The sequence below is a fragment of the Dendropsophus ebraccatus genome, chromosome 4 (assembly GCF_027789765.1).
Source record: "Dendropsophus ebraccatus isolate aDenEbr1 chromosome 4, aDenEbr1.pat, whole genome shotgun sequence".
In the NCBI taxonomy this organism is placed as follows: domain Eukaryota; kingdom Metazoa; phylum Chordata; class Amphibia; order Anura; family Hylidae; genus Dendropsophus; species Dendropsophus ebraccatus.
In genome coordinates, this window is record NC_091457.1 from 143,452,332 (window position 1) to 143,573,480 (window position 121,149).

Sequence of the window (121,149 nt, forward strand, 5' to 3'; positions counted from 1 at the left end):
ATCTGACAGATTATCTGCCAAAGATTTAAAGTCAAAGCCTGGAATGGATTTAAAAAGGGGAGAAATCTCAGGCTTACCTTCATGAACTGATCCCCGATTATAGTCTGTTTCTGGCTTTGGCTTCAAATCTTTCTGTGTAAATGGACCCTTACTAGAGATGAGCGAACCTGGAGCATGCTCGAGTCTATCCGAACCCGAACTTTCGGCATTTGATTGGCGATGGCTGCTGAAGTTGGATAAAGCCCTAAGGCTATGTGGAAAACATGGATATAGTCATTGGCTGTATAGTTCAGCAGCCGCCACTAATCAAATGCCGAACGTTCGGGTTCGGACGGACTCTAACCCGGTTCGCTCTTCTCTATTAACCAGACAAAGCACCACAAGCTGCAGTAATAGACACTATTTATACCAGGGATGGGGAACCCTTGTCCCTCCAGCTGCTGCAAAACTACAATACTCATCATGCCTGGACAGCCAAAGCTTTGCCAATGTAGGCATGATGGGAATTGTAGTTTTGTAACAGATGTACTGATAAAGGTTCCCCATTAATGACCTATATAAAGGCTCTTTCAGGAGTACTGTGGCCCTATTGTTGTGCTCATTGAGAGATGTGAACATAGTATTAGAAGAAAAATAAATCTCTCACATAAGTAGCAAGTTAAAGGGGTATTCTACTCAAACATAACTTTTCAAAATGTATGGTGATAATAAAACATTCCATACTTATCTAGTCAGTCTCCTTCTCCCAGTTCTGAGCTGCTGCAGACACAAACTGTATGTGAGCTTTTCTCCCCCTCCTACTCCCTCCTGAGGCAGCTGATGTAAGTCCCTATCTGCAACTTTGTACTGCAGGGAAGGTTAAAGGGGAACTCCACATAAGGAATACTTGTTTTCTATTAAAAGAACATTAAGTTATGGTAATACATTGCATAGAGACATCTATATATCAGTGCAGTTCTGCCAAACTGGTAGCAGTTTGAAATCCAGGAAGTGAAGAAAAATGGCCATTTCACATTGTCTCCTCCTCCCACCTTAGGAGACAAATCTTCCATGCCTCTGTCTCATTGTGTGTGTTTGCTGAGCACAGGCTGATGATGCAGACAGGGGGAGGGCGTGATGTCACAGGAGGCTTGGCTGGATCCCCCAAATCCCCTGAGTGATTCACCATCTCTGACCAGCCAGAAGCAGCTGCCGCAACTTCACCGATTGTGCAAAAGTCTGCAGGGAAATTAGGGCTGTGTTAACAAATGTTGGAGTGTCATTGCAGTACTGCAGCATCTTCACAAAAATAATGCAGTAACACAAGTAAAGATGCTGAACGGCAGAGAGGATCAGAGCCGGCACTGCCAATCCCACCTTGAGAAAAAAAAACCGAGGCATAAACAGTATATCCCGTGTAAAATAGTACTGGATAAACTCCTTATTGTGGGGCTCAACTTCAAAGATAAAAACATGATAATGTGCGTGGAAATGGAAGAGAAAAAAAAAAAAAAAGTTCTTTACTTTATTCCAATGTCAGCATTACAGGCAGAGAATACAATGCTGTGTGGTGTTACAGGTAGAGAATACAGCGTGCTGTGTTGGGGAATGGGCAGTGTGGGGGACTGTGATGAACAACTGAGGGAAAGCACTGCATTCTGGGAAGTGCTTAACCAGGAAGTAGAGAAACACAATACAGAACAAAAAAAAACCAAACAAATTGGATTTTTTTATTGTTTCAAAACTGGGATGGATAGGTAAGTTATGCTATATGCTTCTGAAGAGGTTTCATTTTTTAACCTGTACCAGGAGTTCCCCTTAAATTACAAGTTAATCAGCAACTTGACCTCAGATTAACCCTCCCAGCATTACAAAGAAGCTACAAAAGTTGCAGATAAAGCTTGCCATTTTTTTTTGTTTCCTTAGCAGAAAGCAGCAGCTCAGAATTGGGGGGGGGGGGGGGGGGGACCGAATACATAACAAGTAAGGAACGAATTATTAGTCTCACCATGGCAAGCAACATATGATAAGTTATGTTTGAGCAGAATGAATACCCCTTTAAAATTTTCCTCATAAAAGAAATAAAATAAAATCACAGAACCACAAAGCTTAATATCATGCTTTTTAATACAAACTTAAAAAACTTTGGAACAATATAAACTGTACATCTGAAACTTAACACTCCATTAGGCCATCAAATATTGCACAATGTTCCAAAACAAATTACACAAAAGAAAAAAAAAATCAAGTTAATTTTATAATTTTGTTTTTCAGTAAATAAACTAAAAATTTTCCCCGTCCCACCCGTCGACCTGCGTTTAAAAAAAAAAAAAAAAGTAAAACAAAACCTGTTATAGTTTAAACATTTATAAGTCAATAGTTTTGATTTTTTTTTTTTTTATATAAAGATTATATCTTTAAATTTTGCTTTTCTGTACAAGATTAGACACTGTATCCGCTTTGAGAAGAGGCAGTTTTCTGTATTCATATTTTATTTTATTTTTTTTAACTTTTTTTACATTTTACTTTTATGAAAAAATATTTTAATCCTTGGGATTTTTTTTCTTATTCTCCTTAAGAAAAAAACATAACAAACCTGAACAGAAGTGTAGCTTAAATGTACGTTAGAAATATATATTTAGAATATATTCCTCTCACATTTTACAAATGTAGCAAACTTTATTTTTATTTTTTTTGTTTTCTATTTTTTTTTTTATAAATGCAAATAAAAACTAAGAGAAACACATAGGTACTAGTGTTTTATTAAAATGAAAAAAAAAACAAAAAAACACATGTATATGGGTTGCCAGAGGAGGACAACGCAGTGTAGCAACCTGAAAATGTAGTAGTTCCGAGCTTGTGAAGTAATATAAATTATGAGCGCAAAATGAATTTCAGTAGCTGAAGAGCCCTTCGGCTAATGTGAATAGTATTCATGGGTTGAAGCTGTGGACTGTTGGCATGTTGGTGCCACCTTCCACTATTTTTATTGGGACACTATTAGTCAGTGCTGCATATATATCAGTTTCTTGAAATCTGGGGGAAATTTTTTTCCCACCCAAAGGCCTTTTTGCATCTAACTAATCGTTGACACCTCCACCCTTACTGGTCATGCACACTAATCAATTATTCAGCTATGTAGTAATTACTGGCTGTTAAGTGCTGCCACCGTATAGTTCTCTAGATTGGGTAGTCAATTACAGTAGACATATGTGGCTTATTTCCGAGGATTTTTGTTTTTAACATAAAATGTATAGTGAAATAGTATGACTGCCAACTGGATCCTAATTTGACTGGCAAAAGGGAGGAGGGTATAAAAATAAAAATATTTTCTTCACATTTTAGTATTTGACCTTTGCAGATAAAGAGTGCATTTTTTTTAAAATTAATTCATTCCATGGGTTTAGAAACAAGTCTTCCCCGGAAATTATAATTTTGAAAATGGGTAAGTGGTACCAATCGGGAAAATTTTGGATTTATACAACCTCCCACATATAGATTTCTAAGGGCCTTTACTATACCTTAAAATACTCTCAAGATTGCCACTCTAGAGCAGCCAGTTAAGCATGGATACAGCCTATGGCTAGGTTCACACTAGGTAAAAAAGTCTGTTTCTAAAACAGCCATTGTTACGAAATATGGCCGTTGTTTTTACATAGTGTGAACCTAGCCATAGGCTGTATCCAAGTTCCCCTGACTCCCTAGGGTAGCATCCAACCACTTCAGATGCCAGGAATCAAGTGCCAAGAGTTTGGGTTAGAGAAGTTGCCAAACCCAGATTCCTAAAGTCCGCTCAACATGAAAATAAGAGCTCTCTGCAAAAAGTACCACATTCATAAGTACTATGAAGTTATTATCCCAGAGTAACACTGCCTCTGAGGAAAAGGTCTCTAATAGAACCCTATGGTCTTTGTGTGCACAGCCTGTAGGCACCTAGAGTAAGATCCTTTAAAGTACAATTGTACGGACATGGCAGGACAATCAGGGGCCATTCATTTTTTTTATTTTTTTTTTTAAAGATATTATGCAAATAAAAGTTGCCCAACAAGAGGTTAGTAAGCAGATTTCTTTTTAAAGACTATGGCATTTTACTAATTTTTCCCCCTTCAACATACAGTACTGTAAAGTGCCCTTTTGGCCTCCATTGGCCAGTATACATTGGGGTTACCATTAAGTAACAAAAGTTATAAGAAAAACAAAGTATACTGTCCAGTTTTCATAGTAGGAGCCTACGGGTGATGGATACTTCTAAAATGGCATCTGGTAAATGTAACCTTCTGAGCTTTGCATCGGGAGATCCTCACAATAGAAACATTGGATGCGCCGGTCAGAATACAGTGTGAAAGGAGCCTGTAAAATTCTGCAGAGTCTACAGAAATAGAGTATGTTACAAGGCCTGGTTTGCTTGGAGATCTGCTCGTTTTATATAATATATGGATAGAGATTGCCCTAAGGTTGAGGAGTAATTTTAAGCAATTTCCCTAAAATCTGGAAAAATGTTGCCAATACACATAGGAGCAAAGTTGGGTGAACTCAATTTCAACGAGGAGATTGGTCGTAGATTTCGCTAGGCAAGCGAAAGATCGAGCATTTTGAATTTGTCAACGTGGCAGATGCTTCTCATGCACAGTTGGCGAGACACCTTTAATAGCCTATGGCTGAACGACCATCCTCTGTCCTCCCCATATGCAGGAACGTTCAGCACAGCCGAGCGTTCCCGTGTTCTCTATAGGAAGTGGTAAGCCAACACCATCTGCCAGTGGATGGTTGGTAGAGCCCCATACACCTTATACAGAAGGCCAAACTCACCGTGAGCATCAGGTATGACCAACAAGAGTATAAGGTGTATGGGGACCCTTAGTTGGCAGGTCCCTCAGCCATCAGCAATTAAAGATATATATGTCCATCTAAGGGAACGCTGAAGTCTGCCAAAAAGGAAGGACCTTCCAGTTTCTATGTAAGAGCTCCTTATTTTCAAAATTTCAACAATAAAACGTTCAGTCTTGAAAAAGCAAAAAAAAAAATAAAAAAAAAATTGAGACAGTTCATCTACACTGTTAAGGACACATTTAGAAATTAAAAAATGTTACCTTTACCACAAACCGGGCTGTAAATATTTTTTGTTCTTTTTCTCTTATTTTTTTTATTATAATATATAATATTTGGATTTCTGATCCTCGCTAGTTTTTTTTTTTTATTCCAAAAATGTCTTAGAAAATAAAATAAATAAAAATGAATTTATAAACACTTTTAAAAATATAGATATAATATAAAATTTCTTTATATATTATTATTCTTTCCCCAATGCCATTGCTTGGCTCAGCTGGCCTATTTTGGACAAGGAATATCATTTGTAATTTCCGTACATCTAAATATGCCTTTTATACAAAGAGTTTAGAAAAGAAAATGAAAAAAAAAAAAAGTAAAAAACAAAACCTATAATATGGTCTTTTAGTTTAGGATATTTCCTAAAGAATGGTGTAATATGCAATTTCGGTCTTTTTAATACTGTTCTTCATAGCAAAAACATTCAGCTTTAAATAAAAGTGTGAGACAACTTCTCCCTATTGCTCTGCGTATCTGGAGAAGGGAGAAACGCCAAAATCTATAAATTACAAGAACCAAATATGGGATATCAATTTGCACTGGGAATACAGTGAAACCTTGGAGACAATTGCCCCCAAATTTGTCTTTGAAAGAGGTGGTCTTCTCAACCAAGACATACAGAATATAGAGGAATTGGAAATATCATGTAGATGGTCTTCAAGATATCTGGAGAGGTTTCACTGTATACATACACACTATAAGGCAGAGTCAAGGCTTGACTGGCATTTTTCTTTCTCGGAGTGTAAGTGCTCTATAACCTTGTCCAATATCAACCACGTTTTCGCAGGACATATTCAACAGCACTTATACTAAGAATGGAATCGAGGCTTCAATACTGCTATAATGCCAACACATACATTCATAGAACCTTAAAGGAGTTAACTTCACGTATGGGAGAGTATTAAAATAAAAAAAGAAAAGAAAAAGAAAATGGGGAGGTAGATAAGTGCAATCCTCTTGCTGAAGTATAAGCTGCAAATTCCTTGATAGCTAGGGACTATGTTTCAAAGCAGCTAGATGGTCGCAATGTGCTCAAATCCGCCATTGCGTGAACACAGGGGGCGGTATGCATAAAACAATTATAAATAGAAGTGCAAGCATTTCTCATAGCCGACAGATTCAACTACAAATTTCCACAAAGATGATCTGGTGGCTATGGACACTGTACTTTTTTTTTAACTAGTTTTATGCATGAGGACCCAGTGTGTATGCAGAGGCAATGCAATGATGACATATGGTGAAGGATTTTTTTTTTTTGTTCAAATTGAGTAACAGTGGGCACGTTGAGGTGGCCATACACCAGAAACCTGGTGTCAGCTGGACTAATGTATTATGGCTACCTTTACTCCTGCAATTACACAGTAGTCCTACGTTATTGTGATGCCTTCTCCAGATTTTGATGGTAAATGAAAAGAAAAAAAATTGATTAGAAGGGTGCACAAAAAAACAAAAACAAAAAAACTGTAGCAATAGAAAAGGAACTCATACAAAAAAAAAAACAAAAACAAAAAAACACAAGATGTGAGAAGAGATGTTCCTCCAGGCTGGCAGAGGGAAAAATAGTAAGAAACTTAATCAAATTACAAAACTCCAAGCATGGCAACCCTGCCACAGGTGCAGTTCTTCGGATATGACCATGCAGAAAAGTTTGTTTTTTTTTGTCTTCCTCTTTCGGGCATTTCAAGGTGAATTCTAAAGGATCCGAGGTTTACTGTGATGCAGCCAATCGTAAGGGGAGGGGAAAAAAAAAATATAGTTATCCATATAATCTCTATAACTTTATATTTCACATATATATTCATCTTTTTGTAAAAAGGTGAGAACTTCACAAGTGTCCAGTAGAAATGCAACCCAAAGTACTTTGTATCCCAGTAATATCTACTTGTGTTATGTTTTATTTCAGAAGCCAAAAAAATGAACCAAATAAAAATAAAAAAGTTTCAACTTTTAGATCTTCAATTCTTCAAAACTTTAAATTTTCATTGATAACCTCAATTAGCCAGGACAACAGGCTGGAACGGCTGGCTTGGGTAGGGGAGGCTGAAGTTCAACCCGTCCACAAAAGGAGATTTCTCATTAAACAGGCTGCTCCCAGTGCTGAAGGGGGTGGCAAACTGGCCAGGGCTTGGAAGGTTCTGGCTATCTCCCTCATAAAACAGCCCTGGTGGACCACTGAAGACAAACTCCTTGGCGTTTGGAGAAAGCTGGGATGGGGGTCCCTGGGCTGGACTGAAGTTCAGTGAATGCATGGAAAGAGATAGATTCTTGTGCTTTGCGAGGTTATTGGTGGGTGATCGTGCCATACGTTGACCTCCTTTCTTCATCTTGGTTGAGCCAAATTTGGTGGCTGCAAATGTGGCAGTAGTAAAGGTAATTGGCTGAGTGGCACGAGGGATGAAAGTTGGGCTTGGAGACTGACCAAAGGATGGAGATGGAGAGTTCGACAGCGAAGCCTCTTGGTTTGTAATTGGGATGAACGCTTGTGCCTCCGGATTGAAGCTGCTCTTTATCTCTTTGTCCAGCTCCGTGCTGCTCTCTATGTCTTCTAAATACAACACTTTCACTGTTCCCTTCTCCCCAATTTGGTAAGACACTTCGAAGGGATCGATCCAAACGCTCAGCTCTTCCGGTACGTTTGCTCGTACATCTTCTATATCGAGACCACTTCTGCGTGCCGCTTGCTCCACTACCGGATCCACGGTTTCACCAATGTGAACACATCGATAGCCGGAACCCTTCAATGGTTTTTCAGGGTACCAGTGCCCTTCGTACTTTCCTTTTAAAAGCCTCTCTAGCTCTTCGCCAAACAGATCAGCTCTTCGTCTTGGAAGCTTATTGTATAGGTATGATATAATAAAATTCAGGGCGACCTTGATCTCCAGATGCATATTCTCTGTAAGAAAAGAAAAAAAGGGAGAGTTATATAAGCACCCTTGTAATCCATATAAGAATCATAAAGCAGTCTTTTATGTACCCAACAAAAAACAATCCATTTACATAGTAACAAACATACAAATAAGAGATCTGATCTGAAAAATCTACAAATCTGTGACAAATGCTCATGACAATGCACTAGTTACACAGACCGCATCGCTCAAACTTAAAGGGGTGAAGTCTGTGCAAAAAGCCAGCAACAAACATTGACATCTTTAGCACAAGTCAATGTGAAAAAAAAAAAAAATTCCTCAGTGCCTGGATGAAGTTTGTTCAGGTCTCACCCATATAGCTGGTACTATAATCTACTGCAGGATTTTTTCCTTCATGCGTTGATCCACATGGAAAGATTGCAAGACTGCTTATACACGCATTTGCTTTAAGGCTGCGGCACGGGTAAATGGCTGACTATTTCCTATATAAAATTACCCTCCCTTTACTATCAGCTTCTTTGCTCATTTTTTAATACCTTTTATTTTTAGATAACGTGTGAACTTACTCTCATTAAGGCACTGTGCACAAAAAAAATAAAATAAAAAAACAAAACAACCAAAACTGCACACGTTGAAGTGCTCTGTAGGCTAGTTTCACACAAAGCAATGCTTTTAACTATAATTGACTACGGTTCTATAATATGGATATTGGCAGATAGAGATTAGCGCAATTTGAGAATGCTCGTGTCCAATCGTTCGTGTCCAATCGTTCGGCATTAGAAGTTGAACACCGCCCTAGGGAGTTTGGAAAAAAATGGATATAGCCTATGGCTGTATCCATGTTTTCCAGGCAACCTTAGGGCTGTATCCAATTTCAGCCACCAGTAATCGAATGCCGAACGATCGGACAAGAACATGCTCAAGTTGCGCTCATCTCAATCTGCCAATATCCATATTGTACGTACTGCAGTTTTGCAATGCATTTATTGGACACAGCCATTAGAAAACGCACAGATATTTTCTTGTAAAACAGCACCACCCCTGTCCTCAGGTTGTGTCTGGTATTTCAATACAGCTCCATTCACTTCTCAATTGAACGAAACTGAAAAACCCAACATCCCACCTGAAGGGAAAAGGGTGGTGGAGTTCCTAAAAGAAAGCAGCCATGTTTTTCTAAAAGCTCCTATTACACAGGGCGACGGAGAGGAGCAAATCAGCGATGTCAGCGCATTCCCCGCTTGCTGCTGGCGCTATTTCATGCGTCGCCAGTGAGCGGGTGAGTACGGGGGGCTGCCCGGGTGATCGCTAGATCATTCAGGCGGACCATAGCAACGGTCTGCTGCCACCGCTCCTATTCCACGGTGCGACGGCAGCAGATCGTTGCTATATTAGTAGTTTGTCTTTCAACGTGTTGAAAGACAAACGACTGCAACAATCAGCCATCGTTCATGTCGGCTGATCATTGTCTTATGATTACACAAGACGATTATTGTCCGCAACTGCCGATAATAGTTTTGTGTAGTAGGGCTTTAAGGCTTGGATCACACTTCTACTGAGGCTCCATTTGGTACCACAAACCAAAACCAGTCAGTCAGTTCAAGAACAGACACTAAAGGGTCATTCTCATGTTCCGTAAACGGACAGCGTGCAACAGAACGGACTGACACAGCGTCAGTACAGTACTGCAAACCTTTAAACTATTTCAGAGCTCTTGGCATCATAATGAGTTATGAAAGGAGTTTCAAAATCCGCTCTGTAGCACATCAGCAATTACAGACTGTGCCCAAAGCATGTAAATAACTCCTGATGCAGATGAATACCCAAGAGATCCTATTAGGCTCAATGGGATCCACTGGGTTACTCTTTGATGTTAATTTGAAGAATTTGACCGGACAAAAAAACAAAAACCCCAAGAACAAAAACCTACTGCTTTCAGGATTGTTTTGTCTGCTCAGATACAGCAAAAGACATGACGGCATGCGCGGAAGTACCCAAATACATTTCTTTTCTGATAGATTTATCTTTGGCACAAAAACAACAACCACCTGCACGTGTGTTTCAAGCCTAATTGTATAGTCAATGACTGTAACTGAACTCAAGTGGCAAGGGACCGAATGCACAGAGTCCCTTTTTTTTATCCTCTTCCAGACATCTAAAAATACGACTACTGATCTTTTACTTCCTTGGGAAATCTTAGAAATTGCGATTTTCCTATCAAAGCAACAAGTGTACGGAAATCCTCACATCACAGATCAGAAAAGGGTTTGTGGTAATTCAGGTTGCAGTGCAGACTCTCGCCAAAGTAGTTTCTCCTTATCCGAATGGTGTCTAATGGGCGCTGCACACTGGGAAGGGGGGGCATAATTGTGCCCAAACTGATGTGAAGTTGTGAACACACAATGCTCTAAATTTTTTTAAATTCCTTTCATAGAACTACAAGGTCCAGCCCAAACCAAGACAAAAACAGCCTCAGTATGTTATTTCTACTTCTCCATACTTTCATAAACCCTATGTATTCAACTAAAGGGTTTTCCTGGCATCGACCAAACCCAACAGAAGCGGCCATATGATCGGATGATGGTAAAATGCAGTTAGTAAGGTTATAGACCCATAGGATCAGTGTCAAACAGCAGTTTGCTTTACAGCACTGCAACAGATACTTGGCATTGAGTATAGCGATTTCAGGATTACATGTGGCTGCTCAGCCATGGAAATACAGTTCTCATAGCTCCAAATGTTAGATCTGTCGCTTCGAAGAGGCGTTTGGGACACAGTAGCCAGAGTCATAATTGAGAACAGAGGAGTTTTATGAGTTTTGTGGTTTTCATGCAGAGTCTTTTATTGGAAGCCCGACATCATTGTGCCACTATGAAAGTTACTCATCTCTAGTATGTCACACTGAACTGTATGCTCAATGGAATACACATGCAAGATTTAGTCCATATGTATATTGGAGGCCTGTCACTTTATGTTAAACACATTTTGCAGCACTACACTTTCCAGCAAAATGTCTGTAAGGTGCTGCTGCATGACAAATTGTCATATGCATATAAAATTCTGATACTATGACAGAACACTGAGAACAAACAACATATGAGAACAACCAACATATGTATACATGAATCATAAATAAGTAGGGGACGTACACATACACAGTACTTTTCCTTTTGGGAAAACACGCAGCAAAAATTCTGAAATTCTTGCAGTGTATTTTTATGCTTTTGACGGCATATTGGGTCACAGCTTCAGACACGGATCAGCCCTAGGTCATGAGGCTTAGGCCTTATTCACACGTTCAGGGATTTTTCTGGGCTGCAAAACCTCCTGCTATTTTTTCTCTGTTATCCATGGAAAATCATCCGTAACTGCATCCCTTTCCGTAAAATGTAAATAGTACTAAATAAACCGCGATTACAGATCAGCAATTATGGACAACATTCTGGGACGTGTGAATAAGGCCTTATTAGCGTTCTGCATTTCTGGTTATAGGAAAAAAAATCCCCATTGTGTCAATTGTAAACCTGGTGTTAGGGCAAGGGCACGCTTCTATATGGATCGGTTAGTATGTGCAATACAATTTACAGCTATTTTAATTTTTCGATGATATTTTGGTATATGGTTAAATATTTTCTTGACCGTCTTACTATTGCTGAAATACATACATGTAAACCATGCAGAACTTTCATGGGTTAAAAATCTAACCGATATGGATCTACTGAAACACAAAAATATTTGAATAGAAGTGGATATGGATAAATAATAAAACCTAAAAAGGGGGGGGGGTGCACAAGAGTGCATGCTGTGCTGATTGTACAATGTGAATACCTCCTGACATACAGTCTCTTAATCATCAATGTCATCAGGCTTGGAGAGAGTCGAGGACGTTCTACAAACCAACAGCACTATCAGGTGAGGTCTGTGAAAGGTTGCACATCCATAGAGAGCTATGCTACAAAAGGAAATTACTACAGCGCAGGCGCCACACTACAGCTAGAGCTTTCCCATGGTTTCAGGAAAAATAAAAACGTGTCGGGGTTACACAATTCCAAGCAGGGAGGTTAGAACTAGTAAGCCGTGGCAGTCCTGTACGGTGTGTGCGTAATAAATAGGGAGAAATATAAAACTGAACTATAATAACAAAGATGATCTACTCCTGGCCGGATTGTGTGACCGGTATTTTTCCATTCAGCTGGCTGGCGGCCATCACAGGACCTAGGTGTACTTTATATGCTGCTGTGTTCTGTATGGATTGTAGAGATCAAGAGGTCTTCCAATCTCCATAATGCTACAGACAAGGGAGGGCTTTTTTGCTTTGGTGTTGCTATTAAACTGGAAATGGTACAAATGCCACATTAATAAGGCAAGTGACCACTGTAGGAAAGGTTTAGCAAACTGCATTGGAGTCTCTGTTGCAGATTCTGACATGTCAAATGGAAACAAAACAGCATGCAATTCTTTTTTTTTCTCCTAAAACAATTAATATAACCTAATAGACACCATAAGGTGCCCTTGGTGTTCATCATGGGACAGACCCGGTGGATGGTCACCTCGCTAGACACAGTATAAGTTGCATCTGGAAGTGCTATTTACACTATAGAAATTTTAACATATGGAACTTCCGAGAACACAGAGAAAATCACAGATTTTTACTAGTTTAGTAAACTGAACGCTATATAAGCAACAGAAACTATTATAGGGGCATTAAACACCTGAAATTAATGCCGGATGTGGTTTTACCATGCAGATAAACATCAGTTTTAGTTGCATATTAAAAATTGCCCCGTTTTATGTTAAAATGGTTAGATGCGCAAGGGCCTCTGTGTGGATTCACCCTCAATGGGTCACAGACAGTATCTGTCCAAGCTCCAGTGCTGAATGTAGAAAATTGATCTGCAATAACACAGAGGATCCCAGAAGGGCGGCCTCTGCCATGTTACAATCCTACTCGTATAAGAGCAGAATACAGATGACAAGGTTGATGTGATGGAACATGCCGTAGTAGCTTGTAACCCAAAAGGCATGAAGTCTGAGGGCTCTATCAGGAAGCCATGACCGATACACCGTTTTACTCCGGAGCTAGACTAGCTATGTGAAAATTGACCACAAATTTTATTGGACTTCTATCATAGCCACCTGCGTGATGGAATTTAGAAAATTAACCCTAATACTAATTGTGAACTTCCTATAAATCTCTACTCGATTATATTCATCAAACCGACACCATTATATCCGACAAACAACAGAGGTGTAACATGATCCATGTTATTAGGTAACACTCCCTTCACAAATGCTCAGCTGTACAGTGAACAGGAGATAGAATTGTCTGGACATGAATGATTGCTTCCATAAGAAGCATATAAGGGTCAGAGAGGAGCTGGAGTTGTGAATTTCGGCTTATGCAATGGCCATCTTGACCCCCCTTTTTTAAAGCGGATGAAGAGGCCATTGTCAGCAAGAGTTAAAATAACAAGAAAAACATTCTAGATGGACATGTCAGGCGGGGTGTGGAGGAGCAGAGCCAATCACAGGGGCCCTGGACTGCGTGCTTAAAGGGCTGGCACAGCTGACATTAAATGGCTGTTTACACATTAAACAAGGTGAGAGGGAGGAGGCCGATAACCTTGTACTCTGATCCGGGACGGAGACCCCCTTTGGTTGGGCTATAGGTGCCAGAAAATATCATGCACTATGAATATGAGAACAACCATCAGCACGTACACATCTATCTATCTATTCACTACTGCCGCACATTGATAAGTTTTATTGACTCCTGTCATACGGTGAAAAAAAATATATATATATATATATATGACAATAAATAGAACATAGTCACATAGCCAATTCACAAGGCTGGGGCTGGCAAGGCTTGTGACTGATGTTGTGCAATGTCTGATCAGGGTGTTAAAATGTCTGCCTCTTCCTGTCATCTCCTGCAATTCTTGACACCAAGGAGCAAAAAAAAAAAAAAAACAACAACAAAACCACAGACATCATAGATGATATAAACCCTATATATACACTATGCACAACAATCCAATACCCCCAACAAACAGTTGATGACTAATAAAATCCTACATTACAGTACTATAAAATAAGCCATTTAACCCTTACATCTAACAGAATAATACACCCCACCGATGATAAATTATATACCTGGCCTTGTTCAATGGCGGCCGTCATGTAAGAACAACTTATAGGAGTGAAATAACCTGCGGTGGTGCCAGCTGCCAGGGCCTTTTACTCACAAAAATGTTAGAGAGGCTTCCTCACTGGCAGCCATATTAGAAAACTAAAAGCTGTACACTGTATACATCTACTAGAGGGTGTATATGTTATATCTACTAGAGGGTGTATGTGTTATAGTACTTCCTATAAAGAACCAGATCACTATTGGCATTCACATATAGGTGGTGCAAGCTATATACCTATAGAGGAATCATGGGTTATATATAAGGGGTGACTGTTCTAGGGAGGCAGGGAAATGTAACAATAATACAATATAACCGTTGACTTGTTTCTAACCGAAACAAAAAATTAAAAAATAAACAAACAAAATTAACGGCTGCTCTGAAGCCCAACGGTCGCACAACCGTTCTGAAGGTTAAACGGCGATCAAACTATATAGTGTTCACAGCCCAGGAAAGTAAAGGAGTCCCTCCGACACAGTCCTATGCGGGGACCCAGGGCCCCTATACTACCGAGCAGGCACATAGCATTTAAAGGGACGGTAACCCAGTGCACAACAACCAGGACTGATCAAAACCCCAAACACGAACCCTTTAAGAAAAACACGAAAACAGTCCTGTACACAGCCCCCCTGCCCAGTAATGCCTATAGTTTAATAAACAATCCTTACTTGGTCGGTAGTTGTAGGTCAGAATCCGTGGGTTTGGAGCCGCAGGAGGAGGAAGAAGAGATAAATGAGTGCTTAATCTTTCTGGGGGTCCCCTAGTGTATTTAGTTAGGTGTTATTTCGGGGGGTGGGGGTCTCTCCGAGTCTGCTGGGATCCCGCAACCTCCCTCCTCCTGGCCCAAAGTGAAGGAAGTCAGGGGAAAAGTTTCACCCTTAGCAACCCTGCGGATGGATCTCACATTCACACACCCAGCGTGCTGTGGCTTGGGAGAGTGGAGTTGACGGATCTATATCGTGAAGCTCCCCTGCAAGGTTAACTGTTTCGGTGCTGCCTGTGAGCAGGAGGTGTTATTTGCAGAGCTTGTTCCATAGAGTCTCTTAGCAGAGGGACAGGAGGAGGTTACTGTGTGGTCTGTAGTAGATATTCTCTAGCTGGGATTGTGCAGGATATTATGTCTGCCCTATGGACAAATCTGATGGGGACTATGGCCGCAGGCTACTAAGGGCCCTATTCCACCGGACAATTATCGTTCGCATAACGAATAACAATCTCAAACGACCGCTATTGCGAAAGACCTGAAAACGTTCACTCATTTCCATGGAACCATAATCGTTACTTATGATCGTATTTGCGATAGTTTCTTCTTCGCTATTGCGTTCCTATCTACAGCGAACGACCGAACGACGTCTTATTCAATGCGAATGATTTGCGAACATTTTGCGAACGAGCAACGATAAAAATAGGTCCAGGTCTTATAAAGCGATCTCTCATTCGGTCGTTAATCGTTAACTGCATTTCAACCGAACGATTATCGTTTAGATTCGAAGAATTTAACGATAATCTGAACGATAATCGTCCGGTGGAATAGGGCCCTAAGGATCACCTTGCTCATCGCCACCTTCTCGTAATGTCATTGTGTCAGTAGGCCTTCATGGAAGAAGATAAATTGCCGCTATCCGTATTTTTTTTTCATGTATTTGATGGAAATATAAGGAGTTGGTTGAAAACACAGAAAGGCTATGTTCACACACTGTGGAAATTGAGTGGATGGACGTTACTTTAAAACATTTTGAAAAAATGGCCGTCATTTGCCATTAAATGACGGCCATCCTCTAAATTTCCACAGCCTTTCTGTGTTTTGAATCCACTCCTGGTTTTGGTTGCAAAATGCTGTGTGGGAACATAGCCTAGGGCAGGGATAGGGAACCTTCGGCCCTCCAGCTGCTGCAAAACTACAATTCCCATCATGCCTGGACACCCGAAGCTTTAGCTTCGGCTGCCCAGGCATGATGGGAATTGTAGTTTTGCAACAGATGGAGGGCCGAAGGTTCCCCATCCCTGGCCTAGGGTGTCTGTTTTGTCCGGAGCTAATGTTAAAGGGGTATACCAAGGGGAAAAAAACAAGGTCAAAGAGGTGGTGACACAAAAAAACTTATACTTGTCTTCCCCGTCCCATCCCCACTCTCACTGTCACTCTCAGAGCTCCGCCCCAATGTGCACCACTACCTCTGTACGGGTTCGGCATGTTCACCGGCCTGCTCAACCAATCAGAGGCTGAGGTGGGACACTGCTTTTGTGGGGGGTAATTTATCATTGAGGGGAGCAGTTGTGTGTCTGTTTTTTTATGCAGCATGGTCTAGGTTGGTGTTTGTGTTTTTTTAAGCAGTTTTTATGGTTTTCAGCTTAAAGGGGAACTGTCATATGGTTAGACAAATCTAACCTGCTGGTAGCCTCCTATTGTGCGCAGTGCAGTGAGGATGAAGGTATGTCTGTGCAGCCCGCCCTGTCTAATGATTATTAGTGGAGCGGCCCGGCCAGAGGTGGGCTGGATTGGTGCTCTGGGGGCAGGGAAGTGCTCCAAATGACCTTACCGGACACAGAATTAGGCTGGGTTCACACTGCGTTTTTGCGATCCGTTCAACGTATCCGTTTTTAAAAATGGTGGTCAACACTACTTTTATGTCCGTTAAAAAAAACGCATCCATTTTGATCATTTGATAATTTTTTTATAATGGAAAAGCAGCAGATTAGATTTCTTAAAGCTGCTGATAGTTCCCCTTATAAATATTTGTTGTGTATGTGGTTTTTGTGTGGTTTTGTGTGACTCACTGAATCATGATCTGCCATAGGAAAAAATGAAAATGTGTGTACGGAAATGCATAACTTTGTTAAAGTAGAAGTCCGGGCAGACCTCTTTTTCACAAGTTCCGGGGAGGGTAAAAGAAATAACATACTCTCACCTCCGCAGCCCCAGCACTGGTGGCCGCATACCGCTGAGCCAGTCCCGAGCCGCTTCCTGGCCTGAGTGGGGTCCCAGGTCGTAACGTGTCAAGTCCACTCAGCAGCCGAGGCGGGAGCCCACTACGGCCGCTGACTGGCTGAGCAGACCTGACACATCACGTACCTAGTCCCCATTTCAGACCAGGAAGCGGCCTGGGACCCAGGGATCGGCTTGGTGGTATGTGGCCACCAGCGATGGAGCCGCGGAGGTGAGAGTATTATTTTTTTTGTCCTCCATTTCCCCGGCACTTGAAAAAAAAAAAGAGGTCTCCTTTAGGGTACAAACCCACACACCGTATACGCAGCAGATACGCAACAGATACGCAGCAGATTTGATGGTGCAGATTTGATGCTGTGTTCAGTTACTTAGATCTAATCTGCTGCGTATTTGCTGCGTATCGCAGCAGTAAATACGCTGCGTATACGGTGTGTGGGTTTATACCCTTAAAAGGAACCAATCAGAACATTTCTGCTGACTGGGCTCCCAGATCGGCTGCACACTCCTGGCAGCTGGCTCTCTGGTGGTGTCAGGGGATTCGGCCTCGTGGGCTTCATGTGCAGTAAAATTTAAAATGCTATGTTCACACAACGTATGAGACCGGCCGTTCTGTGACCCCGGCCGGGTCACGGAACGGCTGGTCTCTGCCCGGATCATCCCGGCCAGTACTTAAGTACCGACCGGATGATCTTTCCGGCCGCAGAGCTCTAATGCGGGCGCATCAGCACGCGCCCGCATCAGAGCTTCCCATAGCCGGAGCCGCTCGCTTCACTGTGTGAACTGACAGGGTTTCTTACGGCCGCAATTCATTGAATTGCGGCCGCAGAAAACTGATATGTCAACGATGTGTATATGCTCCAGCCGGGATCCCAATGAGAATAAAGCATTGTTCCACTCCGCATAAAGTACGGCCGTTATTGCCGATGGCAACAACGGCCATACTTTTATGTAGTGTGAACATAGCCTAATACTGCACGCAAGGCGAGGGAGAGCTGTGAAGTAGTCATCTAGGCTGTGACTAGTCACGGCTCTCTGTCCCATTGCCCCCCCCTTCGGAGTGATTGACAGGCAAAGAGGCCAGTTAGTGGCCACTAACTGGCCGCCACCGCGCAGGACAGAGAGCTGTGACTAGTCACAGCCCAGATCAGGGGCGTAACTAGAAATGCCCCCCCTTCCTGACTGACCACTACACTGTCAGGTGTAGTCATAGCTGTATAACTGCAAGTCCTCGTCAGGAGTAGTGATGAGCGAATATCCGGATGTTCAGATCGGATCCCAAACACAAACATAGAAAAAAAAAACGATCGTGTTCGCCGAACATTCACAAACAAATAACGAACGTACAGTATAAACGTACATTTGGGTCTTGAGTTACGCACATGCGTACAGATTATCAGGTGTAAAGCATAAATTGCGCAGTTGCGTACATTGCATGCTCAAATATGTAAAAAAAAAATGATCATTATAACCATTCAGATCAGTAAACAAATTGTTCGTGATCAGCAAACACGAACAATTAGCGTCATGTTCATACATATTCGAGCATGCAATGTACGCAACTGCGCAATTTACGATTTGCACCTGATAATCTGTACGTATGTGCGTAACTCTAGATGCAAATGTACGTTTCTACTGTTTGTTATTTGTTCATGATTGTTTAGTGAACACAATCGTTCGCTCATCACTAATCCTGACGATGGGCCCCATAGCAGCTGCTATGGCCCCTACAGTGGTAGTTATGCCCCTGGCCCAGATGACTACTTCACAGCTCTCCCAATGCCTTGTGTGCGCTATTAGGCCAGGTTCACACTACGTAAAAAACACGGCCGTAATTCATAACAATGGACGTATTTGCGGAAACAACGTCCGTTATTTGCAAGATAACGTCCGTTTCTGCAAATATGGCCGTTGTTATGAAATACGGCCGTGTTTCTTACGTAGTTTGAACATAGCCTTAAAATGCATTTTACAGCACTTGAAGCTGTGCTGATTGGTTCCCTTTAAATAGCATGAGAAAGTGAAAATAAGTAAATTAATAATAATAATGTTGCAAAAAAACAAAAACAAAGTAAAGCACCACTCCATAGACATACACAAAAAAATATATATATAAAGGAGGTCTACAGAAAAAATAATTACAAAGAAACACAGCCAATACAATACAAACAAGAACACACTGCCCCAGATATATCAGCACTGTCAGGCTGAAACAAAAAAAAAAGTATATATATGTTTTCAGATCAAATGGTGTCAGAAAGTTATACATATTTGTAAATTATTTCTTTTTTAAAAAATCTCAGGTTTTCCAGTACTTATCAGCTGCTGTATCTCCTGCAAGAAGTGCTCTCTGCTGCCACCTCTGCCGAAGACAGGAACTTACTAGAGCAGTAGAGAGCATTGTGTCAAACTGGAAAGAATACACCACTTCCTGCAGGACACACAGCTGCTGATAAGTACTGGAAGACTAGAGATTTTTAATTAGAAGTAAATTACAAATCTCTATAACTTTCTCACCAGTTACAAGTCTGTCACATGGATGTCAAATAGTCTCTACTTACTTACAAATAGTCTCTCATACTTACTTAGAAGCATTGCATTATAGTATGGTTATATGCAGAATAAACATACAGCAGAATACAGCATGCTGCCCCTATGTATAAGTAGTGACAGCAGCGGGTCTCAGGGCCAAGATCTGGCTTGATCTTAACTTTGATGCATCTGCATGACATGTCAAAAGGTTATATAAAAGACCACGAGGTGTACTTTTTTTTTTCAGGATCCTCCTCTATAGAATAGTGCACAGTAGAGATGAGCGCACCCCGAGCGTGCAGTATTTCATTAGTGGTGGCTGAAGAACACTCCTTAGGGCCCTATTCCACAGAACGATTATCGGATAATCGTTAAATCGTTCAGAACAAAGCAATAATCGTTTAGTTGAATAGCAGTTAACGATTAAACGACAAACGAGAAATTGTTAATCGCTTAATAAGACCTGGACCTATTTTTATCGTTGCTCTTCGCAAATCGTTCGCATGGAATAAGACGTTCAGTCGTTCGCAGTAGCGAGGAGCGCAATAGAGATGACAAGACGACTGCAAGAACGATTGTAAGTAACGATCATCGCTCTGTGTAAATGGGTGAACGATTTCAAGTCGTTCGCAATAGCGGTCGTTTGAGATCGTTTATCGTTAACGATTATGCGAACGATAATCGTCACGTGGAATAGGGCCCTTAGGGCTGCATCCGACTTCTTCTGCCATCGATAATTGAATGCCGCACGCTTGGGTTCGGACAGACCAGACATGCTCTTGTTCCACAGATCTGCACACACTATATTATCCAGCAAAAAAACAAACAAAAACAGCCCGAAACCAGAGGCGGAGGCAAAAATGACACTCCGTCTGGTGACTAGGGTCTATGGGCATGTTTGTTGTACACATCAGGAGATTTTCCAACTCATGCAGACATTACTGACGTGGTGTAAAGGGGCCTAGGGGGAAAATCGCACAGTTCAGTGCATTACTGCAATAAGATTCTTTCATGATTTATGGGCCCTTGCACACTACGGAAATCACGCGGATGGGACGGACAGATGTCCAAGCGGGAGCGTGCATGGAACCTGCGGCAACTTATCTGCGTGATTTCCGTAGTGTGAAAGGGCCCTACTACTGGAAACTGATTTTCTGCATATGTATCTGCCCTGTGTGGTCATACCCTTATAGTATAAGGCTATGTTCACACAACGTATATTTTCGTAAAACCACGGCTATTGTACAACGGCCGTGGTTATTACGAAAATGTACGTTACCTTACCGTCTATGGGATCCCGGCCGGAGCATATACACATAGGGGGACATTTATTAACTCCGGTGTTTTCTGCGTCGGACTTAAAAATGTTCCCGCAGCTCCGGCACTACGGAGATATATGTAGAGGTGGACTGCCTCTACATAAATCCCTTGCGCGCCGCTCAGAGCTGGAGTAGGTTTTCTGCGTATCTTTAAGAGAAAATAATGAATCGCGTGGACGCTGAGTCCGCGCCCCCCCCCGTTCCGCCCCCTCCTCGTCCCCCTGGCGTAAAGTGCCGATTTGCGAATATTTTATTTGCAAAATGGCCATTTGCAAATAAAATCATTCGCAAATGGGCCCTTTTTGCCAAAAATATAAAATTTGCCCCTTGATACATGCCCCCCATAGTGTATACCAGAGATCCTGGCCGGGATCCCTAGCGGCGTCGCAAACAACTAACATGTCAGTTTTTTGCGGCCGCTATTCATTGAATAGCGCCACAAAAAACTCTGTGCACACTGTGCAGCAAGCGGTTCCGGCCGCACACTCCATAGTGTGCTGTGGGGAGTTCTGATCTCATCAGAACTCTGGGGCCCGGCAGTACCGGATGATCTTTCGGGGATCGGCCGTTCCTGCAGCCCAGGCCCGGACTGGTAATCTGGCAAGGCGGGCAAATGCCCGCTGGGCTGGCCAGATTACCAGTCCGTGGGCCGCCCGGCTGTCTTAATGGAAAAAAAAAATCACCGCTGCGGCCCGCTCCTGACATGCTCCTCCGCTCCAATCCAATCAACGTGGGGCCGATGCGGCCCCTCGTTGATTGGCGGAGCACGCCAGGAGCGGGCCAGCCGAGGCGAGGTGAGCGGGCTGTGGTGGCGGGAGGGGGCTGCGGTGGCGTGTCTCTGCCCTGTTATCCCCCCCCCCCCCCCCAAGTGCCGAGGGCCGCAGACGTGCCGCGCGCAGGCACGTCTGCAGCCACCTCCACCAGGCCCCCAGCGGTGACGTCACTTCCCTGACGCGCCGCTGAGGACCTGGGGGAGAGAGAGGAGAGCCGCCGCCGCCGCCGTGGACCGAAGATCCAGCCGAGGAAGAAGCTGCTGGGAGCGAGGTGAGGTGAGAATGTTTTTTTTTTTTTTTTTTTAACCCCTTCACATGTGGCCATGCAGGGGGGCTATTCTATATAGGAGGGGGGTGCAGGGGGGGGGGCTATTCCATATTGGAGGAGGATGCAGGGGGTCTATTCTATACAGGAGGGGGTGCAGGGGGCTATTCTATACGGGAGGGGGATGCAGGGGGCTATTCTATATAGGAGGAGGTGCAGGGGGCTATTCTATATGGGAGGGGGATGCAGGGGGCTATTCTATATGGGAGGGGGATGCAGGGGGCTATTCTATACAGGAGGGGGATGCAGGGGGCTATTCTATATGGGGGGATGCAGGGGGCTATTCTATATGGGAGGGGGATGCAGGGGGCTATTCTATATGGGAGGGGGATGCAGGGGGCTATTCTATACAGGAGGGGGATGCAGGGGGCTATTCTATAGAGGAGGGGGTGCAGGGGGCTATTCTATACAGGAGGGGGTGCAGGGGGGCTATTCTATACAGGAGGGGGATGCAGGGGGCTATTCTATATGGGAGGGGGATGCAGGGGGCTATTCTATATGGGAGGGGGATGCAGGGGGCTATTCTATATGGGAGGGGGATGCAGGGGGCTATTCTATACAGGAGGGGGTGCAGGGGGCTATTCTATATGGGAGGGGGATGCAGGGGGCTATTCTATATGGGAGGGGGATGCAGGGGGCTATTCTATACAGGAGGGGATGCAGGGGGGCTATTCTATATGGGAGGGGGATGCAGGGGGGCTATTCTATACAGGAGGGGGATGCAGGGGGCTATTCTTTATGGGAGGGGGATGCAGGGGGCTATTCTATATGGGAGGGGGATGCAGGGGGCTATTCTGTATAGGAGGGGGATGCAGGGGGGCTATTCTATATGGGGGGATGCAGGGGGCTATTCTGTATAGGAGGGGGATGCAGGGGGGCTATTCTATATGGGAGGGGGATGCAGGGGGCTATTCTATATTGGGGGGATGCAGGAGGCTATTCTATATAGGGGGATGCAGGGGGCTATTCTATATGGGGGGGTGCAGGGGGGCTATTCTATATAGGGGGATGTACAGCAGGGGGGCTATTCTATATGGGGGATGTACAGCGGGGGGGGGGGGGGTTATTCTATATGGGGGGGATGTATAGATGAGGATGTTGCTGGAGCATGAAGCCTAAAATGTCTGGCAGATCCCGTGGAGAGGAGTCATGGCCAGAGAAGCCTTCATAATGGCCGGAGCCAGATGGAGAAGAAAAGGAAAAGTGGACGTCTCTTCATGCAGAGAAGACGCCTACTGTGAGTGACAGGATGTAATTGCACTATAATCACTTATCAGGTCTGCAGAACCTTTATACAGCTGGGATCTACCTCAGTATCAGGGGTGTCAAACTCCGGCCCTCCAGGTGTTGCAAAACTACAATTCCCACCATGCTTTAGCTGTCCAGGCATGATGGGATTTGTAGTTCTGTAACAGCTGGAGGGCCGGAGTGTGACATCTGTGTTCTATTGTCACTGTTCTGGGAGAATATTGGTCTTTATATAGTGGCTGTTATTTGGTGCCAGTATAGTGGTATTATCCAGTCACTGTATGCTGCGGGCAGTGGGCATGGTGTGATGGTATAGTGGTATTATCCAGTCACTGTATGCTGCGGGCAGTGGGCATGGTGTGATGGTATAGTGGTATTATCCAGTCACCGTATGCTGAGGGTAGTGGGCATGGTGTGATGGTATAGTGGTATTATCCAGTCACTGTATGGTGAGGGTAGTGGGCATGGTGTGATGGTATAGTGGTATTATCCAGTCACTGTATGGTGGGAGTAGTGGGTATGGTGTGATGGTATAGTGGTATTATCCAGTCACTGTATGGTGGGAGTAGTGGGTATGGTGTGATGGTATAGTGGTATTATCCAGTCACTGTATGCTGCGGGCAGTGGGCATGGTGTGATGGTATAGTGGTATTATCCAGTCACCATATGCTGAGGGTAGTGGGCATGGTGTGATGGTATAGTGGTATTATCCAGTCACTGTATGGTGAGGGTAGTGAGCATGGTGTGATAGTATAGTGGTATTATCCAGTCACCGTATGCTGAGGGTAGTGGGCATGGTGTGATGGTATAGTGGTATTATCCAGTCACTGTATGGTGAGGGTAGTGGGCATGGTGTGATGGTATAGTGGTATTATCCAGTCACCGTATGCTGAGGGTAGTGGGCATGGTGTGATGGTATAATGGTATTATCCAGTCACTGTATGGTGAGGGTAGTGGGCATGGTGTGATGGTATAGTGGTATTATCCAGTCACTGTATGGTGAGGGTAGTGGGCATGGTGTGATGGTTACATAGTTACATAGTTAATACGGTTGAAAAAAGACACATGTCCATCAAGTTCAACCAAGGAGGGGATGGATACAGGGAAGGGGGAGGGGTGATATGTTCTATACATATGCATCTATATTATTTTGGTCTAAGAACTTGTCTAGCCCTGTTTTGAAGCCCTCTACTGTTTTTGCTGTGACCAGATCCTGTGGTAGACTGTTCCACAGATTCACAGTTCTCATGGTAATAGTGGTATTATCCAGTCACTGTATGGTGAGGGTAGTGGGCATGGTGTGGTGGTATAGTGGTATTATCCAGTCACTGTATGGTGAGAGTAGTGGGCATGGTGTGATGGTATTACTCGTATTATTGGTAATATTAGTGTTGTATATAGTGGATTGTATTCAGTCACAGTGTAGCGGTATTAGTCATTATGTGGTGATAATGGCAGTGCTCATGGTGTGGTGATATTATTTGTTACTTATATACTGGTAGTATTGGCAGTATTGGTGGGTTTGCTTAATAACAGTATGGCAGTAACGGGTACACTATGGTGATATTTGCTTACTGGTGTTATTAACTATGACACTGTTATCATGCACATAAAATTCTTACCTATGTTACCATTATATATCCTTCAATTTTTCATGGGGCCCTACTGATAGATAGATAGATGGATAGATAGATAGATATCCAGTAGGAAATGGCTATCTAGCAGCTTATTATGTAGCTTTGACCGCCATTATATGGAGACATAGTCAGGATAAAAGGGATTTAAAAAATATAGTAACTTTTGTCCAAAAACAGCACCATCCTGTCCTCAGTGTATGGTTATTACAACTTGGCTCCATTCACTTCAATGGAACTGAGCTGCAATACCTCACACAAACTGAAGAAGAGTGTGGCGCTATTTCTGGAAGAAGGTGGCCATGTTTTTCTCCTATAAAGGGAATCTGTGAGGTCCATACCAGGTCTAGGGCTGTAGATCTCAGCAGACAGATGTGAGCGAGATATCACAGACAGGACCTTTAGTCCAGTGTAAACTTATATAATTGTCCTTTTCATTTCCAACTAAAGTTTCACAACAGCAGCGGCAGCAGCAGCCCCACCCTATATGTCCATCAGTCAGAGCAGGAAGGGGCGGGGCAGAAGGTGCTGCTGTGGCTCCACCTCTGTGACACTTCAGCTGGTAATGAAAAGAACGATTATAGAGGTTTACACTGGACTAAAGATCCAGTCCCTGATCTGTACACTGGGATCTACAGCTGTGTACCTGGTATAGACCCCACAGGTTTCCTTTAAGGGCACGTTCATACCTATTCCAATGCGGATTTGATGCTTCTGATTTAATCAGTTGAATGAGTGCATATATATGCCACATCAAATCCACAGCAGATCATGTTATAGCATTATTTTTAGGTGCTGATGGTGGGGTTCACATGTTTAAGGGAGTAGTGGGGACATGGATAAATGAAGCAGAATTTGCTACAGCTCGTATTTTACACGGCTATCCATGATATATAGGGAAGGATATGGTATGTGGGCTGCTGGGGTTTGATTGCCAGGGCTGATTTTAAGTCCCAGTCCGGCCCTGCTGCAGCCCCTCCAGCTGTCACAAAACTACAACTACTGGTTATCCAGGCATGATGGGAATTGTAGTTTTGCACCAGTTGGAGGGCTGAGGTCTCCTTTTCCTACCTTACATTTATATCAGCTCCCCACGCACAACGACTAGAGATGAGCGAATCGCTCATCTAAACTAAGCAAAGCACTTTGTTTGATCTGTGCTCCACTCAAGTCGGCTGCCTGTCATCGCTGCTCCGCTCCTTACCACTCCACCCCGGGTGTCGGAAAAAAGCTGGATCAAATTCTGGGAAACTGGGAGAAGTTTCCCAGGATTGAATCCAGCTTTTCCCGGCATCCTGGGAGGAGCGATGACAGGCAGCCGACTTGATGGGTGGAGCGCTGATCAAACAAATCACTTTTCCTCTTTTAGATGAGCGATTCGCTCATCTCTAACAACGACATTGAAGCCCCATTCACATACGGGATTGGACACGGATCTTATTGCCGATTCCAGGTCGAAATCCACCAATCCACATTTCATGTATGTGAATGGGGTTTCCACCACCCATTTAACATGCAACCAAAATTTCCGTATGGATTTTTGCTGCCGTTCCTACGCAAAGAAGAAAAATAAGCAGTGCGCAACCTTTCCCTGTATTCTGTACAGAAGAGCCGTCCCAGTGAGCGACAACTCACTTTCAAAGTTCAAAGTGCAAATCAGCAGAGCAGATCCAAGGGTCGGCCTCGAATTTCCACCACAGAAACGCACAATTATATCTGACGTACAAATAAATATCGTAACCCTATGGTCCAACTGGGTAGAGCAGGGATGGGGAACCTTTAGCTCTCCAGCTGTTGCAAAACTACAATTCCCATCATGCCTGGACAGCCGTTGGCTGTCCAGGCATGATGGGAGTTGTAGTTTTGCAACAGCTGGAGAGCCGAAGGTTCCCCATCCCTGCGGTAGAACCATGGGGGGAGATTTATCAAACATGGTGTAAAGTGAAACTGGCTCAGTCGCCCCTAGCAACCAATCAGATTCCACCTTTTATTCCTCACAGACTCTTTGGAAAATGTAAGGTGGAATCTGATTGGTTGCTAGGGGCAACTGAGCCAGTTTCACTTGATAACTCTCCCCCATGGTCCCTAAGAAAATAATAGTGTATTTCACACAGAAAAAAAATCCCTCTAAATGCCTCCTCCATTTTATGGTGAATAGAGCCGACTTACACCTGTATCCTTGAGCCCTCACATTTACTATGAGATACTCTTATTCCCCCCCTTTATAAGCTAGTAGGTGGAGTAAGAACACAGCACGGACCATATGACCACCACACACTAGTAAATACCCAAACAAATGAGTCCTCGCTACCCTCAGATACGGCACTGAAAGCGTTACTGCCGACGTCACACGGACTACTTTGTCCTTTTTTGGCAACCGGCGCAGTAATACCGCCGGGTGTAGTGAACGCTCATACAACATTCTAGTGAGAAGAGCGAGTGCTAAAAATAAAAATCGCTGCTAGCAACAGCTTTCCGATTGGCCGAGCGCTTGTCAAAGTCGACAGCCCATTGGTCGGTTGGCTCCGCCAATGGCAGGACGAGCTGCCGAATGCGTCATCCCTACGTAAATCACCACGTAGAGACTGACGGGACTTGTAGTAGAGCGGGTGTTAGGTTGCGTAGGCAGAGGCCTGTGCATTAAATTAGCGTTTAGAACCTGTTACCACTGAGAGGGGATAAACAGTGTATGAGTGCATGGTTGTTCTATAGAAAGTGCACACAATTCACAACACATTGTATACCTTACTGATCAACACTTCACCACCACATTTCTGAGGAAATAAAAGGGACTGTTTGTATATTCCCCTTTAAGGCCCTGTTCACACTTGAACATATATTAGCCACCTATGTATTAAAGCAGGGATGAGGAACCTTCGGCCCTCCCGCTGTTGCAAAACTACAATTCCCATCATGCCTGGACAGCCAAAGCTTTAGCTTTGGCTGTCCAGGCATGATGGGAATTGTAGTTTTGCAACAGCGGGAGGGCCGAAGGTTCCTCATCCCTGAATAAAAGGGTCTAAAAAAAACCCAAACTGGTCTTGGCACTTCATATCGACCAGTCACAGCTCAGCGTTTAGTTTGCATCCTGCCCTTGAAAATTTGTTGCCCATAGTCACCGATCAGCGCAGCTAAATAGAAGATGAAAGCTGTGCTGATACTGGTTGCTATGGGCAACAAGGACAGGGTTATGTTTTAGCTCAGTGTTCCCTAACCTATGACGAACTACAACTCTCAGCATGCCCTGTTGCGCTACTGCTGTATTTCAGTGATACCGTTACAATATTGCGACAGTACCGCAGTGAAGCTGTAACGTGTGAACACAGCCTTCTGGCAACAATCTGCCAATTTTTAATCTGATTTTGTAAGTGTACAAACATTTTACAGGCATGTGTCTATGTGTGAACATAGCCTTATGGGTGGTAACATGGCTTCTAATGAAATAGCTTAGAATATTAGAATATATAACTGGTGTTATATAGATTTGTAATTTACTTCTATTTAAAAATCTCAAGTCTTTCAGTACTTATCAGCTGCTGTACGTCCTACAGGAAGTGGTATATTCTCTCCAGTCTAAAGCAGTGCTCTCTGCTGCCACCTTTAAGGAACTGTCCAGTTCCAGTCCAGAATCTCCATCAAAAAAACTCTCCTGCTCTCCAGATTGAAAAGACTACACCACTTTCTGCAGGGCATACAACAGCTGATAAGTACTGGAAGGCTGCATTCACGCGTTCCGTGTTCTGCACGGAACACGGACGTGGAATGCATGGGCGGAGGGGGAGTCCGATACATTCATTCCACGTCCGTGTTCCGTGCAGAACACGGAACGTGTGAATGCGGCCGAAGACTGGAGATTTTTAAATAGACGTAAAATAAAGATCTGTCACTTTCTGGCACCAGTTGATTTGAAAGAATTTTTTTTCCCGTTGGAGTACCCCTTTAAATGGGCACTGTCACTGCAAATAACTTTTGATATGTCATCAGACATGTTAAAAGTTATTGATCACAGCGGGTCTCACTGCTGAGACCCACTCTGATCAGGAGATATAGCCGAGGAGAGGACGATGCAGCAGCTTGACCCGCTCCCCTGCTGCTCAGTCTGTTAATATTTTCTCATAGAATTACATTGAAAAATATTGACGCAGGGAATGGATGGCGCTGCTGACGCGATCGCTCCCCGGCTATATCTTCTGATTAGGATGGGTCTCAGCAGAGACCCGCTGTGATCAATAACTTTCAGTTTGTCTCATGACATGTCAAAAGTTATTTGTAGTGACATGTTACATGTCAAAGGTTTGGGCGTCAACACCAATCAGAACGAGCCTGGAAAACCACATGGTAGCGCATTTCACACAGCGAGCCCCATCGTACTACCGCACACTTCTCCCTGCACATTCTCCTCATTGGTGGGGGATCTCAGCAGGGGGACCATGACCGATCAAATGTTTGACATGACCCTAAGTTTATTGATACTCTAGACAGTATAGGACCCTATAGTTACATTGAGCGCATGCTCCAGGAGTGTAATCAGCTCAGTTTCACAAGAAAACTGGTTCATCCACCTCAATGATAAATACGCTCCCGTCTGCTTTGTTTGCAGTGATTGTTTAATGAATGTTATGAAATAAACACGAGGTAAAAGCATATCAGCTCTTCATTTTATCAAGCGTCAATGACCTGTAATACCTTGTGGCCATATTTTAGGACACCACATATAGTGCACCTCAAGTGCTGTGAAAATATTCTTATAGATAAGAACCTCACCCAGATCCTACCTCTGCATAATAACAAGGGGATCAGATTTAATAAAATCTCATCCACACAGTGCTTAAAGGGGAACTGCAGTGATTTTTTTATGTTATTAACTGGTACCAGAAAGTTATATAGATTTGTAATTTACTTCTATTTAAAAATCTCAAGTCTTCCAGTAGTTATCAGCTGCTATATGTCCTGCAGGAAAAGGTGTTTTCTTTCCAGTCTGACAAAGTGCTATCTGCTGACACCCCAGTCATTGACAGGAACTGTCCAGAACAGTTTCATGGACAGAGGTGGCAGCAGAGAGCACTGTATCAGACTAGAAAGAATACACCACTTCCTCCAGGACATACAGAAGCTGATAAGTACTGGAAGACTTGAGCTTTTTAAATAGACATCATATACCAAGCTATATTATTTTCTGACACCAATTGATTTGAAAAAGAAAAAAAAAATTGCCAGAGTTCCCCTTTAAAGCTGTGTTCCCACATGATGACTGCATGTGGCTAAAACCATTCCACTGTCGTGCGGCCTAAACTTTCTGCACTAAAACTAATTTGTGGTGCAGAGTTCAAAAGCCCTATTACAAGAGGTGATTATTGGTCAAACAGCTAGGCCAAGTGATAAGCGTATCATTCTGACCTGCTGAATAATTTCAGACCAATGGCGGCACATATCCCCATCTAAGGGTACAAACACACTGGGCAGATCCGCTGCGGATTTCTCGCTGCGAATTTGTCAGCAGCCTGCCCAGTTAACCCCCCGCCACGGAGTGTATACATTACCTTCTCCACACTCCGGTTTGCTTCGGTCATTCCCAACACGTCCCGTTCGGCAAATCATTGCGCTGGCCTGCCACAGCGCACTGATTGGCTGAGCGGGACGTGAAGACGCCGGGAGCCCCAAAGCAAGCCGCAGCGGGGGGGCAGGTGAAGTATACACTCTGGTGGTGGGTGGTTAACGAGGCGGGCTGTGGACAAACTCGCAGCGGGATGTCCATCCTGCTGTGAGTTTGCCTGCCTATGGGCCACGTTCACACTAGCAAGAACGTCAAAATTCCACGGAATCCCGCCATGCTCAGTGTCCTGCTTTGAGTAAATGAGAGGGCAAGCACGCATCCGCTGCGGAGAGTGCCGGCATCGGAGGAACGCGCAGCTTCTCAATTCCACAATTCTTGCTCAGTGTGAACAAGGCCATAGAGTGCACAGGGCAGGGATCCGCAGCGGATTTTGCTGCGAATTCGCAGCGAGAAATCCACCAGTGTGTTTGTACCCTAAGGTACGCTGGGACCCCGTGCAGCGAGGACAGGTAATGTATGTGGAACGGGAGCCGGGCGGTAACTGAAGGGGTTAAGCGGCCAGCAGAATTACATACACACAGCGGTCGTTCAGACCGCTGTGTGTATGTAGTGAAAGTGATCTGCCAGGACCTAGCCGACTCGCAGCGTTATTAACGCTGCAAGTCGGTACGTGTGAAGCTACCCTAATAGGAGATTTTTGGCTGATAGCAGGAAAGAGGAGTGTGACTAATTGTGGCTTGTAAAGGCTCTAAAAATGATCACCGATGACAGACATCGGCGCTCATTTACAACCAGGATTTGACTGACTAATACGGCCTTAAATGGGCACTGTCATTAATTTTGATCTGGAGTCATGTGACCTTGATGTAAATCTATGGGGTCCATCTAGGTTGCAGACACACAGTGGGGAGAGGAGCGTTCGGCAGCTTGTTTTACTGATTGGTCATGGACTGAACGCTAAAGCCGCTATTACACGCGGTGATGCAGAGGAGCAAATGAGCTTTGTCAGTGCTCGCTTGTTCGCTTGCTTCTCTTTCCCTGCTTGCTGCCAGCGCTATAACACAAGTCAGCAGTGAGGGGGTAAGAGTCGGGGGGGGGGGCACGGGAAAGGCTGCCTGGGTGATCGTTAGATCGTCCAGGCAGCCCATAGAAGTTAGCAGCGGTCTGCTGCTGCCGCTCCTCTTCCTCGGTGCGACTGCAGCAGATCATTGCTATCTTAGTCGTTTTTCTTTCAACATAGAACATGTTACATAAAAGCATAGAAGATTGTCGGCAGAAAAAGACCACTGGGTCCATCTAGTCTGTCCTATTAGTATTTTCTTTCTTATTATCTTAGGCTAGATATATGTTTATCCCAGGCGTGTTTAAATTCTGTTATTGTAGATTTACCAACCACCTCTGCTGGAAGTTTGTTCCAGGTATCTACTACTCTTTCAGTGAAATAATATTTTCTCACATTGCTTCTGATCTTTCCCCCAACTAACCTCTCTGTGTCCTCTTGTTCTTGAACTCAGTTTTTTACTAAAAACACTTCCCTCCTGAACCTTATTTAGTCCTTCAACATACTTTTAATCATGTCCCCCCTTTCCCTTCTTTCCACCAGACTATACAGATTCAAATCTTTAAGTCTTTCTTGATATGGTTTATGCCTCACACCCTCCACCATTTTTGTAGCCCGTCTTTGGACCCGTTCAATTTTATCAATGTCTTTTTTTTAGATGAGGTCTCCAGAACTGGACACAGTATTCCAGATGTGGCCTCAGCAGAGCTCTATACAGCGGGATCACAATCTCCCTCTTCCTACTGGTTATACCTCTAGCTATACACCCCAGCATACGATTAGCTTTCCCCACCGCCTGGTTGCACTGGTGACTTATTTTAAGGCTGTCTGATATCACTACCCCTAAATCCTTCTCTTCTGAAGTCTTTTCCAACACAGTACTGCCGATGTGATACTCGGATAGAGGATTCCTCCTCCCCAAGTGCATTATTTTACATTTGGAAACGTTGAACTTCAATTTCCACTGTTTGGACCACTTATCTAGCAAAGCTAAATCATTTTCCATATTACTGACACCTCCAGGAATATCAACCCTATTGCACACTTTTGTGTCGTCAGCAAACAGACAAACTTTACCTACCAAACCTTCTCCTATGTCACTTACAAACATATTAAAAAGAATAGGACCCAGAACAAACCCTCTGAGGCACACCACTTGTAACCAGTCTCTGCTCGGAATATTCACCATTAACAACAACCCTCTGATATCTCTCCTTCAGCCAACCGCAAATCCACTGAACTATCCAGGGATTAAGTCCAATTTTCTCCAACTTCTCTATCAGCTCTTTATGGGGAACTGTATCAAAAGCTTTGCTGAAGTCCAGATAGGCGATATCCACAGCACAACAATCATCCAACATCGTTCATGTCGGCTGATCGTTATCTTCGAATATAGACGATAATCGTTTCGTGTAATATGGCCTTAAGGGGGAGATTTATCAAACTGGTGTAAAGTAGAATTGTCTTAGTTGCCCCTAGCAACCAATCAGATTCCACCTTTCATTTTCCAAAGAATCTGGGAGAAATGAAAAGTGGAATCTGATTGGTTGCTAGGGGCAACTAAGACAATTCTTCTTTACACTGGTTTCATAAATCTCCCCCTTAAAGACCCTGATCAATAAAAACTTTTGATGTCAAAAGTTTTATTTTATGGTGGATACACTGAATTACATGGCTGATTTCGCACATACTCCCAGATTTATCAGATTACAAAAATCGTCTGATTTGCCCTTATTCAATTTGATCCGTTGCCCTCCTGCAGATCGTTGACCCCAGGAGTGTCTGTCATACACTGCAGTCCTTTTGGGAAAATGCCAAGGACCAAAAAGATGTTAAGGCGACACAAACAACAAGCATTATGTGCACCATGCCTTATATAACACTATTGAATTTCAGCTTGTGAGGATTGCACAACCAGTGTAATATACTAGGACAGGCTCCAGATTATTAAACTTTACTTCACCAATGAACTGGAAAATTATGGGTGACACAACATACAGCCTCTGCAGACATTTACACAGCACAGGCTTCACTCTAACCCCCTAGAGGTCTTAAAGGGGCTATCCAGTGCTATAAAAACATGGCCACTTTCTTTCAGAGACAACAAGACTTGTCTCCAGTTCAGGTGCGATTTGAAATTAAGCTCCATTAACTTCAATAGAACTGAGCAGCAAAACCCCGCCCAAGCTGGAGACAATAGTGGGGCTGTCTCTGGAAGAAAGTGGCCATGTTTTTGTAGCGCTGCATAGCCCCTTTAAGACCTCTAGGGGGTTAGAGTGAAGCCTGTGCTGTGTAAATGTCTGCAGAGGCTGTATATTGTGGCTGTAGTAGTCTCATCCGCTCTTTCTAAATGATGGTTTTCAGGAGTCTTCTCCTTCACTTCTTATCTCTGCTCTGCTCTCCCTCACTCCCTGTGTACCATTAGTTAGGGCCTGTCCACACTAGGGAATCGACATGTAAATTTTTTGAGTAGAGAGGCGCTCCAGGCCTCCCATTGAAAGAGATAGCAGGTGGGATTCGGCGCAGTGTTTGAGGGTTGCGGTTCCGAGCGGAATTTTGGCGCCAGCTCCATAGTGTGAACGGGCCCTTAGGCTGTGTACTCCCCTCTCTTCTCAGCCTGGTCTAGTTTTTAACTGTCGATCACAACTTAAAGGGCTTATTCACACTTACCATTAAGTTGTCCATAATTTTGGATCCGTAATCATGGTTCATTATGGGCTATTCATACAGTCTGTTTTATTTTTGATCCGTAATCCAGTCCGTAAAAAAAACAAAACATTAAGGTATGGATTACCAATAGAAGTCTATGGGATGCATATTTTTTACGGACGTCACATCTTTGACATTCGTAAAAAAACACTGATCAAATCTAAGAAACTAGTACTGATCACATTTTACAGAAACGGATGCAATTATGGATGCAAATACGGATTATTTTCAATGGATCACAGAGAAAAAATAGTGGGAGGTTTTACGGCCCAGAAAAATCACTGAATGTGTAATTGAGGCCTAACCTGGCTGCAGCATGCTTTCTCTGGGCATGCTCCGTACAATCTATATAATGAATCATTATAACCAAAATAGATGATATTGCTTCCAAACTACAGTAACATTCACTTCAGTCTCCCTTTCGCTCAGTGGTAGTGGATTTACTATTTATGCCAATTGTGGTGTTACATGCCTGATCTTGGTAACATGCTGATCGTTTAGATCTTGTTTATACCATTTTCAACGTGGTATATTGTGCCACTGATGTAAGCACCACCATCCGACTAGAAAGTGATGAGGTGTGATGACAGAGTTTTTCTTTTTGCAAGTTTAGAAAGAAGATGATGGCGGAAAATCCAAAGGGCCACAAAACAGCCAAGAACAAGCCAAAAGTATGGCACAGATACAATAGTAAATGTAGGTTATAGCTTTTTTTTAAAGTCAGTTTCACTAAAGGAGAAGTGCCATGAAATTCAAAAAGGCAAGGCTGGCAGGGCGATGCAGGTAAATAACAAACAAAGTATACTCACCCGTCCCCATGCTTCTGTAGTGTCACTTATGCTCACAGCTGCTGAAGTCATTTTGAGCTGGAAACCGGGTACGCCACTTACCTGGCTCTTCTAGCTGCAACTTCACGGCCCAGCTGAGTAATTGCCCACTCAGCTAATCAGTGACTGTGGCAGTGTCCTGCCTCAGTCACTGACTGGCTGAGCAGGCAATCACTCAGCCAGGTACGTGGCATTACAGCTGGAAGAACTGCAGGAGGCTGACAGCTGTCAACTGTCAGCTGGACCTGGAAGCGGCGCTATGGAGCACGAGTACAGGTAAGTATACTTTGTTTATTATTATCCATCACCACTCCTCCTTTAAAAATCACTAAAAAACTATTGAGACCCACTGTGATCAGGAGATATAGCCGGAAAGAAAGTGCGGCAGCAGCGCGAGCCACTGCCCGGCTGTATCTCCAGATTTGCTAATTCCAACAATGTAAGACTATGAGGCTACATTTTCTGAATTAGTAAGTGGCCGGGGAGTGGATAGCGCTGCTGCTGCGCCCTCTCCCCGGCTCTATCTCCTGATCACATTGGGTCTCAGCAGTGATCTCTTTAACAATGTAGCTACAGGCGTCCTCAGATTTGCTCCTGCAGAATTCAGTGCGGAAATGAAGGCGTGCAAACCTTAAATATTTTTTATTACTTTTAATTTCTTATATTTAGTTAATTATTATTTGTCAGCACTAATAATTATTCTTAATGAAAAAAAAAATCTGTGACCTCCCGATGACAGGTTTTCTTTATGAAAAGAAAAATGACCTAATTTTTTTTCCTACTAACATAAAGAAATCCCTTGTAATAGCAGCTGCCATTCCCAGTGAAACAGTTAATAGCTGCTCGTAAAAAAAACATCTACAAAGCCCAATGATTATTACACGCGTCTATTCTCTCCCACTAACAAAGCTGTGTGAAAAAGTGAGATCTGAAAGCAACACCCAACGACTGGCTGAGCTTTATATCCATTTACTTGCCAGGACCTGAAAATTAATTGAGTCTAACAAACACGGCCTCTCGTCCATATGCTGCTTTTTAAATAAAGCTAGGAGGACGAACCCCATCCTTGTGTGAGTCACAGGGATCTATTATATGGTAGCCATAAATCTATGTAACCACAGCTTGTGTCAGTTCTCCTTCTAGGAATGAGAGTGTAATGAGCGACGCTGGCACAGTGACACCTGGAGGCGGCTACTGTTCTCTCCACCGCTGAACATTCTTCTCTTATCGTGGAATTTAACTATTTTATGCTCTGTTTACCTGTGGAAAATTACACTTTTTCTTGACGTAGATGAATGTGCCGCTAGAACATGTTCAGACATGGCCAACTAGAGCAACATAAATCTGTATAATACACATATAAACACCTCTTAAAGGGGTTATCTAGGACTAGAAAAATGTATCTGCTTTCTTTTTAGAAACAACACCACTCTTGTCATCAGTTCGTGTGTGGTATTACATCTTGGCTCTATTGAAATGATTGGTGTGGTGCTGGTATTTGGAGAAAATAGCCACGTTTTTCTAATCCTGGGCAACTCATGTAAATAACAGTCTATTTTGAGCCTTAGGGTGGTATTATACGGGCCGATGGAGGCCCGATAATACCTGTAAACGAGCAGCGATCTGCTAGATCGTTGCTCGTTTACTGGGCCTATTACATGGCCCGATAATCGTTTAACAAGGGCTGCAAGGACATCGTTACCGATGTCCTTGCAGCCCTTGTTTAAAGGGAACCTGTCACCCCCCGTACCGGGGTGACAGGCTCCCGACCCCCCGTTAGAGCCCCCTATACTTACCTCATCCCGCCGGGTCCCGCTTCTGGATTCGGTCGGGTCCCGGAGATCTCAGCCGCTGCAGCCCGGCGCGCGCGCTGAGAGATGAGTCCAACACCCATAGAGAATGACAGGAGAGTCCAGCGCTCCGTCATTCTCTATGAGCGTTGGACTCATCTGTCAGCGCGCGCGCCGGGCTGCAGAGGCTGAGATCTCCGGGACCCGACCGAATCCAGAAGCGGGACCCGGCGGGATGAGGTAAGTATAGGGGGCTCTAACGGGGGGTCGGGAGCCTGTCACCCCGGCACGGGGGGTGACAGGTTCCCTTTAAACTACATACATTACCTATCCGTGCCTCAGGGCTGCTATAGCGTTCCGCTTCTCCCCGGGTCTCGCGCGTTCTAGCTTCAGAGTGGCCTGTCAGCTGACAGGCCGCTCAGCCAATCACAGGCCGGGACCGCCGCTGGCGAGCAGGACCCGGGGAGAAGACCGCAGGAAGCTTCATAGCCGACATTACTTCTGCAATCATAAGGAAGCAAGTTTACTGTTCATAAACTTTTGAAATATATTCATAGGAAACTTAATTCTATCTGAAATCAACTACAATTTACAGGCATATCTAAGAATTTTTACAAATTAATTATGTTTATTATGTAGGTCCTTATTTAATGGCTTCTCGGTGCACTTACACATGTCTTTTGTATTCATACATGGGATTGTCTCTGATAACTGTCCAACAGTAATCTGCAAGCATTCATGGGTTCCATTGAGTCTAGGTTCATACTGAGTTTTTGCAATTCGTTTTTTTCATCCGTTTTTTTGCAAAAAACGGATGAAAAAAATGGATGCATTTGTGTGCATCTGTTTTGATCCATTTTTCCATTGACTTCCATTGTAAAAAAAAAAAAACTGATCCGTTTTTTTAACGGACACAAAAACGTAGCTGACACTACTTTTGTGTCTGTCAAAAAAAAGGATCCGTTTTTTTTTTTTATAATGGAAGTCAATGGAAGAACGGATGCACACAAATGCATACTTTTTTTCATCCGTTTTTTGCAAAACAAAACGGATTTCAAAAACGCAGTGTGAACCTAGCCTTACCCTGATACCTTTTTTCCATATTGGTCATTCTAAGATGATGCAATATACCAGTTGATGATGCAATACTGATGATGCAAACTTTTCCCAGTATTGTATCACAGGCTGTGAGAAATATAGAAAGTATGTCCATATCTTGAAAATTAGAGCCAATTTCAAAATTTGAACATCATTTTCGATTTCAGCACCCCAAAATTAGTTAAGATCAACTGTTTTCATGACGGAACCTTTTTGGCCGTTGACCAGTGTTATCGTTCCGTGTAATAGTACCCTTAAAGGGGTTGTCCAGGGATCATAATGCCCAGGTGTGGTGTAAAAGGAGATGATATACTCACTAGAGATGAGCGCAACTTGAACACGCTCAAGTCTGATTGTTTGGAATTTGAATACTGGTGACTGAAGAAGTTGGGTGCAGCCCTATGGATTTTGGGAAAACTTGGATACAGCCTATGGCCTATTCCTTTATCTATGTTTTCCTGGACTCTTTAGGGCTACATGCAACTTCTTCAGCCACCGGTATTCACATGCCAATTGGACTCGAGCATGTTCAAATTACATTATTTTTGTACCTTACTGATTCCCTGTAGGAACTGCCCAGCCAAACAAGTCACTAACCACAAGGGTCCAATCTCAAGTGACAAGCTCAGCAGGGGAGTACCTGCACCATCAGGAATCACAGAGTAGTTGAGCGTACTAGGAGTGTTGGAGGAAGCACAGCGCGGGGGAGTATATCATCTTTTTATTGTTACATCAATCCCAGGCATTTTTGAAACAACAAAGCAATTTTCTGTTTGACCATGATCACATGGCATCATTTTGCATCAGTATTATGGTAACATTATTCTTTGGTATACCATGATTGCAGTACCCTACCAGATCTCAATCAGACCGATCACCTGTGGGATGTGCTAGAGAAACAAGTCCGATCCATGGTCCTCACACCCCACAAGTCACGGGCCTCTTACACAGAATGCAAAAATGCATCTGTATTGTGGTCATGTAAAAACAAATGCATTCAAGGTTCATTATTCATATTTAGAAGGGACAAACCCTAATATATTCTATAGGAAAATGTTTCTTGCTCCCTGATGCTGTTTTTAGGAGAGAGGGAGAGGGAGAGAAAGGGGGGGGGGGGGGGAGAGATAAATAGGCAGACAGGAGATAAATAAGAGAGAAGATAGATACTGTAGATAGATAATGTGAGAGAGAGAGAGAGAGAGATGGATAGATACTGTAGATAGATAGATAGATAGATAGATAGATAGATAGATAATGAGAGAGAGAGAGATGGATAGATACTGTCGATAGATAGATGAGAGAGAGAGATAGGAGATAGGAGATAAATAGATAGATAGATAGACAGACAGGAGATAGATACTGGAGAGAGATAGATTAGATAAAGAGAGAGAGAAGAGAGATATACAGAGACAGGAGATAGATGCTAGGGATAGATAGATAGATAGAGAGAGAAGATAGATGGAGATAAATAGACAGAGACAGTAGATAGATACTAGGGATAGATAGATAGATAGATAGATAGATAGATAGATAGATAGATAGATAGATAGATAATGAGAGAGGGAAATAGGAGATAGATAGATGTATTAGAGATAGATACATTGACAGACAGAGAGACAGGAGATAGATAGATAGATAGATAGATAGATAGATAGATAGATAGATAGATAGATAGATAAATTGACAGATAGATACTAGAGATAGATAGATAGATAGATAATAGATAGGAGATAGATAGGAGATAGATGATAGATAGATAGATAGATAGATAGATAGATAGATAGATAGATAGATAGATAGATAGACCATCAGGCTTTACAATAACAGACTATTTTTTATATTATAGGTAATTTGGTTTTGTACGTTGTTGTTATTATTCTACAAATTAAATTACTTCCAAAATTACAAGGCAATCTCTTTTTATTTTTTCCGAAAGGGTGGAGAAGGTCAGGGAGGAACCTAGTAAAACCAGTAGTGAGATTTCTGCTGGTATCAGCGAGCTTCTAGTCAAAACAGGGTGGATTGGAACTGGCAGACTCAGCAGCGCTTACATAGCACACCCACTTAATGGGAATAGTACAGCATATTTTATGGCTGATGAATTAACCCTCCTATGATTAAACCAAGAAGTATGGCTCTCGTATGCCTTGAAGCACTCCTCCCCCCTTCTCCTATCAGGCATAGATTTATAGAATGCAAAGTATGGAATATCTTAGAACACTTATTTACCTAAGTTATAGGTGTAAAAAAAATTTTTTTCATCTAATAAATTTAAATTATCACAACAATGTGCCAGGGGTCCCAGCTAGAATTGTTTACTTTTGCTGCGAAGATGACATCACATACAGTCATGTGACCACTGCAGCCAAGCGCTGACCTAAGCAGACCGATAAGGCCAGCATGGCTCTATGCAACAAAATAAACCAAGACCAGCAGGCGTCATTGTTACTGGAGTAGATATTTTTTTCACAATTCTTATCAGATAACCCCTTAGCAACATCAGGAGTACATATGTGTAAATATGTGTATTATAGCTAACAGCAGGGGGCGGGATCAGAGATATCTCTAGTACAAGGCTAGGGAACTTCGGCTCTTCAGCTGTTGCAGAACTACAACTCCCATCATGCCTGGACAGCCAAAGCTTTGGCTGTCCACATGTGATGGGAATTGTAGTTTGGCAACAGCTGGAGAGCAACGGTTCCTTAGCGCTGTTCTTGTACCGAACCACTCATTCCACAGTCATAAGCAACCGCAGCGAAGTTGAGACAATTCCAGGCCTGCTATTATAGTACATCTATTACACCCCACCATGATTTCATGGTGTGATAGGAGATTGATTAAATTGCAATACAGAAGTATTGCAGTGTACTGTACAAGCAATTGCGATTTTCCTGTCTAGCAAAAAAAATAAAATAAATAAAAAAATTTAAACAACAAAAAAAACTTTATTGGCATTGCATCAGCTCTGAAACGTTGAAGGGAAAAAAAAGCTCTCGCACTTCAAGATGTAAAAATAAAAATAAGTCATGGCCCTTAGAAGGTGAGGAGGAAAGCATTACAATTGGCTGAAGGATAACATGTAAACATACAAGGATTACAGGTGTATATATTCTCAAGATGTAGTGAACAGATGTAGATGTTTTGATGCCAAGGTCATACTGACCACCTGTATTTCCAGAGGTTTTAGGCTCGGTTTACACCTGGCAGTAGTAATATAGTCACCAGAGCACTGCACCTCCCATCCTCTAGGGGCCGCTAGACAAAGCAGCAGCTGCCAATAAAGTAAGGCCCCTTTTAACACCTCCATTATGGACCCATTCATTTGTATGGCCCCATACACACATCCGTAGGCATTCTAGGTGTGTATTGGGGCTGTGATCTGCGCACGAATCACCTACTGGGAACTAGGGAGTCTGTGCAACTGCAGACAGTTCCAGATGCACATCTATAGTCCTGTCTGTAGCTATGGATGTGTAAATTGGGCCTAAGGGTCCATTTACACAGAAATATTATCTGACAGATTTGCCAAAGATTTGAAGCCAAAGCCAGAAACATACTATAAACAGAGATCAGGTCATAAAGGAAAGCCTGAGATTTTTCCTCTTTACAAATCCATTCCTTGCTTTGGCTTCACATCGTTGGCAAATAATCTGTCAGATAATCTTTCTGTGTAAATGGACCCTAAGGGAAGCTTATTAAAAGGGGTAGAAAAACCTAGCGGATTTCATCCAGTAACAGCACCACTCCTGTCCTAAGTTTGTGTGCGGCATTACAGCTCAGTTCTATTGAAGTAAATGGAGGCAAGTTGTAATACAAGTTTAGTGCTGTTTTAGCAGAAAGCAGATATGTTTTTCTAATCCTGGATAGCCCCTTTAAAACCATTAGGAACAATGAAATGGTGCTTGGTGCTTCCTCTATCATGGCAACATGTCATGTAGCTACTCACATCACATAGGGCTCAAGTCATAGGCTGTATCCATGTTTTCCAAGACTCCCTAGGGCTATATGCAACTTTGTCAACCATCAGTAATCAAATGCTGAGCGACTGCACTCGAGAATGCTGGGGTCATGGTCATCTTTGCCCACTACTCTTCCAGTGTATACCACCACTGAACTGGCTGAGTTTGAAGAATCATTATTCTATTATATATGCTGTATAGGAAATGTAATTTTTCATCACTTAGCACTTTATTTGGATACATCTATTTCGTTAAAGGGGTTATCCAGCGCTACAAAAACATGGCCACTTTTCCCCCTACTGTTGTCTCCAGTTCAGGTGCACTTTGCAATTAAGCTCCATTTACTTCAATGTAACGTAGTTTTAAAACCCCACCCAAACTGGAGACAACATTAGGGGGAAAGTGGCCATGTTTTTGTAGCACTGGATAACCCCTTTAATCATGCACTAATCATGTATGTAAGGCACTTCACTGATAATAAATGATTGATCTGTATACACAAGTATATATACACCCTACATTTGTATGAGTCACGTTGCTTTATAATTGTTCCATGGAGAGGACTAAAATGTTGCTTGCCAAGATATGAGGAAATCAAGGTCCACTGTAAAAATGTGACACTTTGTGCATTTTCCACTACTATGGGTGGTCTGTTCATTATATATACACATGCGCACACAAACATGTATTTATATATTTGTGTGTGCACGTGCATGTGTATATATAATGAACAGACAACCCATAGACTGTGTTTGTGTGTGTATATAGATTATATATCTATATACACACACACAAACACAGTCTATGGGTTGTCTGTTCATTATATATACACACATGCACGTGCACACACATAAATATATAAATACATGTTTGTGTGCGCATTTATATATAATGAACAGACCACCCATAGACTGTATGTATGTATGTATGTATATATATATATATATATATATATATATATATATATATATATATATATATACACACACACAAAGTCAAAGTATGTATTAGTATGATAGGTAAGATATTATACAGGCATGGACAGAATCCTATTTACCTTCCCTCTTTTCTCTGCCTTGAGCTAAATACCTGAGAAATCTGAGACAGAAATTTCTAGGAACTGCCTGTGGATGTATATATGGATGTCAGGCAGTGTCCCCCAGATTACCAGACTCTTAAGCTCTTTATTCAGCTGGAATGTCATGTGCTGTCAGCAGAAAAGGCGTAATGCTGGTCAGTAGGTGTGACGCCATGTTACTTCCCATCTCAGCCTGTACTACTGATCACAATCACAACATCCTGGTCACACAGTGCACTTCTGTGTTCTGAAATGCAATGTACTGGCAATACCCACACTGCAAAGCCTCAGTAACTTGCAGTAAAAGCATGTGCGGTTTTTGTATAACTAGAACTACTTTAAATACAACAAGACCTAGAATAAACTCAGATGGACAGCCTACGTGTATATTCTGCCCAGTAACGTGTAGGGACCACACATGTGGCTGTGTTGCAGTCTGGGAGCATGAAGCCTTTACTGCATGGATGTCAAACTTGGCCCTCCAGCTGTTGCAAAACTACAATTCCCATCATGCCTGGACAGCCAAAGCTTTAGGTGTTCAGGCATGAGGGAAATTGTAGTTTTGTAACAGCTGGAGGCCAGTTTGATTCCTGTGCTCTATTGTATGTCCATGTTTCACAATGCTTTTCTGTTAAATCCAACACAAAATAGTGGCACGGGTGCAGAGGTTTACTCCCCCAAAACCACTTCTTTCATCTTTGTAAATATGAGACCCGAAAGTGTTTGTAAAGCAACACCAGGAGGTTATGTGGATCAGAGAACAATGGAAGCTTTCAAGTTCTGGATAGGATCTACGAATGTAAGACAATTCTGTATCATTATAACAAAAACTAATGGATGTAGAAACACAATTTATTCATCAAATTTTTCAAGAAAAAAAAAGAAAGCAGAGTACACACAGCCCCCAGCCCGTCGTCTTCACCTCTTCTTAAAACCATATTTCTTCCTCTCGTAAAAAAGATCTGTTTTCGAACTGCCCAAGTTTACAATTTTAGGGCAACCATCTCTCTGCAAAAAAAAAAATTGAAGTTAAGGGTTAGAGGCTTTAAAAAAATTGTGATTTTTAGTTGTAATTCCTAAAATATGTGAAAAAACATTTGTGAACCTCTTAAGGACTCTGTGATGTCCCTCTGCCATTCTGCCTGGAAATGCGAGAAACAAAATGAAAACTGGATAATACCATTTCCCTTATCAATTCAGTGTAGACAGTGTCAGAGTGTGAAGAGACATGTCGACCAGAGGAAAGATACCTCAGTAGTCAATGCTTTAAAAAATATGAGTATTTCCTGTGTTGGTTTGTAACGGAAATACTGCCACCATGTGGTTGGATGACTGCATGACACAAAGCATTTCGGTATGTGAGCACCCACCTAGAAGGGTACTTAACACCTATTTTTTTAGACCAGGAATGAGGAACCTTCCGCCCTCCAGCCGTTGCAGAACTACAGTTCCCATTATGCCTGGGCAGTCAAAGATTGACATTAACTGTGGGCCCGTGAAACCAAGTGGATGCAATGTCTATCACAGTCACTATCCTGGAACAGGCTCTCTACAAGTACATTAAAGAAATAATAATACCATCAAAACAAAGTATCACTGAGAGGTGAGATCAAAAGTTGAACATTACATGTAGTACAAGAACATATCACTGCAGCATGTAAATTATAGACATACATTACAGTTTCAAAGAATTCTTAAGATAGGGCTATAAGTGTGTGACGACTTATTACATAGAGCTATAGGCCCGTGCAATGACAGAAGGCAACAAAACTCATCCACCAGTCAATACTATTGAATGCTAAATAGCCCTACTGGTGACAGCAACAGGCTTGATACCAGGGGCTCTACGCATTTTTTTTTTTTTAAACCCTGAAGGTTCTTTAGGCTTATAGGAAAGCTGAAACAGAGCTTCCACTGATGGGAATAAACCCTCTGCTATACATATATAATGTGTCTCTTATTTCCTATGGATGATTAAAGAGATTTTTCCTGTCTTTTTCTTTTTCCCTGTTCAGAAAAAAAGTCACATGATCTATTGAACCCCATGTGTTCAGAGTTATTGCACGTGTTTAGTTAGCTGGCCGGTGCTCAGGAACGTCTTTGTGTGCGGGAAACAGGCAGCGGTTCAAAAAAAAGGACCGCGCCACTGACATCCTTGCACCGGCTGGTCTGTTAAAAGGAATTATCCAGCGCTACAAAAACATGGCCACTTTCAGCACCACTCTGGTCTCCAGTTCAGGTCTGGTTTGCAATTAAGGGGATTATCCAGCGCTACAAAAACATGGCCACTTTTCCCCTTCTCTTGTCTCCAGGTCAGGTGTGGTTTGCAGTTAAAGGGGTTATCCAGCGCTACAAAAACATGGCCACTTTCCCCCTACTGTTGTCTCCAGTTTGGGTGGGGTTTTGAAACTCTGTTCCATTGAAGTGAATGGAGCTTAAAGGGGTATTCCCCCCAAGCGGTAAAAAATGAAATGCTCCCAAACCTAGCTGGCCTCACTTACCAAGTCTCCCTGAGTATTTTGAGCCATCTCCCATCTTTCTAGCTGCTGACGGTCCTGGTTCAAAAGTTTTTCTAAAAGACCTGTTTATGTCCAAGATAGCGCCGGCCAGGAAACTACATTTCCCATCATGCAGTTCTTCTCCCTTAGCTTTCTTTCCTGCCAACTGCTCCTCATTACTACATTGCATGAGTGAAGTGGGGCTAGGTGTCATTGCCATAGAGAAGTCAGAGAGGGAGACTGATGTGCAGCAGTGCCTGGTTAGGTCTCTTTGAGAGCCAACACCCATCCCAGTCCTGCTGCAGGATCAGTCTGGGCTGTGTAGCCCCGTCCATGACAGCAAACACCCCCTCCTTGACCCATGCTTCTCACTGTGTCATTCTGGTCTCCTGCAGTCCCGTCACAGCTATATGTAAATGACAGAGTCTGGGGCTACACAGAGAGAGAATGAAAGAGATAAAAGCATGGAAGGAGGGGGGAAAGCTGCCCAGACCGAGCTTCACATACCATGAGGGAGAACGTTATCAGCATAGAGGGAGGAGGGGGGAGAGCTGCTGTGGACGAGGGAGAAGGAAACTGATCAGCACGGCTGTGTATGCTGACAGAAAGAGACACACAGTGAGGAGGCTGAGGGAGGTGGAGCTAGAGTTCGGCAGCAGGGGCTGTCAGGTGTCCTCACTTCAGCCTATTGAGGGGAGGGAGGACAAGTGACAGCCGACTCTGAGGGTGGGGGCCAGGAGAGGGAGCGTGTCGGGGTGGACTGGACTGAGCTCATTCTCTGCATACACGTGGGGTGAGGAGACAGGAAAAGCAGCAAAAGAACACAGAACACATAACCTGTATTAGCCAATATGTGAAGCTGTGATGGGCTTTTACATAATGTCAAAAAGATTTTGGGGGGAATACCCCTTTAATTGCAAACCACACCTGAACTGAAAACAGTAGGGGGAAAAGTGGCCATGTTTTTGTAGCGCTGAATAACCCCTTTAAGCTCCATTTACTTCAATAGAACTGAGTTTGAAACCACACACAATCTGGAGACAAGAGAGGGGGAAAAGTGGCCATGTTTTTGTAGCACTGGATAACCCCTTTAAGCGCCATTTGCTTTAATGGAACCAAGTTCCAAACCCCACCCAATCTAGAGTCAAGAGAGGGGAAAAAGTGGCCATGTTTTTGTAGCTTTGGATAATCCCTTTAATGTAAAAAGTCCATAGTGATGTGCCTGGTGGTACATTTGCTTTAAAAAAAATTGGTAGCTTCACTGGTAAAGGAAGTAGCCAAGTTCACTTCACAAGAACAGTGCACTCACTTTTATAAATGAGGAAAATGCTTGTACAAAATATGTAAAAATCACAATGCAGGTTTCATTGATTCTCCCCACAGAGTCTAATGGAGTCTGTACAGTTTAGAATACCACAGGGATGAGAGACTAAAAACCCCGGCAGTAAATACTACCGACTACTTGCTGTTTGCTACATCATCTTAATCCATAACTGATCAGAGTCTACTGCAGTACTCACATCCTTCTCCTGAATTGTGCACTCCTTACAATAGTAGGCATCCGACACGCCAGGGCCTCCGCAGATGACACAACGGCCTTGGTAAGAACCGTAGTTACACTCATCACAGATCCGAACCAGCGTACAAGGCCGCACGTAGGAATCACAGATGACACACTTTCCGTCACCTACAAAAACAACATGTTTAAGTTGAATACAACCAATAATCCTGAAAAGGTATCAGATAAAGGTATTAAATTGATACTGTCACCTCCTTATGGTACGTTTACACGGAGCGATAATTCAACCAATCGATCGTTTAACGATTTTAAAGCAAAGATTTCGTTTTTATAACGATCAGCATTTAGACGAATAAATAGTTAGAAAAATCGTTATTGCCCATCTCATACATGTGGGTGAATCTTTGAAAGACTGTTTAAACGAAGCGATGTGCGAATTTTTAGCGAACGACCAACAACGATTTCAGAACATGTTGAAAGATCACAATGAACAATTTCTCACTTGTCGCTTGATCGTTCGCCATGTTTACACGAGCCAATTATCGCTCAAATGCGATCGGATCCCGAAAATTCAAATGATAATTGTTCCATGTAAACGCACCATTACTCTATGCGCGGTTCTCCACACCATCCACAAGCTTACATGCTGCACATTCAATATATACCTGTGTCTGAGTCTTTTTCCCATTTTAAAGTTCATTTTATCAGTGGACGGTGTCACCTAGGCAGGGCTTCATGGCAGTCGGGCTCTATCTTCCAGGTGGGTATAGCGCCTTACTGCCACTGTCCATACAGGAGACATGGCCCAACGGCCAGGAAGCCCCGCCTAGGTGACACTGTCCATACAGGAGACATGGCCCAACGGCCAGGAAGCCCCGCCTAGGTGACACTGTCCATACAGGAGACATGGCCCAACGGCCAGGAAGCCCCGCCTAGGTGACACTGTCCATACAGGAGACATGGCCCAACTGCCAGGAAGCCCCGCCTAGGTGACACTGTCCACTGATGATAAGAAACTATTTTAGAGTAGAAGGAAGACAGAAAAGTGTATACAGGTATATATCACATGTGCAGCGACTAAGCTTGTGGATGGTGCTGAGAACCACAAATAGAGTAAGGGGGGGGTATGACAGTATCACTTTAAACTATGACAGAACAATGAAACACTGTCTGTGAGGTCATTTTTACACATGCCTTTCATTAAAAGTTTTTGAAAACACTGCCCACCAGCTGCTGATTGGCAGTTATCTATCCATGCTGTGTATAGTCAGTCACCTGTCAACCAGCAGTTGGAGGGAGGGGGAGGGGTGTGGCAAGAATCCTATTCTCCTGCATATTAGGAGAACGGCTGAACAGAATGATATAAGTAATACACCGATCTGTTCTTCGTTTCTGTCACTAGTTTATGCGGCCCTCATTTAAGGCACCATAATCCTAGTGACAGATTCCCTTTAAGCTGATGTCTACCTCATGTGTGACCTGTTAAAGACTGCAGAGATCATGACTGAAGCTGGCCATACATGTAAATATCCTTTTCCAATACATGCAGTGCAGATATTATCAATAGTGGAAACTATGTTACCTGTTCAAAAGTAAAGATCATAGAGAAGTAAACATTATATATGTAGCATCTACTGCTTACAATTAATTGTTTGTATAACAATTCCAGAAGATCCCGACTGTTAATATGGAGTAGAAGGTCAAGAACTCTCTCAGGGCACTGTGTTTACAGTGTACATTAGAGGTATATCTCTCCGGTGGCTACATTCATGTATCATGACATATACCAGCCAAGCTTCTATAAGTGAACAGGGGCCTATAGCTGTGTTTATAGTATACATTAAGAGTTTTCCTGGCTTATATGTTAAAGGGAACCTGTCACCCCCCTGTGTCGGGGTGAAGGCCGCCTGACCCCCCTCAGAGCCCTGGATACTTACCCCATCTCGCCAAGCCCCTTTCCTGGAGCCGGTCCCGGGATGGAAATATCCCCATCTGAAGCCGGGCGCGCGAGCTGCTGAGATGAGTCCGACGCCCATAGAGAATGACGGCTCCATTCATTCTCTATGGGCGCCGGACTCATCTCAGCAGCGCGCGCCGGGCTTCAGACGGGGATATTTCTGTCCCGGGACTGGCTCCAGGAACGAGACTTTGCGAGATGGGGCGAGTATCCGGGGCTCGGGCGGCTTTCATCCCAGCACGGTGGGGTTACAGGTTCCCTTTAAAGGTATACTGGTAATACAATATTACTCTACCCTTATGTGTATGGTAGTGATTGACTTTGTCACTTTAAGTTGTCCACATGATTTATCTGACAGCACATACAACATTATATCTATTGTATAACAAATCTATATTATAATACTTACATTTTTCACAAAGTCTTCCTATAGCTGAAATAGAAAAAAAAAGTTATTAAAACGGAGTATTTTTCTATGGAGTATTATTTAAAGGGAGTCTTTCCAAACCTGAAGTCTTTAAAGCGACTCTGTCAGCAGGTTTCTGCTGTCCTATCTCAGGGTAGCATAACCTAGTGACAGAGAAGCTGAACAGAATGATGTATCTCTTACATTGTTCTGTGCAGCTGATTCAGAGATATCCTCCTCAATAACATAGTCCTCTCCATTATGTGCATGAGCCCAGTAGTCCTGGATATTCATGAGGAGCAGAAAACTCCACCCACCAGCTGCTGATTGGCAGTTATCCATCCATGCTGTGTATAGGCAGTCAGATGTCAATCAGCAGCTGGAGGGGAGGGGTGTAGCAAGAATCCTATTCTCCTGCATATTAGGAGAACGGCTGCACAGAATGACATCAGTTATACACCAATCTGTAAGCATTTCGGTCACTAGTTTATGCTGCCCTCATTTAAGGCGTCATAAACCTAGTGACAGATTCCCTTTAAGTTTTGAGCAACATCTCTAGCTTTACCTACATCATATGCAACCTAAAACGGATGGGAGCACTAGCGCCAAAGCCCAAAGTAGAGGGAGCTGGGGTGGGTATGGTAATAAGAAGCCAGGACTCTTCCCTGGTTAGGCCCAGCAGACCTTGGCCAGTATGGAGAGGACAGAATTACAGGACATCTTTATGTTTTTCTCCACAACCTGAAATCATTGGTAACCAGTAACCTGTCTGTGTGTGGTGCAGCCTCCCTGCTCGGTGACATCACAGGAAGCATCATGGACACCAATAGAAGCATCAGTGTTCCTGCACCTGCTGACACTAGTAGTGATGGGGCAGTGGGCACGGTCCATGTTTAGTATGGGGCCCCTATACTGTCCCTGTACAGCTGGGACTACCTCCAGGTGCTGGGATACTTGCTATATAGACACACCACAGCCTTCCGTCCTCTGCATGTCACACTGGGGGTTATAGCGGGAGAACCAGGTCCCAGCCTATGAATGAGCTGATGAGAAGCGCGCCATGTCTGTTACCAGCACATCCCTGCGCCCTCCGCTACCACACGTCACCGCCCGGGTCTATAGCAGCGACTCACCCACACCGGCCTGCTTCCTGCAGAAAATGAGATCAGGATGATGCTTCGCCATAGTCCCCACGTCCCCAGGCCGAAATCACCACGGAAACACGCCGGTCCTGCGTCCCTAGCCTCGTTCTGGGGTCTACAACACTTCAGCTGATTGGCCGCCTCAGATGGTGAACTACGACCTCGGCGCTTACTTCCTGTACATGTGATTCTTTTTTTTTTTCCAAACTTTATTTATCATTAGACATCACAATGGTAGAAAAGTCACGTGACGCTTAGCAATGGAAACTTTCTTTTCTTTTTCTTTTAGTCTTTACAGACAGTTATTGTGATAAGGTGAAAAAATTTTTAATAACATGTTTTACCCCTTACAGCACAAGTGTCAAACTCAGGCCCTCCAGCTGTTATAAAACTACAACTCCTTTACACCGCATGGCAAATCGAGTGGCAGGGCTGCACAAATGAGCCTTTACTGAGAGTACATATAACAACCTGGGTAGTTACTGTACACAGTATGCCCCTTGGAGAAGGAAAGGTGGTGCTGACCTGTGCTAGTGAAAAGATGGGTTCAAGATATAGACTGAATGTCATTACTGAACTACATGTGGTCCATAAAAGTCAATGGGCCTGCTGAGAACATGATAACATCATGGGAACATTTTTTGACAGGTTGTTAAAGGACAACTCTGGCCAAAAGCAATTTTTTATATGTTATTTCATAAAAAAAATTAGACAAATTCCTAATGTACACTAATTATGGGAAATGCACATATAGTGCTATTTCCTTTACTTCAGTAGATCAGGCAGGCTTCAATTTCTCAAAAAAAAAAAAATCACACCTGGTCTATTCCTGAAGGGTCCATCAGGGGGCGCAGTATATGTAGAAATTACATGTAAAAAATTAAAACAGAGCCCTTACTGTACCAAGGCCAGGAGCGGTAGTGCAACCATCCCCCCCCCCCTCCGGGCTGCCCGATCGCACCAGCCCCCTCTCGTGCATTGGGGTGAACTCTCATTAGCTACCATTTAAAGGGTTCCTGGCGCCTCTCTCCCACCCCTTCCTGCCCAATGCCCTTCAGCAGGGTGAGCGCTCCCTATCTACCATCCTCTATTGGTCCCTGCAGTAATTGATCAGGACTTTGTGGTAGTCCTGAACCTGATCAATTACTGCAGCGGAAGAGAGGCGGCAGGGACCAATAGAGGATGGTAGATAAGTAGCGCTCACCGCACTGCACAGCACCTGGCTGGACGGGGCAGGGACCACGTTAGATGGTAGCTAAGGAGGCACCAGGCTGCACAGGACAGGAGAGAGAGATGGCAGGGACCGCGATAGATGGTTGCTAGGGTGAGTTCACCCCGCTGCAGGGGAAGGGGTTGGTGCGATCGGGTGGGGGATGGTTGCACTACCACTCCTGTCACCGCTCCTGGCCTAAGAAGGGCCCTATTATCATTTTTCACATGTAATTTATACATATACTGTGCCCCCTGCTGGACCCTTCAGGTATAGACCTGGTCGTGACGTCACTTTTTTTTTGAGAAATTGAAGCCTGTCTGATCAACTAAATTGAGGGAAATCACACTATTTCCCATATTTAGTATACATTAGGAATTTGTCTAACTTTTCTTAAAAAATAACATAAAAAAAAAGATTTTGGCCATGTATACCTGCGAAAGTGTAAGATTGGGAGATGCAGCAAGTTGTTATGACAGCTGAAGGATGTCAGAACATGTTGGGAGTTGTAGTTTTGCAACTGCCGTACAGTTATGTGTGGGGGAACTGCCATGATGCTGTCCTATATGCTATCCACAGTTCAGCATGGAGAGAAGAAACCCACGACAGAGCACTGGGTGGCTATGGCAACCGTCCCACATCTGGCGAGTTATAATTAAAAGCGCTCTCAATGGTGGTAATAGCGTGCACTTGCCGCACGTGGTAATCATTGCAGACAATGATCTCATCTCATTGGTCGGGTCCCAGTGGTTGAACCCCCAGCAATTAGCATACTATCCCCCTATCTTATGGATAAGAAATACCAGCTCAGATGAGAATACCCCTTCAAAATATTGAAATTTTTTTTTTAAATTGTTGCCCATAGCAACCAATCACAGTGAAGCTTTCATTTTTCACTCACTTTCAGAAATGAAAGGTGCGCTGTGATTGGTCGCTATGGGCAACAGTTTCCTAGTGTTTTCTTAACAGTATTTTATAGGTATGGTCATGTAACTGTAATCTGATTAGGAGTCACAGTGTATAATAATGAAGCAATAGCCTCCCTGCACTGTATACTGCTGTCACACAAGGACACCTAGGGTCACCTTCATATTCTGCAGCCACTCAGCTATCCTGGCAGGTCGGTAACAGCATACTACCCATAGTGGTAATATAATATAAGTAATGGAGCTCAGTCTCCATCAGACACTAATAACCCCCATCTCCTGTTACTGTCACCATCTCATATCAATATAAACAGGTTTTTTTTTGTAAAATACTCATGGCTATTTACTATCTATCTGACAGGACCTTCCCAGGCCACGCCCTTTCACTCCTAAACCCCGCCCGTTGAACGGTCTATAAGAAGCGCTGGCGTGACGTCACGTCATGTGACCTCATCTTTGTCAGTGTACAAAATGGCGTCCTACTGTCTCTTAGCTGGCCGGTTACAGGTGAGCGGACACGTCTACTGCAGTGATTGGGATAAGCGGCTAGGGGGTTAACGCTAGCGCATAGCCGTCAGGGAACTGATCCGCGTTGTGTGTATGGTGGCAGGAGGCGCCGCTGCGTCAGTGTCGTTGCCATGTGGCGGCCGTATTCTGCGCCTGTAGGTGACCCTGCCCTGTATCCATGGCAACGGACATCTGCCGGGCGCTTACAGCAGTGCCGTGCGGTAGTGGCCGGGTGTGCGGTGTTTGGGGGGAGACGCTTTCTGTTCAAGGTGACCCCAAGGTGACCGCGGCCGGGATGTTAGGGAGGCCCCGGTATGAGGGGGGTTATATCCGGGAGAGGCCCCCCCCCGCCGCTGTGCAGTCACATATGGGGGGGGGGCACTGCTCCTGTCACACTGTATAAATTGTAACTTCTTCCAGTACTAATCAGCTGCTGTATGTCCTGCAGGAAGTGGTGTATTCTTACCAGTCTGCACACTGCTCTCTGCTGCCACCTCTGTCCGTGTCAGGAACTGTCCAGAATAGCAGCAAATTCCCTTAGAAACCTTCCCCTGCTGTCCAGACTGGAAAGAATACACCGCTTCCAGTAGGACATGCAGCAGCTGATAAGTAGTGGAAGACTTGAGCTTTTTTAATACAAGTAATTGACAGGTCTCTTATTTGACTATTTATTTTTTTTGTGAACAAGTACATAGAGTTAAGAAGAGCAGGACTGATGCTTCCCCCTTCTTATGGATCATCTTCTGCTTATGAGACATTTTTTCTTTTTCCCAATCACAACATTTTAAGGAACTTCCCAAAAGTTTAACCAAAGTTTCCTACGGCAGTATACACCGGCTGTGCCTGCTGCCATGATGTCACATACACTGCACACAGGATGCTGCCGCCAGTTGGTGTGTATGTCATCATCACAACCAGCAGGGGACGCCAGAGCGTGGTGATGCTGGAGCAATGAAGCCTTCAGGGCAGGGGTAAAGGATGTTTTTAGTTTTTATTAAAAATTTCTATCATCATTGCAAGATTCTTAAAGTGACTGTACCACCAGGCCCAGGCTGAAGCACTGGAGGCGGCCGACCCACCCTTAGTGGCAGGAAACCCCCGCCCCTCTATAATAGGGTTCCATTGATTCTAATGGAGTCACGTCATGGAGGGGCTGGGGTTTCTTCCAACTAAGGGTGGGTCGGCCGCCTCCAGTGCTTCAACCTGGGTCAGGCGGTACATTCACTTTAATAGAGATGAGAGAACCTGGAGCATGCTCGAGTCCATCCGAACCCGAACTTTCGGCATTTGATTAGCGGTGGCTGCTGAAGTTGGATAAAGCCCTAAGGCTATGTGGAAATCATGGATATAGTCATTGGCTGTATCCATGTTTTCCAGACAACCTTAGAGCTTTATCCAACTTCAGCAGCCACCGCTAATCAAATGTCGAACGATCGGGTCCGGATCGACTTGAACATGTTCGAGGTTCGCTCATCTCTAATTCTTAACTTTTTGTGTCTAACTTTACTCTGGTTATGATGTTTATCTTACCTACTGCCTTGTGTTTATTTACCTGTGCCCTGAGCATAGTAAGTGGATAGCTGGGGGTCTTACCTCTGGGACTCCACCAATATGGAGATCAGCAATGCAGTTGTCCCAGCAATGAATAAACCTCTTACCGTTGCTTAGTCCTCGGCCGGCACTCCATTTGCCAAGTGAGCAGAGGAAAGGCCATTTCCAAACCATAGTGCCAGATAGGTGAAATCCAACACTCCTGAGCCCCCCCCCCCCCCCCCTTGGACAGCATCTGTCAGGAGCCGCCATACACTTGTGTCAGCTGACCTTTGAAGTGTATGGGCAAAGTTAGATGGAGGCTAGCTAGTCTAAGAATGCACCAGGTTCATCATAGTGTATTAGACTTACTAGTTGTAGTAGCCAGAATTGGATACAAAATCCTATGAGGAAAACCTTGTACTTCTTCCTGCTGGTTCCACTTGGCTCTGCAATCTGAATGAGAAATAAACCCTTTTTTTTTTTTTTTTTTTTTTTTTGTAATGCCGACATATTGTGGGACTAATTTTGAAACTTGATATACAGATTATTTAAAAAAACAAACAAACAAAACTATAAATCAGTTTCGTGTGTACTTTATTTTTTATCTACCCCCCTTTGCTAGTTGTAGCAGTGACTTCAGGTACATTGTTCACATGATGCTGCAGCCAGTCTCTTGCTTATGTAGTGTCTGATATGTGCAGCACGTGACCTCTGATGCCAGTGATTGGCGGCAGCATCTTGTGAACTGCGCAAGTGACGTCATCGCTACCGGACAGATGAGGAGGGATGGTGGTGTATAATAGGGGTGATTTTCTTAAAAAAGGTATTGTCACCAGAATTCACATCTGTGAACTAGCTGGGAGAAGTTGCGCTCAGCGCATTCCTCTCCAGGCCCGGTTTGACGTTATGAGTTGGCTGCAGGGGGCAGGATTATACGGCACTGAACACTCAAACCCTGTACGATTTAAAAAATAAAAAATAAACTTGACATCTGACATGTTGAGGTGCTTTTTTTTTTTTTTTTTTTTGTGCTTATGCTACTTGTAGTTCTTATACAATTTTCTGAAAATTATGGACAACCCCTTTAAATATAGGCTTGTGCTCACACTGTACCAATACTGTGGAAAATGTTTCACCAACAACATTGAGTGGCCATGAGTGTTCAGAAATCTCAACCCCCCCACCCCCCAACAATGGCGCTGTCATTATTCAACTGTAATATGTAACCTATTATAATCTCTTCAAAGAATGTATATGAATGACCACAGTACATTAGTTTTGTATACCTCGGAGGTGTTGTATCATGTGTAACCAGATTTCTCATTCTCTGTTCTTACACTACCCCCTCCTTGTCTTTGCTCAGTCTTAAATCCCTGTTCACGTTATAAGCCGTGTATTGATCATCTATCATTGATCTCTGATGGAGAGGAATATTTCACATTACAGACTTGGCACGAGCCTCCCTGTGCCGCTCCATCTCCACCTTGAGTAAATATGGCCTCTGATTTGTGTAGCTGACATGTGTACCCATTGTGTGTTTAGCAACCTCTCGTCCTTGCTTTAGCTGGCATCTCTCAGCCACCAGTATCGCCTTATGCCTCGTGTATTGTGTAATAAGGCTGTGGGACCGTCTGTAGCCGTCTGTCCCATGCAGTCTTATGTCAATTTTTCTCTTTGGTAATTTTGGGATTTTATGCATATCACATTCCAGGATATGAGCCCATGGTGGCTCTGTTGTATCGGGAACTATGTAAAATGACGTTGGCAAGTAATGAGTGGTGAGGCCTAGCTTTTAGCCAATGGCCGAGACATGGCTGCAATCTTGAAAGCCATCATATTAGATATATATATATTTTTTTCTAATGGGAAGGTGGTCATGTAGCATATCAGATAAAACCAGGGTTTTCTCAGAAAAAATGATTGCCTCTATCAAATTCGTAGCCTCTCTTGTATTTCAAAAGTTATCAAAACAGAAATTTGCTTTGTGTTCAGCACCATGGACAACACACTGAACATCACAGGGGATGTTCCCGATTGTTGTTACAACTTTATGTTGATAACTTTGAAGCCACGAGAGAGATTGTGAATGTGAATCTGATTGCAGCAATCTGAGACAATCCTGGTCGTTCTGCTGTTTGACAACCTTCCCATTGGGGAGAAATGGGCTTTCTGTACAGCATTAAATTCAGGTTTGCTTTGTGAACATAGTTAAAGGGGTATTCCAACATAACAAATCCTAAATTCTGGCAGATTTCATTCTAACCGGAGTCCCATATAAGAATGATGCTTCCTAAATTTTAATCTTCCCCCTTCTAATTCCAGCAAGCCTTGGGCCATGGAGCACGCAGGTACCACATTTCAGCCGTCCTGTGCCAGAGGGCCAAAGTGGCGATGAGCCACTTTGAACCCAATGAATATGTCAACTATGAATCAATGGACAAGAACATTAACATTGTCCGCAAGCGGTAAGTGTATAGCGAGTGTACTTTTCAGATGTTTATTGGTGAATTAAACAATACCTGCCACCATGTGTTCTGCCCTGATAGGCGTGCAGTCGCTCCTGCTGCCCAAAGATCGGGCACCTATAGATATAACCACGCCAGGTTGGTTCTTCAGCCCTTTTAGATCAAAATGTGGCTCATGCTTGGAGTGGAACCTGGCATGGTTGTTAGAACTTCTGTCAGCAGGATCAGCTGCACGCCAATTGGGGACGAAAACCTCCTGACAGGTACCCTTTAACCTCCCTGTTATGAAATGAGTAAGAGCTAAAGGTCTCCTCCATTATACTTTAAGATTGGACAGACCCCTTACCCTCTCTGAGAAGATTGTATATGGCCACCTTGATGACCCAGTTAAACAGGATATAGTGCGTGGAAAGACCTACCTTCGGCTACGACCAGACCGGGTGGCTATGCAGGATGCCACAGCCCAGATGGCCATGCTTCAGTTTATTAGCAGTGGGTTGCCCCGTGTGGCTGTGCCTTCAACTATCCACTGTGACCACTTGATTGAAGCCCAGCTCGGTGGAGAGAAGGATCTCAAGAGAGCAAAGGTACGGACACCGCTCTACGAATCAGTCTTCAGTTGCCATTTCATGTGTTATCAATACCTGTGCATTAACTCAGTCTGTCATTTTCAGGAGATCAATGAGGAAGTGTATAACTTTTTGGCAACAGCTGCTGCTAAATACGGTGTTGGCTTTTGGAAACCAGGGTCGGGCATCATCCATCAGGTGAGTCCTGGTGAATGTTGTTTTAATCGGTTAAGTAATCTTTCTACAATAAGTTTCCAATAGTGTCTTATTACAAACAAGTGAAGTAGAGCTGCCTGATCCCGTGAGGGGCAAATATGGGACAACATCAGGGTTGGGCTGTCAGTACAGTTAAGCGAAGGTGTAACTTGCTGCATCATTGTAAATGATACCAGGAGGCCCGATCCTTAGTATACAGTGCGTGCATGGATTGTCTATTATGGCCTAAGAAGTGAAGCCCTCTGACGTGTAAGACTTCTGTCTCTAACTGTTGGTCAGGGTCTTACAGATGGGTCAAGTCTTGAAAATGTAAGTGGCAAGTTCCCATTTAGGTATCTGGTCAATGTGTCTCTGTTGGGAACCCCACTATTCACAAGGACTGTGATGCATTACCTGAGCAAATGTGGTGACATCAGTGTAACTTTATAAATCCTATTTTCTCTCTTTAGATTATCCTAGAAAACTATTCATATCCTGGAGTTCTCCTTATCGGCACAGACTCGCACACTCCTAACGGTGGTGGGTTAGGTGGGATTTGCATCGGTGTAGGTGGTGCCGATGCTGTAGATGTTATGGCCGGGATTCCTTGGGAGCTCAAATGCCCGAAGGTGAGTTGACTTGCTCTTGAAAAGTGTTATTCATATTAACAGGTTACATTATGTATTACATTTCCACAGGATAACTCATACTTTGTTGATACAAGGGTTATCCAGGATGGCAATCAATGAGATCAGCAAGTGTCAGACTTTTTTTTCCATTCCTCCTGATGAGCTGGTTGCCGGAAGTGTGCCATCTTAGTTAATAGGACAACAGTGCAGTACCTGTCCCACTGCTACTGATACAGTGACTGCACAGACTAGTGGAGGAAAACAAAAATGCTCCAGTGGTTAATTGAGCAAACAGATGGACGCTTGGGGTGACAATGGTCAGACCTCAAATGAACCTCCTTCAAGTTACTGAGGGGTTTAGCTCCATATGTATGGCACTGTTAGGTTAACAATGAAGGGGGCTTGGCGCCCACCTATTCAGTCACATCTCCAATGTTGTCTTATAGGATCAGCCATCAACAGTGTTATTACAACCAAAATGTACATATATTCTCTCTATAGGTGCTAAGCTGTAAATCAATAAAGATCATACTTTTTTAAACCACTGTGAATGCCAGAAAGCTAATTTCTGTCCTGTTGCTCCCAGCCACTCAGCACAAATCGCTATAGGGCAGATTTACTAAGCGCCCTAAGGCCAGGTTCAGACTATGTAACTGTGCGGCTGTAATTGTGCGGCGGTATTTTTGGTGGTTCATGCGTACGCTGGAAAGTATAGGATATACGGCTGCACAGTGCACACTATGTATGAATCTACGGCCCGATCGTAAACGGACCCGTAAAAAATGAACAAGACCATTGTTTGCGGCTGGACATGCGGCCGAGGATTGACAGGCGGTCCGTACGGAGTACTTCAAAAAATAGCTGGCAATGATGCCGAATGCCGATGCCTCTAATAGTTAATATATTAAATTACTAAAACACATTTTCTTTGTAATAAAGACACTTTCGTTCAATAATTTATTTCTAACGAATCCATCATTTGGCAATTAAATATACTGTTAAATAAATAGATATATAAATAAATGTATAATATATATATTTATTTTTTGACAGTATATTTAATTGCACAATGATGAATTTGTTAGAATTAAACTGAATTTATTTCATTGAAATGTGTTTTATTAATTAAATATTAATTAGTACAGGAAGTTCCATAAGCCGTTAATTCATATGCCGGCAAAAGAGCATTCTGTACTAATCATCACTTTACTTTAATGAAAACATCAAATGTTTCTTCTAATTATGTTATCACAATAGCATTATTAGAAGAAACATTTAGAATTATATGTGCGCTCAGCTGATTGGCTGATCGGCTGAGCGCACATATAATGAGCCGGTCCGCAGTACAGTCACTTCATTGTGCTGCGGACCAGCGAAGAGGACACATCGGGGTGAGTATAGAGCTCTCCCCACCCCCTCCCCAGCACTGCACCCCTCCCAGCAAGGAAGGGGGGGTCAGTTAACCCCTTCCTTGCTGGGATGGGTGCAGTCTGACATCAGTCTGGCCCCCAAGGGGTTAAGGGAGATGGAATACATCCTCCCTTAACCCCTTGGGAGCCAGACTGTAAGCAGCGATCTGTAAAGATGCTGCATACTGTAAGGTGCGCAACACCGCTCACAATGATGGGTGTTGTGCTCCTGTTTGTGTGTTTTTTTTTTTTTTTGTGTGTTTCTCCCTTTTTGTTTTTCAGATATCGGTATTCTGTGGATTATGTCGGATTTTGTGGACTACGTCGATCAGCGTTTTTAATGTTTTTTTTAATAAAATGGTCAATGAGGGGTGTGGGGGTGTTTATATTTGAATAAAAATTTTTTTAACTTGTGTCTTGTCTTTATTTCTTTACTTTATAGACTTAGTAGTGGAAGCCGTCTAATAGACGGAATCCATTACTAAGTTGGGGCCTAGTGTTAGCCGGTATAAAATGGCTAACACTAACCCCCCCATTATTACCCCAGTACCCAATGCCACCAGGGGTACTGGGAAGAGTCGGGTGCCAGTGGTCCTGGAGCGTCAAAATTGGCGCTCCTGGACCGGGCGGCAGCAGGCTGGTAAGATTTAGGCTGGGGAGGGCCTAAACCAATGGCTCTTCCCACCCTGGTGTTACCAGGCTGCTGTCGTTTGGTTTTTAACCCGGCTGGTTATAAAAAATAGGGGGGACCCTATGCATTTTTTTTTAAAATATTTAAATAATTAAAAAAACTGCATAGGGTCCCTCCTATTTTTATAACCAGCCGGGTTAAAAACCAAACGACAGCAGCCTGGTAACACCAGGGTGGAAAGAGCCATTGGTTTAGGCCCTCCCCAGCCTAAATCTTACCAGCCTGCTGCCGCCCGGTCCAGGAGCGCCAGTTTTGACGCTTCCGGACCACTGGCACCTGGCTCTTCCCAGTACCCCTGGTGGCATTGGGTACTGGGGTAATAATAGGGGGTTAGTGTTAGCCATTTTATGCCGGCTAACACTAGGCCCCAACTTAGTAATGGATTTCGTCTATTAAAGTATTATAAAGTAAAGAAATAAAGACAAGACACAAGTTAAAAAAATTTGCATCCCCCTTAACCGCTTGGGGGCCAGACTGATGTCAGACTGCACCCATCCCAGCAAGGAAGGGGTTAACTGACCCCCCCTTCCTTGCTGGGAGGGGTGCAGTGCTGGGGAGGGGGTGGGGAGAGCTCTATACTCACCCCGATGTGTCCTCTTCGCTGGTCCGCAGCACAATGAAGTCACTGTGCTGCGGACCGGCTCATTATATGTGCGCTCAGCCAATCAGCTGAGCGCACATATAATTCTAAATGTTTCTTCTAATAATGCTATTGTGATAACATAATTAGAAGAAACATTTGATGTTTTCATTAAAGTAAAGTGATGATTAGTACAGAATGCTCTTTTGCTGGCAATATGAATCAATGGCTTATGGAGCTTCCTGTACTAATTAATATTTAATTAAGAAAACACATTTTCTATGAAATAAATTCAGTTTTGTTGGTCAATAATTAAATTCTAACGAATCCATCATTGTGCAATTAAATATACTGTCAAAAAATAAATATATATATTATACATTTATTTATATATCTATTTATTTTAACAGTATATTTAATTGCAAAATGATGGATTCGTTTAAATTTAATTAGTGAACAATGAAAGGGACTTTATTACAACGAAAATGTGTTTTATTATTTTAATAGATTAACCATGAGAGACATCGGCATTAGTGCAGAGGATCGCAAACCCCGGTAATAGCAATTCATGTAAACTGTGTTCCCTGCTTTCCCAGATGCATCCAGAGGTGTTTGCATCACTTTCTTAAGATTTTATTTGTTATTTTTAGTTGAACCAGATTTCCAAGTAAATAACCGTATGTTTTGAACCGCATGTCTATTTTTTCCCACGGCCGGAGTTTCATCCGCACATTTACAGCCGCATAAAAAATACAGCCGCACAGTTACATAGTGTGAACCTAGCCTAAGGCTGCAGTTAGGGTTCCGCACAGACGTGGAATGCCTGTAACGGAATTATATGGACAGAGGTTTTCTGATTAACATCTGTTCAGCTGTTCTTCCTCCTGTCCACATTTACTTCTGGCGGTGGCTCCACTGAATGATAATGTGGTTTATGGCACGCCACTGTACGTATCGTAGAATTATAATTGAGTCTCCTTTTTATCTCTTTGTGATTTTAGGTCATTGGTGTAAAATTGACCGGAAAGCTGTCTGGCTGGTCCTCCCCAAAAGACGTAATTCTAAAAGTAGCCGGCATCTTGACAGTCAAGGGTGGTACCGGAGCCATTGTAGAATATCTTGGACCTGGAGTGGATTCTATTTCATGTACTGGAATGGCCACAATTTGTAATATGGGAGCTGAAATTGGAGCAACAACATCTGTATTTCCTTACAACCATCGCATGAAAAAGTACTTGGAAAAGACTGGGCGTGCAGGTGTGTTGGGGTCCCCCGCCGAGGATAGGAGAGCATTGGTTTACTATAAAATGGTGTTGCCAAACTACACTTGCCATCATACCTGAACACCCTTGGGCTGTCCAGGCATAATGTACATAGAAGTTTTGCAACAGCTGGGGGGGTGTGAAAATTTAGAACACCAGGGAGTGTGGAGGGTTAACTTATGTACTTTATTTACTATATACAGCAAGGTTTACACTGACATGGTTAATCTATAAAAAGCCCTTGCTGCACTGTTATTGTACCATGCAAGAGTCTCAGATCGGTGCTTGCTTATCAAGAATATTGGGCCATGTAATACAGTCCTTGGTGACTGCTTACTATGTAATCACATCTAGTGTGGCCTGTGAATGTTGGGAGGCCTCCAACCTTCTGCATGTTTCTCAGATAACAGCCTTTTACAATTCTCTGGGGGGGATGGGAAAGGACATCTATACAGTGGTACCTCGGTTTTCGAACATAATTGGTTCTGGAAGGCTGTTCCATAACCGAGCAGTTCGAAAACCGAGCTGTAAGTTCCCATAGGGAACAATGTAAATGTGATTAATTGGTTTTTACACTCCGTGGGTCAGGTGCAGAGCACCCGGCCCACAGAGTGCAAAAACACTCCACATCCCCCGCAACAGTGAGAGGCGGGAGCGGGTGGCTATTTAAACTTGCCGCCGTGCTCCTGCTCCAATCAGCTGCGGGGGACACCCTGTAAAGAAGTGGGGAATCCCATCATAATGATGGGATTCCCCACTTCTTTACACTGTGTCCCCGGCAGCTGAGAGGAGCAGGAGCACGGCGGCAAGTTTAAATAGCCGCCCGCTCCTGCCTCTCACTGCGGGGACAGGCTGTAAAGAAGCCAGCTCCCAGCGCTGTCCTCCTGTCTCTCCCCACCAGCCCCCGCCGTCCCGGGGCGCTTCCGATAAACTTACCCAGCCTGTACACCCCTATAGACTGCGGCGCGCCCGCAGCCCCGCTCACCAGCTTCTTGCTTCGCTGCTCCCCGCCGCCTCTGCAGGGTAAGAGAGAGTCTGCAGAGGCGGCGGGGAGCAGCGGGAGCAAGAAGCTGGTGAGCGGGGCTGCGGGCGCGCCGCAGTCTATAGGGGTGTACAGCGCTCCGGGCTGGCGGGGGGGCAGAGGGGCTGGTGGGGAGAGACAGGAGGACAGCGCTGGGAGCCGGCTTCTTTACAGCCTGTCCCCGCAGTGAGAGGCAGGAGCGGGCGGCTATTTAAACTTGCCGCCGTGCTCCTGCTCCTCTCAGCTGCCGGGGACACCCTGTAAAGAAGTGGGGAATCCCACCATTATGATGGGATTCCCCACTTCTTTACAGGGTGTCCCCCGCAGCTGATTGGAGCAGGAGCACGGCGGCAAGTTTAAATAGCCGCCCGCTCCTGCCTCTCAGTGTTCCGAACACCTCTGTCAGCTGAACATCAGTTCAGTTGACAGTTATCCCCCTGGTTTTGTTCGGATACCGAGCAAAACTTCAGGGGGAAATTTAGTTCGAAAACCGAATTGTTCGAACTCCGAGATGTTCGGAAACCAAGGTTTTACTGTATATGGTTCAAGGTGCCTGGTCCGCACAAGGCTGTAGTTACAGCGGTGTCTCTGCAGTACATGCAGGAGTTGTTGTATGCGTTCTGAATAGACTGGTTAAGGTATGTTTTATTAAGGTATATTGCAGAGATTGATTTTGTTCCTTTGTAATCCTTTCAGATATTGCATCTCTGGCAGATGAGTTCAAGAACAATTTGGTATCGGATGAGGGCGCTGAATATGATCAACTGATTGAAATTAACTTGAATGAGGTGGGAATTTTCTGAAATTAAAAAAACAAACAAACCAAACTGCATGATTTAGTTAAGAGTATGCAGCAGCTATGCAGCACCTGGTGCTGGTTAGCCCCCTCCTTAGTGCACAGATCTATCTTCCCTTTTAGCTTGTCAGGCAGGGCTGCATTGTTTGTTGCTTTATGCTCATGTCTGTACCATGTACGTTACTGTACAAGTGTGTTTTGTTTGTTTTTTTTATTATTATATAAAGTAATGTTTCGATGTACTAAGCAGGTCTTCAGTATATGTTTTATCTTCGACGTAGCTGAAACCACACATCAATGGACCTTTTACCCCTGACTTGGCAAACCCTGTGTCTGAGGTAGGCGCTATTGCGGAACAGAAAGGATGGCCTTTGGATGTCAGAGTTGGTAGGTTGTGCAACTGGAGGAATATTATAATAGTTAAAAAAAAAATCACATGCTGATGTGTAACCTAACTTTCTCTGCTTCTACCAGGTCTCATTGGCAGCTGTACAAACTCCAGCTATGAGGATATGGGCCGCGCTGCTGCTGTAGCAAAGCAAGCCTTGGCCCATGGGCTGAAATGCAAATCTCAGTTTACAATCACTCCAGGTTCTGAACAAATCCGAGCCACCATTGAACGAGACGGTTATGTAAGTATTGGGCTGTCTTTTTGTTACCTGTGATTTGTGGGATTGAGTTTCTGTAATGTTAATAAACTTTTCTCTTCTCTTTAGCCAGAGGATGTATGTTTGTCCTGTAGCTCTTTTATTCTCTGGTTCCCTAGACATGAATAACTTATTAAACATGTCATACATCCAAATGTAATAAGCCACAAAAGCCATTTGGTGGCTGATAACAACCTAAAAAGGTTTAGCAAATGGATTCCATTTGACTACATTCAACTACATATCTCTTTATTGCCTATAGGCCGCCATTCTTCGTGATGTAGGGGGGGTAGTACTTGCGAATGCCTGTGGACCTTGTATTGGTCAGTGGGACAGGTAAGTTAGTCTGCACTCCTAGGGCCCATTCTTGTCACTCACCGTATACAAAGAAGTCTGAGTTGATTGATTTTTATTTTTTTTCCCTTGCAGAAAGGATATTAAAAAGGGAGAGAAGAACACAATTGTCACATCTTACAACAGGAACTTCACCGGAAGAAATGATGCAAATCCTGAGACTCATGCATTTGTCACATCTCCAGAGGTATTTTCTTTGAAGCAGTATGTGTACTATAAAGGGATCGCAATGTTCAGCTCTGCGGAATATTGTATACATACAGGGCTCCAGACTAAAAAATTTACCTAGGAGCCATTGGCTCCTAACCTGAAAAATTTAGGCGCCAAATAGAATATTTGGTCGCCAACATTTTAAACCATGTAAAATTAATGTTATGTTAAATGGGACTTACTGTGTGCAGAGGCCACGGCAGCCTCCTCCTCCTCCTCCTCCTTTAGATCCTTTCTTTTCTTAGTTTGAAAACGTTCAACATGGAAACTTGCAACTTGACAACCATATCCAGTCTGACTCAGTACTTCAGCCTCACTTGGCTAGCCTTTTAATGAGGCTTACTCTTCTGAACTTGAACTTAAAGGGAACCTGTCGATCCCCGTGCCGGGGTGACAGGCTCCCAACCCCCCGTTAGAGACCCCTATACTCACCTCATCTTCACCTCGCTTCTGAAGATGGTCGGGTCACGGAGATCTCAGCCGCTGCAGCCCGGCGTGCGCTGAGAGATGAGTCCAACGCTCATAGAGAATGACGGGAGAGTCCAGCGCTTCGTCATTCTCTATGAGTGTTGGACTCATCTCTCAGTGTGCGCGCCGGGCTGCAGCGGCTGAGATCTCCGTGACCTGACCACCTCCAGAAGCGGGACCCGGCGCGATGAGGTGAGTATAGGGGATTCTAACTGGGGGTTAGGAGCCTGTCACCCCGGCACCGGGGGTGACAGGTTCCCTTTAAAAGCTTGCAACAGTCTATAAATACTGAGCTAGACTTCTGACTGCAGCCATAGTGACCCCCCCACAAGATGTGTATATAGATAGATATATCTCTCACCTAGTGACTAATGCAAGTGACCCCCTACAATACAGACACCTGAGGGGCCCTGATAATAATAATTGTGCATATATCTATCTCCCAGTGTCTGCAGCCAGTTTGCCCTACACTTATAGATGGCCCCCTCCCCTTATAGATGACCCTCTCTACCCCCATTATAGATGCCCCCTCTCCCCCCCATTATAGATGCCCCCTCTTCTCCCCCCCTTATAGATACCCCCTCCCCTTATAGATGGCCCCCTCTCCCCCCCTTGAATATGGCCCCTCTTCTCCCCCCATTATAGATACCCCCTCCCCTTATAGATGCCCCCTCTCCCCCCCCATTATAGATGCCCCCTCTTCTCCCCCCTTATAGATACCCCCTCCCCTTATAGATGCCCCCTCTCCCCCCCCATTATAGATGACCCCCTCCCCTTATAGATGCCCCCTCTCCCCCCCCATTATAGATGACCCCCTCTACCCCCATTATAGATGACCCCCTCTACCCCCATTATAGATGACCCCCTCTACCCCCATTATAGATGACCCCCTCCTACCCCCATTATAGATGCCCCCTCTCCCCCCCATTATAGATGCCCCCTCTTCTCCCCCCCTTATAGATACCCCCTCCCCTTATAGATGCCCCCTCCCCTTATAGATGCCCCCTCCCCTTATAGATGCCCCCTCCCCTTATAGATGCCCCCTCCCCTTATAGATGCCCCCTCTCCCCCCCATTATAGATGCCCCCTCTTCTCCCCCCCTTATAGATGCCCCCTCCCCTTATAGATGCCCCCTCCCCTTATAGATACCCCCTCCCCTTATAGATGCCCCCTCTCCCCCCCATTATAGATGCCCCCTCTTCTCCCCCCCTTATAGATGCCCCCTCCCCTTATAGATGCCCCCTCTCCCCCCATTATAGATGCCCCCTCTTCTCCCCCCCCTTATAGATACCCCCTCCCCTTATAGATGCCCCCTCTCCCCCCCATTATAGATGCCCCCTCTTCTCCCCCCCTTGAATATGGCCCCTCTTCTCCCCCCATTATAAAGCCCCCCCCTTTCCTCTATGCTAAGCAATATTTAAAAAAAACAAACACACAAACTCACCTGACAACCCGCTCCCCCGGCGATCCTCTTCTTCTTCGGACGCTGTCCCCGGCTGATGCGCGGCTGCCGGAGGTGTCCCGTCCTATCCCCGGCAGCGCGGCGCGTCAGTGAGCTCCCTGTACGCCGGGGCTGTGACTTCTGACACAGGAAGCGTCTCTGACGCGCGCTTCCTGTGCCGGAAGTCAGGGCCCCAGGCAGCTCACTGATGCGCCGCGCTGCCGGGGATAGGACGGGACACCCCCGGCAGCCGCGCATCAGCCGCGCATCTTAAAGAGACAGCGCGCTGCCGCCGGGGCCAGTCGCAAATGGCGCCCAGATTAATAAATCTGGGCGCCATTTGCAAAATGTCAGTCGCATTGGCGACCATTTTGGTCGCCATCTGGAGCCCTGACATAGAGCCACACTTACACATGGCAGATTTGTGCATGTTCCACACTAATATGTGCAGAAATTTAAAGTACAATAACACACTTTCTGGAACACGTGGCTAGTAAGTCAGCGTGTTGTGCACAGCATCCCCCTTAACCCTTGCCTGGCCAATGGAGAAGGAGGCATAGTTAATGCCTCGACTTAGTGGTAGTACAAACACTAGCCTGCTTAGAATCTTTCTACTCTTGGATGAGAAACCCCATTCAAATCTGCGATTCCCATCTTTATGATAGGAGTCCTTGCTCCTATAAACAGTGGTGGGCATACACCTTCAATAACTGTTATATCCTCTGGCCTCCCCATATGAGGGGTTAGTTATATTGTCTGGAGCTTGCCAAAATATTGGTCGGGTTGTTAAATTTGTATTTGCTTTTTTTAAATTAAATAAAAAATATTTAATAGTTTAATTGGGGAGAAAAAGTGTGTGTGTGTGTGTGTGTGTGTGTGTGTGTAATGAATAGGAAACTTTTAAGGGAAAATGTTGTACTTATGTACTTCTAGATCGTCACAGCTCTGTCAATTGCGGGAACCTTGAAGTTTGATCCAGAAAGAGACTTTCTCACTGGAGCTGATGGCAAGAAGTTTAAGTTAGAGGCGCCGGACGCAGATGAGCTACCAAAAGCCGTGAGTTATAATTAAAAAGAAAAAAATTTAAGTGAATGTTCCAGCGGTACATCGCTTTTCTGCATTTGCCATGAATAGACTGGTGACAGCATGGGGATGCCGATGCCGCAGTCCTTTCTTCTTGAACCGCGGCCCGCTTCCCTAGCACAGCACCGGTCTATTACTGAGGACCGGCAACCCCCTCCCATCTATGATGCGTCTCCACTGATTGTAACGGAGCCACGTCATACCGAGGGGAGGGAGTTTCCTCCCACTGGGGGCAGCTTGGGCTGGTGCGCACTAATAGACTGGCGCCATGCGCGGGAACCGGGCCGTGGTTCAATAAAAGGACTGCGGCACTGGCATCCCCGTGCCGTTGCAGGTCTTCTCATGGTAACAGAAAAGTGATGTACTGCTGGTACATTCGCTTTAACTCCACTCAGTAACCTTGGGCTAACACTGTTTGCTTTGGCATCTGCTGTTGTTCATACCAATTGTTCTTGCATTTTGAATTATGGGAATGAAATAGAATCTTCATTTCCACCTCCAAACAAATTCAGTGCTTAGTGCTGTACCATAGCCCATCTTGCATATATAACTATATAATTTCAGTGTCTGTATTTGCCCTATAGAATTTTGATCCAGGTCAGGACACCTACCAGTACCCACCTAAAGATGGAAATTCTGAACGTGTAAATGTGAACTCCTCAAGCCAACGTCTGCAACTTTTGGAGCCTTTTGATAAATGGGATGGAAAAGATCTGGAGAACATGCAGATTCTGATAAAGGTAAAGCATGGCAAACTTTCTGTGCCCTATCATGTTACTGGTAATTGTGGTTAGTCATAAACCGATCCTCCTTCTGCAAACTATATTCAATCACAAATTTTATTTATGCTAGATGTCGGCTGATCGTTGCCTTTAAACAAGCTGAAATGATCTGCTGCCTCCACTCCGTGTAATAGGAGCGGTGGCAGTAGACCACCGCTGTCTCCTATGGGCTGTCCTGACTTTTTACTCCTCCTCGTTCGCTGTCTGTGCAAGTGATGGCGCCGGCAGGGGAACAAGGAGCAAGTGAGCGCTGACCTGACAGGCACGAGCTTGCTCTCCACATCACCCAGTGTAATAGGGGCATTAATGGTATATAGTAAATGTAGGGGGAGATTTATCAAACTGATGTAAAGTGAAACTGGCTCAGTTGCCCCTAGCAACCAATCAGATTCCACCTTTCATTTTCCAAAGCGACTGAGGAATGGAAAGTGGAATCTGATTGGTTGCTAGGGGCAATTGAGCCAGTTTCACCAGTGTGATACATCTCCCCTGAAGTCTTTAAAAATAGACTTTGTTCTAAATGCCCCAATAATAAATTTATTGATCGATGTTCAAGAGTAACTGTCATTTTTTTTTTTTTTTTATTGCAGAAATAAGTAGTATAAGCGATTTTAAGAAACTCTGTAATAGGTTTCATCAGCCAAAAAAGCCTCCTTCTGTACTCAAGAAGCAATCTCCCAGCCTCCCCCCCCCCCCCCCCTGACTTCTTATCTGTGCATGCCTATGAAGGGGGGAGGGGCTAAGGGAGCAGGAAGAGGTGACATGAAGGTCAGCTTTTTGTAGACTCTCTGGGCACCTAAACCGCAGGATTCTGGGGTCAGAAAGGTCAGTGCTTATATATGAACTTACTGAGAGAAGATTGCAGGGTGTTGTGCTTTGCAGGACTGCTCCGTGCTCAGTCACTCCTAACAGCCCCTCCCCTCTCCATAGCCACATAATGGAGACAGAAATCCTGCTTCATTTGATGTGAGGGGGGAGGCTGGGAGATTGCTTTTTCAGTACAGAAGGAAACTCTTTTAGTACATAAAACCTATTACAGAGTTTCTTAAAATCGTTTGTACTATAGATATTTATTGTTTTCAGAAAAATGACCCTGAAATGACAGTTACGCTTTCAGCTCTAACTTGTTTTATATTGTGCCACGAACAGGTGAAGGGTAAATGTACAACAGATCACATTTCTGCAGCCGGACCTTGGCTGAAATTTAGAGGTCACTTGGACAACATTTCTAATAACTTACTGATCGGTGCCATAAACATAGAGAACAACAAGGCCAACAGTGTGAAGAATGCTGTAACTCAGGAATATGGACCAGTCCCTGACACAGGTCGCTACTACAAGGTAATGTATCTGTAGCTGCGTGTAATATATGTGGGACAGAAAAAGTAACAAAGGGTGACACAAGAAACTGGCTTGTTTCTACACTGATGCCCCCCGTTCCCCCTCAGACAGACTTAAGCTGCGAGCTGTTGTGTTTGGAATACATAATGTGGGTCTTAGATGCTTTCAGACCTCTAAAGAATATAAATGGCGCTCTGGAAGCTGGTACTGTACGGCAGGGACACCCCTGGGCCTCCTTCACACTGCAGTGTTTTGCATCAGTATTTGTTAGCCAAAACTAGGAGTGCACAGGTTTATACCAATTCTGATGCAGAATGCTTCCTAAGGTTGTGTTTTAGTATTGTCATATCATGCAAAGATAGATGGGAAAGATGTATCATGCAATATGCAGGAGAATTTCTGAGGGTAGTCATAGATGCAGATTATCCCCGATAAGAAATGTGTTTTGAGTATGCCACTTATTCTGACATAAAAAAATGCATATAGAATATAATGCAATTACCCATTGTAAACATGTTCATTTTTTTTCCAAGTCCTGCCAAAATTCTGAACCTGTAAACCCAGTTTGTGTGCATCCTACATGGCAAATTGAAGTGGATAACAGAAATTGTTGTACAGACCTAGTGTTTGGTTTTGAAGCTGTAGGAACCTCTTTATATTTTGTTTACCATGCCCCACTCCTGGCACGCGCACTACTATGGCTGTATTAATTCTTCCGCTTATTGTAGGCACATGGCATCAAATGGGTTGTAATCGGTGATGAAAACTATGGAGAGGGATCTAGCAGAGAGCATGCAGCCCTGGAACCAAGGCATCTGGGAGGCAGAGCCATTATTACCAAGAGCTTTGCAAGAATTCATGGTAAGTCTCAGTAACCTGGAGAGGAGTGCCCCTTTTGGTGTTTCACAGTAAACTAATAGTAGCACTAAATTTCAGAAACCAACCTTAAGAAGCAAGGACTCCTGCCACTCACCTTCTCCGATCCGGCCGATTATGATAAGATTCATCCTGAGGACAAGATCACGCTTACGGGGCTTAAGGACTTGGCACCTGGGAAGGTAATGAATTTGGGCAAAAACTGGCTCATCATGCCCTTTTATGTTTGTTTTTTTTTAATCCCATCTAGAAACTTGTTTAGCTACTTACACATGAACTCTGAATAAGAAAGTGATATTATTCTGCTTCTTTTATGTCCCCTATTGCAGCCTGTCAAATGTATCATCACACATCAGAATGGCAGCCAAGAGACTATTCTTCTGAACCACACCTTCAATGAGACACAGATTGAATGGTTCCAGGCTGGCAGCGCTCTCAACCGCATGAAGGAGCTGCAGAAGTAGAAGAACTTGGCTGATGTTCTTTGCCACTAACAGACTGTTCATTCCCAGAATGGTTAACCATGCCAATGTGTCAGTCACTCATAAATAGCACTTAAACAGTTCCCTTATTCAGTCTGTGTTAAAAAAATAAAATCTGAAGGGTTTCTTCATTGCAAGAGCTGCCACCGTTACAATTCTTAGGCTGGATTTACACGAGTATGATGTGCCTGCAGTATAGCTGGGTCTATGACTCAAACTGACAGCTGTAGATGACTATGGTCATTGGACCTGCAGCCATAATGTCGGCTCAGAATAAATCTATATTATGCTCGTATGAATCTATCTATATGTGGTTCTGTCATACATTTTCTTGTATTTATTGGCAGCTTTGTCTCCTGTTAAGTTGATTTTACTGCTGTGATGCTCTTCGGTCTGTGAAAAGGTGAAACACAAATCATGCTGTATTAATATATTTTATTTCAGAACAGACTTTATAAATTAAAATCTGATTGGACATTGCTTATATTGGTCAAATTCTTGTGGCCCTGGTATACTCAGATAATTCTGATGCCACATCCATTACATGGCTTTCTCAGTATTGTTAGCTTCCGCTTATGGTGACACATAGCCAGCAGCTTATGCACAGGTGCAGTGTGTGCCGTGCTTTTATCCGTCCTAAGGCTAACATACTGGCCTGTGTAGGTTGATATTGAATCCGCTGTAACAAAGCTTCTATTTCAGGCTAGTTTCACTAAGTGTCTTCTAGTAGCCATCCAAAGTATGTCAGGTGGCTTCCTGAAACTGGAAGAACCCCCACTCTTGTCCTAGCTCTTTAGAAAAGCATAGACTTCTGTGCTATCTGGATGATAACTCAACTGGGGGGACACAATAACTTTTATGGGTACACTGGGTAATCCAGGCCTATTAAGAAGGTTACCATGTATACTAAGAGCTTCCCAGCACATGTGGTGAACCTGCAGTGTGAAACTAACCTGGTCTAGAAAAATGGACTAATACATCATAAACCTGTAGGAAAGCACTTAATCGTATGTATCTGGTGAGGAAACAATAAAAAAATTCTGGGTGCAAATCTGTCATTTTGAACATTTTTATATGGGTACTGAATGGATGAGCTAGTTATGGTAGATGTGCCGATCACCTGATAATATATATTATAGGGAGATTATGCCAAATGCACAAATATTCTGGCTTTTGTCATGTACAACCCGAGCTAAATTTATAGGCCCTGACTTACTAAAAATTTACAATGAACGAACTTCAAATAAGCCAGATTTATTAGAGTTTCGGGCTGTTCTGGTGCATCTAAAGACTGTCTAGTTTCAAGTTTACACCAACTATTAGTTGGTTTAAATTGCTTGATTACCGTGCAGAAAGGGCTGCACAGACAGTTAGTGATGTCCATGCAGCCCTTGCTTACATAGAAAGTAATACTTGCCAGTCCACAATTGATTGGCCTCTCACTTTAGAGACTGCTTCGGCAGTGGCTGTGATCAGTGGTGGACAGGTAAGTATAATATTTTACTTTACACTGTCGTCGGCCGTGCATCACTATTACATGTAGCGATGCGTTTGGTTTTTTACACTTCCTGGAAGACAATGCTCAGCTGATAATCATCTCTGGCTGATAGTCTTCATTACATGGAATGATACCTGCACAAATTGGCCTGGTTTGGTAGGTTATTGCTCCGTGTAATATGGTCCTTATTGTAGATGGTCTTCTGCTGTTTAGAGATTTGTCAAATAGTACTTGGGAGTACTGCAGTCATTCCTGAGTCGTATTCAGTGAAGGAGACTTTGAATCAACCTGCTGGCACCCAGCTTTCCTAGGATTCTGAAAGTTGCGCTGCTCTCTTGCTCATTAATCTACTTCATGGACTATAGCTGCTGTACTTGATACTGCTTGTGGTTGAGCAGACTTGCATTTTAGTGGAGTGCCATTGCTCATTCTCTGGAAATTGGGTGCAGAATATGCTCAATTTTGGTACATTTTACACCATAAATGATATGTAAGTAGATTTGATTATCTCCACTTATTGGACTTAAGATACACACTCTTAAGTAATAGTCACCCAGAGCTTTTGCCCTGTAATTTATACTGCAGTGTACAAAGAAGGTAGGTAGAGATGAGTGAATCTACAGTAAGAATGAAATAAAGCTGGGGTGCTGGGAAAAGCTGGATCCAGTCTTGGAAAATTTCTCAGGACTGGATCCATCTTTTCCTAGCACCTAGGGGGAGCAGCATGGAGCGGAGCAGACGTCAAAGCCTGCCACCTGATGAGCAGAATACAGATAGGAATGAAGCACTTTGCTTCATTCCTACTGTAGAGTCACTCATCTTTAGTAGAATGAGGTGTATAACCCTATAGCTTATTATATAGACTCCCCCGCTCTGTCACTGCTCTTTTTAAGCCATGCTCTGTGTGCAGATGAATAGGGAGCGTAGAGATTGGTATGAAGTATGTTAATGTAGAAACAGAGAGGCTATGGTTGTCTGAGCAGTGTGTACCACAGAGCTGGACAGGTCTGCACTCTCACAATTAGAGAAGAACAAATTAATAGTAATAAAGCAAATCGCATTGTTAGTTCGGCACTCGGCTTATCAGCCTGCTACCTTTTTTAACTTGGTGCAGATTCGCTTCATTATTACTGTACATTTACTCAACTCCCAATCATATGTTTTGTAAGGGAGCTGTCTGCAGCAGGAGCCTTCCCACACTGAGCTGTCTAACAAGTGTTTAAATATAGATTTCTATATTCTCTAGGAATGTGCAGAAACTACATAATGTCTATTGTCTTTGGTGAGACAACACCTTATCCTCTGATGTCACAGGAGGTGTGGCTAGATCTTGTCACTGAGCTTTAGCTCCACCCCTGAGTGATGTCACCATCTCTGACAAGCCCCTACATTACTATTTCCCTGTCATAGCTACATGGTGATATATATTAGAACATTTTAGTAACATGAGTTGTTTTTACAGCATGTTGCCTTGTAATAAATTACGCAACAGTGCATTAACACAGCAGGTGCTGCTACCTCACTGTGCAATAGTCTGCAGTGAAAGGTGATGTTCTGCAACTGCTATGGGCAGGGATCTGGCACACTTGCTAGGGAGGAGAGTAATGAACGGCTGAAGAAAGCAAAGCATTCTGGGATTTGTAGTAGTGAGCAACTGCTCAACCAGTAGATACAGTACTGGGCAGAGAGGTAAGCAATAGAGATGAGCAAGTCTTGAGCAGCTGAGGTTCATTAGAATCCCAGCATACAGCATTTGATTAGGGCCCTTTTACACAGAAATATTATTTGACAGATTAGCTAAAACCAGGAACAGACTATAAACAGAGATCAGGTCATACATGAAAGCCTGAGATTTCTCCTCTTTTCAATTCTAGTCCTGGCTTTGGCTTCAAATCTTTGGCAGATAATCTTTCTGTGTAAAAGGGCCCTTACTCTTGGAAGCAGCCCTCATGGTGCGTTTACACAGACAGATTTATCTGACAGATCTTTGAAGCCAAAACCAGGAACAGACTATAAACAGGGATCAGGTCATAAAGGAAATACTGATCTATCCTCTTTCCAAATCCATTCCTGGCTTTGGCTTCCAAAATCTGTCAGATAAAACTTTGTGTAAACGTACCCTCACACTGCCTAAAAAACATGGATGCAGCCATAAGCTATGTTCACACTATGCAAGAGTAAGGCCGTTGTTGCAACAACGGTTGTACTTTATATGGGTGAACACGCCACATGTTCTTTTATGGGATCACGGCCGGAGCGTATACGCTCCGGCCGGGATCTCTTGCAGCGCCGCAAAGAACTGACATGTTAGTTTTCTGCAGCCGCAATTCAGTGAATTGCGACCGTAGAAACCCATGGCAGTTCACACAATGAAGTGAGCGGCTCCGGCCTCTTGCTTCATTGTGTGCTGTGAGAAGTTCTGATGCGGACGGGCATGCATGCGCCCACATCGGAACACTACAGCCGGAAAGATCATCCGGCCAGTACTCTTTGCAGAGACCGGCTGGGTCATGAAACGAGCGGTCTCTTACGCCATATTAACATAGCCATAGGTTGTATCCATGTTTTCCAGGACTTTATCCAGTTTCTGCAGCCATTGGTAATAAAACCAGAACATGCTACAGATTCACCCATCTCTGGTAAGCAATGTTATATGCTTTTTTTTTTTTTTTTTTTTTTCCCTTAACCTAATGTTGGAATATTCCCTTAAGACAAAAGGTGGGAAAAAAAAAAAGACACACCATTGCAATAACTGGTACTTGTACCAAGACGTAAAAATACCTAAATATAAAGCATTCCATCATTTTATACTACTCAACATTAATTTACAAGTGATACCAGATTTCCCAAACTGTACAAGTGGTAGAAAGCATTTCATCTACAAAGAGTCCATCCAAAATGTCTTCCAATTCACAAGTCTTTGGATCCTTTTTCCTGCATAAATGTGATCATAGATGTAATAATCCTGATAACCTGTTTTGTTTAACCAAAGTTTCTTTGAGTCGGAGAAATATGAAAGGTGTTAATAGAATTCTTCACCTTCAGTTGTTTGTCCACCAGGAAAGAAGCCCCAGACCAGGCTCGCTTATGGAGCCCTAAGAGAAAAAGAAACAAAAGCCGAGATTTAAGAATTACACTTATTATAATACAGACGGGTTTTGGACACCTCTGGTAGACAGAACAATTTTTCCACTTGCCATATAAAACCTATATCCTAAAATGTATACTAATCCCCCCCCAATACAAAATCAATGTAGTGACAACTATCCGAATCTAAATGATTCCATGCAATTTTGTGTAAATTTTATCAAAATGCATAAAACTAAGAGTTCACAATACGTTTTTGCAAACTGTGCATGCGTTTTGATCTGTTTTTCCATAGACTTCCATTATGAAATAAAAAAAAGGAATCGTTTTTTAGCGTACACAAAAACCTGGTTGACCTCATTTTTGTGTCCGTTAAAAAAGATGGATTTTTTTTTTCCATAATGGAAGTCAATGGAAAAACGGATCAAAACAGATGCACACAATTGCGTCCATTTTTTTCATCAGTTTTTCATCCGTTTTTGTGTTTTGTTTTTTTTTGCTAAAAATGGATAGCAAAAACGTAGTGTGAACCCAGGCTAACCTGTACATACAACTACTGCTGGTACCTTCGCTTTAAAAAAAAAAAAAAAAAAAATCCACTAATGCATTTGACCCTTTATTATGGCTGTGTGAAAACCAACTGAAACATGTGGCGGAGGGGGTTTTCCAATGAAAACATACTTCTAAGATCACATGGGGGAGATATGGGGGTCCGACCTCCGTACCCAGGGGATCTCCAGCACTCTTCTCTTTCCGACGGATCCATGGAGAATGAATAGAGACAAGAGTCATGTGCTGTACCCTTGGCTGTATTCAAAACAAAGTAGCTGGGGGCCAATCTGGAGAACGCTGGGGGGCATGGAGGTCGGACCCCCCCCCCCCGTGATCTCTTACTTGTCCCTTAGGACTGCATCCAACGTCTTCAGCCACCGGTAATCAAATGAAGAGCATTCTGGTTCGCACATCTGTTATTACGCATTATTAAATATATCTGGCATCTCCAATGGCTTAAACCAAATGTACCATTAGGAGTAGTAAAGTGTTTTTTCCCCACACCCTGTCCTTTTTCCAAAACACCGCCCGGTTCCTGCGATTGGCGCCGTTGTCATCTTTTCACCAGCCTGCTTTATGCATTGGAGATGGGCCCCACACCCCCCATCGTAACAATTAGAATCAGGCATGGATGGCCGTGTCACTGAGGGGATATTGTTACACTGTTACACTGAGCCGGTGCACGAGCAGAAAACAGTGCTGAGCGTGGGAACCGGCAGTGTTTCGAAAAAAGGACCATGCCACCACCGCCACCAAGGTAGTGGAATTCCCCCCCACACACACACACTATTCCTAATGGTACTTTAAAGCAAAATGAACAGTGACTGATTGTAAAATTACTTATCCATGACTCTTACCACTAACGTGTATGGTGCTTCTTTCCTTTGCGTCTCTTCTGCAGCTGTGGAAGTGGATGACTCCGAGGCACTTGGTCCAGTTGGAGAGGTGTCTATGAAGGTTTCATCTACAACACGGAATCTGATATCTTCACCAATGTCCATGTACAGGTCATGAGCTCCTTCCTCTGTTTCGTACTCCCACACCCAAACTTGTTCTGCTTCATCGCTGGAGTAAACGTATAATGGACAAATACAAGCCAATCTGTGAACCTTTCAAGAATTAACCCCTTGAGGACCAGGCCCAAAATGACCCAGTGGACCGCGCCAATTTTCATTTTTGCGCTTTTGTTTTTTCCTCCTCCCCTTCTAAGAGCTCTAGCACTTTCAGTTTTCTATCTACAGGGCCATGTGAGGGCTTGTTTTTTGCGGGAATAGGTGTACTATGTAATGGCGTCTTTCATTCTACCATAGCATGTATGATAGAACCCCAAAATATAATTTATGAAAATATAAATTGGTGAAATTGGAAAAAAGGATGCAATATGGTAACTATTGGGGGGTTCCTGTGTCTATGTAATGTACTATACGGTAAAAGCGACATGATACAATTATTCTATAGGTCAGTCCAAACATAACCATATGCAGGTTTACACAGATTCTCTAATGTATATATATTTATAACGGTTTTAGTTTTTCACCTAAGGGGCTGTATGGGGTGTCATTTTTTGCGCCATGATCTAAGTGATTATGAGCATCTGGGATGTATAACTCTCTACAATGTATCTAATGTATTTTATAAACTGATCCTATGAGATATATATATATATATATATATATATATATATATATATATATATACAGCTGATACTACTATATATATATATATATATATATATATATATACCTGTCTATACACAGCGCCGATGCTTCGGAAAGGATACAATTTCGCCGGCTGCTGCAAGGACTCCGGAGGTATAACAATATCATCGAAGAATCCTAAAGATACTGTGGAGGAACGAGAGTGAGTTATTACCCTGTCTTGTCTGCAAAGACGCAAAATAAGACAGATGTCAAGTGAAGAAACAAGCCCACAGCGACTTCCCACTGAGATACATACATTTCTTCAGAGAACAGAGCGGTAAGGCCGCCAGATGCATAAAAAACAAGTTCACTGAATGTCTTAAGGCCTCATGTCACATATATTGTGTTCTGTACATGTATGTACAGTATTGGTATATCGTCTAATTTTCAATTATGATACTAAAGGCGTTTTTCTGATAGATAGAAAAAAAATTTTAATCAACAATTTTGTCCATGTCAGGAACTGTCCAGATCAGTTACAAATCTCCATAGAAAACCTCTCCTGCTCTGGACAGTTCCTGACATGGACAGAGGTGGCAGCAGAGAACTCTTCGTCAGACTGGAAAGAATAACCACTTCCTGCAAGACATGCAGCAGCTGGTAAGTACTGGAAGACTTGAGATTTTTTAAATAGATGTAATGTACAAAACTTTCTGACACCAGCTGATTTGAAAATAAATAAATAAAAATTGCCGGAGTACCCCTTTAAGGTGACAATATATTCTATTTTTACTCAGCACGTCCCTACTTTTTCACATACCTATACATATGATGTATTTGGGTTACTAGAGAAATGTATGAACCACATTAGTATGAGAAGGAGATTGTAGCTCGGCAGCTAGGTCAGAATTATTCATCACTTTCTTCATTAGACATCATGGACCCTACATACATAAGGAACTCACCGTGAACTCCTTCAGGGCTGCAGCCTTTGATTTTCCCCATTAGGATCTCATCAAGGAAAGGATGGAAGACAACATATCGGAAATGGACTAAAAGGCACATGCAAAAACGAGACATCAAGTACCTAAATGGTCACAGTCATTTAAAACAACTTCCCTCCATGTGACTGCTAACCTTTTGTACATCACTTAATTTACTAAAAATGACTCTCTACCCCCCAACAAAACAGCTCTAAAGTTTTGGCCACTAGGTGTCTCCTTTCCCTGCAATCTGCTTGCCATTGCCTGTTGTTAGGGGAAATCTGTCTCTAGTAACAGCCTGAAGATGACATAACACAGGAAGTGTGAGCCATACTATGTGCATTGAGCAGGAGAGGAGGGAAGAGAGAGAAAGTTTGAGCTGTGTACCTGCAGGCTGTGAGCCTCTACACAATGTGCATATCTATACACGGTGGAGGCATCCCTCTCATCCCAACAGCTGCAGGGCTTACTGTTACCCTTCGCTTGCTGTATTGCTGCTGTCAGCGTTTTGAAAGCATCCAATGACGTGATGCTCCCACCAGAAATGGATGTTATCAAAGCACCGACAGCAACCCACAGAACGGCCTAGGAACCGACAGTGGAGCATGACAGGTAAGTAGTGATGAGCAAATTTACAGTAGGAACAAAGCGAATCGCTCATCACTACAGGTAAGTATACATCACTGACATGTCTCCCACAGCTCCGACAGCGTGGCTAAGTATGACTTTTTCCAAGACAACCTCATTTATACCTGTATGGCAATGGCACATTATCTAGAACAGGGGTAGGGAACCTTGGCTCTCCAGCTGTTGCAAAACTACAACTCCCATCATGCCTGCACAGCCGAAGCTTTAGCTTTGATTATAGGAATTGTAGTTCTGTAACAGCTGGAGGGTGGAAGGCTCCCCATCCCTGATCTAGAGGGTGCCCAGAGAGATATTTCAGCACATAGCCAGCTTAGTTAGCCTCATGTTTCTGTAATAGCTTTTTCCAGTTGTGTTTTAAACTGAGGAACAGAAGTTTAAGTAGTCAAAAAGTGACAAAAAAAAATAGCATTTAGCCCAAATATGGTACCATCACAGCTCATCCCGCAAAAAACAATCCTCACATAGTTGCATTAACGCAAAAATAAAAGTTTGGAATATGGCAACACAAAACCAGGAAACAGCCTGGTATTTCATAGCAAGCGAGCGACCTGTCGGATCAGCGCTCACTTGCTCCTCCTTCCCCGCCCGCTATCGGCGCTATTATACACACAGAGAGGGGGGGGGGCACAGGCAGCTGCGGGAGGGGCTGCTCTGACGATCGATATCCAGGTGGCCCATGGGTAACGGCCTCATGTAATAGTAACCTCATTCTACACCATCTTCAGAAATAAAGACAAGATCCTGCAGATTAAGGGGGGCGATTTATCAAACATGGTGTAAAGTGAAACTGGCTCATTTGCCCCTAGCAACCAATCAGATTCCACCTTTTATTCCTCACAGACTCTTTGGAAAATAAAAGGTGGAATATGATTGGCTGCTAGGGGGCAACTGAGCCAGTTTCACTTTACACCATGTTTGATAAATCTCCCCTTAAATGTCTATTCTTCCTTTAATATATATAGGAATCTGACAGGCTGAGATCATTTTTATTATTGAGCAGAGTAGCTGCATAAGGCTACAGGTAAACACGGGAGGGAGGAGAGGAAGAAAACGATAACATCCAGGACTAACCTTTGGTGTGAGAAGCTCCGTCACCAGGGAAAATGTAGGAGTCCTCCAGCTTAGTGATGTCATACAGGCAAATGCACAGACCCACGTTATACACAACCTGGTTATAGAGAGCAAGGCGGAATTACTACAGGTCCCACTATGGGCCTACGCATTCACAGTTCTCAGAAGATGCCTATACACCAGGAATGGGGAACCTTCAGTCCTCCAGCTGTTACAAAACTACAATTCCCATCATGCTTGGGCTGCCCAGGCATGATGGGAATTGTAGTTTTGCAATAGCTGGAGTGCCGAAGGTTCCCCATCCCTGCTTTACACCTTCAATAAGTGTCAGCTGCTTATCTCCCCCTACACATGAACATTTGTATTGGCTGGGGACGGGTAAGCCACAGCCAGACTGCTCTGGTGCTGGCTTATCCATCTGAGAACAAAAGGGTCAGGCAGTGAAAATCCATCACGTCCAACCCTTTTCTCCAACAATGTCATCTGTTGGAGGAGAGTCGGGAAATAAAAAACAGAAAATGCTGCAGCAAAGAGCAAGTGCTAGTAGGGGAGAGTCTGGAGGCCCCCATCTTATAATGGTTTATTGGCACCTTTAGTTGATCCTTAGCAGAATATCAGAAATTACTGGTAAGGGCACAATCTTTTGTCCTTGAGGGAGATAAGCCATAACTGGAGGTGTCTGGTAGCAGCTCATTCCCCTCTCAATAATGAGAACACATGGACATTGGCCAAACCCAGCATTCATATGTATAGTGGAGTCAGAAGGAACAACTGTCCAAATGATAATTTGGCCAACAGCTTATGACCCCCTATATTTCTATCAGGTCTCAAACCAGGGTGTTCTATGGGGATACACCAGGTAATTCCAGCCTTAGAAATTCAACATTACACTACAGGATTTTACTGAACTAGGAAGTGTATTTGATGGTATAGGGACAGGTTGGCAGGCTTCTGGGCTTAGGTTTCAATTGGGAGGTCCTAATAAAGAACTTGCATGAGCATGTATACCAGAGATGGGGAACCTTCAGCCCTCCAGCTCTTGCAAAACTACAATTCCCATCATACCTGGAGAGCCAAAGCGAAGCTTTAGAAAAAACAAAGGGCGACAGCGCTCCATGGCGAGGATCAGAAGGGCAAGGTGAAAAAGGGATAGGGGTGCACGGCAACCCTCACCTGATGTGGTTGTGCAAAGGGAGGCACAACACTCTGCAGCGTATATATCAAGGACCGCAGCCACTCCCGATATCCAACAGGAAACAATGATGCAAACAACCTCCAACTCCAGACTACACGGATTATGGGGCGCAGGTCCAACTTGAGATCGAGGCACAGTGAGTAATAAAAATATATATTTTATTGTGGAGACTCAACGCGTTTCGGAACCGCACCGGTTCCTTTCTCAAGAGTCATGGCATGACTCTTGAGAAAGGAACCGGTGCGGTTCCGAAACGCGTTGAGTCTCCACAATAAAATATATATTTTTATTACTCACTGTGCCTCGATCTCAAGTTGGACCTGCGCCCCATAATCCGTGTAGTCTGGAGCTGGAGGTTGTTTGCATCAAAGCAAAGCTTTGGCTCTCCAGGTATGGTGGGAATTGTAGTTTTGCAAGAGCTGGAGGGCCAAAGGTTCCCCATCTCTTATGTATACCAATTACTGATACGTCAAAAATTAACATTAACCAGGGTCTCATTGTTAAGACCACCTGGATCGAGCAGCGAGACAAGCTCCATAGACTTATAATGGAGGCCATCTCCTACAATCAGTCAGACTGAGCATGAAGGCCGGACGTGAAGCGTTGCAAGGTTAGGAATGACTGATACCGGACCTCCTTATTTTGACCATTTATCTTCCACTATATTTTACCTTATTGGCCAATTTTTTGTTTAGTTCTTCAGCAATCGAGTCGTTTAGTTTGCGTTCAAACTGCCATGGAGTGGTCCGCACCGTGTCCACCATCTCTACCAGGACAAACATGGTGGAAGCCGACAAAGCCTGCAGGTAGAGAAAAATACAAAAGGTCACTAAACAGCAGTAAATATGTGCTCAATGTTCCTGTTTTCTCTATTGGGAAGGGGAGGCAGAGAACAAAGGGTGTGGGCGGTGAAATACCATTATTCCTGACCCTTTTTCCACTGACATCATCTTTCAGTGGAGTCTAGGGTGAGTTTATACAGAGATTTATCTGACGGATTATTGAAGCCAAAGCCAGGAATGGATTTGAAAAGAAGAGAAGTCTCAGTCTTTCCATGTCATATATATTACAGAGGCTAAAAGAAAGGGGAAGCCCTGTATTGGAGTGGGAGCGGGGAAACTGTTTCAATCTCCGCGGCCGGTGGAATTGGCTACCTGGCCTGTCACTTCATACACCAGAAGCTTCACGGGCAGCTGCGGACAGCAGGAAGAAGCAAGGAAGATACCAGGGAGCGTAGACAGGTAAGTATATACTTAAAGGGGTTATCTAGCGCTACAAAAACATGGCCACTTTCCCCCTACTGTTGTCTCCAGATTGGGTGGGGTTTTGAAACTCAGTTCCACTGAAGTAAATGGAGCTTCCCTAGCGTCCCATTGGCATCACAACAGAATGGGGTATATTCGCCCCTGCGACGAAGGAATCTTTAAATTAAATAATCAATCATTTTAATCCCCTCCCACGGAAGTATAAGTAGCCCCCCCCCCCCCCAAATAGTCAGTCTTTTTTCACTTCGCAGACATTATAGGATTGAAGAAAATCTTTCAGCAAGAACGACCTTCGCCAGGGCTGTTCTCAACGCTGCCTCTATAGACGACCCACCCTAGGGGACTTTTTCTTGCTAGTTCCCCATTCTGTTGTGATGCCAATGGGACGCTAGGGAAGCAAAAATTATTATGTTAATTTGTTTTCCCTGAGACCCATTGGCATCACAAGACTCCCTCCCTGCTATGTTCTTGTTATGAGACTGACTATGTAAGGGGGGGGGGGGCTACTTATACTTCCGTGGGAGGGGATTAAAATGATTGATTGATTGATTGATTATTTCATTAAAAGATTCCTTCGTCCCAGGGGCTCGCAGGGGCGAATATACCCCATTCTGTCGTGATGCCAATGGGTCTCAGGGAAAACAAATTAACATAATATTTTTTGCTTAATTGCAAACTGCACCTGAACTGGAAACAACAGTAGGGGGAAAAGTGGCCATGTGTTTGTAGCGCTGGATAACCCCTTTAATTATATTCTTTACACAGTCGTCAACCACGCTTGGCTCTTATGTTGTGTTTACCCAGATTTTTTAAGTCAAAGCCAGAAATGGATTTGAAAAGAGGAGAAATCTCAATCTTTCCTATATGAGCTGTTCCCTGTTTATAGTCTGTTCCTGAATTTGGCTTAAAAAATCTGTCGGATAAATCTCTCTATGTAAACACAGCCTTACGCATATCGATGCGAAGATCAGCCGATGATCGTTGTCTTTATTACATTCAGCAGACTATTGCTTTGTGTAATAGGGCCCTATTACACGGGACGATTATCAAGCGAAAAATCGTTAAATCGTTCGAATTTACACAATAATCGTTCTGTGTAATTGCAGACAACGATCGAAAAACTGTTCGTATGTCATTGATTGTTGATATTGATCTGAACCTCAAATTATCGTTAATCGTTCGCCGTAATTCCACGTTCGTTCAAGTTCCGCATTTTTTCACTAATCGTTCAGTGTAATTGCACATTGTTCATTGTTTTTCTGGGATCAGAAAGAATAAACAAACAATCATAGTAACGATCATAACTAACGATTATCGTTCTGTGTAATATGGTGAATGATTTCAGGTTAACGATAAACAAACTCGTTTGCAATCATTTATCGTTAATAATTGCTCAGTGTAATAAGACCCCCTGACAGTTCAAAACTAATGTTTTCCTGTGGCCACAATAACATTAGTACAATCACATTAGCTGCAATACCAGCCACAACCAATGGGCAAGAGTGGCGCTGTTTCTAGACACACACCACACTATTCTATCAGGGCAGGAAATCACGGCATTGCTTTACGTCTTCATATACTAACTGGAAAATTGTACTTGTACCCTGATTGGTTGCCATAGGCAACGTCTGCCCTCCAATAACCTGGAGCTAATAACTTATAACAGAGGAGGATCCCTCAGACAGGAGCTGACAGCAGCCGCCTCCATACCTGCGGTACCGCAAACCTCCAGCTACACGTGGGACAAGCTTCATGTAGATGCGGAATCCTAGGAAGTAAAAGGACCTGTGGTGATGACGTCACAGTGTCACAGTCATGTGATCAGTCCACTGGTGTGGGCGGAGTCAGGCTGCTGTGTGCTCTGCTGCAGGAGGGGTGGAATGTGCCTTCTCCCTTGATTATTTCCATTTTGGTCCTAGGTAAAGAGCTGTGTGTGATCCAGGAGCCTGAGGACCCACATCAGTGCTACCTGCTCTATACAGCTCTGCTACATGCACATTACATACTCAGCTCTGCATCATCCTGGTTATACACACACAGCTCTGCACCATGCACGTTACATATTTAGCTCTGCATCACCTGGTTATACACATACAGCTCTGCTACATGCACGTTACATACTCAGCTCTGCATCACCTGGTTATACACACACAGCTCTGCTACATGCACGTTACATACTCAGCTCTGCATCACCTGGTTATACACACACAGCTCTGCTACATGCACGTTACATACTCAGCTCTGCATCACCTGGTTATACACACAGCTCTGCATCACCTGGTTATACACACAGCTCTGCACCATGCACATTACATACTCAGCTCTGCATCACCTGGTTATACACACACAGCTCTGCTACATGCACGTTACATACTCAGCTCTGCATCACCTGGTTAAACACACACAGCTCTGCTACATGCATGTTACATACTAAGTTCTGCATCACCTGGTTATACACACACAGCTCTGCTACATGCACGTTACATACTCAGCTCTGCATCACCTGGTTATACACACAACTCCGCTACATGCACATTACATACTCCGCTCTGCATCATCCTGGTTATACACACACAGCTCTGCACCATGCACGTTACATACTCAGCTCTGCATCACCTGGTTATACACACAGCTCTGCACCATGCACGTTACATACTCAGCTCTGCATCACCTGGTTATACACACAACTCTGCTACATGCACGTTACATACTCAGCTCCGCATCACCTGCTTATACACACACAGCTCTGCTACATGCACATTACATACTCAGCTCTGCATCATCCTGGTTATTCACACAGCTCTGCACCATGCATGTTACATACTCAGCTTTGCATCATCCTGGTTATACACACACAGCTCTGCATCCTCCTGGTTATACACACAGCTCTGCTACATGCACGTTACATACTCAGCTTTGCATCACCTGGTTATACACACACAGCTCTGCATCATGCATGTTACATACTGTATTCAGAATCATTCTGGGTATACACACACAGCTCTGCATCAAGTGCTTATACACACACATCTCTGCATCATCCTGGTTATATACACAACTCTAAATCATGTGTTTATACACAAACACGGCTCTGCATTATGCAGGTCATACACACACACACATGCAGTGTCTCAGAACAGCCCTTCTCATGCTCACACTTTTATTATAACCAGTTCTGTTCTGGAAAGCTATGGTCCACTGCAAACTGGGTGTATTGTGTCACCCTTCTCAGTATTCAGGTCTGCTATTCCATTCATTTATTGCATGTATATTCAGGTATCAGTGCCTAATGGTATTATGTCGCCTCCTAGTGTTCAAGTATGGTACTTCTCATGTATATTTCTCTGTATTTGCCTAATGGTGTGATGATGCAATGGCTGGATGTCACGTGACTGTGCCCTGCTTCCATGGTAACACCAATGGTCATCGAGCTTTTGGCTGGGGTTACCATGTGACTTCCTGTTCTACCTCAGTCTATCTCCTGCCCCAGAGGGGATAGGGTGTGTTGCTCTGCTGTTCCTGTGCAGTCTAGTCTTGTCCTCCACCTTCAGGAGACAAGTTGTGAGTCTATTCCCTACCATCAAGGGAATAGGTTGTGTGTCTGTCCTCTCTCCTTGCTAAGAGAGAGGCCTGCATGTGCTCTGCTGCTTCAGTCCACTGGCTGTGTTCCTGTCTCAAGTCTCAAGATTACCCATCTGGGTGTCGATTCTTCAGTCATTCTTCATTTCCTCTCATCATCATCTTCTCTAATCATCAACAGCAAGTATTTCATTCAAGTCTCATTCCACCCAGCATCTCAGCTTCAGTATCACTACTACTCCCATCATTCAGCACGCTACTCTCACAGCCTATTGCAGCATCACCCATTATTCCGCTTTATTCAAGATTGCCTTATTCCCGGTTGCATCCGGAGAGACTGTTGCTACTAGTTACCACCGTTACAATAAATATACAACTACCGTTGTTTCTGAACCTTGGCATTGGTTTGATAATTGGTGCCCTGACTAAGGACAACGAAGAATCGCATGCCCAGTATTCCCGCATGGTCAGGAGCCCGGTTTCCAGCTGTATCACCCTCGTGCCTACACCGTGACAACCCTATATCCTACAGCTGCCCTGGTTCCTGCCTGTTAGCACCATCTATACTGCGGAGTGGCCCCTAGGGCCAGGGCATAGCACACACAGCTTTGCATTATGCAGGTCATACACAAACAGAGCTCTGAATTATGCAGGTTATACACGCACAGCTCTGCATCACTCTGGCTACACGTACAGCTCAGCATCATGCAGGTCACACACAGGTCTACATTGGGTGGACAGTGCACAGCACACAGCAGTATGGGAGTTGCTGCATATGGTTTAGGACTATGGAGCTAATGTGCATGTTGTAGAGCTGTGTCTGTGATGTGCGGAGCTGTATATATAATGTGCGGAGCTGTGTATATAATGTGCGGAGCTGTGTCTGTGATGTGCGGAGCTGTGTGTGTAATGTGCAGAGCTGTGTCTGTGATGTGCGGGGCTGTGTATGTGATGTGCGGATCTGTGTATGTGATGTGCGGAGCTGTGTATGTGATGTGCGGAGCTGTGTATGTGATGTGCGGAGCTGTGTATGTGATGTGTGGAGCTGTGTATGTGATGTGTGGAGCTGTGTATGTGATGTGCGGAGCTGTGTATGTGATGTGCGGAGCTGTGTATGTAATGTGCGGAGCTGTGTATGTGATGTGCGGAGCTGTGTCTGTGATGTGCGGATCTGTGTATGTGATGTGCGGAGCTGTGTATGTGATGTGCGGAGCTGTGTATGTGATGTGCGGAGCTGTGTATGTGATGTGCGGAGCTGTGTATGTGATGTGCGGAGCTGTGTATGTAATGTGCGGAGCTGTGTCTGTGATGTGCAGAGCTGTGTGTGTGATGTGCGGAGCTGTGTGTGTGATGTGCGGAGCTGTGTATATGTAATTAATGTGGTGCGCTGTAATGGCGCTGTGTTGAGCACCATCATCCGCTCTCCTCAGCATACATCACCAAGGCAACCCACGTCCCCTCTCCTCCCTTCTGCAGCCTCTTATCCCAGTAATAAAGTGTTTGTCTAACCCCCCCCCCCCCCCCCAAAAAAAAAAAACAAAAAACAGTGCACCTCAGCTTAGGCCGGGTTCCCTCATACATAGTGTGTCGCTCGGCCAGTTGTGTTCTATTGTGGTTTTGTGGTGAAGTTTTTAACACATCTTTAACATGTTATACCAGGAAAAACCGTATGGTCAAAGACCGCATTGTAAATTGGTGGTGACTTGTGGTGAAACATGCGGTTTTCCCACACAATACACTACCAAGCTGGACATGAGCCTGGGAGACACCTAGCACCCCTGTCTATCAGATGTTTTCTAGGGACATGTGGGGAGATTTATCAAACATGGTGTAAAGTGACACTGACCCAGTTGCCCCTAGCAACCAGTTGCCCCTATCAGATTCCATTTTTCATTCCTCACAGACTCTTTGGAAAATGAAAGGTGGAATCTGTTTCACTTTACACCATGCTTGATAAATGTCCCCCATGGTGCCCATATAGGGCGGGTTCACACTACGGAATTCTCGCAGAATTCCGTCAGCTGTCCGCCCGCACATCTGGGCGCCTTTCCGCCGGCCCCATAGACACCATTCTATGGGCCGGCGTATTCCGCTATATACGCTGAAAGAAGTGTCATGTCACTTCTTTTAGCGGATCGCGGTATACGCCGGCCCATAGAATGGTGTCTATGGGGCCGGCGGAAAAGCGTGTGCCCGTGTGGGCGGACAGCTGACGGAATTCCACGGACATTGTCCGCAAGAATTCCGTAGTGTGAACCCGCCCATACACAGTGGAGGAGTCAGAAACAGACAGTTCTATATATTGTGTAGTGGCCGTGCTGAGGTATTCCCTTTAATGGGAGTCACCGCTTCATTGTGTAAGGGTGGGTTCACACTACGCAATAGGGGTGGATAATCCACCGCAAATTCCTTCACTCGCGTTCGTTTGCGCCTGCGTGCATCTCCGCCCGTACCATAGACTCCAATAGACACGTCAATTCTTTTGGCGGAATCCGCCCTACCATAGAATGGAGTCTATGGCATGGGCAGAGATGGGTACGAGCGACGAAATCCACGGTGGATTATCAGCCCCTATTCTGTAGTGCGAACCCACCCTATGTGCCAAAGCCATAGCTGATTGGTGGGGGGTACAGCGGATAGCCCATCTACTTCTTTAAACTCTAGGCCCCGCCTCCATGACACTATTTATTGCCTGATTAAAGGCGTTTATGAAAACAGAAGCACAGACACCAGAGGGATGTTCTAAATGCTTTTATTGGTATCTAGATACTCAGAGACACTTTCAACTTAGGCACATGGGGTGATATTTATCAAGAACGGTGCACTCGTACGCTGGTCTTGGGACCCCCCCCCTGTGAATTTGAGGACAGAGATCCAAGTCGTAGGTATACATCATCGGACAGACACAGATCAGAACATATGCGCTCTCTTTCAAAAACAGCACCAATCCTGTCCACAGGTTGTGTCGGGTATTACAATTCAACTCTATTTGGTTAAAGGGGAGGTCCAGCCCTGTCAAAAAATCTGACAGGCGGCAGGGGAGACAATGCAACTATTGACCCATCCTGGGGCCCCTCGCCAGAAGGCATTTTCAACGACATCACACCTTGGGGGAGAATGCCTGTCCTGGCTGATGGGAGTGTCGGCTTAGCCAATCAGTGACTGCAGCGGCATCCCATCCCAGTCACTGACGGGCTAAACGGCCAGTCCATTAGCCGGGTTGTGACGTCAGCTCTGGGGGAGATCCCTGAGCCCAACAGGGGTCCTGGAGAGGCATGGGAAGAGGTGGGTTGGTGTAGTTACTTATGTTCCCTCCTGCCCCTCACTGGACTTCTCCTTTATAGATAACTGACCTGCAATACCACACATAAACTAATGCTACGTTTACACAGAACGATTATCGGGCGAATTTTCGAATTCGAACGATAATCGTACATGTAAACGCTGCGAACGATCGATAAATCGTTCATTTTGATCTTTTAACATGTTCTTAAATCGTTGTTCGTCGTTCGCAAAAAATTCGCAGATCGTTCCGTGTAAACAGTTGTTCACTGATTTTACCTATGTGTGAGATAGGCTTAAGCGATCGCAAAATATATTTTCTGTACGATATATCGTTCCATCTAAACGCTGATCGCTATAAAAAAAAAAATTGTTACTTCAAAATCGTTAATCGTACGATCGGGCCAATAATCTCCTCGTGTAAACGTAGCATTAGGGTCCATTTACACAGAAAGATTATCTGCCAAAGATTTGAAGCCAAAACCAGGAATGGATTTGAAAAGAGGAAAAATCTCATAATTTTCTTCATGACCTGATCTCTGTTTATAGTCTGTTCCTGGCTTTGGCTTCAAATCTTTGGCAGATAATCTGGCAGATAATCTTTCTGTGTAAATGGACGCTAAGGACAAGATTGGCGCTGTTTCTGGTAGAAAGCAGCCATATCCTTTCTAATTCCGGATAACCCCTTTGAACACAGTGTGAAAATGCCCATACTGCCATATAAGTACATGGTATTTATTTTGGATGTAATAGGGCTATTTTAAGTGGGAAAAAGAAAATTTTTTTTTTAACACAGTCATTATTTCAAAACAACAGCGGTTGTTTTAACAAAAACAGCAATTATTTGCCATAAATGGCGGCCATCCACTCAATTTCAACAGTGTGTGTGAACATAGCCTTTCTGTTTTTTCAATCCCCTTCTAGTTTTGGTTGCAAAATACAGTGCGGGAACATAAAGCCTAAAACATGCCCAAAATGCTGAGTAAGACAAAAAAAATGTGCATGAAAATTCTCATTTATATGAGATATATGAGCCTCAATATTCAATGTGGAGGATTCATATATGCAGTAATGTAAGAAAGTGAATCAATGACAAAGTAGATAAACCCCCCAAAAAGAGCAATGAGCAAACAATGGGTTAATGCGCCCAATCCTCCTGGCACAGCCAAGCGCTCTGACTAGGTAATCTCTGCAGCCCTGGCAAATTGCTATTCCGGCTGTGGCTTTAAAGGGACAGCCCTGAGAAACTCCTCCTCCCTCTCTCTTTTCCTCCTGTCACCGACGTCACCAGCAAGGGGTGTGTAGGAGAATTTAGATGCAAAATAACAAGGAAGATTTGGATCTGGGAGAACGGTGCCCTTTAAGTGTCTCTGGAAGGTGAGGACTGGGGGCTTACATACATAACACTGTTCATATCTGTTTTGGGAGGAGGAGACCTGAATGACAGTTGTGCCTGTCATCTGTGAGCGGGGGAAGACAAGGTAAGGAAGACCCTTTAAATCCACCCTTATCTTCTTATCATCCAAAACAGCTATGGTATGCAAAGGGTGTCCTGACACGTACCAATAGATGGAACGGTAACTCCTGTAACGTGCATACATGGTTGTTCTTTTTAGGTTGCCAAATTGCCTATAGGTCTTAAGAATTTCTATGCACAATGCTGTAACGTATACTGTGCATTCTATTCTATTTGCATGTATCAAAAACTGCAATGGGAAGGGGGGGGGGGGATCATGTGATCTCATAGCATAAGTCTAAAATGACCATCAATAGACATATCCGATTCCCCGCTATCTTCTCATCTTTCAGTACAAATAGTATAGTAATAGTAATAGTAATAAAATACGTCGGTAAATAAACGTCTGCTGTAATGATAGTATGTTTCACATCAGGCAATGCAATCCCTATGATAAAAGGCTTCAGGGTATGTGCCTGTCAATCATGGCAGCCAAAAATAGCGCCTGTTCACTGCCCGGATCTATAGAGACCCTGACAGGTCTGTTCTGTCCTTCCGAAAACGTTGGATTTTTTTTTTTTTTTTGTTCCTTCCTGCCGGCCAAATAAGGGCGGATTTCTTGATGTGTCACTCTCCCTTTAGATCACAGTCTGCGGTAGTATTGCTTTTTTAGCTGCCTGGTGCGCTATAACGTGACTCTGGCTTTAGTTAGATGCAGCATGCACCTGCGGCTAAAAAAAAAAATCAGACACAAAGAAGATACAGACATTTGTACAGCAGGGCGTTAAAAAGAAAGAAAAAATAATCTGTTGAGAAATCCTTTCGCAATAACACCCTCCAGGGACAGTCCTCATAATCGGAGCAGGCAGCCTTTTCCTAACAATACTTATTAAATGGCTGGCAGCCTCCCTGGTGCATAGCGCGGAGAATGGAGATTGGTCTAAAAACAAAGCTCAGGAAGCAAATGACTCATTTCTGTACAGGCCTAAGCCGTACTATAGGGTCTGTGCCGAAAACCCTAACAGCCTGGCCTGCTCATGTGTAATGTGGCTTAGCCATGTCTGTGTAGTCCAATATAGAAGGTTCTTGAAGAACGTTGTAGAAACATGGCGCACAGCTGTAGTCCCTTTAATAATTTGCACTCTGTTTGAAGGACGGATGAGTCATGTAATTACAATTTGGCACAAGAAAGGTAAACACCTCTTGCCGAACTGTGTACAGTGTCCACTACAGAACGGGGACGTCCCCGGGGTGATGATGTGACGAAGAGCAAACTACTGGTGATGGATATGTGCTCCTGTCCTTATGTATGGACAAGGAGTGATTGTAGTCATGAATGCTCTAATGATATGAATATATTAATATACGGCTGCAAAAAAAAAAAGTGAACCCTTTGAAATGACCTGGATTTAGGGATGGTCCGAACCGAGTTCGGTTCGGGTTCGTACGAACCCGAACCCTTGGTAATGATTCCCGCTGTCTGCCCTCTCCGTGTAGCGGGCGGAACCAGCGGGAGGACTGCCTGGAAAACTGGGATACAGCCATAGCCATAGGCTGTATCCCAGTTTTCCAGTCGTTCCTCCCGCTGTATCCGCCCACTCCACGGAGCGGGCAGACAGCGGGAATCTGCTGCCGAGCGTTCAGGTTCATACGAACCCAAACCTCGGCAGGTTCGGACCATCCCTACCCGGATTACTAATTGTTACAATTACAGACAAACACAATCTAATTAAACCAATAGCACGAGAGTAGTTATACTGTTTATGTATTTTATTGTGCACATTGAGTAAATATCCACAGGGCAGGGAGAAAAAGTAAAGCCCCTATTACACGGAGCCATTCAGAGGAGCAAATGAGTGCCGACCTGTCAGGTCAGTGCTCACTTACTCCTCGTTTCCAGCTCGCTGCCATCGCTATTACACGCACCGACAGCGAGTCTTAGGGGCCCCGGGAGCTGCGGGAGAGGGGAAGGGGTCGGTGGGTTTGCCCAGGTGATCGATACATCATTCAGGCAGCCCATAGAAGATAGCGGCCGTCTGCTGCCGCCACTCCTGCTGCACGGTGCGACGGCAGCAGATCGCTGGTATCCTCATGGTTGGTGTTTCAACATGTTGAAAGACAACGATCAGCTAACATCGTGCATGTCGGCTAATCGTTGTCTTCTATTACACTAAGCAATTATCAGCCATAACGGCCAAATACGGACGGAAATCGCTTTGTGTTGTAGGGCTTTACGTTAGCTCTGAAATGACCAGGGTTTCTGCCATGAATACTTAGCAAATGTGGTGTGATTAACTAGACAAACACAAAATGCGGTCTGTTAACAAGACAAACACAATCTAACTAAACTAATTACACAATTTTTTTTTTTTTTTTTTTTTTTAATTAAACACATTGGGGGAGATTTATCAAACTGGTGTAAACTAGAATTGTCTTAGTTGCCCCTAGCAACCAATCAGATTCCACCTTTCATTTTTCAAAGAATCTGTGAGGAATGAGAAGTGGAATCTGGTTGCTAGGGGCAACTGAGCCAGTTCTACTTTAAACCAGATAAATCTCTCCTATTGAGTAGACATCCACAATGTAGGGAGACAACATTCGAGGGGGTGTTCGGCTGATCTTTAGATAATCCAGGGAGCCCATAGGAGAGAGGGTCAGTCTGCTGCCGCCGCTCCTGTTGCTCGTGGAGATGGCCACGCAAGTTGAATGACAAGGATCAGCCAACATCATGCATGTCAGCTGACCATTGCCTTTTTACTGGAGCTATTCCACCAAATGATTATTGGCCATAACGGCCGATAATCGGCCAAATATAGCCGATACTCGCTTGATTTAATAAGCCTTAAGACTAGCCATGTGCCTAGGAGTTTGGCTATTTCAGCCGACCATCGTCTTATGTATGATCCGCTATGCTTGATTTTTTTGGCCAATCACAGCTGATCAATCCACGTTTGGTCAATCGTTTGCCGCCGCACATAAGCTCATTTTGAATTTAAAATGAGAAAAACGACAGTGATCTGCCAGATTAGTCTGCAAAGTTTTTGTCTCAATAATTCGTACTCATGGTACCTTTACACGTAACGGTTATCGTGTGAATTTGCGCGATAACGATCGAATTCGAACGATAATCGTACGTGTAAACGCAGCCAATGATCAAACGACAAACGAGAAATCATTCATTTTGATCTTACAACATGTTCTCAAATCGTTATTCGTCGTTCGCAAAAAAATCGCAGATCGTTCCGTGTAAACAGTCGTTTGCCGATTTAACCAATGTGTGAGATAGCCTTAAACAATCGCAAAACGATCTCAAAACGAATTTTCCGTACGCTGTATCGTTCCGTCTAAACGCTGATCGTTATGGAAAAAAAAAACGTTACTCCGACATCGTTAATCGTACGATCGGGCCAATTATCGTTTTGTGTAAACGCAGCATCATTCAGACAAGTGAATTCAATAGGACATTGATTGGCCTTGTTGTGACTATTATAGCCTCGGCTGTATGGCTAGCCATAGAAGACATGTTATAGAGACGTGCACTAACAGCATATACACGTTTTATAAAATACTACAATACCACTGTAACTCTATGAAGATGCTGCAGCATGACGTGAAGAGACCTGTGCGTGCAATACATATAAGTCTTATGTGCAGCTACAGAAAACATTTGATGAAGGTTATTGCTGCTAAAGGAGACTCTCAAGGTTTCCTGCACTGTGGGTGTTTACTCAATGTGCTCAGTAACGGCCATAAACAATATATGTGTTTGCTAATAGTTCTGTTAGATTGTGATTGTCTATGTTTGTGACTAAGACCAAGGTTCAGTTACTTTTTCTTTCCACCATATTGTTTCCCTGATCTGCTGACATATCACTGGTTTTGTTATGATACTGAGTGGAGATTGAACAGTGGCTGCATTGAAGACTCTGTTGTGATGAATAGCTAGATGTGTTTCCTTTGGCAACAATAACAATTATTTTCCTGGTAATAATTGTGCTACCATTTTTGCTGCCTATTTTTGAAATTTAAAAAATATATTTTTTTATTGACATATTCCAGGAGCCTGAAAGGGTTATTTTAAGATGAAAATGTATCCCAGCATGGGGGAAGGGGACCTGTGACTGCTGGCACTACCATGGATCAAGAGAATATTTGTCCCTTGTCCCCAAAGTAAATTAAGTGACAGAGCGCATGCTTGGCCATGGATCCATTCAATTGTAAAAGGGTTACCAAAAATAGCTGAGTAGAGGGCTAGGCTATCTTTGGAAGTCCCATAGAGAGTGAGTCAATGGGGATAGGGGGCTACATTTTATTCTCATGATAACCTCTTAAATTATTACTATTATTTTTCCATTGATAAAGCTTGTAGTTTCAGAGTCTGTGCATGCAGATTATATAGTAATACTGTCAGGAGCCAACCGTTACGCACTTCTCCCAGCACTGCCGGAGCGTACGACCAGCCTCCCTCAAGTGTCAACGTCAGAGTGTGCGCTGGAACGTACGTACGGTTGCGGGAAGCACGCAGATGTCGTCCCTGACGACTGCCCAGGCAGGTTGTTAGGGACGCGGCGGCATTGCCTTTGTTGTTGCCGTGGCCGGGGCTTTACCCCCGGCCTATTGGGCTAGGTATAACTTGTTTTCATTAACTGACTGGCGGCCAGCGCCAAAGAGGTCTAGAGCTGGGTCTCCAGCCTCCATAAATATCCTCCCCTGTGTGTGTTTCCTTTTCCGCGATAGAGCCTCCTTGCGAGAGTCACTAAGAGCTAGCGTTTATACTGATTGTATTCCCTGGTTTCCTGAATCTGGTTTTGGCTTCCCGACTTTCCCCTCGACTTCCGATTTTGTACTGACCAACTGATACCGACCCTGCTAACTGACCTTGATTTATTATGTTTGTTCGTCTTGTCCGCATTTTGTATTTTCATCTGTTCAGGCTAGGGACTGTCACCCAGTTATCCGCTGCCACTTAGGGCAGTTATGGTATGCAGTCAGGGACAGCGGAGCGGGTGCCAGTGAACTCGGCCTCACATGTCTTGTGTCCTTCAGCCCCAAACCTGACAAATACTAGTAGTAAAATCTTGCAACATGAACTTCTTGAGAAGTTTGAGGTTGAGCATTGAAGAATAGACTTTTGCAATCATTTTAATTATAAAAGGAAAGAAAAATAGTTTTGATCAAAAATTTCCTACAATTTAGAGCTAAAGATCTTAGGCAACCCTGCTTTGTCATGGTTACAAATAGTGATGAGTGAACTTGCAGAATGTTTCGGGTTTGGCTGAGGGCACAAAAAACCCTTATTTATTTACAAAACCCACTCCTAAAATTTAACTTTTAATGATATACTGATGAAAATAGCATAATGAGCAATTTCAGTGAACAGGACCCTATACTGATCTCTCTATGAAATAGATCAGTATATGATCCTGTTCACTCACATTGCTTGCCCTAATGCTGTAATTTTTTCATCTACACCACTATTTTTTATCAGTATATCATTAAAAGTAACATTTTAGAGCTGTTTTTTTTTTAATAAAGGGCTTTTGTGCCTGAGGGTTTTAGCCAATACTGTTATGTGCCTACCACTGACCCACTTATGGGATCTGGTTGTTTCTGGCCGAGCCCAAAAGCATTTGGCTCCAGATGGCTGAAGAAGTTGGATGCAGCCCTAGGAATGCCAGGAAAATGGATACAGTGTATGGCCATGTTCACACAATGTATCTTTTGCATAAGTCACGGCCGTTGTTGAAAATTGCAACAACGGACGTGATTTATGCAGAAGATACGTTGTATGTTAATGAATGGAATCCCAGCCAGAGCGTAAACACATAGTACATAATACACTTTAGCCAGGAACCCTAGAGGCCGCACGAAAAACTGACATGTCAGTTTTGTGCGGCAGCTATGCATTGAATAGCGGCTGCACAGACATTTCAGTTGACACAATGGAGAGTGAGGCTCTGGCCGCGGGTGCGCCCGCATCCATATTCAACAGAAATTAAGATCATCCGTCTGGTACTTCAGTACCGGTCAGGATGATCTTCACTAACATCGGTCGGTCACCAGGAGTCAAATGCTGAGCCTACAGATTCACTCATCACCAGTTACAAACCTGCACTTTCAGTCTTTCAGTCCTTATTTGCTAACGTACCTTTGGTAGGTTAGTGAGAAGTAATGGACAGAAAACGAGAAATATAACTAAAGATTCAGACTACACAGGATTTGTTTGTAGTCTGTAACCATGGAGACACACAGATCTCCATAGAAGCTGTAGACATAAAAAAGAGATTTGTTTTAAATATAATTTTCAAAGCTGCTTAATATTTTACTTTGGCTGTATTCAAGTTGTATATAGCCTTTAAGGAAGCAATAAAAAAAAAAAAGTCTTATAATTTTCTTTAAAAAGAATATCAGAATTATAATATAGGATTTTCTACCTCTTGAATTCCAGATCTCACACTGGATTCTTGCAGGATTCTCGGAGAGTAGACATTATTTGAAAATAACTCACATGTGGCAACTTGCTTCACAGCCTATGTGTTCACACAACTGCCTATTATGTAAGAAATCTCAGAGTGCTATATGTACATTGCCAGAAGGACTTGGCAAAATACATACGAAAACTGCAAGACCTTTGTATATGTACACATACATACATTCAAGACTAACCTTTAAGTACACAGCTATCTTTTTGCCGTCCAAAAACAAACATGGCTAATAGAAACTGGATTCTCAGATTGCAAGAAATATATATATATATATATATATATATATATATATACTCTGATATTGTTTCATATAAACTTCCACATAAGGCAGAGTATACACTGCATTTATAGTATAAAAGCAATAAAAGCTATATTTTATATCATTTTGTCGCCCCTACTGCCCCAATTCCAACACTGTTTTTATTTTCTTCTCTTCCCTAGATATAGGGGTTTTACCATTTGATGTGACTATCTGCACTTTTTATCTGAATAGTCAAATGGGCGGGAACTTTATTGCAAAAGGGGGGATTGGAGGTGTTAGACTGATTCATGCCACCTCAGCCTAAATCTTATACCCCCTGAGCCTGACTCACACCTTTCAGCCTCCTATTCAAACACCCTGAGTGTGATTCACTCCCCCTTAGCCTCATAATTACACCCCCTGAGCCTGATTCCCATCCTCTCAGCCTTATTTCACACTTAGCGTGATTCACTTCCTATTTCCCTAAATAGTCAGATGGGGCTGGGCAGAAACTTTATTGGGGAAAGGAGTGTTAATACTAGGATATGGGGAGAGGGGGTAAGACTGATGCATGCCCCCTCAGACTTATATTCATACCCCCTAAGCCTGATCCAGGCTCCTATTCATACTCCCTGAGGCCTCGGCTGCTTAACCAATCAAAGTGCATTGGTCGTCTCCTTCCGTTACCGTCTCCATACACTTTATACTTATGTAGGCCAAACCCACTGATTGCATAAGGTGTATGGGGCTCTCCCAAGACTCCACTGACAGATGAAGTCGGTAGAGATAGAGATGGGCCTGATGAATAATCATTGCCAGACCCCTTTGTTCTTTGAGAGATAACCAGCAGCACACCCTCTGCCTCTTCATCTCTGCACTCACTGCCAATGTAGCAGTGTACGGAATTATAATGGAGCCTATGGAACTTCCGGCAGTCGCATCTACCAGAAGTTCTATAGGCTCCAATATAATTCCGGCTACTGCTACGCTACTTTACAAATGAGACGGAGATGATGGGCATAGCGTGCACTGATGAGCACATCTGCCCCTTCATTCTAGCGATGGGTGGAGGTCTCAGCATCAGGACCCCCACCAATACCATGTTGTTACTATGTCAGAAGTTGGTTTAATTGATATATACCCTTTTTAAGGGGATTGTGGCTTGTGGGTTGTTTGCACAATTGCTCTGAGATTATTGGTATAGCCAAAGGTCAGGATTCAAAGTCAACAACTGAGATATCACAATGAGACGGAAGTGAAGAAATTGTAACACCAGAAATATTAAGAAGGCTAAAGGCAAACATAAGACACAGAGATCCACCATACCCGACATATAGCGGACCCTGCCCTACTAAATCACCAGAGACTGTCTAGATGGTCTATAGGACCTCAAGAAGTCTCGCTGTCCTCATCACATCTTCATGCATGTTTATTTCCATGTTGATTGCTGAGGGCACAGGCATCACCCACCATGGGTCGGCTGGTAAAGGCCAGACAAAACCCAACCTGGAGGATGGGCAAAGGTTTTAGCCTGGGCCAGTATATGTCTACACTGAATACAAATCTTAGCAACTTTGATGAATGAATTTTGCATTATAAATCCTGATTGATGTGACGGCATTTTTGTTTCGCCATGTGCTTGTGTTTTCTCTTGCAGCAAAAACTCCATTTTAGTCTCTGTTTAGATCTGTGTTGTGGTTTTGAACCACCGCATAGAGTTGGATCTGCCTCATGACAGACACCAATGGCAGCCGCCCAATGACTTTTTATGGCATTGACTGGGTTTTGCCGAGGTGTCCTTCATTTTTTTTACGGGAAGAATAGAGCTGCATGCAGTGCTAAATGTCCCATCAAACACAATCACAGAATCTGTGACATGCTGGGATGATGTTGTAGGTATACCTACCTACCTACCTACCGCTCCTATTTCCTTTGACTTCCTCTCCACTTATAGAATCATACTGACCTCTTTTTGCTCTCACCTCTTCCCTGGAACATGACAACACCTTTCCCTCTAATCCCTCCTCTTTCCTGTTTTCCAAGATTTTTAATTTACTATTTTTTGTTGGGAATCCAGTGTAGAACGCATATGCAATACTGACCAGTTCATTAGTCTATAGCAGGGGTAGGGAACCTTGGCCCTCCAGCTGTTGCAAAACTACAACTCCCATCATGCCTGGACAGCCAAAGCTTTAGCTTTGGCTGTCCAGGCATGATGGAAGTTGTAGTTTTGCAACAGCTGGAGATCCAAGGTTCCCTACCCCTGGTCTATTGGGTAGACCACTTTGATCTGCCTAATTGCATGTCCATCTGTCTCCATCAGCTACAAGCCTCGATACCTTCTCTCTTCCCTGTCAGCCATGACTGATCGACCTCTTCCTATAAATAAACAGGGACAAATTGATAAGCTGGTGGGACAGGGAGAAGCCCAGATGATTTGTGGTTCGGGCAGCATTGAAAGTGATAGCGGGTTGTCTTTAAATATTAATGCAAAAAATAGCTTTATATGGGCATTTTAAGGTCCAAATAGCATTTGGGGTCTAATATATAAGCATAGATAGAATTAGTTATCCTAAAGAGACTCTTTCAGTAAGTTTATGGTGTCCTATCTCAGGGTAGCATAAACCAGTGACAGAGCAGCTGAACAGAATGATGTATCACTTACATTGTTCTGTGCAGCTGATCCAGAGATATCTTAACAACATGGACAAAAAGTAGTCCTCTCTATTATGTGCATGAGCACAGTAGTCCTGGATATTAATGAGAAGCAGAAAACTCCACCCATCAGCTGCTGATTAGCAGTTATCTATCCATGCTGTGTATAGGCATCCAGCTGTCAATCAGCAGCTGGAGGGCAGGGAGCAAGGTGGGGCAACAATCCTATTCTCCTGCATATTAGGAGAACGGCTGAACAGAATGATGTAAGTAAAACACTGATCTGTTTACCATTTCTATCACTAGTATATGCTGCCCTCATTTAAGCTGGCATAAACCTAATGACAGATTCCCTTTAAGTATTCTTTAGAATTTCATTGCTAATACATGGCCTTTAAAATTGAAAGGGATTTGGAACAGTATTCAGGCCTTCCTACCAGTATATCTATATCACTGTTCTTAGTATTAGATTTAGGCGCTTCCTACATCAAAAATAGCCAAACATTTTTTGTGCTGTTATAACGTTGCATGAATGATTAACCCCTTCACGTCAAAAATCTGTATATATACATTTCTCCTGCACATACCCTGTGCAGTAGGAATGTATATATACGTTCCTGACTTTGAGGGGGTTTGATGTGTGTGAGACCGCTGCAGTAAGAGTGGTCCCGCACACATCAGTGTCCCAGGAGCTGAGGATAATGAGAGGCAGCTGCGATCCTGCAGCTGCCTCTCATTAACCCCTTTAGGCTGGGTTCACACTATGTATATTTAAGGCTGTATTTGGTCCTCATGTCAGGTCCTCATAGCAACCAAAACCAGGAGTGGATTGAAAACACAGAAAGGCTCTGTCCACACAATGTTGAAATTGAGTGGATGGCCGCCATATAACGGTAAATAACTTCCATTATTTCAATACAACAGCCGTTGTTTTAAAATAACAGCACATATTTGCCATTAAATGACGGCCATCCACTCAATTTCAACATTGTGTGAACAGAGCCTTTCTGTGTTTTCAATCCACTCCTGGTTTTGGTTGCTATACAGCCTCAAATATACGTAGTGTGAACATAGCCTAAACGCCGCAATGCACAGAAATTGCGACGTTTAATGTACTAAGTGACAGGACAAGCTCCTGTCATTGAGTGATCTGGACCCCCGCAGCCATGCTCTGGGTTCCCGATCGCTTGTGCCGACTGGCTGGGGTAATCCACTTACCTCCGTGCTGTCGGATGGGCGATTTATGCATAGAATCTGGCAGTGAGGCTCTATGAATAGATGCTATGCATAGATCAGTATATAGCATAGATCAGTATATACAATCTAATAATAGCATGTTAAACTGTAAAATAAGACTGTGAAAAAAAAAAAGTGCAATTAAAAAAAGTTTTAAAAGTATGAAAACCCTTATAACCCCCCCAAAAGTTCAATATACCCCCTTGCCCATTATAAAAATAAAAATATAGAAAAATATAAAAAATAAATATATTGTATATCATAGCGTGCAGAAATGTCCGATCTATTAAAATATAACATTATAATACAACATAAATATAACCAGGATTGCTGATTTTTTAAAATGATATATCAGAAAGAAAGCAATCCAAACTTTTCTTTTACTCCAATATGATATTGATAAAAACTAGAGATCATGGCACAAAAAAATGACACCCCAATCAGCCCTGTAGGTCGAAAACTAAAAGCGCTCTGGCTCTTAGAAGGTGGGGAGTAACATTGTATTAATTTGACCCGGACATCTGGGCATCAATGGGCTCGGTCTTGGAGGGGTTAAGGGGAATCTGTCGCACTGAAAATACAGTCCAATCTTCTGGCATCATGTTATACAGCAGGAGGAGCTCGGCAGATTGATATATAATTCAAAGGAAATGTTCCAGAATAACTTGTCATTTATTTATGTAAATCTCAATCTGTGCTAAGTAGTCATGTGGGCGGTCCTACTCAGTGACTGACAGCTGTCTACATGTACACTTATACACACAGATAGCTGTCAGTCATAGAGTAGGACTACTTAGTGTTGGACTGGGGTATCTGTGGCCCACCAGAGGAAATGATCCTGGGGACCCACCCATGAAGAACCAGTGAAAAACGCCAGTCAGTGTTATTGCAGGTTCTAAAGCTGGGGGCCCACCGGAGGATCCTCGGATCCTCTGGTCCTCTGGTGGGCCAGTCCGACTCTGGGACTACTTGACTTGACACTGGACTCCTTAGCCCAAGGACTCCTTTGCTAAGGCTTTTGTATAATCTAAAGAAACTCAAAACTATGACTACATTACAGATGAGAAATGCAATGGTCTTTGTAGTAATATTTTCTTGTTATTCCAACTGAATTTTCTTTCCTTTTTTTTTTTTTTTTAGAAACAGACAAGTAATCCGTCACCCATCTTGATAGACGCAGACATGTCTTCTGACCCCACCACACCAACGCAACCCCTTCAGTCCCCGAAGTCCCCAATAACTCCATCATACCCATTCTATAGAGAAGGGAGCCGACTCTGGGAGAGGAGTCACCTTCTTCTAGGAGAACTGCCAAGCCCTCTTCCAACCAAGAGAACTCGTACATATTCAGCGTATGTATTATATATAGTCAGTTGGTATATGGCTGTAACAACTTTGTATATTTGGCTTTTATTGTCCAAAATAATAATTACAAATAAGTGAAATAGAAAATCTGCACATAGTAGAACAGTTAAATAATGTGAAGTCCTTTAAACAATAGAATTTACAATTACAGGTATTATCGTTATATCTTTTCATGCAGCTGTGTCTTTACCATCAGCATTTGTTCTTAGTTGTAACATATGGACAACAACCTGCTACAACAGTTGTCTCTTCTAACTCTGCCAAACATTTGCACACTTGGCTTAGCTGAGCATACATGTATTTCCAATAGGAAGAAGGAAATAAGCTGCTGTTAGATACCACTGGTGGTGGCTTATTTCACCAAGAACAAAAAAATCAGGCAACTGAAATGCAACATGTCAGACTGTTCTCTTCCCAGACGACTGCCGTTGGGAGGTTGCTATACACCATAGATCATTTACTGGTCTCACCAAAACTAATAGGTTTGGCCTACAGTTGTATAGTGTCTATGGCCAGATTTGGGGTCCTATTAGACTGAGCTATTTTTAACAATTAACAATTGCAGCGTTCCCAGCGTGCCTGGCGAGCTGTCTCTGCATTATGTGATGCTTGCAGTCACCTTCCAGGGTCAAGTTGAAGGTGACTTTACTTTAAATAACAGAGTGCAGAGATAGCCGCCAGGGACGCTGATCACATGAGCGTCCCAGAAGGGAGGGGGGGGGGGGAAGGGAGTTTGGTGGCAGGATAGAGAGGCGTTTTCAGTGTCTGGAGCAGAAGGGAGCACTGTCAGAACTCGGGGAAGGAGACTGGTAAGGTAATAACAGCTATCCCATTAATTACAGCATAAAATCTGCCCATTAAGGGTGCGTGCACACTACGGAATCCTACAGCTCGCACCATTCCTTGGACGGACGATGGAATCCGCCCGTGCATAGAATGGAGTCTATGAAACGGACGGAGACATCTGCGCATCAGTCCGTCGGTGGGTGTGAGCTGCGGAATGCGCAACAGGTTTTCCGTCGCCATTCCGTAATGTGCACGCACTCTCACACATGACTGACCCATGTGAAGGTAAGCTACATTATAGAGTAATAACCTTCTGTACGTGGAGGGTGCTGAGCCAGACACAAAACCTTCCCCAGCTCTGGGCTTCTAGTCGCTTCCAAGGATATTGTGAAATCATTTCAGAATGCTGATGTACAAATAACGTGTAAAAACATGCAGGCATAAATTTCTTCACTTGACACCGAAAAGGAAGGAAGGCATATATTTTCTATATTTTATCAGTTCAGCGAACTTCAGGTCACGTGGGCATCCACATTGTTTACTTTAAAATGTCAAGATCTGATGAGATTTGGTTTAGTGTAGAAAAAGTAACAAGACAACTAAGAACAGTACAAAATACCATCCGACGTGCACAATAAAGATAATGGCAGATGGTGGGATATGCAATGTTTAGAGGGGAACTATCAGCAGGTTAGACAAATCTAACCTGCTGATAGCCCCCTATTGTGCATGGGGCGCAGAGAAGGAAGGTAGGTATGTCTCTTACCTTCCTCCTCAGCACCATTCCCGTGCTGTTAGCAGTGTAATACTTGGTCCGGAGCACTGTTGGGAGCACTGCCCCGCCCCCAGAGCAGTGCTCCTAGCGGTGCTCTGGACCGAGGATTACACTGCTAACAGTATGGAAATGGCCCAGAGGAGGAAAGTAAGAGACATACTAACCGTACTCCTTGTCTAACCTGCTGATAGTTCCACTTTAAAAGTAAGTTTTACACAATCTGTGCTATATAGGTAATTGTTATGTGTTGAGACCTGATAAGTAGGGCAGTGTTCACACTATATGTCGTTGTTCTCATTAGCACTGCAAGAGCTTCTGCGGGTCCAATCTACAAAGGTGTTTGCAAGCAGTTCTCCCGCTCCCAGGGTCACGGATTCATCACTCCTGAAAATGGAACAGAAGATATATTTGTACATATCTCCGAGTAAGTGCTCTTAATTGTATCATATGTTCAGCTTAGGTCAAGAGACCTTAAAGGAGGAGTCCGGTGAAACTTTTTATTAAAGTATTGTATTGCTCCCCAAAAGTTATACAAATCCCCAATATACATGTATTACAGGAAATGCTTATAAAGTGCTTTTTTCCCTGCACTTACTACTGCATCAAGGCTTCACTTCCTGGATAACATGGTGATTTTACTTCCTGGATAACATGGTGATGTCACTTCCTGGATAACATGGTGATGTCAATTCCAGGATAACATGGTCATGTCAATTCCAGGATAACATGGTGATGTCACTTCCTGGATAAAATGGTGATGTCATGACCCGACTCCCAGAACTGTGCGGCTGTGGCTGCTGGAGAGGATGATGGCAGAGGGACACTGAGGGACACAGGGCACAGGAGGGACACTGAGCATCCATCATCCTCTCCAGCAGCTACAGCCCGCACAGCTCTGGCAGTCGGGTCATGACATCACCTTTTTATCCAGGAAGTGACATCACCATTTTATCCAGGAAGTAAAGCCTTGATGCAGTAGTAAGTGCAGGGAAAAAAGCACTTTATAAGCATTTCCCGTAATAAGTGTATATTGGTAATTTGGATAACTTTTGGGGGGGGGGCAATACAATGCTTTAATAAAAATTTTCGCCGGACTTTTCCTTTAAAAGAGTTGCCTGGTGGGATAATATTAAATTAAAGGAAGGCAGACTACCTGGTGGGATAATATTACATTAAAGGAAGGCAGACTACATTATAATACAGTAATAATAATAATAATGATATAAGTACTCATCAATTCCCTGCTGCTAGTATTGTGACGGTTCCTGTGTCCACATTGCTCTCCAACTTAACACGCAGGAAGTGCCCTCTCAGCCAATCACTGGCCACAGTGATGACTTGTCTCAACCATAAATTGGCTACGAGTACATTTCTTTTGTCAAGCTGGGATCAGGACGTGAAGAACAGAGAGGGGCCTGCACTGTTGAAATGGAAGAAGAAGGGATGAGTGAGAGTTTTGCTTTTTAAGAATTTTTTTATGCTTTGTGTGTCCCACTAAATTTTTCTCAGCCCATTAATTACATTGACGATGAAGTCGTTCTTTAATTTTCAGTTTATTTCCAATTAAAGTTTAATACTGTTTGAACCATGAGTATTGGGGTTGTCCCAGCTGGCTTGTGTCTGCCCCACCATCCATGTTTGATAGATCTCTCCCTATTTGGGTATAAGAAGAGATCTGTCATTCAAGCCTGGTGGGGTGGTAAGAAGCCATGGGGGACCACTCCCCATGACTCATAGTTCAAACAGTATGAAAGTGATGACATGTTCTCTTTAAATGACAGACCCAGGTGGGCACTGCCCCAAATAGTTCATCATACATCTTTGTGCAGAAAGGGGCAGAATGACTACATAGGCTGCTAGAGTGGAAGGTATATATATACACCCCCAATGTAATTTGCTGAAAGCCAGAGAGGTAAGAGGAGGCTGATTTATAGTGAACACTATACCCGCTGTTGCCACTGGGTAGTCACGGTTAGCATCAGATGGTACAACAGACCAAGAATTTAAGAATTTTAAAAACACAGGAGGAACATAGTAAAAGAAAAATATAAACACCAGTGCCACATGGATAGCAAGCGCCACCTATAATCAGGGTTCATGAAGCTATGGCAGGCGGTAACTTAATGTAATGAAAACCCCATTAAAATGACGTTTAGGTTTGTATTTGTCTACTTATAACACGTTACCTAATCATCCTCTACGTTGCTTGTTCTCAGGGAAAAACCTGTTCTCAGTAATAGCTGCATGCACAAACCTGCTCCTAACACCCAAATCTAGAAGAATCTAAAAAGAATCTTTGCAAAGTCCTAGATAAGTCACACCGAGGTACATAGGAGCATGCATCAAAACAGAATAAGGATGCCCGAAGCCCAAAGGGGTATTCCAGGAAAAATTAACTTTTCAAAGTAGGAGGTTGCAGGGGCCCGACCTCTAAGCCCCTTCGGCAATCTCCGTACCTGGACCCGCCAGCTCTGTTATGAATAGAGCACCGGGTCAGCATGCAATCCACGGTTCTATTCATTTCTATGAAGTAGCAGAAAGGGCCAAGTACGCCTGAAGAACGATGTACTCGGCTCTTTCCGTCTCTCCATAGAAATTAAAAGAGCTGCTGTTCGCGTGCTAACCCGGGACTCTATTCATAACAGAGCCGGTGGGGCGCGGTACAAAGATTGCTGGAGGTTCAGTGGGTAGACCCCCCGCGACCTCCTACCTTAAAAAGTTAATTTTTCCCGGAATACCCCTTTAAAGGGGTTGGCCACTTTATAGTAAAATAGTTCAGTGTACACTATTAGTTAGTGTACTCACTGTATATACTGACAGCAGCTCCCTCCTCCAGGCTGTGCTGTTCTGCTCTGTGGTGAGCCTGTCCATAAGATGGCTGACATGGAGAAGCGTGTAACCATGCTCTAAAATTGAGCCTGTATATGCCTATGGTGGCACTGGTGGTGGTGGTCGGGGGGTTGGGGCAGGGCCCAGTGTGACACAACCTTCTCCTCTTCTGACGCCACTTAATTGATTCTATTGGAGCTGCATCACAGAGGGGAGGGGAGGTCGTCACACTGGGAGCCAGCAAGCCTTCTCCCAGTGCTCGGGGTCGGGACAGTGCTCCCAAAAAGACTGGCGGCATGCGCGGGAACTGTGCTGGTTCAAAGGAAGGACCACACCTCCAGCATCCCCACGCCAGAGCGATGGCGATGGTACGTTCGCTTTAAAGGTGTTTCAATCAAATATCATTCATCACCTATCCTATGGATAAGTGATACATGTAAGATTAATTGTGGTGCTGCCTTACGGTGGTCGACCGGTCACTTGTTAGTGGTGGTTCGTCGAGAACCACCACTGCTGTGGTGGTTCGTCGAGATATAGCTCAGCCAGATGGTAAAGTGTCATGACGCCAGTGCCAGGTGGGCACACAGGTATGGAGGCACACCTGCTTTTAGTTAAGAGTGGCGAGCTATACCCTTAACCCTGTGGTCAGTGACCTGCAGGGCTGTTAGGGGGTCCCTTGGGTACTTATCACGATGGTCCGGAGTGGAGTTGTACATACAATAGTGACATCTTGTGGCAAGACTTAGGTACTACTTCATCACCACAGTTATTTGAAGTACAGACTTTTGCGAAGGGTGTAACATATTGGTAACACCCATGGTGGGACACCACATAATGAGGACACCTCCTCTCTGCACAACCGAAGTAAAGATGAGTTTGCATGGAGACTATTAGACCACAGACTTCCCCACCTAGACATTTTAGGTTTTTCCCAAGCCAAAGAAACTTTGATAAATACATTAATAATATCAGTGCGGTTTTGACCTTGCATGAAGACAAGATGGCTATTGGAAGATCTACTGATCTTCGCACTTCCTTACCTGAGGAAGCTAAAGGAATAGGAGGAACTGATCCTCAAGTCATGTCTGCGGACTTGCCAGTCTCTCATACTTTCATGTTGGCTATCTTCATGTTGGACTCTCTGCTGTAGAAGCTGTGGGGGACCAAGGAGAACATGAGACAAGTAAGCGCTAAAGTGGAACCCCACTGCAGTTAGTGGGCCATGTTGCTCTCATGTTGTCAGTATTGGAGGTTTTTATATCAATTTGCTGATAAAACTAGTGATATCACCTTAATTCAAGCCTACATATCTCTTTGCTCCCATTTAGACTCCATAAATTACCATGGATTGTGGTGTGCCAATTGGTGAGCGTCCATGAAAAAAAAAAAAGAAAGTCCTCATTTATTATGCATTAAGAAACAGCTCTAAAAATCTTCCAAGATATCGCCCCGATGATGTTAAAAATTCAAAAGATTGATGTCCCGAGAAATAAACATATTACCTAATGCTGGCTACAGCCTTTTAGGTTATTGATTGATTTCACTGGCAAGCGTCTCACAGTGACTCTAGTCGATCTCCTTAAAGGGAATGTGTCATCAGAAAATGACTAATTGATTAAATCAAGTTTTTAAAAACCTTTTTTTCCCTCTATTCTCTATATTACTACCTTTATTCTAAATTAATATTGCAGTTTTCATTTAAGCCATTAGGCTTTAAACTAAGCTAAGACTTCCTGTTCTGTCTGTGATGATAAGGAGGAGGCTGCTGTAAAGTGATCTGTACAGTATTAGGCTATGTTCACACTACGTAAGCCTCCGGACGTAGCGCGTAGCGCGTGAATAAGCAGCCGGAGATTTACGTAGTTTGCGTACAATGGAAAGTATACGATGTACGGCTGCACAGTTCACACTACGTACAAACTTACGCCCGGATCGTATGCGGCGCCATAAAAAATTAACCAGACCATTGTTTGAGGACGAAAATGCCGTAACTTACGCCCGTAGCGTAACATGCGGTCCCGTACGTAGTGGTGATTTCTTCATTTTCCTAGCTTTTTGTGCCGATCCAAAAGGTTCTGTGGGTCGTCCGGGGCTAGGCGAAGATTTCCAAGTAAAAGACCGCTGTCAGATCGCTACGTAGGGCGCTCGGGAAGCGTAAGTAGACTTCGGGCGTAAGTTCGCGCTCCGTACGTAGCCTGCCGCAAGTAGCGTAAATCCCCGGCCGGAGTTTACCGCGTATATGTCCGGCCGCGAAAATATGCCGCTGGACATATACGCAGTGTGAACATAGCCTAACAGAGAAAGGTGGCACCAGTTGATTGCAAAAAAGCAGCAAGTCACAAAAAATAACTGCAATTCTACAATGCTAAATGTTCATTTTGTCTATGTCTATGAGTCTTGCTGTAAAGCATTTCACTAAATGCTGTTAAAACAGCCCAGGCAAGATGGCTGCCTTTATAGTAATGTAAGAAAAATAAAATAATTACTATCATCCCCAGCCTGTATCTGTCTCTAAGTGATTCGTTCCCTTCAAAGCATATATGTTCAGATTAGAACCGCTGAATATCACAGACTGGAACCAACCATCACTGCCAACTGTTACGCCGTGATCACCAGCAAGCACCAAACCAGAAACACAACATAAGAAAGGCTATCATTTTAAAGGGGTTATCCAGCGCTACAAAAACATGGCCACTTTCTTCCAGAGACAGCACCACTCTTGTCTCCAGTTCAGGTGTGGTTTACAATTAAGCTCCATTCACTTAAATGGAACTAAGTTACAAAACCTGCACCCAAACTGGAGACAGGAGAGGAGACTGTCACTGGAGAAAAGTGGCCATGTTTTTGTAGCGCTGGATAACCCTTTTAACCCCTTAAGGACAGAGCCAATTTTGATTTTTGCGTTTCCGTTTTTTCCTCCTTGTGCTTAAAAGGCCATAGCAGTTACATTTTTCCACCTAGAAACCCACATGAGCCCTTATTTTTTGCACCTCTAATTGTACTTTGCAATGACAGGCCGGAACGACCGGTCTCTGGCACTGTGAACTGACAGGTCTTTCTGCAGCCGGAATTCACTGAATTCCGGCCACAGAAAACTGGCCTGTCAGTTATTTGCGGGGCCGCACAGATCCCGGCCGGAGGGTATACGATGTGTGTACGCTCCAGCCGGGATCCCATTGCTTAATAGGCTGTGTTCCGCTGCACAAAAACTACGGCCGTTGTTGCCATCGGTTTTTCGTAGTGTGAACATAGCCTAAGTATACTGATCTCTCATTGAGATCTTTGCTGTATAAGTATACAGCAAAGATCTCAATGAGATAGGCACTCGTTTGCTTTTGGCTGCTGCAGCCGAAAGCATCAGAGTGCCGAGCCGGGATCAGCGCCATCTTGGCGGAGACCCCGGCCGGCACCAGACACGGAGATCGCTCCTCCGGGACAACGTCTCGGGGGAGCGATCTCCGCCACTAGACACCAGGGAACGGCTGCATACGGTAATCGGAGGCAGCTGTCAACTTTGTCAGCTGCATCTGATTACCTAATTAGCGGGTAAGGCGGTCGGACCATGCCTGCTAATAGATCGCAGCGGTTCAGAGTTTGGAACCCCCTTACCGACAATAGGGCGTAAATATACGCCCTTTGTCGTTAAGGGGTTAGGGTGAATAATATGGCCGTATCCTGATCATTTGCGCCTCAAAATGCGATTGGAAAAAAAAGTGGTGTGAACATATCCCTAAAGTGATCTTTTTAATATTACTAACAGGAATAACTGTCAGTAACAAGAATTGGTACATGAAGTGTTCATTCAAATACCTTGCTACAGACATTGTTTATATGCGGAGGAAAGTTGATAGTAATACTCAATACAGGAAAGGATTCTTTGCAGTAAGAGTAGACTAACTATCGAATGCTGTTTACCACAAGAACAGTAGTATCGACATCCTGACCAATAGTATTGAAAACTTTCATTGAAAGGGTTATCCCGAGATTATAACTTATCTCCTATGCACAGGATAGTCTCCTAACAGTGGTTCAGTATTTAAACGTGCACGTTGCTGTTTTATTTACATGCTATAGGGCCGCTGATTATATCCGAGTAATGTATACAGCTGCTTCCATCAATCCAATCACAGGGACGAAGAAGGGGACCTCCGTTTTCATGATTTTTAGGGGTCCAACTAATCCAGTTATGGGGAACCCCTGGTCCTCCAGCTGTTGCAAAACTACTATTCTCATCAAACTAAAGCTCAAACGTATATAGCAGGAGTACTCAACAACTTTTAGTGAAGGTCCACTTACCGAGGTCCATTGTCAGGTGAAGGTCCGAGCTGAACATCATTAGTAAACGTGTTGTGCTCCCCTAGTAGTATATAGCCCCCCGTTGCTCCCCCAGAAGTATATAGACCCCCTCTTTGTGCTCCCCAGTAGTATATAGCCCCCTGTGCACTCCCACAGTAGTGTATAGACCCCCGCTTTGTGCTCCCCAGTAGTATATAGTCCAACTGTGCGCTCCCCCAGTAGTATATAGCACCCCTGCTGTGTGCTCCCCTCCCATATAGCATATAACATAAAAAAACAAGAGCGCTCATAGTTACTGTGCAGAAGGGAGCAGCGCATTTCAGTGTACAGGTATATTGAGCTGCAGCAGGGGTCCGGACAGCTGGCCTCCGCAGTCCGCCAGTTGAGGTACCCTGGTATATAGTATAATCACAATCTAAGTCTATGAGTGCACTGAGAGCTGCAGCTGCTATTGCCTGGTATAATACAGTAATAGTCTGCAAAAAAAAGATCCTGAATGCAGATAAAAGCAAATGCCAGTAAAGCTAAGAAGTATTTATTAACTTGGCGGGGCTTACCAGATCTGTAGATACCGGCAGCTCAACGCTAAAGCGTAGCACAAAGGCCATACCTCAGCCATATCTAGAGCCTGCAGAGATGGTGGACAGTACAGTTGATGACCTCCAGAGTCATATTGACCCAACAGAGTACAAGAGGATCTGCTGGTAGCTTATGGCCCTGATACAATAATAGGCCCTTAAAGGGGTACTCCGGTAAAAATATTTTTCTTTCCAATCAACTGGTGTCAGAAAGTTATATAGATTTGTAATTTACTTATTTTTAAAAATCTCAGCTCTTCCCATACTTATCAGCTGCTGTATGTCCTGCAGGAAGTGATGTATTCTTTCCAGTCTGACACAGTACTCTCTGCTACCACCTCTGTACGTGACAGGAACTGTCCAGAGCAGGACAAGTTTACTATGGGGATTTGCTACTGCTCTGAACAGTTCCTATTGCGGAAAGAGGTGGCAGCAGAGAGCACTGTGTCAGACTGAGAAAAACACCATTTCCTGCTGGACATACAGCAGCTGATAAGTATGGGAAGAGTTGAGATTTTTAAATTGAAGTGAATTACAAATTTATATAACTTTCTGACACCAGTTGATTGGAAAGAAAAAGATTTTCGCTGGATAACCCCTTTAATTCAACAGCATCCCTACAGAAGACTTCCCAGTCCGGATTGTTCCAGTCCCCGCCCCACTGCGCTGATTAATAGATGTGCATAGGGTCTATCAGATCTATCAATTAAATCTGCAGTGGGAATGAGCAGGTGGCAAGAACAAATATAAACCGCTTTCTCTTTACTATCCTCCAGCTGAACAATTTCTGTGAAAAGATTTTAAAGTGACTCTGTACCCACAATATGAACCCCCCCAAACCACTTGTACCATCAGATAGCTGCTTTTAATCCAAGATCTGTCCTGGGGCCTGTTCGGCAGGTGATGCAGTTATTGTCCTAAAAAACAACTTTTAAACTGGCAGCCCCGTGCCCTATGGGAGTATCTGTGCCATAACTTTGCACCACCCTCTGTCCCTCCTTTCCACCCTCTTCAACATTAGGAATGCCACTGGAACATTTTCTCCATGCTGAACATTTGCACAGGTGTCTTAACGATTCAGCCCATGTGCCTGGCTGATACAGGTGGGAAATAGGAGGCAATCTGCCTGGAGCATTCCTAATGATAAGGAGGGCGTGGAGGAGGGACAGAGAGGTTCTGCCAGCCTGAGGGGACAAACACACTTGCCGAATCCGCAGCGAGTCCCCTTGCTGCGTATTTGCAGCGAGACTCGCTGCGGATCCGGACCCTATTCTTTCAATGGAAGACAAAATCGCAGCAGGGATGTACATCCCTGCTGCGATTTTGTCTGCAGCCCGCTTCATTAACCCCCCGGCCGCCAGACATTATACATTACCGGGTCCCCGTTCCTGCTTGCTTCGGGGCAGCGCACTGATTGGCCGGACGGAATGTGTCGGGAGCCGCCGAAGCAAGCAGAAGCCGGGATCAGGTAATGTATACTGTATCCTGCCCGCTTCCCTGCAGCCCCGATCGCCCCGCAGCCGCCGGCCGCACCATTGCCCCCAGCCCCGGGGCTGGGGCGATCGTGCAGCTGGGGGCTGCGGGCGATCGTGCGGCTGGGGGCAATGGTGCGGCCAGGGGCTGCGGGGCGATCAGGGCTGCAGGGGGGCGGGCAGTACAGTATACATTACCTGATCCCGGCTCCTGCTTGCTTCGGCCCCTGATTGGCCGGGCAGGCCTTGAAGACACCGGGAGCCCCGAAGCAAGCAGGAATGGGGACCCGGTAATGTATAATGTCTGGGGCGGGCTGCAGACAAAATCGCAGCAGGGATTTACATCCCTGCTACGATTTTGTCTTCCATTGAAAGAATAGGGGCCGGATCCACAGCGAGTCTCGCTGCAAATACGCAGCAAGGGGACTTGCTGCGGATCCAGCAAGTGTGTTTGTCCCCTAATGCATACACCATCTAGGCCACTCCCGTTTGGCATGGGGCTGCCAGTTTAAAAGTTGTTTTTTTAGCACAATAACTGAATCACCTGCCAAACGGACCCGAGGGCAGATCTCGGATAAAAGCAGCTATCCAAAGGGACAAGTGGTTTGGGGGGGTCAGATTGTGGGTACAGAGTCGCTTTAAAGGGGCATTCCTATTTCATTCCCTGGATGGGGTTGGACTGCTGATCCTGTGAACAGGGATATAATTGTTGAAAACACTGCTCCATTCATTGTCTATAGGCCTTACAAGCATTTTCAGAAAAGCCCAGTGGCCCCATAGAGAATGAATAGAGCGCTTGCCCCAACGTTGTCCCCATTCTCAGGATAACTGATCAGCTTCTATCCTATAGACAGGTAAGAATTTAATAAGATGGGGATACCCCTTTAAGAAATGTTCCTGTTTAATTATATTCAGACCAACCAGATGTTTTTAGTGTTCAAAGTAGCTGTAAGTAGTTGAAAGGTAATTATATTGTTATATTTAAAAAAAAATGGTGACATTTCAAAAGTTTCAATTGATGTGAACACCATCTGTGATCACCATCTATTACTAGATTAAAGGGGTACAAGGAATGAGATCTCCTGCCATTTTATTAGCCCCTACAATGCACTCCTGAAAATACCTTTTGTGAATTTTAGACTGGCAGGAGATTTGATTTACTTTAAAGGGAACCAATCACTAAGAAATTGCCCCCGCAGCTATAAATACGTTCCTATATGTTTCCAGCCTTATAAGTAATTGCTATGAATGTTAATTATATGGCTCGAAAATGTACTTTGTCTTAACCATCTAGGCATGCGGGCGATCATCCGCTGTTAAGTTGTTAAGTAGTCACCTCTGGCGGGATCTTTGGCACTCAGGGACGGCCCCTCTGTGATGCTGCAGGCTTCTATACGCAGATGCTTCCAGGGAGGCGTGAATAAGGAAGTTTCTCGTGAGCCGTGACTACTGAACAGCGGAGGATAGCCAAAATGCCTAGATGGGTAAGACTTACAAAGTACAATATTGGGTCATATAAGTAACGCTCATAGCAATTACTTATATGGCTGGAAACCGTACTAGGGCCCATATAGGAAGGTATTTATAGCTGCGGGGGCAATGTCTTCGTGATTGATTCCCTTTAAATTATAAGCACAGATGTACAAAGAAGCTCTCTTGTACCATCTTTTAAAGGTTGATTACCCTCCGAGTTGGTGTTTCACTCCAACTAGGTGTCTTAGAACATGACTTGGGATATATGTCAAGCCAGAAATCTATCCAGAAGGAATGAATACCCATCACTAAACTACTGTTGGGGTGGGATCAAAGGGGTGAAATTTCTCCACTTTGGTCCTACAAATAATAGGCCTCTCAACATCCATTCATCCCCCTGCTCTATACCGATGAGGAGCAATAACCCCAAAACAGCTGTCTATAGATAGGTAATCTTTCTGGCTTGGCTTACGTTCCCACTCATATTCTAGTTGGGTGATACCCTCGCTTCAAGGAAGAGTTACCTTGAAAAGGTGGCATTAGACAGGATCTTTGTATATACTTTCTTCATAGTGGAGCCTGAATGGCCTGTAAAGGTCCTATTACACGGCTCGATCATTAAAGGGAACCTGTGACCCCCTGTGCCGTGGCAGAGCCCGGCCGACCCCCCCAGTGGAGTACTTACCCTGTGCACGAAGTCCCGCTCCTGGACCCGCACCCATTGCCGACATATCGCAGTCGGAAGCCCAGTGAGCGCTCATCAGAGATGAGTCCGACGCTCATACAGAATGACGGCTCCATTCATTCTCTATGAGCGTCGGACGTATCTGCGATGAGCGCGCGCTGGGCTTCTGACGGCGATATCTCGCCAATGGGTGCAGGTCCAGGAGCGGGACTTCGTGCACAGGGTAAGTACTCCACTGGGGGGGTCGGCCGGGCTCTGCCCCGTCACGGGGGGTGACAGGTCCTCTTTAAGTGTAAGTGCTAAAAGTGCTAATCTGCTAGATCGGTGCTCGTTTACTGAGCAATTACTGACTGTCGGGCAGGAGGGCTGCACAGACATTGAAAGAGATGTCCATACAGCTCTTGCCTTTAGTGTACAATAATAAATAATTTATAAATATATGTATTTGGGCCTTCCCCGGTCTTTGCAGCTGCAGCTCTGTCGTCTGTTTCCTTCTGGTCTGGTCTCTGCACTGATAGGCCGCTTAGACAATCACTGGCCGGGGTCCTGTCTCGGCCAGTGATTGGCTGAACAGTGCAGAGACTAGACCAGAAGGGAACAAAAGGCAGAGCTGCAGAGCCCAGGGAAGGCCAGAGGATGCCCAGGAACATTGTAAGATAAGTAAATACTTTATTATTTTATACTACAATCATCAGCCGTCAGCCCCCTGTCGCTTTACATGTAGCGATGCATGCTCAACACCCAATCATTTCAGGCCAGGACTAGAGATGAGCGAACCTCGATCATGCTCGAGTCCATCCGAACCCGAACGTCCGGCATTTGATTAGCGGCGGCCGCTGAAGTTTGATAAAGCTCTAAGGCTATGTGGAAATCATGGATATAGTCATTGACTGTATCCATGTTTTCCAGCCAGCGCTAATCAAATGCCGAACGGATGGACTCGAACCCGAACCCGGTTCGCTCATCTCTAGTCTGGACCTAAAGAAACAATCAAACGATGATCATTTCATCGGCTGATCGCTCTCTCTATTACACAGGGAGTGATTCGGCCTGATTTAGCCAATTATCGCTCGGTGTAATAGGCCCCTAATTCTCTGTATATCTTTAAATTGTAATACGTTTTCAGTAAAACAAATATGCATCATGGACTCTCCGTCTTCATGTTAGTTTTGCATTTTGCCTAATATATATATATTTTTTTTACTTCTTTCAGCATTGAGGGGGAATACGTGCCTGTGGAAGGAGATGAGGTAACGTACAAGATGTGCCCAATCCCACCCAAGAACCAGAAATTTCAAGCTGTGGAAGTCATCCTGACTCACCTTTCTCCTCACACGAAACACGAGACCTGGTCAGGACAGATTATCAGCTCTTAGAATTTATCAAAGCCTTCCATAGGTGGTGGGGACCAAACAGAGACGTAAAACTGCCATATTGACCCAGTATCTACTTCTTCAAGAGTCATTTCAGATCTTCTGGAAAGATTGAGCCAGTCCTGTTGGGATGTTTTTTTTTTTTTGTTCCCCCCCCCCCCCACCACCACCACCGTTATTAATGAAGATGAGGACTAAAGACTGGTTCAAGCTGTCCCCAAGATCTGTGATAAATTCCCAGGCTTGTCACTTGTACTAACGTCCATGTCATTGAGTTGGATTTCAGCCGTTTTACTATCAGGATTTTTTTGATTCTCAGCATATAGCAGTCAATAGTAGTGACTGACATCTTGTCATGTGCTTTCACTCTTTTGTGATTTTTTTTTTTCTTTTTTGTCCTTCACTGAAATGCATAGCAACTGCGTTTTCACTCTAATTCCGAGCCGGTCTTTCCTCGCTCTTTATAGGTTTCTGTGCTTTGTAAGAGCTTTTGACAGTTCTGGTTGGACTTCTGGTTGGAAAACCTTAACAATGGCTGCATTTCTAGATTTTTGTATCATCGATTCACAATTGCAATGTTGACCTGTGTATTTTACAATTTTGTAACACATCGCTGTATTCATAGATGGTCTATTCCACATCGGGTTCAATTCTCGGGCTTCGCGCACAGTACACTTGACTATGCTGGTGGAGGGAAAATTGGGCGTATATATTCTTAGCTGACGTCAATATGACCTGCTTCCAGAATTCAGAATACTCCTGTCGGTTTTAATACTGTTGAAAGTATATTATTGTGCTTTTCTTTTATATATATTTTTTGTGTGTGAGTGCCTTAATTCTTGTAGTACTGTTTTGTATTGAAAGCAATGATTTTGTTCCCCCTCTTTTCCTATTTTTTTAGTTTGATTGGATTTGAATACTTTTGTTTTGCTTGACGAGAGGTTTCTATGTGTTCATCGATCACATAATTCGTCCAACACAGTCAGTACCATAGTGCAGTTCTCGCTGGCCTATTCCATACTGCTATCTGTGACTTTTCACTTACTAATATACCGCATATGATATACTGTATATAACATTAAGTTGAGGTGAAGATGCCTATTTCATGTTCCCCAGGGCCAATTTTACAAAAGTGTATTACGGGTACATTTTTGCACCTATAAATAGGCCGAGCGTCTCAGCCGAGTGTGGATTTATTCACCCAAATTGACAACATCATAGGGATCTACCAATGATATTTAGCAACCTGTTATAAAGTTTCTTTACTGCAATAGCGAGTCCATAAAAAATGATTCAGTCTGAATAAAACCGTATTCATCAAATGGATTTTTCAATATTTTTGTAAATACATAGAAAATATTTAAAGGCTAAGACCACATTTGAGGGCAGTTTTTTTTTTTGTATTTTTGCAATTTTAGTTTTTATGTTACAAAAAAAAATGTATATTTTTCCACATGTCTTTATTAAAATTTTGCTTACTTTTTCTTTTGCAGCTTCCATGTATTCACCTATAGTGTTGGCTGCTGTATCCTGTTCACAGTAAAATCCTTCATAAGAGCTTACTGAGGGCCCAGTGACCAATGCTGATCTCTATTCTCCTGAGCAGTCTTCTATGCTAAATTATGACCAGATTGAACAACAAATTTGATGTGGTCATAAATCAGTATAGAAAATTGTTTAGTAGAGGAAAGAGAGGGACTGGAGACTAAGCTGTCAGGTGGCTTTTCTGATGGATTTGACTAAGTACGAAAGCCAGCACTATATTTGAAAACAAGAAAAAATAAAGACGGGATCAGTGAACTTGAAGAACATTCAGGTTCGTTCAAACTCAAACGCTCGGCATTTGACTCCTGGCAGCTGAAGAAGTTTAATGCAGCCCTAGGGAGTCTTGGAAAACATGGATACAGCCATGTTCGGCAAGTTTGCTCATCACTAATGAAGACTTTCGAGGAAACTATATAGTGCAGCCAGCAGTGTATATATAAACAAAGAAAGCAGTGGAAGAGAAACTAAGCAAAATTTTTTATAAAAACCTATAGAAAAATATTTTTGTACCATAATAGGTACAAAGCAAGATTTTAAAGTTGTCCTTAGCCAGACATGGAATTGCTTAGTGCTTCAGTAGTAAGAATGAATTGCATGCCACCCTTGCCCTGTTTCCCTATTGTGAATTGTTACATTTTTATTGAAGATGTTATCACTTGAAGTTTTGAAAAATGAGATGAATTATGTACATGATGCTTCTTTCACTTACATTATGAGCAATATGAGTCAAAGCTGTCTACAGATACAATAAACCATTCAGTGCCCATGTGCTGGCCTTGTCCTTCTTCCATGTAGGAGGAAATGATAGCATTTTACCTCTTACCATGCCCATGAAAACATTTTTTTTTTGTTTTATAACATCAATGTCTGATTGGCGGGGTGCAACAATAAACCTGGAAACCCCCTTTAATTTGAATGATGTAGCTGTACAGTTTAGTGTTACCTATGTGTAAGTAAGTGAAGAAGTTAGGACCAGCTCATAGACTAAAGACCACATACTGTAAAGAGGGACAAGATGCATAAACATAATGCAAACTAAATAATTGAAGAGAAAATATGCATTCAGAACACTAAAGGTATTTTCATACAGAATGTATTTCATTATATATGTGT

General features: G+C 43.9%; 5 protein-coding genes across 6 annotated transcripts; 2 read left to right on the plus strand and 3 right to left on the minus strand.

Annotated features, from left to right (window-relative positions):
• Positions 1–6,593: 6,593 nt before the first annotated feature.
• Positions 6,594–15,087, minus strand: TOB2 (transducer of ERBB2, 2). Of its 2 annotated transcripts, none has more exons than XM_069968924.1 (2): positions 14,809–15,087; positions 6,594–7,978 (listed from the first exon to the last, which is right to left on the minus strand). In XM_069968924.1, the coding sequence occupies exon 2, from the start codon at positions 7,971–7,973 to the stop codon at positions 7,077–7,079; it is 897 nt and encodes a 298-aa protein (XP_069825025.1). In that variant the 5' UTR covers positions 7,974–7,978; positions 14,809–15,087; the 3' UTR covers positions 6,594–7,076. The 2 variants fall into 2 exon arrangements, with proteins under 2 accessions (XP_069825025.1, XP_069825026.1); XM_069968925.1 differs by lacking the exon at positions 14,809–15,087 and adding an exon at positions 14,106–14,421.
• Positions 15,088–43,823: 28,736 nt separating this feature from the next.
• On the minus strand, positions 43,824–50,722 carry PHF5A (PHD finger protein 5A). The gene is made up of 4 exons (XM_069967281.1): positions 50,501–50,722; positions 49,371–49,394; positions 47,006–47,172; positions 43,824–43,995 (listed from the first exon to the last, which is right to left on the minus strand). Exons 1-4 carry the CDS (start codon positions 50,550–50,552, stop codon positions 43,906–43,908), a joined length of 333 nt encoding a protein of 110 aa, XP_069823382.1. The 5' UTR covers positions 50,553–50,722; the 3' UTR covers positions 43,824–43,905.
• Positions 50,723–53,042: 2,320 nt separating this feature from the next.
• Positions 53,043–72,466, plus strand: ACO2 (aconitase 2). Its single transcript, XM_069967280.1, has 17 exons — positions 53,043–53,152; positions 57,008–57,150; positions 57,479–57,737; positions 57,825–57,917; positions 58,385–58,543; positions 62,225–62,480; positions 64,203–64,294; positions 64,584–64,689; positions 64,777–64,934; positions 65,212–65,285; positions 65,379–65,490; positions 68,356–68,478; positions 69,090–69,245; positions 70,437–70,628; positions 71,357–71,489; positions 71,565–71,686; positions 71,834–72,466. The coding sequence occupies exons 1-17, from the start codon at positions 53,117–53,119 to the stop codon at positions 71,966–71,968; spliced, it is 2,349 nt and encodes a 782-aa protein (XP_069823381.1). The 5' UTR covers positions 53,043–53,116; the 3' UTR covers positions 71,969–72,466.
• Positions 72,467–76,270: 3,804 nt separating this feature from the next.
• On the minus strand, positions 76,271–85,715 carry POLR3H (RNA polymerase III subunit H). The gene is made up of 7 exons (XM_069968926.1): positions 85,636–85,715; positions 83,332–83,460; positions 81,466–81,562; positions 79,729–79,815; positions 78,904–78,967; positions 77,981–78,188; positions 76,271–76,579 (listed from the first exon to the last, which is right to left on the minus strand). Exons 2-7 carry the CDS (start codon positions 83,440–83,442, stop codon positions 76,526–76,528), a joined length of 621 nt encoding a protein of 206 aa, XP_069825027.1. The 5' UTR covers positions 83,443–83,460; positions 85,636–85,715; the 3' UTR covers positions 76,271–76,525.
• Positions 85,716–104,008: 18,293 nt separating this feature from the next.
• Positions 104,009–120,805, plus strand: CSDC2 (cold shock domain containing C2). Its single transcript, XM_069968927.1, has 3 exons — positions 104,009–104,211; positions 106,087–106,209; positions 118,332–120,805. Exons 1-3 carry the CDS (start codon positions 104,042–104,044, stop codon positions 118,492–118,494), a joined length of 456 nt encoding a protein of 151 aa, XP_069825028.1. The 5' UTR covers positions 104,009–104,041; the 3' UTR covers positions 118,495–120,805.
• The last annotated feature ends 344 nt before the right edge of the window (positions 120,806–121,149 follow it).

What these genes read in the sequence shown, in the direction of transcription:
- TOB2 (XM_069968924.1), bottom strand. Translation starts at nt 7,973, where the DNA reads ATGCATCTGGAGATCAAGGTCGCCCTGAATTTTATTATATCATACCTA.
- PHF5A (XM_069967281.1), bottom strand. Translation starts at nt 50,552, where the DNA reads ATGGCGAAGCATCATCCTGATCTCATTTTCTGCAGGAAGCAGGCCGGT. An exon ending in CAGGAAGCAGGCCGGTGTGG is followed by an intron (nt 49,395 to 50,500) that starts GTGAGTCGCTGC and finishes TTTCTATTTCAG; the next exon opens with CTATAGGAAGACTTTGTGAA. An exon ending in GCACAATTCAGGAGAAGGAT is followed by an intron (nt 43,996 to 47,005) that starts GTGAGTACTGCA and finishes TTTTTTTTGCAG; the next exon opens with AGAGATGGTTGCCCTAAAAT.
- ACO2 (XM_069967280.1), top strand. Translation starts at nt 53,117, where the DNA reads ATGGCGTCCTACTGTCTCTTAGCTGGCCGGTTACAG. An exon ending in ATTAACATTGTCCGCAAGCG is followed by an intron (nt 57,151 to 57,478) that starts GTAAGTGTATAG and finishes TTATACTTTAAG; the next exon opens with ATTGGACAGACCCCTTACCC. An exon ending in CATTTGTCACATCTCCAGAG is followed by an intron (nt 65,491 to 68,355) that starts GTATTTTCTTTG and finishes ATGTACTTCTAG; the next exon opens with ATCGTCACAGCTCTGTCAAT.
- POLR3H (XM_069968926.1), bottom strand. Translation starts at nt 83,442, where the DNA reads ATGTTTGTCCTGGTAGAGATGGTGGACACGGTGCGGACCACTCCATGG. An exon ending in CGGAGCTTCTCACACCAAAG is followed by an intron (nt 79,816 to 81,465) that starts GTTAGTCCTGGA and finishes TGTGCCTTTTAG; the next exon opens with TCCATTTCCGATATGTTGTC. An exon ending in CAGCCCTGAAGGAGTTCACG is followed by an intron (nt 78,968 to 79,728) that starts GTGAGTTCCTTA and finishes GTTCCTCCACAG; the next exon opens with TATCTTTAGGATTCTTCGAT.
- CSDC2 (XM_069968927.1), top strand. Translation starts at nt 104,042, where the DNA reads ATGTCTTCTGACCCCACCACACCAACGCAACCCCTTCAGTCCCCGAAG. An exon ending in AGAACTCGTACATATTCAGC is followed by an intron (nt 104,212 to 106,086) that starts GTATGTATTATA and finishes TGTTCTCATTAG; the next exon opens with CACTGCAAGAGCTTCTGCGG. An exon ending in ATATTTGTACATATCTCCGA is followed by an intron (nt 106,210 to 118,331) that starts GTAAGTGCTCTT and finishes TACTTCTTTCAG; the next exon opens with CATTGAGGGGGAATACGTGC.